This window comes from Bacillus rossius, chromosome 2 (genome assembly GCF_032445375.1).
Source record: "Bacillus rossius redtenbacheri isolate Brsri chromosome 2, Brsri_v3, whole genome shotgun sequence".
Classification (NCBI taxonomy): domain Eukaryota; kingdom Metazoa; phylum Arthropoda; class Insecta; order Phasmatodea; family Bacillidae; genus Bacillus; species Bacillus rossius.
Window position 1 is genome coordinate 15481611 of NC_086331.1, and position 144179 is coordinate 15625789.

Below are 144179 nucleotides of genomic sequence, written 5' to 3' on the forward strand. Positions count from 1 at the left end.
GGATTCTTGATTGTCGACTGCAGTATTGGATTGTGACATCACGGTGGCCATCTTGGTTGATGATATCACCGTTGCACTTTTCATTACAGTCTCCATGTTGGATTATGTTGTCACATAGGCCATTTAGGATGACCTTGACCCCAGCCACCATCTTGGATCCGACATATTGTTTTCCGCCATCTTGGATTCTAGAACTCTCCACCAATTTTAATAATAATGTCATTGTTGCCATTTTCGTCATGGTTACCATCTTGAATTATATAAATGTTGCAATTTTCGTAATGGTCAACATTTTGGCTTCTAAAAACATTGCACATTTTGTTTCAGCCGCCATCTTGCATTCTAGATACATTGCAATTTTCCGTATGGATGCCATCTTGGATTCCAGAAATGTTGCATGTTTAGTTATGGCCGCCATCGATTCTAGAAACTTTTACAATTTTGGTTATGGTCGCCATCTCGGATTCTAGAAACATTGCCATTATTGTTACATTTGCAATCATGAATTCTAGAAATGTTGCAATTTTAGTTATGGCCACCATCTAGGAATTAATGTTGCACTTTTTGTGATAGCCACCATCTTGGATTCTAGAAATGTTGCATTTTGCATTACTGCCACCATATTGGATTCTAAGTACTTTTCACTTTTCGATATGGCCACCATCTTGAATACTAGAAAAGTTTCACTTTTCATTATGGCTGCCATATTGAAAATCTATAATATTTAAGTTAAAAAATCGAGGAAATTTATAAAAAATATACATATAATAAAATCTTAATAAAAATAAATTCCGCCATCTTGAAATGAAGAACAAGTGGCGACTATGCCAAAAATCACAGACCGAGTCGTTCCCACGCTCTGGATACTTCATGCGGGAAACGTGGCTATTGGTGGCCCGAAGCTCCCGAGGTCACACCAGTCATCATCTGCTCGGCACATGTTTCGGATATGTTCACGCACCATGGTGTCTTCAACATCTTGCCATAACCAACAGTAACATCAATAGCATAAGTTTCCTAATCCTTTTGAATCAGTCCCATGGCCGGCCCCGCTTTCAGTGCTGTTTGAAGGAACCTGCTGCATAACATAATTATTTCGTTCTGAGCAATGCATTTTCGAGTTTTACATTTCCTACCTTTGTATTTGACGAGCCACGTTCGCGCATCTATCCTCAGGTAGGAGGTACTATTTGTGAAATTTCCAACATCACCCGCACTGAGATGTCTACAGACTAAATGTTTCAACTTTCTGCATAACTTTCTAACTAGTTCACTAACCATGGGAATCTGCAGTAGGCCACGTTCATCCATGGGGAAAATGTGTTTGCGAGAGCCTTCCACCCATGCTTTAAGACAGAACCTATTCCTCTCTTTCAAAACATCGTCACCATTCCGATGTGTAACATAATCGAATCGAACTCAACACCTCGCGAGACGTGTCAAACTGCCAACTTCCATGCCTAGCAACAACACGCATAGATACTCTACAAGCTGCATGTGTAATTTTAATGTCTTTGAGTAATATGTAATGTTCTGTATAGTATTTGTTTTTTCCTACATTATTGATGTGATGTATCATAACCCACCTACCTTCACGCAACATAACAAATTGGATACTCATTATCACTGCCACAGTGTTATTTTCGGAGTTATTTTCTTTCATTCTGAAGTCGTCCCGACCATGGCCTCTAAGCCCATGCTCCGCACCGCTAGTACCAGATCCCGTTTTCGGAGCGCACCCCTAGCCCAGCAGGAATGAGTCAGGCGAGCGCCTTGGGTGTGACCCCACTAGACTCAAATAAACTTAAGGGCACGAAACCCCAGGGGCTCGACCCCATAAAACAATTAAGGAACAAGACACTAGGACACAATTATTAATTCACAGGCATGAAACAAGTACGTCGTAGCCACTCCGTGCGAGCACCGCACGCATGGAGCAGACAACGAACCTCAATAACAGTCACCGTGGCCACTGGCCTTAATTAAAGTGCCCATGACAGTGATCATGTCAGATTAGGAGAAATACCACTAATACAGTTCACGGGGAGACAATATGTTAGTAAATTTACAGTCGCCAACTTGATGTCACAATTCAAATAATTAAATACTCTAAAACAGTTGTTAAGCCTTAAGCACCCAATTACCAGGTGCTACCTTTTAATTGGGCACCTGAAACGTGTTTTTAGCTTATAATTGAGCAAATTAAGTTAATGTAAGTTTTTGGCGCCGACACACAAAGGAGGTGAAAGTTTCCCTCCCTTGCGAGGGGGCCATGTTCGGCAGTCTCCAACCACTCTGCGCCGGGTCAAGACGTGTGTCCGTGAGCAGCCTTCAATTTTGTTCCACCGATCATTCACTCTGTACTTGAATAAATATCCAAACCCTTCTACTTCTTTGCTGCTCACGTCGACTCGGCGTGTATTTCGCGGACCCAGGCTTATCTCGACCGTTTCCTTAGTGATTCCGCACCATATCACGGACCACGCAATTTACGGCACTGGCCGACTCCAGCCAACTCATTTTCGTTAAGATCGCCGCGCATACGCCTGCCGGCTGCAACCTCACGTAAGTGTAGAATCTAATTTAGGACCACGCTCATTCAGCTCTCCTAAGACAATTAACTTTCGGCACTGGCCGTCTCCGGCGAACTAGTAATCGCGTCCCCGCGAGACTGCCGCGGCAAATTCACATTGTTATGTTAGTGTCGTGTTTTGTTTTGTAATCAGCGTGTGTTAGTGTAATAGTACAACGGCTCAGACGCCCCATAGCGCACTATCCTAGCTTTTGTAGCAATTCTGCCACCGCTTAGTGTATGTGTAGGGAGTACAGCGTACCCATGCGTACCACCGGGGAAGTCCGTGGATTAAAAGCCAATTTAATATAAACTGTGTCGTCTACGATTATTCCGCACCATTCCATCCTCCACTCGGCCGAGTGGCCTCACAGCCAAGTAGGGAGTTTCAGGGTAGATTCTCAGCTGCATACCTGGCGGGGCACGTGGGAGCAGCGTACCTGTGACCCATCACCAACGGCCTAGTGTCCCACTAGCCTGACTCCGCCCCCCCCCCCCCCCCCCACCTGGGAAAACAGCAGCACCGCGACACCCGTAGCGCCCGTCAGGTACTTCCCGGGCCTTCTACAGAGGCCGGGTGACGCCAATTCAATCACTGATTTCTCCAGCCACATGGCCAGGAACCCCCCTTGATAGCTCACTGGGCACAAACCATCAGTACTTTAACCATGAGGCAGCCCATATGGCAGCAATATGTACTATTATCGACACAAAATTAACACTATGAAAGTGTGGCTCATGCCAACAAGTTGTGTTGATGTTACACAAGACAAATTACTCATTATACTAACTAACTGGCCCTTATAGCAGTTGTAATGAGGTTTAGATTGGAGCAGGCAAATCACATAAGTTGAATTGTAACTTTTAATCAGGCTTGGCTGTCAGAGTCAGAAATCTACATTAAAAGTTTATTTATGTTTTCTGATGCTGGCAGATATGCATGGCTTGTCAATAAAAAAAACCTCTCTTGAACTTACCAGTCCTATAAATAGATGGTGACATGGCAAAGTGAAGTTGAAAATGATCGGTTAGGCTCTACATTGAAAAATGACCCAGTTAAAGTTGGGGATTGATTAAAAAAAATGGTTTAGAAAATTGAAATCATTGATGACACCCATTGGAGTTCCCTTGGTTTGCACAGGCTGTTATGTCCCATTGCCACTCTTTAGGGGAAGCGAGTCCATGAGTAAGTGACCCGAATGAGTGTTGTCATGTAGGAAAGTGCAATGCATCGAACGCGCGCCACCACGGCAACTTTATAGCCATCTGCACTGATATCTATTAGGGGTTGTTTTATCAACCACCTACTTAAATAACAGCGGACCTGCTATAATTTTTTTACTATTCAATTTTACTTGTCATTAAATTAAGAAGTAGCCACGGTGCACCTACATTTTTAAAACATAGCCTAGACTGACTTCTGTTTCCAGTGCACTTTGGTGCTCGAAAGCAAACTCTAGTGGTCAGCACCATTTGCAGTCTGGGACAGTTTTATCCCTCTCCCCGGGGTCATATGCATCCGCACCAAGCGATGCCATCATTTTATTTGTCTAGGCTGACATAGTTTACATAGCGTAAGTTGTATCAATCTGGCCCCAACCGGTCCAGCTCTAATTCACTGCCCGCGTAACTATATGTTTTAGTTCCCGACGAGAAGCATTTTAGTTTAGTGTGTCATTTTTCTTTGTTTCGCCTGACCACGAGGGGTGGTCTATGCTTCAGGTAGCTTTGTACTCAAAGCCACTGGTTCTCTAGCTTTCCAGTGCCGGACATTTTTCTTATAGAGCTATTGTGTAATTGTTACTGACATAACAAAACTCTTGTTTGCACCAGACTGAGCATTCATAGCATTACCATGTAACTGCAATTAGGGTTTATGTGTCCACCTAATCTATCGTGGCTGGTCTATCGAAAACCAACAAGTATTTCGTGCGCCCACGAATGGACAGACGACACACCATCAGTGGTTTCAGAGATTATGCCACAACAGACTGCCACAAATAACGTTACCACTGCCGTTACTGTCTTACCAACCACAGTTATTAGGCCTTAGCAGGCGAACCTAGTGCACCGAGATGAGCTATCAGATCTCGTTTGGAATGGGTTATGCACAGGATGAGCACCTTGTAATTGGGCCATCAGTATAATAAACATAATTATCCACTGACATATTTTCTTATTCCATACATAGCGTAGCATCCTGGGTGGCTGACAAATTTGCCAAGTTTTTCATCCTCTGCCTCTTTACCACATTGCCAGGAACCCTCCCTGATAGAACCGTGTACTAGCTTGCCTATCACCCCATTAGTTGGCACCGAGCAAACAGAGCAGTACATCATCATTCGAGGCAGGCAGGATGGCATCATCATATTTGCCAGAATGAAGTACTCAGAGATCAAAGTTAAAGGCTTCCCGAGGAACAGAGCACCTGCCCTAGATTGCATTCTGATGAATACTGCCTTGTAGGAGCTGGCGAGATGGGGTGAATAGTGCCCCTGGTGCAAAAACTGTTTCAAAAAAATTCTTATATTTTGATAACTTAAATAGGTATTAAATACATGGCAATTCTCTTACATAAATTACTGTTTGAAAACAAGTGGCAAAAAACCCAAAAATGCTGTGGTTAACAATAAATTAAGATATTAATTTAAAAATATAAATTAAGTTAAAGACTGTTTGTCATTTACTGCAACTACCCCATTTCTTAATATTTAGCTTTCTTATGGTTTTGTGTTATACTCTGATTACAGTAGAAATTAATTAAGGCCCAAGACAGTAAGTTGAATTAAGGGCTTAATTTAACATGGTGCCTTTAAGAGGCCAACACACATGCCTTATGTCACACTTTCCCTTGTTGGCAAGAGAAGGTTTTGGTATGGGTCCAGCTGCCTCCCTATGTGTCTGAGCATAGAGCACAGGGGTTTTTAAGAGGTAGGCATCGGCCACATGGCTGGAGGCAGTGACATGTTGGCAGTAAAACTCCCTGAACTGTTCAAACCATTCAAATGCCTTAACTTAACGGAATGAAAGCCACAACTGGTATGACAAATTTATTAACAGCACACACACACACACACATTACATTCTGCTGTCCGCACTTTTGCCTGTTCTTCACAGGAGTCTGGGACTCGTGTTGGTGCACTGCGCCAGTTTATTCGCTGTAACTCGAATCACAAATGGTTTACGAGTCTATCTCCCTCATGGACAGATGTGACCAAAAAAAGTACACTGGGTTACGTTTCAGAGGTGGCACAAACGAACACGGAAAATTCACTGGGAATTAATAAATGAATAACACTAAAGTATGATAGAATACCTGTACGCATAACTCGACATGCTGATTACAGCGGAAACAGAATATACGCACAGACGATGCAGTGCGATTGGCGAACTAAAGGATGTTCAGGCTCTCCATTGAAAACCATGCAGAGAGCGCCTGCATACCCATGTCCCACGTAATTGCTACACAGTTCACAGCAATGCCCCAATTAATGATGATTTAGTAAGTTAATTGCACGTGAAGCCCATATAGGCAACTCCGTGTGGATGAAACAAGAGAGAGCCTTGTGGATAGTACATATTACATGTGGACGGGTCCACACTCGTGGTCTGTTTTAAATCATATGATTATGCAGGGCCGGAACTAGGAGATTCGTTAGCGGGGGGGGGGGGGGGGGGCAAAGCTTAATTTGCCGCCCCCTACTTACCAACATTATAAAATACCCTTTTTTGTTAGAAGCAGTGGTTTAAATGATACCATTCACTTATACATAATTGAGAACTTTTATTTATCAAGTACACTAATTGGAAAACTAATACAATTACATTTTTTATTATAATGAAATAGACTGTTATCAAACTATTGTTTATTGTTTGCACAACAGTGAAAATTAATGTCTTACCAATAAGTTTATTAAGTACTAAAATTACATAAGGAACATGTGATTATGAATTAAGTATAATATTGTATTGATTACCATACAAAGAAATTCAATTCAAAATTTAATTTTTCGAGCATGATTAGCTGCAAAAGAGTTAATAATATCATCAAAATTGATCAAAGCAGCTCGTTTGTGTTCAATAGATATAATACTTAGATTTGTTAATCTCTGCTGGCTCACCGTGCTTATCAAATAGCTTTTAATAAGTTTAAGTTTACTAAAACTTCTTTCACCTGACGCAATTGTAACTGGAAGGGTGAGAAACATTCTCAGAGCAGTAGTAATGTTAGGATGTGCCTCCTCCAGTTTATTTTTGTATATAAGGCTCAACATTGTTGATGCTGTAGCATCTTTTAATTCATAGTCTACTGTTAATGCATGGTGCTTAAAACTTTCAATTTCAAATACGAATTCTTTTTTGTTAAGATCGGCACTGTGTTTCCTATTTCTGCTGCTTTGAATTTAAATCTTCTACTTCCATTTTATGAATTTGAACACCACTTAAAAATCCAAACTTTTTGTTAATGTCCTCCAAAGCCTTAAACCTGTTACTCAGTTCCATAATTAATCTGTCAATGACTTCCAACATTACTTGAGGTAAGTTTTTTTGACATACGCCATTGCTAAGCACTTTTTCTGTAGAAGAAAACTAAAAAATAAAATAATTAAATAAATAAGTAAAAACAAGCAAATAAGTAAAAACAAACAACAAAAAAGCACAAATTAAGCAAAAAATTGCTGTTGTCAACAGGATATAAACACCACAAAATATTCCGTAACAGGAATATGGTCAACAAACAAATAAAAACAAAGAAAAATGTACTAAGAGAACGAAAAACCCCACAAATGATGACGACACATAAATATTGAACCCAAAAAAATTCAGCACAATGGTTGATACGAGACAAAAACACGACAAAACGAAAAGACGAAACAAACACAATAGTTTTTCCAAAACAGAAACAAGTGACGTTTCGGGAGCTGCTATCTGCTCCCGTCCTCAGGCAAAGACGCACATGGTACGCAGGGCCGGCGCGTCCATGTAGGCGAACTAGGCAACCGCCTAGGGCGCCAAGTAGCTGGGGGCGGCGCAGCACGACACATAGCAGCTGATATAATATGTTTAACGATTATTGAAACTAGATAAAATGGATTTTTGTAACAGTTTGGAATGTTTATATTGATATAAGTATTTATTTAAAGTCCACGGTGACCTGTTTATGATTTGTAATAAGTAAAAAAGTAAAAAAAAACACAAGCCTGCTTACATTTTATTGTTGACAAAATCTTAGGCTTACGTGATGTATTTTGAGGCAAGGAAAATTTTTTTGAGGAGTCCGGGGGGGAGTGGGGGGGGGGGAGAGACATTAAGGTTTTTCGCCTAGGGCGCCAATTTACCTTGCACCGGCCCTGATGGTACGAAAACACAGGTGCGACTGAGTAGGGGCTGGAAAAATGAGGGTATTTATCAGAGAAAGGGCTAGCTACATCTTGCTCAGCCAAGTGATCACCCGCGCAACGGGTCCTTGAGATGCCAGCTCTCATCGCAGTGGTTTTACTCACTCCAGACCACGATTTATGGTAATACTTGTTTCTTAGAGTGAAGTAACGCATTTGAAGTACGAATATATTTACAAATTATGCATAATCGAGTTAAATAGAATTTCTTAATTTCTTGGCTAACTTATTGGTTGCGATATGTACACTTGCAAAACTTTTTTTAATGACTAGTTTCATTTTGTTTTAGTGAACCACTTTTCATATTTTGCCGCCCCCTGATATTTGCCGCCCGGGGCACATGCCCCCCATGCCCCCCCTTAGTTCCGGCCCTGTAGATTATGTACCTATAGGTATTATTAAATGCATCCCGGAAGAGCAAAGCACAATAGTTAAAAGACTGGTGATTTCTGATCGAGTCGAGGGAGGCCGACCACGCAACAGATAGAAACAGGTTTAAAACTTGCACTATTGCAGATACTCAATGGTTGCTGAAATATGAGGGCTCCGTGGTTCTTGGACGCGTCCAGTCTTGGCGCTGGGTGAAGTGCGACTACTGTGTCCACTGGGAGGCACGTGCAACCCGGGGTCTCTTTTGCATGCAACGTGCACAAAGCGTGGGAAGCGAATCAGGTTAAGATTTAGACTAAGCGCACAATGAATAAGCATTACATTAGTGAATTCATATATAGTGTTATTAAATGCATTTTTTAATAAGTTGAATATCGCATCCAGAACCTGTAGGTTGGCTGAAGTGTACAGACATACTCTTGGTGGAGTAATACATGATTAGAAGTCAGGCTTTGCTGCCACAACAATTCGCCTACGGATATATTAACCTAAGGCATTATAAAAGACCAATAATCGTATTTCACTGAATTCTTAACTATTACATATTATCATTATGATGGGGCAAAGTGAGATTAGGAATAAATCCTTATGAGGTAAGAATTCAATTTATTTATGTCGTGAAAACGTTGAACTATTTTAATTTAACTCTTATGGCTGTATTGCTAGTGAAGTCAATACGCGTTTAAAAAAAAAATATGACGTCATTTGTCGACGTATGAGCGCTATCATGTAGACAAGGGAGTTAAATAGCGTATGACAGATGCATTTAGGTTAGCTGGAGTGAAAGTATTGCAATTTACCAGAAATTAGCCAGTTTGAAACTTCTATATATTCTGATGTCAGAAGGAAATCATTATATAGAAACTGAATGTGATGCAGGATTTACTTAGTTTTTTTGAGTGGTGGTGTTGACATTTATTTACTGTGAACTATGCCAATGAAGGTAACATATATTTTATATTTATAGTATTTTATAGTTTATATTAATGCTCTATGTTTGTATTTATAAGACGCGATAATATTTCAGCGTTGTCTAAATGATTACAAAGTGTGGCTACATTTGGTTATAGCTTCGAGTAGGTTAATGTTTGTTGACATAGCTAAAATTATATACATAATGGGGTAGCATAATGCAGCAATACACAGTTAAATGTACGTTATAATATTTTTTTGATGGGTGAATCGAAGTAATTAACTTTATGGTAACTTGTGTTGTAAAAATCACTAAAAACTAGATTATACATTAATATAAATAAGTTACAAGGAACTACTTTTTTTCTATTAAAAAAAATTTATTTTGAGGTCTCGATACTATAGCAAAATTGATAACTTTATAAACATGGCAGTGCTTACATCATTACCATCCTGACTTTCATATGGGACAAGCATGGGAATTAGGTGGCTTTGGGCAGGAATCATTTTGCATAAAACACACTTCTTAATTAAACTATTTTTTGGGTATCTTATATACTACTATTCCGGTCTAGGACATAATACTGAATGAATGTTACCTAATGGTATTGTATTCCATACTACATACCCACTCGTTGAGTATAGTCTCACTTTTATTTAAGTTAATTGTTTATTAATGCTGAATAATGATATAAACATCCTGGTATTTTAAAGTATACTGCAGCCCTACCAACTCTAGTATAGAATATGATTCTAAAGATATAACACTCACAGTACTATATTAACATACTACAACCCAACCTGGTTTATCATTTTTTACGATATCACTTTTTTTTTTACTTATTTCCTATATTTCCTGATATTGTAAAGTACCTATTATAGTATAGTACATGATATTGAAGATATATCATTATGCATACCATAATGTAATTTCTTCAAAAAAACAAATATTGTGCAATACAAGCATGTGACTATTTCCCATTCTTAACACCCATTTCCTGTACTTATACCATAAGAACATTCAGGTCATAATTACTTCAGCGCCACCTTGTGGATGACTCCAATATTGCTATCATATTGTGATGCAAACTTGTCCAAAACCTTTTTTTAGTGTAGGGCCTAGCTGAACTAACCTCACCAAATATTTTGTATTATTGCTATTTCTTGAACAAGCGCAAAACTAACCTAACCTATAAAAACAAGGCATTTATATCATGATAGGTTTTATTATTCACTTAATGTAAGAAAACAAACATTTAACCTAACAGTGCAAATTAAACACATGAACATCCTTCTCACCTAACACAGCACGCAAAATGCACACACTACTAATCTCTAAACACCTTTAACAACAACTGTTTAAAAAAAAAAATTTTGTCTTTGTTATAATAATCATCCACTATTAGCAAGATTCTTGTATATTATATTTATGCCAAAAAATCATTCCACCATTAAATACAATCACTTTCATGAATCAAAATCTGTTACTTCCCCTGTTGCTTATTTAGTCACAACCATACATTAATCTGTACACCGCTTTATTAAACTAATTCAACATAACAAAACACAAACTTTCATTTGTCTTGTGACTACTACACTTACCACACACATTCTGTACCCATACTTTTGCAACATTATTGGTTCTCTATAATACTCTTCTCGAACCACTCTAACATGACTATAGTCTCCCAGTTAACTATGTTTACTCTTAGTGTTGTAACTAGTTGCATCATTCACACGTGAGACACGTTATGTGAAAATTGATAATTTAACAAACCCATTTTTGTTTACACAGAAGACATTAGTTTTACTTCTATATTTTCATTATTACTCCACCTATCAAACACCACATTTAACACAGCTAAAACTTAAACCAACTTATTTTATTCCATTATTTCCCTGTTTTAATACAATTGGCTTTTTCTCTGCAACTTGTCACATGGATATTCCTTACTTTTTAGAGATGATACTACTTTGAATAACAAGCACACATCATTCTCTTCCATTGATACATATATAACAAACTTTGTTACTTCTACCATCTTACTTTCATTGGCCTACCTTCATGATGTACATTCCCCTACTTTTTCTTCCACCAATTAAAAACAGCTGCAATTCACAGTATCATGTTTTGACTTACCCTTGTGATATTTAAATTAGTTTACTGTATTAACGAGTTGTTAGGTTAGGTTTTATTATTACAAATACTGTGATATAAGAATGGTCAGTTGGGTTAGGTTAGCTACATTAAAAATAGTATAGCTGGTTGGTTAGGTTCGCTACATTATAAATACTGTAAAATTGTTTGAGTGTTTGGTTATGAAATACCAATTTTAAATGTTTCCAACTTGTCCTAAGAAACTGTTTTCATGATTTTACACTATTTTTAATGGGAAACTTGTCAAGAGTGAGAAAATACATTTTTGAGTTCAACATTTTTTGAAAAGATATTTTCTTTAAGAATTAGACTTCACTTTGCAAACAATTTTTAACATGTCTTATCTAACAGATTACATACACATTGGACTTCAGAGTGAGAGACAGGCCGGAGACGGAAGGAGGAAATGACAAATCGAGGAGGAGCCACGGAGGTCACGGAAAAGCCTCGCAAAAAGTTAAAGCATATCCTCATAGAGCGCATTGTCGTAGCTGGGTAGCTGCTGTCAATAAAGCAGGATTAGCTGCTCCCACTGTGTCTGGCTAGAGCGGTTGGGGTTGGGTTGGGTCGTTATGAAGAGCCAAACAGGAAGGGGGGAGAGGGGAGCGATCTCGTCCTGTGACGTAGCTGGGATGTGTAAGGCACAAGGAGTGTGTATGCACGTCTGCTATTTTTGATCGTCAGTTGCTAGCGCGTGCAGTACGGCATATTAACGAGGAGTGATAATGGACTAAATCTAATCTGGCATGTTCTGGGCAGCGTAGTGGCTCTAGATTGTTACATATTCAACTATATGCCCTCACCACTGACCTACACAGTATACCTACCCACTCTGTACCATGGCTGTTACCCTGATGATGGAGATTACAATTTCTGGCGAAAGAGTAGCAAGATTAACAACATTAACACTGCTTTAATCTTTAAGTTGAGTCACTTCAATACATTACGTAAACAGCATTGTAACAATATAACTTTATCATGTCACGAAGATTAAAAAATATAAGAACTAGTGGAACGCTAGCTTTTTTTAACTGAAATAACATTGGTAAGCAAGCATTTTAAGAACTTTTGTCTTTAACTTCCGTTACGTAATTCTCCATGATGATTTAAATGCTTGTTTCTTAAAAGTTTTTAATTTACAATACAGTACTTTGTAGAATTAGATTCAGTCAGACATCTCGGTCTGTTTTAATTTGTTCACTACCGTTATATTAATGAACGGCCAGACAGAACTATGAAAGCATCCTTTGCAGTCAGTGCTGCAAGTGATTTGTCAAGTAGACTGTGAGTTCTGCATATGTATTCATTTTGTCAACTTATTGAAGGGAGGTGAATTATTTTATTGTGACAGTGAATTAGTGCAATGCTGCAAGTATAAGTTCAAGGCAAGGAAACGGTAAACACTGCATCAAACACAATCATAATAACACAAAATGGTTAATCGGGACATGACTAAGCTTCGAGGTGGGGCTAATAATACAATATCGACCAACTTAGCAGCTTGGTGCGCTGTTGATCATATCTAACATTGATAATATTTACTCAGTCACTGAACTGTTTATTAGTGCTACATTCGTTTAGTCACAAACTATTTATTGGTTGCCGCAAAAAAAAAATATTTCCACAAAATGTATTTTCCTCAATATAATAACTGTAATGCAAAGGGGCCGATTTATAATAATGTTGCTTTTCAAAAATGTTCTGTTATATAATTTCTTCAAAACTTATGCCAGTTTTGCACATCTGGCGAGACAGCTACAGGAATACGGAATTGTATGATTGATGCTATAGGACTTATTATAACAAAGCGTGGGCGAACTGATCATTCAGACTAAGATTTATAATGCTTTAAACAAATTGTTTGTTCCCGGGTGTAATTATGCCATCAAAAGCTGGGTTCATTACGTGGAAGCAAAAACTACTTTACAAAAATTACGGACGTGAGCGTGATAGCAACGTTTATTAAACATCAATACGATATTCACCCATATACACTGTCTAAAACTTGGGTCCGATTGGAACAATATTTTTCAGAGCGAAAATTTGTATGAACAGTCATAGCCTTGATTGTATACACATGGTTGTTATACGTTCTTTGAATGTTTGATGCAATGGGGAATTTTGATTTAGTGAAGTAATTTGTACATACGCCAATGCAGTTTTGAACTGTTATTCATGTAAAAAAACTCCGAAAATCAAATAAATAAAATATTAAAAACAGAAATATAATTTCCAAAGAAAAACAAGACTGAGTCAGATGTATTCGAACACAGTCTGAACCAGCAAGGAAAATAAAAATAAATATGGACAATACAACGAAAACATCACAGACCAAATATTTAACCTCAAAAAAACTAGACAGCACAATAATTCCGTGAAAGGAACTTAGTCAAGAAAAAATAATGTATTAAACACAGACAAACACAGTGGACATACAGAGAGACAGATTGGATGCAAGCAGACAGAAAAACTGGACAAAAGTACGTACAATAAGACCTGAAATTTTTCACCAAGCGGTACTGTGAAACACAGAACCTAGATAACATGAACTTATATAAGACTAAAAATATAAATCAGTGTATTCCATATAGTCTGAACACTTTTAAATCCTTCCAACATGTTTTCTTTGTCAGAAAGGTGTTAAAATACCAAAATGCTTATCCTGATAAGTTGTCACTTTAAACATATATACAGTACACTCCCTATTTAACGCGGTTGTCGGGGGACATAACTTTTACCCGCGTTGTTGCATAACCGCGATGTTTCGATGTGACCAAGGTCAAAAGGCATAAAACACCGCCTGTGTTCTAATAGATCGGCAAGCACGCACAGTATAGACGGCCCGCCTTTGTGCGGACTTTGCATCCGCAGTTTTCACTAAACACGGGTGAAAAAATAAAAAATAATAAATTTTAAAGATAAATATTAAATGTTGAATTGTTTTTATTTTTCCGCGTGCCGCGCAGTTTGTCGCACGGCCTACGAGCGCGCCACACGCCGCCATACACACGTGCGGCACACAAGCTGCTGCCAGTCTCGTGGTGTCAGCCACAGTATCTGCTTCGTCTAAGTGTCCGTAACAAAGTAAGTGCAGTGCGTGCGGTTACACACGATTCTGTGGTCAAAGTCTTCTAAAAAGAAAGGCCGTAGTGATACTTCAAACCGAATATGAATCGCAAAGTACCGAGTTTGATTGACAAAATAAAAGTTCTAGATTTACTTACAGATAGCTTGTCTTTTGTAGAAGCAGGACGCAGATACAGGAAAAAAACGATTCTAGCATTCGTACAATAAAAAATAAAGAATCGTCTATCGTGTCAAGTGGTTAAACTTTATTATCCATGCTTACAGTAAATTATAAATGGTCACATGTGGGAAACAAAAATTGCGCCAATTTAATTTTAGCGCAATCAGTGACGCCGTATTAAAAACCGTGTTAAACTTTGTCTTTACTTATTTCACCAAACGCTGTGTCGAGTTGCTGAGTGTGTGTGGCTCGGATCGGCAAGTGTTATATTCCCCAGCCTCTGTTTAAAGGTCGGGAGACCGCTACACATAAACATTTCCGGGACTTGTTTACTACCTCACGGCAAAAGTGGTACAGTATGGTTCACGTAAATATTGGACCACTGGGAATTCCTGGGCAAAGATTAAAAATACGCTAGCCGATTTACTTTACTATTTAATGTTAAAATATTATACCAAAGTAAAAAGATGAACTTGTATAATACAATGAATTACCCAATAATATTACGTCTGTAGGTTTAAGTTGTAACAAAACATTTATATACAGATGTCCAGTAAAGTACCAATTAAGATTCTGGAGTGGAATTTTAAACACCGGACTACCTGATTTTGCCTTGTACGCAGCGACGCTGCTCAGTCAAGTGACTCATGCTCTGCCTGTGTGCTGCGTGAACACATTCCCTCCCCCACTCCCCCTCGTGTTTCTGCCCGCTCTAATCTCTACCTCTCTCCATATTCTCGGCTCGCCTCTCCCTAACCCGCGCTTGCCGAAAAACAAGCCTATCCAACATCAATCCCCAGCCGAGTCACGCTGGATGTCGCTGGACGGTGGGCTTTATCAGGTCCCCTGTCCAATGCTTCATTTGTGAGATAAAGCGACGTTAAGAACTAGTGTTTCAGAAAATATCACTGGGCTGGATTGGACCATAATTTGAAAACCCTACAAGATAGAGGAATAATGTACGGAGATATCTTGTTTAGAATTTTACTGCGGACATTTTCTACGCCTAGGCTTTTTTCTGCCCGATGCTTAGTTTGTTAGTTACAACGCAAAATTATCCTAATCGGCTGTCAACCATTTATTCCATTATTATTATTCATTTCTGACTGGGGGACATGGTTTGACCCGCGATATACCCGATTCCGCGATCAATCGAGGCGCGATATACCGGGAGTTTACTGTATATATGACAGGCAAAGGGTAAATAGAATTTTTTTTTTTTGAAATTGCGTATAGGAATAACTTTAAGTCAATTGTAAAATGTAAAATTTTCGTAGTGCTTGTAAATTAGCAGTTGGAGGAAAGAAAAAATAGCCTATATTTTTGGAGTGGAATTAGCCATAAAAAAATAGATTGACCAGTTCAGTATAAGTTGTTTTGTTATGTTGATATGGCAAATGAAACTGTCTCATTTGCCACTGACTTTTTTTTTGTTATACTTCTTTAGGTGCATTATGAAAATGATGAGTGAATTATTACGATATGTGTGCACCATGCAATAAAATGTTCACAGGATAAAAAAAGGCTACATACAAATAAAAATTATATATGTGCTTTTAAATCGTATACTGTAAATCATATCCTGTAGTGAATGATATTGAATACTGGTCCATATAATTTAAAATTTTTATTTATTTGAAATATTAGTAATAGAAATTGTATTTATAAACCTTTTCAAATGTATTTTCATTTGTATTTATATAATTGAGATTATGTTCCCGTGTGTTTAATTTATTTTCATTATGAATTATTACATTTTTAATAATTAATTTTATCTTGATAAAATACTGAATTGAATTAATTTTATACACGTTTTTATATTAATATTGAATAAGTAATTTTTTTTAATTTGATTGAATTTATGCTTTACCAACCGTATTTATATCAATGTACTCCTTTTATTATTTTATTTTTATTAATTATATGCATGCAAAATTGGAGTTAAATTTTTAATACCCAAGTAAGTATAACTTCTGATACGCATACATAAGTACAGGCACCCATTTTTATTTATTTTTAAAATTAAGATATTGTTAGGTAATGTCGATGTTACACTGGCGGCATACGCAGTTGGAGCAAGTGTAATTTTGGCTAGCTAATCTTTTATATGTATGTGGGACACAATAGGTTTTTTTTCACTGAAGCCAGCTGATAAACTAACAATGACCTAATCTAAATCTTGGGTGAATCACAATAGCACGCATGCTGGTTGGGGTAAGAGTGAATCAGAGCGAGCCGACTCATTTAGGTGTTGCTTGTGGATCATAGCGACCCAGATTCTCCTGGAGGTTACAAGGAGCTTTGTGCGGTGAACTTGAATAGGGAGGGAAAGAATGAGTTTTGAAGCAAAGTGTTTTGTTATTTACTAAATAAAACTGAATTTTTCAGAGTTAATTTTTTACATTGGCTAAATTTGGTCATTTTAATTTTTACTATGAACATTGACAGCGCTGTCTTTAGGTGAATCACAAGGGCTTAGCATGAACACAATGTTTGGACTTTCCCCAAAGGTTGTATTGTAACTGGTGAAACTGAGATCTTCACCATAGGAATCCTGAAATAGCCAAGTATTATGTAAGCATTTTATAATCAAAGAAGTGCGCTGTAAACATTTTTTTAATGTGTTTTTACAAATATTGTTTTCAACATTATATTGTATTATAAATAAAAAATTTGCGATAGATTTTAGACCAAACACATCCACCAAAAGGGTGGAAGAGTAAAAAATATGGAATGTAAGAATACACACACAAATTTATCATTGATGGTCCAAACTCTAATACAAGTTGATTATAACTTGTGAAATGGCATTTGGAGGATGCGAGAATGTCTTGCCGATGACTTACTATCTCGAGCCGTGCCCAGTCATGCACTGAGCTGGTGTTCCCTGCTGGGCTGCACCAGGCCGGGACGTATGTCCCAGGCTGCCTGGGATGGGTAATTCCTGATGAGTACCAGCAACACTGGCTAGAATTAACTCATTTTTGCTGATGGTGAATAATTTCTAGTGCCTGCTATATTGACATTGTCTTTTTTGTGCTCAACCGTTCATGCCAGTGTTTGTAACCCAGTCAGAAAATGTTAGAATTTTTAATGGGTTTCTGTGTTCAAATTTTAGTAAATCATAATTTTTTTTCTAATTTTTATTTTTAATTAAAGTTTTTAAATATAGTAAAATTGCTTGCCCTACCATTTTGTTCAGTTTCACAACTCCTAAATAATTTCATTGTGTTGCTACAATTCTTGATTATTAATGTATACATAATTTGGAGGGTAGTGTATGAAATGGTTAATATTTTACAATACATATATAGATTTGTCAATACTACTTCATGGTCTTTTTATTGTAGGAGCTAGAAAATTTGTCTCGTGTGATAATGAAATTATTCGAACAATATTTAATAATGAAAATTAATTTTGTAATCAATTTATTGGTTCTTGTGTTGGTAACTACGTGCTTATTGATTAAAAATTACCTACTGTAGTTGACTGAAATGTGTAATGAAGTAATGAATGGTGTTATTGCAGGTTCGTGCACTGTATGACTTCAGTGGTGAACCAAATACTGCTGAGTTATCAATCAGCGCAGGAGAGGTTCTCACTGTTACGAGACAGGATGTTGGTGAAGGTTGGTGGGAAGGCATCAACAGTGTAGGGAAGACAGGACTCTTCCCAGCTGCATACGTCGAGGTATTGTTTACACAGAGACTGAAACTGTGGCATTTTGTACACTTGCCTCTTACTTGGTGGTGGTCAGAGCATGTGCCTCCCACCATGGCGATACGGGTTTTGATTCCCGGTGGGGTCAAAATTAAATTTTTTTTTCGCAAATAGGAATTGGATGGATGTTGCCGTAAGTTGGTGCGACATCTTGGGATACTCTTGTTTCCCCCACAGATGCATTCCGTCGCTGTCTCATCTCTTTTTTTTTTTTTTCATCTGGCTTGAAATGTTGGGTTTGTAGTTGGTTCCAGTTCCTTAATTTCATGTAATAAATTATACCCTATGATTTCATTTCTGTGCAGAGTACATGCAGTTTTATTTCTAGGAAATGTCAAGAAAATGTCAAAGAAATGTCGGGAAAGTTTTGTTGGCAGAACTTCTGTAGCCTCTTTGCTTGCCCAGAATTCAAACATAAAACTTTGTGGTCTGATGTAATGCCGCACAATATGTGCATCAAAGGTCACTCAATGTGTTCTACTAAAGGATGTGTGAGATACCTTCAAGTAAGACTGTTCAGTACTGTTGTCTAACACTTTAAGCTTTTTGCCATTATAATACAATTATTTTTCCTGTCACAATAACAAACAATTTTTATAGGCTACCCATTTTTGCCTTCGTATATTATAAAAATCTATATTCTATTAGTGTATACAAGTGTCACCATGATAATAAATGAACTGCATAAATATGTACTATCTAAAATTCTGAAATACTCTAGCAAAACAAAGACTTTTTTTTGTGTGTGTGTGTGTGTGTGTGTGAACATACTCAAATGTTTGATTTCAAACTAAGAAAACACAATACACCAGCCTCTCGAGCTAACACCCTAATTTGTTCCAGGAAAACCAAGTTCTAATATATTTTTTTTTAATTTATATGTATGTAAATAAAATAATTTTTTTTCGACCACAGACGTGTGCTTGTCAGCTACTATTATATCAAGATACTGCTCCCTTTAAAAACAATTTACAATATTATATGTCTGCAAATCTATTTAAATTACATTTAAATAAAGATTTGAAATAGATTTTTTGAATAAACATCCTAAAATTAAATTATACTGTAAAACAATTATGGCTGCACGTTTACAAAACAAGGTCTTGGCCATAACATTTTCTTACCAAGTAGGTGCTAACATCATTTCGAGTTACTAAATAACGTTATTAATATAGAAGTTACATTTCAATTCTAGTAAGATTAATAAAGCATACTTAATATTTCTATTTAAAAGGAAAATATTTTAGGGTACCTGTTAGCATAATTCCCAACTCTGTTTGCAAAATATATAACTGCCATAAATCACTAACCATGTGACCTTCCACTAGCCCATCCTGGATGGCATTAGGTAAACTAAACAGTAAAATTTCTGCCTTCTCTCACTACAGCATCTGGTCACTTGCAAAATGACATTATATAAATATTGTATGAACACTCGGATGTCTGAAATATTTCTGCGTAATATAAAACACTGTTCTATGTTAAATGGGCTTTTTTAAGGAAAGGGCAAACTTTTGCTCGTTGATTCATCATACTATTAATTCGTTGCATCATGTTTAATGTTACAAAAGTGCTGTTGCCATTGTACATGCACGGAAATAAATTTTGATGCAGATTGAAAAGAGCGCTACATCAAATCAGGTTGTATTTTATCGGTGCAGTTACTTGAAAACCACGCACATCAAACAGCAGGATGGGTGTACATTATAATCAAATTTCAAACAACATTTTGAGCCATTTGAGCCTTCAAATATATGTGGCCTCTTTTAAACGCAGCCTTGGCTGCTACTATTCTGGTATGTACTGAATCTGCTGACCTGTTTCTGATAACACAATTTGTGATCACATTTTCTTTCTCTTGGGCAAGACTAGCAGAGACTGCCAGTCTCGGTAAAGATGGTGTTAAAAGAAAAGGCAGATTTTGTAGCTCAGGAAGATAAAAAAATTTAATTTTTTTTATTTTGAATTTTGTAAATTCAGCTATTTTAAATAGTACAGAAATAATGCTTACGTGTGAATTAAATATCAGTTTCCAGAGTTATAGAGCCTCTTGAGATTATAATTTCATCTACTTGTATTATGTGGGAAGCCTAAGATGCACATAAAGTTCTGCCATTCCCGATTACACCCGAACAATTTACCTTCGGCTAACCTCTGGTTTATTTATATATATTTATATTTCTCTGTTTATTTTAATGTAGCTATACTAACCTAACCTACCGTCCATAGTGTTTTAAAGTGTTTTAATGTAGCTAACCTAACTGACCACTTTTAATATTTGAATTCATTTTTCCTGCGCAAAAATAAAACAAATCCCGAAGTTGGCCTAAGGTGAATTATTCGGGCGTGTTCGGGCAGTAACCAAACTTTATTTGCATCTTGGGTCTCCCGTATTACGTAGTTTCAGAGTTATTGACACCATGCTAGACTTTGTGTGCTGTCCCGCATGGCAGAATAGTAAGTTTCTAGGTGTGTCGTGGTACGAGAGTATGTGCGTGTGAACACAAAGTTGTGTTATAGTTTTCACATATTGAATATGATCTCTCATAAAAATGAGCAAGTTACACTTCATGTGTTTTGTTGTTGGTTGTAGTAAAATTAAGATTAGTCGGTGAATGTTAATTAGTATATTATTAATTTCTTGACAAATCTTGTATAAAAAAAAGGGAACTCTAGCTCTGTTGAAATTGTTTGCATATGTATCTGCATGTGGATTGGTGTACTTGAGCAAGTTAGGGTATTTAATTTTTTTTGCATACATACTGTTCCTATTTAATCTGCTTCTGTAGCATGTGAATTTGTATCATTTATTTTTTGCAGGAGAAACAAATTAGAATTATGTAATTTTAATTTACAGAAATTGTGACTACTTATTTTCAGAAGAAAAAAATACAGCTTTGAAAAGAAAACATAATTATTTTCATTGTAGGGAAACTACAAAATTTTTAGATATAGGTTGCAAAACTTTTTCTTACATTAAAAATGATTCACACAGCTAAAATTTATATTTAAAATAACAAAACTTTTTTAAAAGTATTCTTTGACACTACTATGATCACTATTAATAAAAATTAAACTTTCCTTAGCAAACAAATAACAAGCATTTGTTATTATACTAATAATTAAAGCAAGAGATAATGAAAATAAAAAATTTTGGAATTGCACTTGGCCACACTGTTTTATGTTTGCTTTTACTTAAGAAAGTTAATCTATATCCATTCAAGATCAAACATACCTTCAGAAAAAAATTATCTAATCTGAATGTGCATCACATCTGCTCCTTAAAAAATGAAAATAGTTTGCATAAAAATAATATATTTCATGGTCCTAGAAGAACATGAGATAATTTTTTTTTCAGCTCTATTATCTAATTGGGAAGTATGCTTTGGAAAGTTGCAATAATGTAGTATAATTGTTGGAGAAAATTTAATTGCATTACTTAGTGTATTTTTCTGCTACCCCTAGACAGCATGAGCTGTTGGTAAACTCTTAAGTAGTAATAATTTAGTAATAATAATCTTTATTTCCTTTTTTTATACATATTTACCTAATCACGCTAAGTTTTTTCTAGCAAAAAACAAACATTCACAAAAGCAAGCTTGTGCATGAGTGCCACTAGTTTCTTTATGTTATTTGTGGTATTGTATTTAGTATATTATCCATATAATGGAAAATAAAAATATATATTGCAGAAAATTGCAAAAACCATTAAAAAAACCTCAATTATTTTTAATAGTTATTTTTTGTAAGAGCAAATAATTTTTAGGTAAGAAAGTAATTCATTCATTTAAAAATATATAAAATTTAAATTCACATTTAAAATAAAAATACACGTACAGTAAGTCCTCTATTTACGTCGTACCGATTTACGTTGTTTCGGATTAACGTTGCTAATGTTCGAATACTCATGTTTCAATTTAAGTTGTCACCGATTCACAATAACGTCGTTTACAATGACCGTAAATCTTTATTTTAACCAAAACACCGTATATAATTCGTTTATGATTCTTTGTTTCCTTCGGTAGTTAATTTATGCTATGTAGCGTAAGCTACATGTTCACCGCCTTATCTTATCATACATCATGAGGGACGCTTCCTGCTCTCCGCTGCTCTCCGCGCGGTGATGCAATACTACCAGCCCGCCCGCTCTGCCACCCACGTATCTCGCACGTAGAAGTGTTATCTACTTCCAGCAACGACACAGCATTTTCTCCTACCCCTTCCGGCCGACCTTGGGCCGTGGCCGGCCGGTGGCATGAAACATGGCTCATTTTGCGTCGTTTCTATTTACGTTGCGGTTTTCAGGAACGTAACCCCGACGTAAACCAAGGACTTACTGTACTTATGCTACGAGAAAAGGAATCCCTACTTAAATAAACCTTTTGCGTATAGATGTTTCATTAAAAATTAAATATATAATTTTGATACAAATTTTTTTGGAAGGACGGGGTTACAAATCTAGAATCCATGCTTTAGAGGAGGCTTCTTGCGAAATGTTTCAAGATTGTGGATGCTTGCTTTTAATTGAAGGTGCTGATGTGTAATTGTACAACATTACTGCTCTAGGAGTTTGACAGCAAGCCGCCTGCTATTCCCGCACCAGTTTTATCTGAAGCATTTACAGCTCCGGATAACAAAACCCAGGATTGGAGCGCAGAAAATGACACTTGGGATAACCATAATTATCAGCAACAAGTTTCACAGCAGGTAAGTTAATGCTTAATTTGTTAATATCTGCAGTCAATAATTCTACATGCACCTTGCATGGTTGGTTGTGATTCATGGTAGGACATTCTGTTGTGGATCCTGGCTTGTTATTTATTTTTTGGTTTTTGGAGTACTGAAAATTATATTGCTTTGGTTGATGGCATAAGGTAGTGCAGACAACAAATGTCTCTGTTTGAAAATCTTATTTTGTTAATAGTTGAAATTATATTTGTGACTTTTGATAGCAATGTTCTCTATGTAGGCATTGAACCTGACTCATCAGTGGGCAAAATAGCTCCTATTCACAATGGTTTGTTTATGTGTTAGGATACAAATGGTGTTAATATTTGCAAAATATAGGGAAACAAATCATGTTAAATAAAGTCCTAATACACTCCTAGTCTTTTGTCATAGGTTTTGAGTAAGTGTTAACATCGGCAATAATGATGTTATCATCCCAGGCTTTCGATATGCCTATATTGACTTCCTTGCTGGTTCTCCAGTATTAATTTCTTTAACATCACAACTCAAAAATAATAATTGAAAAGTTTCCCTGAATAGAGATCTAACCAATAAAAATTTGAAGACTGTGTTTTTAGTTAACTAGTTATATATCAGTAACAGCTAATAATGTACAAAGTGAATTTTTGTGTTTATTGAAAATTTGGCATTGCAATGAAAACAGTATCAAGGTTTTTTTGTTATTTTGAAACTATGTGAATTTGTGGGTTAGATCCATATTAGAGTTAACTATTCAATTGTAGAAGCTACCATTAATAGTAATAATTGTACATGTCTTTGTTGTCAGAAAACTCTGAAGAAATGCATGAATTTTAGAAAGCCACTGGTAATTATTTGCTTGTCTAGCAAGATTGAAATAGCTTAGTTGAAAAACTACTTTCTCTACGTACAAAGCGTTACTTCTGCCACTTTAGACTGCTGTTTACTTTCTCACCCTCTGCACAAACCTATCGCAAGCCTGCATCCTACAGGGTTTATTCTCTCTTTTGCTTCTTTTTTTTACCTTCCTCCAGTTTTCAACCACAGGTGGACGACTGCTGAGTCGTATCAGAGACGCTGTGGTCAAGTCTCTTTGATAAACGGTAGATGTGCAGTGGCAATCTAGAACCACACTTTTGACAGATGCCTACCTCAAACTGTTGATCAAAGCAGAAGCAAGAGTTTAAATTATTATTTTTATTTCAGAGAACATTAATCTACACAATATGGTGGAAGGCGTAGTGTGAGTCTGCATGCAAACTACTTTTTTTTTAAAACACCTTTGTTCAATAGTGTATTCAAACTTATGACCACAGAGTATGAATTCAAGAAAAATGTCATGTCTTTGTGTAATAAATGGTAACTGCTTCAACCTGAATTGTTTCTCTGTGGTTGATTCACATAATCTGATTGCAGTCTGTGGATACAGGAGACTATTGGGACGATGAATGGGACGATGACTCTGAAGGAGGCAACACGCAAACCGCACATGGAAACAACACAGCCTATGCGCTGGAAAGAGGCATTTCGAAAAGTGGAAGTGCTGGCGATGTCAGTGTTTTAGGTACGTATAGGCCAACCATGCTTGTAGCAAATGCATATGTTATTTTTGCATTTCAAAGAACTCTAAACTGCTCAACAATTTTGAACAGAATTTAGATTGGGTTATCATGGACACAAGTGAACATTGTCACCATGAAAATAAAGCTATTTTTTTTCAACAGGTTTCATGTTTCGTTCTTGTATGGATTCCATAAAACTGAAGTGATTGTAGGAAGTGGCTGTACCAAAGGGGCTGAAGCCATCTTAGTTTGGTCACAACCAACAGTGCATAAAATAACTTTTTCTGGGGTAAACTAAGGAAATAACAGTTTTGGAACATGAGCTTCTGTATCTGTTCAAGCGCTGATCTAGCAGTCAATGTGCCTCATCAACTCCATTCATTGTTGGATTGTTGATTCATTTTGGATTAGACTCTTCCAAAATGGGCTTATGCAATGATTCGTTACTATGCTAGCATCCCCTTTAAATCTTGTTGGTCTGTTATGCAAGGTAATTAGCTCACAATGATTAGTTCTCATTTCATCAGCGTTTAAAGCGTTTTTAGTGATAGGTCATTTAAGATCTTGGTGTTTAGAACTATTATTGTCAAAAAACTGTTTTGTATTAAATATACTTAATCTTCTAGCTACATTATTTTGATTGCTTCATTTGGGAATTTTTTGGCCCTCAAAAAGGAGTTGAACATATGTGGCAGATTTAAAATAGTAAACTTTCAAATTCAACTTCAGAAAATAAAATTAAAGTGTAAAGAAGGAGAACAGAGAAATTAGCAGGCAAAGCAACAGATATAACAATATAAGTCATTACAAAATAGTAACCATGATAATTCTGCAGGTTGCATAACCCTACAGATTCAGAGGTTGTGACTCATTGTACTGTTTTTATTTTTACTAGTGTAATCATGTACTAAATATATAAACATTTTTCAGGCAGATTTGATGGAGCGAAAGGCACAATTGGTAGAAAAAGCTTCAACAGGTTCACTGCATTTGTCAAGTCTGGTGGTGAAAGCTACATTCTTGGAACATTGAAAGCGAATGTCAAAGATGCTGATAAAGTTTATATATTTGTAAGTACAACTTCGTAATTGTGCATAAAATGTATTGTTGATGCTAATGTGAACCAGTATATTTATCCAAGTTCATTATATTAGAGTATTTTTTACTAAGGAATCTGCTGCATATTGTAATCAGTTCTTTCATGAAATAAATAAAAAGCTATAGTTATCAAATGGGAAAAATTTTCCAAGCAAAGGTTTAAAGTATACATACTATTGAATTGAATATTACGCTTGTAATTGATCTTTCACCCGATGGCAAAGGGTCCTCCCTTTTCATTAACCCCCTTTCCCCCCCCCCCCCCCCCCCCACTCAGTTAGCATTCTCCTCAGATCCTTTGCATCTTTCACCCCTACCATCTCTTCATCCAACCCATTCCACTCCCTTCCTGCCCCGCCAAGAAAAACGTTTCTACCTATAATTTATATTCCAATGCTATGCAAATGAACATTCATTTCAGTGAATTCAAAACTTTATTTCAATAAACAGTTTGTATTATTGCAGGGATTAAGTAGTGGTTTTCAATTTTTCCATACTTATTATTAAAATTTACAAAGTCTATGATTTAATTACAGTTTTGGGGCTCAAGGGATGCTTGATGGTGTTGTAAAGAATACAGGAGTGATATTTAGTAAACACTGGTCTTAAAAGTACTAACATATAATTACTATTTTTATAAAATGTAAAATTTCTGTATAAATTGTATGTAAATTAGCAAGGGACCTAGTTTGGAACTACTAGGACTAGTAGTAGACCTACCTTAATGCTGCAGAAGAATAAAAAAACATGGGCCAATGCAATGTTGATCTAAGTTCTTGCAAACTAAATTCCTTTGCAGCTGTTTGTGCTACTGTGCAGTATACTACAATCTAATATACTTTTGTGAATTTATATATACATATGTATATTTTTTTAGGAATGTGAAGATGGCATCATTTGGAACCCAATCACGGAGCCTTATACCTGTATAGTAGCGTCACCAAAGAAAGAAACCAAACTGAAAGGACTGAAAAGCTTCATAGCCTACCAGATCACACCTTCGGTAATATACGAATCCTATGTCTGTGGTTAAAAATCACTGTTTTCATGTGATACTTATTTTTGTTGTTATTTTTGTTTAGTTTAATAATATTCAAGTATCGAGGAGGTATAAGCATTTTGATTGGCTGCATGAAAGACTAGAAGAGAAGTTCAGCTTGATACCAATACCTCCTTTACCAGACAAACAAATCTCAGGTAAGGTACAGTACGTACTTGATCAATGTAAAATTGTAGCTTTGATAGCAAGCTGGAATACAATAACCAATAACCAATAACCAATAGCAGACACAAACATGTCAGCAGATGGTTTGGTTAGTTTGTGTATGTATATGGCCCAGAGTAGTGTATCTGTGGTGTTAGTCATACCTAGCTAGAGAATTTATTCAACCAAAAGTGCATACTGTGCAACTTGTATGAGGTAGGGTGGTCAGTTACTTTTGCCTTCATTGTCCACACTAGTTAATGATTCATTGCATTTATCTATAGGAATAATGTCTAAAATTCATCTCTCAGTAACATCACATGCAGTATAGAATGTTCAGTACCTGCGTGTACTCTAATTACATTATTTATTGTATGGTATTATATTGAAAAAAATTTCTCTCAAATTTTACTTGCATTGCTAAGTTTTTTTATTTCGTGCTGGAAAATATATGGAGTTGTTTTCTTAGCTGTCTTAATTTTGTTAGTATGCAGTCTTTTTTCAGTGTTGCATGCAAATAAAGAAGTCCTTTATAATTTATTTCACACAACCAACAACAAATATTTATCTTTGTGCACATATAGTGTATGGATTTTTTTATCTGAATTGTCTTCTCCAAACCCCACTGTAAAAATTGGTATTTTAGTAATTTATTCACACACAAACACATACTTAAGTGAGAAATTGAGGAACCAAAATAAAAATATATTAGTGTGTCAAGTTTATTAAACAATGTTTGAAGCCAAACACCACAAAAATGATCTTAATTTATCCAACTATGCATAGTTTTGTAAATCTTTGGACTCTTAGCACTACAGGTTAGTGGGCACATCATTAGGAAGTCTCCAAAACTATGAGCAGTGCTGTGTCTACATCAGTATGGTGACGGTGGTCCGAGTGGCTAAGGCTTGGCAACATGGCGGTTGAAGGTGCATTCTCACATAAGCCTGTTCAGAGCTGAGAACTTTAGCTCTTACTTTTGCTGTAGCAAAGCTTGGTTAATACCACGGCTGACATTTTTTTCCTTATTTTTAAATCCAGGGTTATACAAGATCAATATTAATCTTGGACTACAGACCAGTTTTTTTGATTTTAAAAAAATTTAAATATTTATTTAAAGTATATTATTTATGTAAATTTTTTTCCCCACTTTTTACAATTATTTCTGTTGTAAAATTGTAGCGAAAGTTGTTTAAAAGAAACTAATATCTACAAAACATTTTAAGGTCAAGGAAATGGATTTTAACCTGATATTCCTTATCTGTTATCTATTTTCTGGGTTATGGAGAGCTGTGAACCATCATATTTCCAATATGAATTAAAATTTAATAACAATATTTTTTATTTCATTTACAAAAAAATTGCTTGGTTATATTTGGGTTATTAATGACTTATAAAATATCTTATCAGATCAAAAACTTATTTGTAAAGAATGCTTAAATTTCTTATTTTGTCTAGGATTTCAAAATTATTATCTTCTATTCTATACTAATATTATAAAGCTGAAGAGTTTGTTTGTTTGAACGCGCTAATCTCGGGAACCACTGGTCCGATTTGAAAAATTCTTTCAGTGTTGGATAGTACATTTATCGAGGAAGTCTATAGGCTATATTATATTATCAATAACATTAGGGATCCTTACTAAAAGTCCAATTTAGAATCAAATGCGTTGGAGGGGGTTAGATACAACATGCAGTACACGTACGAAGTGTGTGTTGACAATGCCGCAGGCGCTAGAAGTTTATTAAGCGAAATACCACTCACTGACTCACTCATCACGAGATCTCTAAAACTATACACCCGATTGACTTGAAATTTAGCATAGTTACTCATTTTGTGATGTAGACGCTCACTAAGAACGGATTCTGCGGAAATCCGATCCCAAGGGGAGTTTCAGGGGTTAATATATCAAAATTTCCAGTTTTTGGTAGGAAATCACCATGGCAACGGCTGTTGCTTTGTTGATGCTTCATTCGTCTCTATGGCAACGACTATTTGATTGTTAGTGCAGTCCTCATCACCGTTGAAATTTTGCGGGTACTTTAAATATCAAAAATTGCCCTTTTTTTCAAGTATATATATTTTACAGACTTGAAACTTCACAGTAATGTTCCTTAGGTTACGCAGGATGACATTTTCCGAAAATTAGATCACATGGGTGGTTAAAACCAGGCAACAGTGGGTACTTTGTCTGCATGAGAACAGGATTTTGCATTGTTCATGCCTTCTGCGTCTCCATGGCAACGGACATTGCGTGGCAGTGGCATACCCACAAGGAGGGGCATGTATAATGAGCGGCGCAAGAGTGATCTGCCTGTAGACTGCCATAGCGAAGTACGGGTACATCAGTTGTACGTTGCGTGCACGAGTTGGGAAACCATCGGTGCTATTCATTTTCTCTCCGGTACATTATACAGCATTGTAATAAATTTTCACTGATTTTTTTTATTTACCGTTACTGTAAATGGGAGATGTGGCTTAATTTTTTTCCATTAGGTTAGCCGTGCGAAGCCGGGTCGGGCAGCTAGTTTATAAATAAAATGAAAATGAAATATTCAACATTATCTTTAAAAAAATACATATTTATTTTGAAAGCATCAGCTAAATTTAAAAAGTATTTTTAATTAGTACTAACACTAGTTTTCCAAATAATTAAAACATATGGGGTGTGGATAAAAATTATATAATTTTAAGTATTAGTACTTAGCTTTTTGAACCAAAACTAAAATAACATGCACAAAGTTTTAAATAAAATTCTCTCTCCTCAGAAGGAAGTAAAAATTTTAATTATAATACCTACGTAAAAATAAATTTTTACCATAAATAGACTAAACATACAAATCACTTATTGTTTCCTATTTTCTCCTCATTAACTATTAATGGCCATTGTCTGTTTCTATGATAGAAAAAAATCAATTTCTCTCTCGAAATGTACTAAATGTGATCATTAATCTAACTATTGCGAGGTGCTTTATTCACATGCCTCATTAGCCTGTGACTCTTTCCTTTTCCATTTTTTTTTCCAGCAAGCCACATTTTGGAATATTCCGAATGTGTAAACATGTTGGAATGGTTTGCTAGGTCGCTACGAAGAACACTTCATAGAGCATCGCAGAGTGCAGCTGCAAGCGTTTGTCGACAGTGTGTGCAGACATCCCGTGCTGTCGCGTTGTGAAGTGTGGCAGCACTTCATGACGTGCACAGACGAGAAGCGGTGGAAGGCGGGCAAGAGGAGAGCGGAAAAAGACGAGCTCGTGGGAGCTAACTTCTTCACGGCCCTGCAGGCTCCAGAGAAATCACTGGAGATTTCCTTCATGTGAGTTGCTTCCAAGTGAGACCATTCTGAGCTTTTAATTTATTATTTCACGCTTTGTAAAAAAAAAAACATAAGTGTGTCAGACTAGTTGCTTATGCCCATTGTTTGTGTATATGGAGGGCCTTAAAAATTCCTCAAATTTCACTTGCAATCCTTAGAAACTCCTTGCAAATAAGGGATAAATGCAGGTATTTTAATGTTCTTTTGTTTCCTACTTGGCAGAAAACAACTCTTGGGCAGTACAATTTGCAAATTTTGGATCATGTGATATTGTGGTTTTATCTGTAAGAATTGAACCAACCAACAAAATTATTTTGGTGCATTTACTGTTCAACATTACTTTCATGAGGTATTTTGTGATACTACAAATGGTTTTCTAACTTTTTAGTGGTAAAGGGTCCTTAAACCTCGTTAATTTTTAATTGCACAAGAGGGTACAAACTGTGTATGTGGTTGGTTAGGTCTTGTCCTTTCGACATTGTCATTAGAGTTGAATAAGGTTTACGTAAATGAGAATGGCACAGCACTAGAATGCATTCGGCAGGGGAAACTGGAAGACTCTGAGAACTCGCCAGCTCACTGGAATGTTTGTCACTTAAAAAAATGATGGTTCTTGCCAAGAATCTAGCCTAGATCACTGTGGCCTCTGTGGGTGATGTGATACTCAAAATATCTTGGCTGAAAGCTATTGTCCTAATTTAGCTGTTTTGAATGAACTTTTGTTTGTAGAAGCTCACTTTAAACTGAGCACTCGTAAACAATTTTTACCAATGGTAAGTTACTGTGCTTTAAAGTTTCTATTTATCCACATTCTATGTTTGTATATAATTTGGCAGTTTGTCTACATGCCACACATGTGTTGTGTTTTTTGGGGTCATAGTATAAGTGTATCAGTATCTAAAATTCATTGAGAGGTATGTATGTGTGTGTATACACACACTCTCACACACACACACACAGAGAGAGAGAGAAAGCTATTGAATCAAATTCCATTTTCAGAAATATTTAAATCACCATATATGATAACAATTGTGTGTGAATAGTGAAATAATTATTTGCTTTAATAAATAATTTTCTGTGATAATGTTTTGTTTTTCTTTATCTACATAAGCGAGTACGAGACTGATAAATGCTCAAAATTCATTCATGGAATGGACGGGGCGGTGAAGAACTTGATGGCCACTGGCGTTGACCAAACCAAGAAGCATCAAGGTCCTTACAAACGTGAATTCCAAAAGATAGGTCAGGCCTTCTTGATGTTTGGCCAAGCAGCAGAGATTGATTCAGCAGGTAAATGTTTAACTCTTGCAAGTGTGTGTTTATCAACAAGATGAGAGTGAGGTGCATAGGTAAGACACTTAACTTGCGTTCCAGAGGACCCAGGTTCAAATCTGAGGCTGGCCATCCAGACTTCTGTTTTCCATGGCCTCAGGTGAAATCACTTTAGGACATCTGTGTCGTGAGTAGGGACTTGCGATAACTCAAATTTTTATGCTTGATTTCCCCCCCCCCCCCTTTTTTTTTTTTTATTTTAAATAATACTGACAATTGATGTGTCTGAATACCGAAAATTGATGTTTGAAAATGATAAATTGGGTCTGAAAATTGGAAGAAAACTATGGTAAATGTCCACATACGTGATTTTTGTAACAATTTTTTTTGTTTTCATCCATCTGTATAATCTGTTTAATAACAAAGCACTGTCTCCAGAGATGGTGTGTTTCAATATTACAATTTGTGAATGCAAGCAGCCAGTTACTGAAAGCTTTGCAATCAATAGTGCGGTTGATATTTTAAGTCTTCTGTTTATGGCCAGCAATAGTGAGACTGTGAAGTGCTTCTTCTATAGCTATGATTTTAAGGAATCTGTTCTCGTTTTAGTTCTTGTTTTTTGTTTGTTTTTAATATTTTTGTTATGTTTATAAACGAGTGCAATTAAGCCTTCAGTAACAAGATAAATTATGTATAACTGAATAATATTCTACAAGCTTTAAAATTAACTTTGGTATTTAGTTTTTTTTTTTTTTAGTAATGCCATTTTAATTGGATCATAGTACATATATGTATTTTGCTGGTACTAGCGATAAGCTGTAGTTCTGTGTAAATTATGTAATTTTATTGTTTTTTTAAAAGATTTATGTAAACATTGGCATAAGAATTTACTTAATTGTGTGGGGAATGGGAAAATAGCACCACTTTTAGCTTAAAATTAACACACTAAAGATGATACCACTTTGTTATAGAATAAAAAAACAAATGCATGTGTCTAGTCGTTAGTTACCAATGCTAATAAACTCTGTCCATGAGACGTTAAACAAACAAGGCTAAAAAATTCTCATTTCTTACAGTTCTCACTAAACATATTTTGTTTATGTTCGATATCTTTTTCAAGTAATAAACAACATATAATTTCCCTTGTGCAGACTTATTTATTAGGGGTGTGCGAAGCTTCAGAAAGTCGAATCGAAGACTAAAATCTTTCGTCTTCTGGAAAATTAAAAAAAATTTTTAAAGATTCTGGAGATTTTTTTTTTGGAGCAGAATATGTTGAAAGCTGTATTCAATGCCAGTGTGGGCTAACTGCAGGTTTTTGCAGGGAAGAGAACCACTAGAGTCATTGAAAAAGAATTAAACTGTCAGCATGGTGGGTAGATAACGATGGTCCCCCCCCCCCCCCTCCTTGCCTCCTCCCAACCAGGACCATTCGGCACCACGATCACAACATAACTGCCAACCTGACTACATCCATCCACGAAGGCGGGAGATGGTCACATGTCACCCACAACCAATCACATACAAGCTTAAAACCATTATATCAACAATCAGCTTATCAAAGCACAAGTTACAAGAAATGAAACACACTGCATACATATATAACTAGGGCTTTCCCTTCTGTCTCTCTCCAGTTTTGATAACATTTGTCCTTGAGTTCCCACACACTTTTCTGTCTCTCTATCCCTTCAGGGCACACCTGTCTCTCTTTCTATCCATGACACTGTTGTAATTTTACTGTCACATTGCATCATGAATGAAAGCTTATTTCAGTTTACATCCCTTAGTAGTATCATAATATTGTCTATTTCGCATGATGGTAGTTTATAGTGGATGTGTACGTGGTTGCATATTTTAATGTGTGTTTGCTATCTTGGAGCTGGATACAGCTATGCAGTAGCATTAAAGAATTAAGTTAACAAAAGTTGAAAGGAAGTAACTGTTACTGGTTATCACAAAATGCTACAAACATGAATTAGACTTGTTCTGAGAACCACAGATTTTTTTATGATTGTAATTAGGGATTATAAATCTCATTTTTACTTTATATTAAAAATTTATGAGTTACTTATTTTCCTTAGACTACAAATTAGTAAGAGAATATCTTCCATGTGGTGCATAGGATAAGAGACTCAAGCTACAGTTGAATGATGGCCATCTTGAATTTTGTTGCCCTTTGTCATTATTTCATTCTTTATGTGATGTTCTGATGGAAATTTGGCCACAAGCCATTTTTTCCCCAAATATCTTAACTGTTCTTTAAATAAAATAGTTATTTTCTTGAGACAGAAAATATAACCAACTGAAAAATGTATTAATGATGTTGTGTGTGTTTTAGGTAGCCAGAGTGGTAAACTTGCAGAGGCTGTAAAAGCTACAGGAGAAGCTTATCACCTTATTGGGAAACTGTTTGAAGATCAGCCAAAAATGGACTGGGAACCATTGGGTGACATTCTTCACTTGTACAAGGGCATCATTTCCTCATTTCCAGATATTCTGACTGTTCACAAGGTGAATAATTCAGTTTGTGTGCCCTGTTACTATTAATGTAATTTTAGTTTATGTAGCTAATAATAAATTTAATTTTACAATTTTTTAATTGCAATGAAAATTTATTCATACAAATAAAAGTGCTTAGCTAAACAGATTAGTACAGTGTTCTAAAATTGGCAAATATTAAAAATATATTGGCACGTGTTAATGGAACCAAAGTGGTGATTAGGTTTGGAATCCCAGCAGATCCACACATTGATTTATTTAGTCTCAGTTTTGTACAGATATGCCATTAATATCTGCTCGTAAATCATGGCTGATATTCAATTTGTTTTTACTGACTACATGTGGAATCATAAAAGAAAAAGGGAAACATTCCTAACATTAAGCTGTTTTATAGTTCAAGTCGTGTGATCATCAGGGAATACATGCACATTATTTAAAAATTTATTTGTTCACACCCATACAGTTTATTTTCAACCATTCCAAATGTAGTCTGTTTCTACTTGTGCGTTTTCCATGTTGAATAAAATTTAACTTCGGCAAAAGCACGACATACAATGGTGCTGTTATCTATCTGCATGTTAGAATAGTTTTCCTCAGCTAGATAACTATGCAAATGTTGGCAGTGGCTAACTAAATGATTTTTACAGGATTTTTCTTTTGTTTATTTTAATAACGCATGCATTATAAATTAATGCTGGGGTTTGTTTTTTGTAAATTACAAGCTTCACAAAATACCATGAGCATACCGGACCTAGACATTCAGTTTGAAAACACTGAGAGGTATACAAAGTGTATTTATTCACTAAAGAGTGTTTTAGTGCACTATTTACTAGAAAACATTCACTCCATACTAATAATAAAACTTTTCAAAGTAAAAGGGTGTACATTGGATTAAATTATAAACAAATTTTGGAAATGGCTATTTACATATTTAGAACTCAAAAATATCATTTTTAAAATATTTGTTTGTTTTGTCTGTTCCAGCATGAATTGAAAACTAATTGAATAATTTTGATGAAACTTTTTCCATTAGTAAGGTCTTTGGCTAATTTAAAAACTAGGCTATTTATAATTATAGCATTCCACCCCTAAAGGGTGAAAAAGGGATAAAAATGGTTTTAAGATAATTGTATCTCAGAATCTAATCAAGTATAAGAAAAGGTATTAGGTATCAATAATGAGCATACCAGTACTACCAACCATAAGTTTACCATTTTGCCAAATTCAATCCCTAAGGAATGAAAAAAAGGGTAAATATAGTTTGAAGATAAATAATTGTATCTCCTAACTTAAGGTATTTGGTACCTATAATAAACATATAAAAACTATCAGCCACAATTTTACAATTTTGTGAAATTTAAACCCTAAAGGTGGGTGAAAGTAGGAAGTATGGTTTTAAAACTAAAAATGAACCCTTCCAATTCTGTTAGAATAAAGGTTAGAAACTTTTTTAAAAAAAAAAGTCATATTACATATTTTATTTTTTCATTGATCGAAATTCATTGTTTAAGGGTGTAATATGGGATATGATTTATAAACATGCATAATCTAACAACTTTTTTTATTACTTTCTGAAATTCTACTTAAGTGGTGAAATATTATAAATATGGTTTTAACATTAATAAGCAGCTTCAGATCAATTCAAATTTAATTTAAGATTTTGGCAATTATTAATGAACATACCTTAAACTACCTTCTTTTATTCAGTGTTCTCCAAAATATCACATTTTTAAGTTCTAAAAAGGGTAGATATTATTTTTTAAAAAAGTAATGGAATCCACTTAGTATTGGCAAGATAAATTTAATTTCAATATAAATGTAAGTTTATAAATAAATATTTTGAATTTCACATCTGCTGTAAAAAAAATGGGTTAAGTTTGGTTTTATTTGGTTAATGGATATTGCCATATTTACTAAATCTGTAGTTCTGAGTTTTTACATAGGTATCCCTGTGGGAAAAGAGGAGAGGGGTGAAAAATTTAGAAGTTTTGCTCAAGTAATACTAAGCATAACTAAGAATCTACTAATATTCTGGATAAGAAATTTGATAACTCTACTCTATATTTAAAATAGATAAAATTGTTTCAAAAAAACTTAAAATATATCTGTAATAAGGTGAAATTATTTCATTATTCTAAGCATACCTATGACCAATTTTAAGTGAAATCAATGGCATAATATTAAATTAAATTCAATAATCGTGTGTTCCACAATTTTTAAATTGACTACCTCATGAAATGTAAAGGAGGCAAGTGTGATTTCATCAAGGAAAAATATATACTCGAACATTCTAAAATGAGAATCATGTAATCAGATACTTAATCTATACCAAAAATTTGTAAACGACTTTCGCATAACTACTTTATAAAATATCATTTTTAAATGGTCTTGTTTTGAACAAAATATTTTATACACCTGGCAATTTATTGCATCTTACTTCTTTCATAAAAATGCTTGTAATTAATTACATACTAGCAATACTCTGATATTACACAAGTAAAGCTGCGGGTTATTACCTAATATTTAATATAAACTTAAGTTAACTATACTGTAGGAGTGCTGCAAATGTAGTGTCAGAATTTTAATGTGTGAACATCAGACGGTGTGTGTGTCATATCAATGGGAGTTACATTTTACTCATTTATTTAAAAGTATAACAACTTATTCTTTAAAGTTTTATATTTAAATTCACCACAAAACGCTAAATGCCAAGCTAAGGCAACCTATTTTTTATTCCATGGAATCAATTGCATGTTAGCAATGTGCATCAAGTCATTGTGGTGCAGCTTAATGTTATCCCAATTATCATTGAATTTAAGAAATTTGAATTAAAAATAATGTTTTTTTCATTGCACAGCTTTGAGCAGTATTGTGAACAACTTCAAGACTTCCGAGTTAGTAGTACACTAGAAACCATTATGGTATTGACTGAATCATGCCAGCGCAGGTACATTTCATCTATGTATCACCGCAAAAGCGTAATATGCTTTAATGTACGGGCCACCAGACCGATTAAGATTTGTACATAGTAAATAATACATGAATACATTTAGTTTATGTCTTTATTTTTCTGGATGAAATTTCACTGTCTTCTTAAAATACATGTGTTGTACAACAAGTTTTGGTTTTTCTGTGCCAGGGTGCCCTGCAGAAACGCAAGGAGTGTGAACGGTTGTCGAGTGACCACCGAATGGATGCGTCACAGCTGGTGGAAGTTAATCGCAGGACAGATGTCCTATCCTATGCCCTGCTGGCAGAAATAAATCATTTCCATTGTGTACAAACGTCGGATTTCCGAGAAGCGATGCAAAAATTCCTTCAAGCCCAAATAATTTTTTATGAAAAGGTAATGTTTTGGTCTAAAGTTGGGCCTTGTTAGAGGAGTGATCATTTCACTCACCTCCCTCAAGGCGATCCAAGCCTGAGTCCCACTAGGATGAAACCAGGATTATTCTCTAGTGGGAAATGTGGCAAATGTTGCTGAGAGCCTGTGGGAATTTTCGGGTTACTCCCGTTTCCCCCACTCATTCATTCTGCCAATGCTTGCTTCTTACTTGATCACCTCTCATCGTCCCTAATAATCTCAATGTCAAGACCTTAAGCATCACTTCATTCACTCATTCCTTTTGTCATGTAAGTCTCACCACTCATTTAGGAATTTTTTTTTCTTTACTTTAGTATGGTAATAGTCTAGATATACTCTAGTCTTAGGACACATAGAACAGACAGCTTAAGTGATAATGTGCTTAAACAACTTAACTAGGTAGTTCTTCATGTAATTGGTGCATAATTAATTTAAGCCTATCATTAAGTTGACAAATTGGACTAACTCATCTTTGACACACATAATTGCTAACAACTTCTAGCTAGTATCATTGTGATTTGTGATACAAGTACTTCTGGCTTGGTGAAGTGCCAGATAAGCTATGTTCACAAATATTCCACTATCTAATCAAAACTCAGGCCTTACTGTGGCTTTCAGGAAAATGCTTAGCACATCATTATATGATTAATATTTTTGCCAGTTTTTAAGTTACATGTTGACAAGTGTCTGTGTAGCAAATGTTTTCAGGTCATAAATCTTGTGATAAGTGACATGGAGATAATAATGATCTAAATCTCAAAATACTAATATTAAATTTTAGATGTTATCAACTTGATCAATGACTTCAAAATTGATAAGTGCTACTGGTTTACAATTATTTCACTGATTGTTGTATCACTAAAAGGTGATATTGAAATTTTTTAAATTATATTCTGTGCATTAATTACATTAAGGTCAGCTTATCCAACAGATAATTACTTAGCAATCTTATTTTACTCAAATTTAAGTGAATATCGTGCTTACTGGTATAATTTTTTACATCTGGTAATAAAACCACGGTGTTACTAATATGAAAATAAGTTTTATCAGCTCCAAGGAAAGTGTCTACAGAGAAGTCAGGGGAGTAGACGGATGTAGAAAGGTCCCCGACTGGTAAACTCAGTACACACATAAGAACATGCTGTAATAAATTTTAAAAAAATGTACGAATTAATAAAAACTCAATTAAAAGATGAGGTTAGGCTGATGTTCCATTTACCGCATATGTGAGGATGTCCAGAAGTTAATCCATAGTGGCCAAAGAAAAAACACCAAGTCTGAAGAATATGGCAGTAGTGAAACCAGAAAAAAAAAAGCTCCAAAAAAACTACATCAACAAAAAGGAAGCTGGCAAGGGATTAAATCTCCAGTTTATAAGAACTACAAGATTATTTCACCGCTGCCGCGCTCCCAAATTAGATGGTGTAAATCAGTATTAATGCACCAGAGAATACCGCAGAAACTGTCTCAAGGGGGTTAGATACAACCTTAGTTAAAGCTGTCCCCGGAAGGGGCAGAGGAAAAAAAAGGTAGGGGGAATTGTAGGTGCGAGACAGAAAGCCAGGACCGAAAACTGGCGCTCAGAGTGGAAAACAGAGCAACTAAGAGACTCTTGTTTGGCAAGTGCGCCGGGCGATAGCACCCAGAGCACAGAGTTAAGCATAGGAGAGGATCTAGGGCCCATGCGGTGGTCTAAAAAGGAAGGGAAGGAGCTAGGTCCTAATCGAAGATGCCTCAAGAACACTCAAGTGGCAAATTCAAGGACTACAAGAAGTGGAGGCATTGTTTAGTTTCTACCGAGTCCTACAGAAACATCTTGAGGCAGCATCATAGGTGCAACATGGACTTGGCCCCACATAAAAAGGGGGAAGAGGGTACATGGGAAAACTCATGGTGTGGTGCGGACTCAGCAAAACACGCTACACCTAATGTTCTCTAGCGGGGTACGAGCGCATGACCAAAAGTGCACAGCCCTGCCGGAACCTATCCGTGCCCATGTTTCGAGCGAGCTGACGGGAGCAAGAGGCACAGAGATGGGAATATTCTGGAGGCATGAAGAATTACACGCCTGTACGTGTGTACAGACTGGAGAAACCAGACAGCACTGCCAAGGGAGCATGAGAAGGAAAAGTGCAGAGGGAAAATGCTGGGAGCTTGCCTGCACTGGTCGCAGCCAAACCTCAGATGATGAAAGAAAAATTAAATGCCCACTAAAAATTAAAGAAAAAAAAATTAAAAAAGGTTAGGTCTGTCTGACATTACCAATAATTGGCACACCAAAAACAGGACCAGAAAAAAATTGCACCTATCTGTACATTTGGCATATACTTTTGAGGTCATTCCAGTTTGAATACACATTAGGACAAGTAAATAATTATATTTTTAACTTCTGAAAAAAGTGCAAGTTCTGATGTATGTGCATTAGTAGTTATACTTTTTTGGCATGATTATTACAAATTACAATAGGTGCTTGAAATAGAACTACATGCTACAGGAATGAAATGCACACATGCATGCATTTCATCCTGTTAAATTTTCATTGCATGGTGCGCACACATTTCATTCCATACAAAAATTTCACTCTCATCGCACCTAAAGACAAATTGTTTATTTAACTGTGAACCAACTGTTATTGGATTACAGGGCTGCAGTATGCTTGTTTCTGAGCCAGTCTGATGTGGGTGGTTGGGTGGTAGCAGTATTGATTGAATACTATATTTGTTAAATACAACGTCAAGGTTTTGTTTAGTTTCATCGTTTCATGAGAGACATAAGAGTGCAGTAAAACCGTTACCGAAAATTTGTTTAAGTTTAAAATTCTAGTTAGTTTCGAATGTATCACAATAACATATCTGCACCTTTCTTGATACAACAGAATATGTTGGTGCAGTAAGAAAAAGACTGCATTCTGGAGGAACCAGGTTCAAATCCTGGTTATAGTTGTGTGTTTGTTTCCAATGACCTTGCTGTGGTGAAATTTTGAGCTCATAAAACAAATTCTCTATGCTTTTCTTAAAATATATTTAAATGTTGATATTCTTTTCTATTATGTCATAAAATTTTGTTTTATTCTTGATGGTACTTAAACACTTTTACTAAGGCTTAAAATTGTAAATGCCATCTGTATAATGCATGGTTTATTGGAGTAGTACATAAATGGTTCTGTGGTGAGAGTGCATTATCAGCCATACATTTTAGTGGGTACATATATTAAGTAATAATTTTTTTTTCTTTTCCAGATTGTTGGTAAACTGAAAGAAACACTTGAAGTGTATGATCAGTAACTATGTAAAAAAAAAATGGGATGTTAATTGTTGTGGATAAATTATGTTTATCTTATTTTGTATCAGTTACATATAATTTTATATTGCAACAAACTGTGTGTATTTATTAATTTTCACTTGTGGTAAATGTTTTTGTGTAGTCTTTATTATTCTTAATGTAATTATTATTTATATTTCAGATCCCAAAATTCATAATGGTGCTGTATTATTTAATTAGTAAATACTTACTTCTGCATTTGCTTGAACAGTATGATGTATATTTTAGTGAATTTTCAGTGAAGCCCCGTTGTAATTTAATGTTAGTGGCAGCAAGAATAGATTGATACATTGATAGTAATTTTCTACAACAGTAGTTAAATGTACATCACATTTGTGTGTTCACTGTTCATCTGTGATTTACTGAAAATTTTCAGTTAACTGTAAATAATGTGGTTGTTAGGCATGTGTAAAACTGTCAGTTTGTTATAGTGTTCATTTATTCAGTAAGGTTTGTGGATTTTTCACAGCCAGATTTTTATTTTATATTCTATTCCATTCTCGGCACAACTTTGTGATAATACTTTATGTTTAAACCAGACTACTTTAAATATGTGCAACTTCAGTCACATAAGTTTTTATTTAGTGTGATACATAAAACTTTCATTAATACTCTTTCTCAATCTTTGAAATTACACAAGTTGGAAAAATGTGTTTATTTTTATGCTTCATCACATTGCTTTGTTTCATTTTATTTATATTGCATATATAATTTCATTGCATAATAAGTTTGATATTTTGTTGGTGGAATGTCTCAATTTGCTGTTGATTTATACATTGAAATTAATATTAATAACTGCCTTAAATTTTGTGCTATATTTAATTCAAATTTTGTGTGTCCTAGACACTAGTATACGTTTATATGTATAGTCAAATAAACATCTTAGAAATGTTTCACTGTGTGAATTTTCAATGTTTGGTTTATTATTAAATCTAAAAAAAAAATTGAAATTGCATATTCTTTGAGTTTGATTTATTGAAGTTGATTCTGAGTAACAATATTTATTAAGTTGGTTTTATTTAAGTTCAAGGAGTAAAATTTTGGTTCTATGTGAACAGATATTTTAATGTCTAATACCTAATTACTTTATATTGGTATTCAGTTTCATTTTCTTTCACTATAATAAATTTTTTATAGATTATTTGGTGTTTGGAAGTCTCTTGACCTTTCTGAGTAAATGTCTAGTGTACAGTGTAAGATGTTTCATGCCTGCTATTTTTTTTTTTTTGTGAAAACCTTGAGGTATAAGTGCTGTTACATGTACATTAACAGCATTTAAAGTGCTGTAAATGTATGCTACAAATTAAACTTACAATGAATTTAGGATGGAATATTCTGTGTATATCAAAATTAAGTGTTGGATAGTCGTAACTGTAATGTGCTTCCATGATGAAGCTGGTGTTAAGTGTGTTAGTAGCTGTTGCTAAAGATTTCAAACTGATTGTATACCATTATGCAGCATGTTACAGCAGTAAATACAGTAAAACCCTCTTAAGAAAATAATGGAAAAACCAAACAATGTGCTTCTTGAGCAAAAAAAAACTTATTAAAAGGGTAAATAAAGTGTGATTTTCATGGGTTAAATAGCTGCGATGTTTGTAAAATTTAAAGTATCAAATTCTACATGGATTATATTAAGGGAAACCAGTGAAACCTCACTGACACAAACCTGGATAAATCTAACATTAGATACTTAACCATTCAGAAAATGTGTTCAGTTGATGAGTAAATGATTAAATAGTCATTTGTTGCTATTTCATCCCACCATTTCATTATTTTTTTTCTGGGAAATCTGAGGCTGAAACATGGTTTACACGGGTGGAACTGTTACGGCTGGCATGAACAGGTTGTGTTAGAGGGGCGTTTAAAAATAGACTGCATGAAATAAAAAAAAATCATTAGAAAATGGATACAAAAATTTATTAATACACATTTACAAAGAAATTCACGAGTTTATCACAACTTCAAAATTTCCTGAAATCATATTTAGCATGCATTAAAACTTGTTTTCCACTATTGAATAGTGTTCAGTAATTTTTCTTAAATTTAAGAGTCCAGATTTTTCTGGGTCTCTACAGTAGCGATCGTTTAATGTATCATTCTTATAATTGTGCTGATGTTAACCTGTACTTCAGTCTCAAAACGTTTGACTCCTTTGTAAGTGTAATCAAAAGTCTCAATTTGCTGCAGTAACAACTGTTTCTCAAAATGGGCTACAATTTTCCTTACCCACATGAACATAGTTTGTACAGTGCATTGCCAAAAAATAAAACAAACATAACAAAATACACGTCTGTTTGCCATCCACCTAGCTGAAAATGGTGCACGATACACATGAAGTGAAAACAAATGAACAGCCAGTGACGAATAATCTCTGACGAAGTACCATAATTACCATAAATGTTCTGATACATATTGTGCAAATCAAATTTTACTGTACATTCACCTTGGCTGCAGTACCATAGTTGCCGTAAATGGTCTGATGCATATTGGGCAAGTTGGATGTTACGGCACTGCTTGACATGCTGAGCATCCATGGACCCAAACCCAAATTAGCTTGCAAAACAAGTGGTCATGATGCTCAGAATGTGTTCGCACTGTAATGTATTTAGATGTACGATAGAAAACAAAAATAATGTGTGTGTTGATTTAGTGCATTTTAAGCAGAAAAATCTAATAACCCCAAAAATTATCAAATGATGGATTTTAAGGTTAATGGTATAGGAAACTTTTGGTACTATGTTATTCTGACGTTTTAGGCAGGTAAACATCGTAAGCCATGTTGTCTTAAAAGGTTTTTACTGTATACAATTCTATCCATATAAGGAATTAGTGTTGTTTAGACTTTCCTAGTATTCGAGTACGTTTCCTTGTACTGTTTATCTCTGCATGTTCAGATTGTATTGCTGACAAATGAACTGTATTTAAGGAGAGAACTAATTTTTTTGTTTTTCCTAAATATTTGGTATGGTAGTATGATGATTTAGTGTGTAATGGATTGAATTTTGAGTACTGTGAGACCATTTTAGTCTCCATGAATAACACACCAGTGAATTAAAATGAAAACCTTAAAGTAAAATTTTTTGCAGAGTATAAATTCAGTTTTTGGTACTTTACTTTCTGGAAGAAACCTTTCTTGGTGAAAAGTAATGACTACTTTCAGTTGGAAAAAATGCTTAAACTATAAATGCTAATAACTGTAATGTATTGTCCAATATTTTATATTTGCTTTATTTGCCACAGCACAGTTTTCTTAAACAAATACTGTTGCAAAGAATTTTTGTTGAAGTATCCCGACTTCATTATTGCAGGTTCTCTTGTAAAATTAGAAATAAGGTGTTTAAAATTAAATACTACAGGTTACTTTGCAAAATAACCATCGTAACAAAATGTTTGTTGTAATTAAGACCTTGTGGCTGTACCAATCTTACTACATACCTGTATGAATTTTTAGTTAGTACAGTAAACTCCCGGTATACCGCGCCCCGATAGATCGCGGAATCGGGTATATCGCGGGTCAAACCATGTCCCCCAATCAGAAATGAATAATAATAATAACACAGTAGAACCTCGTTAATTCGTGATGGTCGGGACCGAGATAATCACGGATTACCGAATTTCACGGACTAGCGATTAAAAGCCCGGAAGGTCTTGTCAAGCTTCTCAGACACCGGCGTGCAGCTGGGTAGGCCAAGGTCATGTGACGTAACATCTACCGAGTCTTACTGCGCCTTGGCAGCAGATGGTAAGGGCCGTCTTCGAATTAGTCTCGGTTTAAAAAAATACGGCACTGCCTAGCCATTAGTTCACGGTCATTTACAACAGCCGAAGAGAGAAAGATAAGATCGTGCTGAACTTGCACACATAAATTTTGTGTAGCCCCCCCCCCCCCCCCCCCCCTTAATCCAGCCGAATGCCAGCCAGACACGTCACTCGCCAGGCGCCTGCCGTGCGTTGGCGGGTGGAAACAAAGGGAGATGGGAAGCAGAAGTCAGGACATCCCCCTCAAGTTTAAAGAGTGACAAATGTGACAGCTGAAAGGGGGACGACACAAAGGGTCGGTACAAACAGCGTTGCAGAGTTTGGCGGCCCACGCGATGGCTTGCAGTGGTTGCCGGCCGCCGGCCCGCGTGACGTTAATTTCAAGCGCTGACAATTTTTACTTCTCTTTTTTTTTTCTGCACTTTTTAATCGTCCCGGATTATCCGATTCCCGAATTAGCGCGTCACGGATTAACGAGGTTCTACAGTAATAACAATGGAATAAATGGTTGACAGCCGATTAGGATAATTTTGCGTTGTAACTCACAAACTAAGCATCGGGCAGAAAAAAGCCTAGGCGTAGAAAATGTCCGCAGTGAAATTCTAAACAAGATATCTCCGTACATTATTCCTCTATCTTGTAGTGTTTTCAAATTATGGTCCAATCCAGCCCAGTGATATTTTCTGAAACACTAGTTCTTAACATTTTTTTTAACCCACAAATAAAGCATCGAACAGGGGACCCGATAAAGCCCACCGTCCAGCGACATTATCCAGCGTGACTCGGCTGGGGATTGATTTTGGATAGGTTTGGTTGACGGCAAGCGCTGGGAGGGGAGAGGCGAGCCGAGAATATGCGACCAAGACACCCGGGTAGACGGAGTGGAATATAAGCGCCAGTGATGAGAGGGGCGATTAAGCCGAAAGGGGGGAAGTATGGTGACCTTGAGTAGTTCACTCATTTCCGTCGGCACACTTCTCGTGTTCACGTGTGTTGACAAGCGGAGACATATAAATGTTTTGTTATAACTTGAACCTACAGACGTAATATTATTCGTTGTATTATACACGTTCATCTTTTTACTTTGGTATAATGTTTTAACATTAAATAGTAAAGTAAATCAGCTAGCGTATTTTTAATCTTTGCCGAGGAATTCCCAGTGGTCCAATACTTACGTGAACCATACTGTACCACTTTTACCGTGAGGTAGTAAACAAGCCCCGGATATGTTTATGTGTAGCGGCCTCCCGACCTTTAACCAGAGGCTGGGGAATATAACACTTGCCGATCCGAGCCACACACACTCAGCAACTCGACACAGCGTTTGGTGAAATAAGTAAAGACAATGTTTAACAGACTTTTTAATACGGCGCCACTGATTGCGCTAACATTATTTTGGCGCAATTTTTGTATCCCACATGTGACAATTTATAATTTAATGTAAGCATGGATAACAAAGTTTAACCACTTTACACGATAGACGATTCTTTATTTTATATTGTACGAATGCTAGAATCGTTTTTCACGTATCTGCTGCATACTTCTGCAAAAGACACGCTATCTGTAAGTACGTAAATCTAGAATTTTTATTTTGTCAATCAAACTCGGTACTTTGCGATTCATATTCGGTTTGAAGTATTACTATGGCCTTTCTATTTAGAAGACTTTGACCACAGAATCGTGTGTAACCGCACACACTGCACTTACTTTGTTACGGACACTCAGACGAAGCAGATACTGTGGCTGACACCACGAGACTGGCAGCAGCTTGTGTGCCGCACGTGTGTATGGCGGCGTGTGGCGCGCTCGTAGGCCGTGCGACAAACTGTGCGCGGCATGCGGAAAAATAAAAAATAAAATTCAACATTTCATATTTATCTTTAAAATTTATTATTTTTATTTTTCACCCGCGTTTAGTGAAAACTGCGGATGCAAAGTCCGCACAAAGGCGGGCCGTCTATACTGTGCGTGATTGCCGACCTATTAGAACACAGGCGGTGTTTTATGCCTTTTGACCTTGGTCACATCGAAACATCGCGGTTATGCAACAACGCGGGTAAAAGTTATGTCCCCCGACAACCGCGTTAAATAGGGAGTGTACTGTACTAAAAAAAATTTAATTGTTTGTTTTTCAAATTTTACATGAAAGAATTGTTTGTATAGTGGCCTTGAATTTTGAAAGGGCTTCTGGCTTTAGAAAAAATAAGCTCTTCGTTGTCTACGTTTTAGTTCTTGCCTTTTGGTAATTATCAGGAGAGAATGATTATCAAAATGTCTAACTAAACCTGAAGTCTGGCTTTGGTATCTGGAAAGTCCTTTAATGAATTATTCACTGAGGTTATACATGTTGAATTAGGGATGTGCGAAGACAGTTGTTCAATTTGAATCAGAAGTCTAAGACTAAGATCCAAGTTTTTGCCAATGACAAAATTGATTTGATTATTTAAATATTTTGCTGCATTAAGGAAATTCCATAGATACAAATTTGATTCAGAGATATTTTATCAGTATACCCTACATACCACACACTAATTAAGAACATTATGAGAAAAATGTAGAAGGTTAACCAACTGCCACTGCTCGTAAATAAAAACAAAAATTACTTATGTAATAGTAAAAGTAACTTATGAAGCTACATTGGAAAGGTGAACATGTTACAGTTATTGCAGGTAGCTAAGCATCTTTTAAAAATTCTTGAGAACAGGCTGAAACACTGTCAGTAATTTATTTTCGTTCTCTGTTAATTGTGAAAGTATACAGGAAAAAAGTAATTATAAACAGTGTTAAAATTTGCTTTGAGAAATCTTTCCGTCTGTCTCCAACTTTATGTATATACAGTTTAAATGAACAAAACCTTTTAAATGTTTGTTTTTATGGTAGAATATTACTCTTGTATTCATGTATTATGCGATTACAGCTTAATTTTAGGAAACCTGTAGTAATTTGGCCAAAATATTTGTAGTACAAGGATTCCTATTTGTTAATATAGCCTTCAGAAGAGGTATCTGATTGGGAGAAACATTTGTCTGTTTACAGGATAACTAGCTGGCTGCAATTCATTTCCATCAGTTGCTATTACTGAGTTGCAGAAACTCAAAACTTATTCTCCTTTTTCTTTGTGACATGAGTTAACTTTTTTTTTGTCAGCTGTAAGCTCTCAAACAAATACAGATTGCCAGCATTTACATTTGGTAGGCCTATGTCACTGTCTGTTATAAACCAAAAAAAAAATGTCATAGCAATTCCAGATTGCCAAGTTGGCTTTTTATGTATTCTGCTTTAGCAAATACTTGTGAATCTTTGAATTTTTTTTTTTTTTTTCAAATACTTTTGAAGTGTGAGAAAATTAGTATTCAATTAGACTTCGATGTTACGCAGCTTCGCACAATCCTATGATGTATTGATGTTAAGATTGTGTTTGGAGAAAATTGGCTCTGTGTAACACTTGTGTGTTACAGAAGGAAGGATGAACCAATTTGTGTGGTAATAGCTACCTCAACAAATATTAGCTAGGAGCAGTAGTTTTTCTGCACTTCTCCTATAACTTTCAAACTTGACATAAACAATATTTTATTTGCTGTTTTTCATGTTTTGCTCCACTATTGGCTTTAAATTCAAAATACTTTTAAGGGTACTAAATAAGACTGCTGTGATATCTTGTAAAATAAGTTACCATCAAGGAATGTTATTTTTAAGTTTAGTTTTTCAGAATGAGAAAAAAAGGAATAAATCCAAACAAAGTTTATCATTTTTATTGTCATTTAAATTTTTGTTGTGCTTGTAGTGGATGTTTCATTTTTTTTACATTTAATACACAACCCATTACAAAATGCTATTTATTTATTTATTTAAGTTATCCTATTTTTAAATTAAAATATTTACTGCAATTCAGTTGCAACAAAGTTTTGTAAATTAATAGTAGTACTAGAGAAAATGTAAATTTACATCTAAATTACTTGCAGTTTCAAGTACAAAATGAGTTAGTATTAAATACGACAAAAATATTGTTTATTATTGTTATAATGATAATAATTTCCTAATTTTTAATAGTTAATTAACTGTATCTGTTTAGTTTAAAAAAGTTGTTTCACTTTAAACCATTAGAATAAGTTAGATAAAAACCTTAAATTTTTTATTGCTTTCTCTTTACAGCTGATGAGTGTATATAATAATTTAGATGTATTCATATCCTGAAATTTTTTTAACCATAGTTGCTCCAAGCTTAGAATTTATATATTTATGATATTGCTGTAGTATGAGTTTACTCTGGAGAAGTCTCCGTATTGAAATTAATTTTTCAGTACTTTAATCTTTGATTTTCAAAGAAAGAAAAATACACACTGAAAATATTCATGCATATTTATGCACTTATGCAATTCTCTTACTGCTGAGAGAGACTAACATAATTGTCTGTAAAATGGAGCAGTGGAAAGAATTGAACTATTAGATTTTAGGAACATACAGAGAAACAAGAGATGCATACAAAAAAGTGTTTAAAACTACCCATTATCAGTAGTACTGAATTACTACTTGTAGCATTAGGGTTACATAATTTGTGATTGAATTAACATTACAAACCCTATTAAATTAGAATCTTCTATTTTGTCTACACCTTAATTTTACCAGGTTCCTAAGTTGAGGCCACCTGATAATGAATGCTTTCTGACGAGTCACTAATCGTATCCCGGTGCACTTGCAGATTGGCCGATAATGGTTGTACTATATTTAAGGGGTGCAGATCTGTAGAATTCAGGAGGCCCCAAGGAATTGGGTTTATATACCAGGTTCACAGTTATGATTTTGCAAGCCCAAGATTTCCCCACAGTAAACTGACACCTTTCCCTGGCATCTATGCGCATGCTAAACTTCGTAAACCATCGTGTTGTATTGTCTCAAATTTGTGTTTGTTTTCAATTTTAAAAAGATTCTTAATGCCATCTTTATTGGCTGGCTTGAAAACATGTGGTCTTGTTTTCTATCTGATGTAGGCCGTACTTGTGCATCCAATAAAAGGAAGTTTGCATAACTCACAGTTTCCACTTGAAAACCTATTTGTCTTGTTTTTCCCACAAGATTGGCAGTATTTAAAATTTTATTGCCTGCATTTTCAAATGCTAGTCCAAATTGGATTTGTTGGCAACAAATGCTGCAGCCATGTGGAAATTGCCAGGTAGCAAAATTAATGCAGTTTTATAGTTATCACGTGTTTTGTGAAAGAAAAAAAATTGCCATTAGTTTGCTTAAAACAATCACTTTTTGGCTGTCAAACATGTATACTATAAATGTAAATTTTTTTCCCCTTGCCACACTTTTTTTTTTGTTAAAAAGACCCAAAATTTCGTGGGGAAAAATTTGTATTTTGTGATTTTTCACATTTTACCATTTTTTGGGGAGTTTAGTAGGCAAAAGCAATACATCCGTTATCACTTATATCACCAAAAAAAAATTCAGAAATATTTTGTTATTTCTCCGACTTTCGAATATTCATTCTCTTTTTTCATTTCCCGAAGTTCTTCATACTTGTAGCAATCCTTTTAACATTTATGGTCCCCTTTTTTATGGCAAAAATTACTTTTTTGTATTTCTTTTTATAAACTTACGTGACTTTTCAGGTTTTGTAACGTTTTCATTTTACCATCCACTGATTGAGCGTTTAAGTATATTTTGTAGTATTCAGTGAAATATTCAAAACAAATCCATAGGCGCTATTTTTTTAATTTATTTCTTTGCTACTCAGTATCCACTTTATCAATAGTAAGTCATTTGATAATCCAATAAGTATTTTAATACAAACCTGATCTAAGTTTTATGTTCGTGCATTGCACACCTAACATCGTTAAACTTAATAGAAATAACATTAAATAGTACTATACCATAAACCATGTCAGCAAAAAAAAAATGTTTATTCAAATTAAAATATTTGCTCTACATTTTTAGTTTTTTTTTTTTTTTTCGTATGTTGCTGATCTTATATAGCATCAGTCATTTTGTAAGTTTGACTTTCATCATCATACAGGCTGTACACAATACAAAAAACCATTTAGTGATTGCAATGTAGTAACCAGCATATCTGGCAAGCAACTACTGCTCCTAGCTACATCATTGATCTGACCCACAACTTTTGCATTTTTGTTTATTCAGGTGAACTTAAAGTATTAACTCATGCATGCTTTATTGCTACGTGTTTTTAATGAGTCACTGACATTAAGATGCATGTATTTCAATTGAAATAATTGTTCCCAACTTCACTTTTTTCTGATATCACCGTGTTTCCCTCTCTGCCAGCCACTCAGTTCTATTTTTTAACTACTGAATAGTATTCAACAATGGTGTACAGCAACAGAAAAATTACTTGCATGACCGTACTAAGCTAGAATTAATGATTCCAGACCCATGCTCTCCAGTGACCATTCAGACTTAAGTAGCGAGGTTAGTTACTAAGTTCAGTCTGTGCCATCCGTGGTACACTGGGTGAACACTGGTGGAATCAAGTGTTGGGTCCTTCCTGTACAAACATTGCTGTTTCTGCTTGAGAGAGCAGATTGTGATTAGGAAAACAAGGTAACTTGTATTAGTGTAAAGGTGGTAAGTTGCATTGTGTGCAATAGTCCACAACTATATTTTCTTAAGTATTTGTATATGCAGTATGTGCAGTATATCTGTAGAAGTGCTGTTACTTAACTAGTTCTTTGCATTTAGTAGGTAGTCCAGACATGCACCTTTCATGAAGGTATTCTTGTTAGAAAATAACTTGCTTGAAAAGCACTGCCGTAGTGTTGAGATGTATTCTGTTGACAGTATGTCCTCTACTTTCATTTGGCCAACTCACGTACACAGGTATCCCGATGTGAACTATAATTTCAGCCAATGACTTGATACTCATCAGAATATATATATTTAAGTTATCTTGCCAGTGATAATGGCCAACCATTCAAGAATTTATTTATACCTACGTATGTACTATCAGTCTAGAAGAATTGTTTGTGCTGTTATTTTGTAACTTATTTGTCATGATTATGAGTAATTCCTAAATTCATGGGAATGCAACTCAATTTAAAGTAGTTACATGGTTCCTGCCATCAGTCATATCCAAGAATATGTTAGTAGAGGACAAATGTTACCTACAGTTTGTTATATATTTTCTTTTTGTAAACTTGCATATGAGATTAGCTTGTAAAGTTCCATAAAGCAAATGTAATGACATTAAAGCACATTTCATTAATTGATATAGAAATGTAATAAATTGTATACAAAAACAATAAAGGTAATTTCAAATATCCACAGTGTTACAATTCTTTGTGAAATACTTATTTCCCCAATAAGTTCCAACCAAAATGGAATAAATAGAAATGAGAATTTACTAAAAATATGTTTACAAGTTAGTGTAACAATTAAATTGTGAAACTGAAGTAAAAAATAAATTAAAACATGTTGCCAAAATGGTTTGGAAAGACTCCGGTAACACTACTTGTGTGACATTGTGGTAAAATGTACTGTGTTCCAACACTGGCCCTTATCTTCCCTTGCTAGTGGTGCACACCTGGCTTTCAGCCGTGAAGTATTAGTTAACTCGTTCATTGTTGTACATAAGTTAATCAGAGATGCTAACCCCATCATTTACATCATTTTATTTTTAACATAGTTCACGCCCACATTAACACACTTATTTTACACCTTGCGTGTTTTTAATTCTTTTGTGGAAAGGTTACTAAAATAGATTTATATAATTTTACTTTGTGCAGGCATTTGTGCTAAACATATTTACAGAAATATTTCATATGATTTATAATCATGGCTATGTTATAACTTGTGTGGTGGTATGAGGTTGATTAAGCATGATGAATATATTTGACAGAAACATGGTTTAATAATTGCATCATAAATTGTCACTATTTCTTGGATCAGTATCTCATATTTAGATGTTATAGAAACACTCACAATGTTGAAAATAGATGGTGTTTTGATTGCACTTAATAAACAAATTTCCATCAGTCCAAATTCAAATTTATTATCCTGGAATTGAAGCGCTCTGAATCAAAATGAAAACTTAACCACCTACCTACCTAATACTTGGTTATAATACATTCCCCCTCCAACTACGTACTACTATTATATATGCTACCTTGAAGCAGAAGATAACCTCATCTACTAGCAACATAATTTGATAATACTTGGTGACTTCAATGTGCCTGGTGCTGATTGGCAAAATCGTACTTTTAATATATCACTTTCTTATATCAAATCTGAGACACATACCTTGCTTGACTTTTCTTCTAGTTTGGGACTTCATCATTGTAATAAGATTCAGCCCTCCAATAATTTGTTATGCTCAACCGCAGGGAGGCAGAGATAATATAATTATCTTAATCTCGGACAAATAGCATTTTTAAAATAAAATATCTAACTTGTACACACGCGTTTTTATCGGGCACCTGTCACTGTTCCATGGAAAATGCTGCCACCGAGCAGGAAAAGAAGATAACCAAATACCTTGGTGGGAAGCCTACGATTCACGCAGAGTATTCGACATGCCCGAACAATACCGAATACTTGCCTTCGGGTGTCTTCGGAATTCTTTTATTTAGGTAAAAAAACGTCTGTTTTAAATGCCGGACATAAACAAATAAAGGTAGGAAGTTTCATAACAATAATACAAATTAAGCCATTAATAGGTTAGGTTAGGTTAGGTTAGGTTAGGTTGGGTTAGTCAAACTCAATTCATAATGCATGTGCGTTCCATCGTTATGCTCACCCGTGCTTTTTTCACCTAAAAAAAGAATTCCGAAGTCACCCGAAGGCAGGTATTCGGTAATCTTCGGGCATGTCGAATACTCTGCGTGAATCGTAGGCTTCCCATACTTTGGTGGCCCATGCTGATTCTGCAGTCAAAACAAAAACGCATCCTTGTTCCCGAGCCTTCAAGGGTAGGAAAGGTCCGAAGGTTACACTGCTTCGCATTCCTCTGCAGTTCAGTATGTTTTCCCCTTCATGTGCCCCTCTTGATACACCTGCTCATGTCAGCCCCAGCCGCACATTTCCACGCCATACGACACACTGACGAGGATAAATGTTTTCTGCTAGAGGTGGTGGTACTGGTGGTTTCTATGGGACCTCATCTCATGGTGTGGATGTACAATTGTTTATTGCCTTAAAATTAGCTTCTCTTGAAACATTTTGTTGTAAGAAAGAATGTGGAATTAATTTAGTTATAATTGATTTAATAAATTGTGTAATTTAACTTGGCTATTTGTTTGACATTGATTCATTTCTTTTCCACTACAAAAAATTTATTTTATACTCAAGAATTTCAAGACCTGCTACCAAAGAAATTCCCAGGTCTAAAGTTATACCACACTAATATTCAATGTCTAAAAATTATGGCAAACGGGAATATCTAACAAAGTTTTCTTACTTGGAAATTGTAACACTGGCTTATCGTACAACAATTTTAATTATTTTAACAGAAAAACAAATCACAAAACATATAAATTTTTATGCAGCATTATAGAGTAATGAATATGAACCTAGTTAAAACAACACAAGAATTCACAATGACAAGTCAGCCTGTTGGCAAGCATTATAACAATAGAGATTTATTTTTTAAGAACACATAAGAGCCATCCTTTCAATGGAAGACAAACATAAAATAAAGGTGCAGTTCCTACACATGTACTGTTTTACAAAACCAGTACAACTACTGATAAAATAAAATGTAATCTTTAAATAAAACACACATTTCTAAATTGAAATAATATGACACAAAAAGGAAATGTCATGAATATTGGCAGTACAACAGAAAGTCTGTGTCAAGAACTTAAACTTATTTCACAAATCCACTTTTTAAATGATTTAACAGAATAATCATTACTGCACCAACAAAACATGCAACATCCCCAAAATTCAATATGATACCATTTCCAATCCCTTTTACACTTGCAGAATAAAGTAAAATTTATATTTTAACAAACTTAAAAAACAGAAAACATTTTCAACTACGGTAACTAGTTTCAAGGCATTTTCAATTTATGTTCTGTTGATTTAAGTACTTTATACAGTATCAAAATAAGTAAATGTGTATAATTGGTAGAATATGTCACTGACTAATTGAAAGAAATAATATTTCTGACAGTAACTTTTTTATTGCACAAATTGTCCCTTATGACCTAACCCAAATTTACGCTGTATTACGAGGCGTGTCCGGAAAGTAAGTACCGTTTGGTCATTAAAAAAAATTAACTCATGAAAAAGTTTTATTGAAAGTTTAGTTTTCTCACATTTTCACAAAGTCGCCATTCAGTTCCAAGCACTTTTTGCAATGCTCTACCAGTTTATTTAACCCCCCTGCATAAAAGTTTGCTGCCTGGGAATGGAACATATGCCTTGGCCACTGACATCACGAACTTCGAATACGCAATGCGTGAAGTCTAAGTACAGGCGCTTAGTAAACATCGCCGAAAAAAGTTTAAGCAAAGCAATCTCCATACTAGAGTCGAAAAATGATGGCTACCGTATTTTGGTATGATAAGGGCTTCATTTTGGTTGATTTAATGAAACATGAGTCAACAATTATAGCGATAATGTACAAAATTATGATTTTCAACTGGTTTAATTTACAGGCGGGGAAAAGTGCTTGTAACTGAATGGTGACTATGTGAAAATGTGCTGTAGATAAGTAGTAAACTAAAACTTTCAATAAAACTTTTTTTTCCATAAGCATTTTTTTTAATGACCAAATGGTAGGTACTTACTTTCTGGACATGCCTCGTGAATGCAGTAAAGAACTTTTAACCAAAATAATTTTCTATTTAAAAAAAGGTACCCAGAGTTATTTTCAATTTCATATATCAATCATAGTTTAAAAATTCTTTGAACACTAAATTTACAACAATCTGAATACTAGTATTAGTATTCTTCAAAGCCCCCTTCATATTAGGAGAAAATATATATATTTACTGTAGTAGTAAAACAAGAGGGAATGTCATAGGACATTTATGAGAACAGGCACCTAATTATTTAATAGAAAATATGGTTTAGCACAGTGACAATAAGTCTGAAACCAGAAATAATTTTGCTGGAAAAATGTGTCTAATGTTTTGTAAATTATCAACTACAAATAAGGAATAAAAGCCAACTACATGTGAACTAGGACAAAAACCCGCTTCCTCAATCAAATCTTAGATTTGTGGGAGAAAATTCCACTGTTGTTCACTTTTGGGCAAAATCAATACCAACCCCATTGGACACACCTTTTAATGAACATACAAAGAAAAAAAATTTGATGTCACTTAATATGACCACCAAATTGGATACTCTTCACTATGAGTGTTTCAAAATCTGCCAATTAAACATTCAATGCTTCTCCAAAAAAGAATCTAACGTATCTTACAAGAGATTCCACAAGCTACATAATTTAACTCCTAACAACAGAAGCAATATACTTTTTTCTAATACGCAGCCAGAAACTGGTTGTTTATAAAACATTATGTAATAACTAATTATGTCAATTACTCGTTATGTATTTTCATAAAAAATTACAGGTATGGTCATTCCTGCAAAACTGTAAAAACTGTACAGCATCACTTGAAACGCACTATCATACTAGTGATAAAGCAGCAGAGCACCAACCTAATGAAATGATTGGGGGGAAAAACCCTGGAAAATAAGAGAGACCAAAGATCAGGCAAGGGTGCCATCATTGACTGTACGGAGAAAAAAATTATTATAGCACTGGATGGAGAAAAAGGATGAAATATGTTATTCATGAAATACTGATCTGAATAAAACTGAACAATGAAAGAGTCCATAGAAGGGTAAAAAAATTATTGTTTAAATATATATATTAGTAAACAAGAAGGAAAACTATTTCTAACTACTACATTTTTTGTTTTTTAATCACTCACATTACTTTATTTTGTTACAAATCGTGCTCACATTATTTTGGTACGTATCTTTATTTCATAAACAAAACTAGTTTAATATATTTTTTTCTGAGAGATTTATATTTCATGATTATTACTTTCACTTGTATGGTTAAGAACATACTGAGTTGACATTTACACTGCACTCACATTCTTTGAAGAGAAATGCAATAATAAGTATTAATAACTGCATATTATTTATGCACATCAGATTTCATGGTAGGCAATGATACCTAGGTCATTCGTGACAGAAATTATTGTAAAATGGCTGTTACTACCAGCAAAAATGGTTAACAACAAAAGTAAAGTCTATATGTGTTTTATCCAAAAATAATTATTAAGCAATACTTCATGTGTTTTAGCTATGTATACAGTCACTCTCGGTATTAGATGCATTTTAGGTTTAATTAACACACCTGTCATCATTGCTGTCCATTTCACACGCCTGCTTTAGTCATTACTTTAAGCTGGTGACAGATTATGGTGTGCAGGGTCTGACATATTTCTGCAGATGTTTTATCAGGTGACAAATAGCATGCCGGAATTTTTCTATATAATATTTTTGTGTCAATATTATTTGGCTTCTCTTAGTTAGAAATATGAAGTATTTTCTTATTTTCCACTAGAGTAATTCAATTTATTTTAAGCTATAACCTACTAAATCTTTATTTTTTTAATTTATCCGGGCACTGAATTTTGTAGAGCAGACATTTTTAGCTACAGAAGTGCCAATAGTATGAAAGTACTTACAGTTGACTACCCTTGAAATGTAAGTCAGCAAAACTTTAAATTTTTGAAGACTTTTTCAAATCAAATTTTTATTACCAATTTGTGAACTTGCTTCCATGGTTGTTTGCCAAAATGTGATCCCTACTGTAAGTGGCAAATGTGAACATGATGTTTATTATTGGTTCCTAATATTTAAAATGTCATTTCCATTAAAATAAGACTCAATGACTACTAACGACAGAATAAAGTCAGTGTCCGTGATGTGAAGAAGTTGCCCCAAGAAGCAATCCAAAGCCAATAATTATTTAAAACATTTTCAGGGCTAGCAACATTGTAAAACATTTATATTTATAATACTATTATATTTATAAATCACAACTGGTTTGATTATTTAAGAGATGTTCTATTAAAAGACAATGGTTTCTATTTGTGTCGGTAGCTAATGATAAAAGAAAAACTGCTAGTGTGTTCTTGCAGGGTCAAACAATTTTGAACAAAACGACTGGCTTTACTCAAAAAACACTAGTGATGATGTGAGGGCAGCCTGAGCCACCCCAGTTACCAAATAACCAAGTGTGGCACTACTGCCCCATCTGCCTACATCAGGAGTCAAACTGTGGGCCCTGCCACTACAAACTACTCTAATACTTAAGAAAGCCCAGAGCATCTCGTTCTATATCAAAATACAGACACTGGCGCAAGACATTCACTTTTAAAACATGAAGTCTGCAATTAAATTAATTATTTTACATTTATCTTTCTGCATTTACCTGCCTCGGAAGTGACCAGAGACGAGACCGCTGTCTAGCAACGACAAATTCTCAAGGGTTTCGCCCAACTACTATTATAAAACAGTACTGGGTGGCCAGACAGTACTGCACTATTTTGCCATCCATCAAGCATGCTGGTGGCTCTGCAGTAGAGTAAATGCCAGCTGGAAGATTAGAGAAATTTTCTGCTAAATTTGTTATGAATAGTTCAAATCATAAGTATTTCTATTCCATTAGATTGGTGCTGCTACTTGTATCAGGATGTTTGAAATAACTCATAGAAAACTACCACCTGAGCTAATACAACTACAAAACATAATATGTACATTTTCTCTTTGAGAAAATAAAATATATTCTTCCATTGTTTATTTATTTGTGAACAGAAAGCATTGTGGGTAATTAACACGTGAATTGAAAGCATAAAGGTAAACTTGTATGTGAACGGAACACATAATACTGTAATTTAATTAAGTGTAAACAGAGAGCAATTTAGTAAATACATGTTTATAACTCGAAACTACTACCCTAAACCCCTACCATGACGTGTAACTTTCTATTTTGTGCACAGATCAGGATTTTCTAAACTTATGTGTGCTGTTAAAAACAATATGTTGTATCATAATATCCTCTGATAGATAATGTTAACATGACAATATACAGATGTAACTACAGTTCAACTAAAAGCAAGAAAAATCAAATTAAACATTAGCTTTGGTACAGTAAAGACTAATCAGCACTACAATATTTTAATTGCCTACAGAATATTTATCAAAGATAATCTTACTTTATAATAACCTCACATGTTATCATTCCATGCCATTTCAACAATGGTTGGCTTCAGATAATCTTTTAAAAATTAATACTTTTTAATATATTTATACACAAGTGTTTAGATAGTAACTACAAATACCTATTGTGTTATGATTCTGGTATGAGACTTATAAATTGAGGTGTTCTTGAACTCACCACTTAACTACCATTTTGGAGCAAACATCATTTAAACATAATGGCACCAATAGATTTAGATGAGGACGGTGATGTTTTTAGGCAATGAAGAATATTTTGATAGTCACTACACATAGTTGATTCTAGAAATTATTTTCTGGCAAGAAAAGCATTGTTACTTAATTCTATGGCACAGAATGATGGGTTATTGACCATGTAGAAACTTATCATACTGTATAATGAAAACCCCATATGCATTAAACCACCAATGGCAATACTGTCAATTAGTTTCCAAAACTCTTGTGACGGATCAAGAGTTCATCACCTTCAGTCACAAGAATCACAGAAGCTTCCATATATGACAGAGCTACTGTGCAATAACAGAAAAAAACTTTCCAATTTCGTGCTGTCATCTTAATGTAAAAATTTAATGGAAAGGGACATGAAGTCAAAAGGCAAAACTGCACAGTTCTAACATTCTTCTCTCGAACTCAAGAGGTGACTATGTTGCTTGCATTATGATTCTCTACAGTGGCTCACAAGAGAACTGACATTTGTCTACTCTATAGGGAAAATTCACTAACACCATTCAACATCAAAATAGAGCTGTTTAAATGCACACAAAATACATGAACGTTTTCTTACTTTTTACAGAACAATGAATTAAACTGAAATCCTACAATGCAGTATTAGTAAAACAATACCCAAAGAAAATGCAAACCTGCAAATAAAAAATAATTTGGGTTGAACTTTAAATTACCATAAACTGACTCTTTGATTAAAATTTTAGAATATACTAGGCAATATAATTATCTTCTCTTTAGATATGGTGCTTTTTATTATTTAAACCTTAAATTCTTGCATTAGTATTAACATTTTTATACAAACCCTACAACACAGACTTACATGGCTTGGCTTCTGACTTGAGAACCCGTCCGCGGAAATGTTGATGCGCCTGACAATGGCACGCCCAAACATCGGGCACACCAACATTTTTATAAACATGGCCTCCAACCAAAAGCCTAGATGTAGTTCCTTCCAAATAAGGCAATATATATCCAATTAGTATATTATGGCTATTTTCCTGTCAGAGTTGCTAGTTGATGTTTTATCCTATAGATAGCACCTTTTTAAGCTAATAAATATGACAAGCTATGTTTCTGTGATCACTGGGCAAATTATACTGCTTATTTGACAAAAATAAAAACCGGAATATCCTTATTACATAAAGTAAGTTAACTTGCCCTTCAAATTAATTGGAAAATTATTAATTTCACTAAAATTTAACCTGACAATTTTTTCTTATTTTGCACCATAAATAAAGTAGTTATATAATATTCTTGGCACGTAGTTGTCTTAGTAGCATACAAACAAATTTTTCCTTTGTCTATCGCTATAAATAATAGAGAATGTACACTTAAATAGAAAAATTTGAAAATTTCCCACTTATATTTGCAAAAATTCTTGTAAAAGTTCAAAATACAAGTTTATTTTTCTAACCTCATTGCAAAATATATTATTACTATAGTTCAGAAGAAAATTTTCACCTGTAACAGTAAAAATTCTGCTTCAAAAAATGAAAAATGAGTATTTACTCATGAATTATGATTTTTAAATCTAAACAATGTATTGAAATGTAAAGAAAAATTATCAGCATTTACAGTAAACCATTAACTATCACTTAGTGTGTGCTCTACTGTAAAAACATTAGACCATTTTCACTTACAAAAACATGTATTAAGTGCATTATCTAATGTTCGAAGTTGGTTTTCAACTCTCTAAAGATGTACAATTTACTGTGACAAAATAGACATTGTTTAAAACAAATGCAGCAACCAATTTAAAACAAAATTTGTTGAAAAAGCATGGAATGGCCCCCATAAAGTCCTAAGTCATAAACTCTCAAGATAAATACAAAATCTGCTATAGAAAAAGCTAAATGCTTATATACCTGTAGACAAAATGAATGCCTAGTAATAAAATTTAATTATAATAATAGGAACTTAAATAAGAACATAGCTAAGTATAATGTTCAATTTTTACGTATATATTGGCTAGAGAATTCCAAGTAAAAAAATTTATTTTACTGGAAACCACGCATTTAAATGCAAGACTTGCCATTATATTAATCTGACATTCCAAAACATCAATGAAGTTCAAAAAGTAAAAACCCTCAGTAACTATGAAAAATTGATTTTAAGTTAGAGGCAAGTCAGTCGTAAGGTGGTCCTGAAAACAAAATGTCACACCGTAAAAAGGCAGCTGAACTACTCAATGCTGCAGTGCCTTACTACTCACTCGCAGTGTTTCAATGTCAGGCAAATGTGCAACACTATTGCTGCTCATGCATGTAGGGAGTTTGTTACCAATCAGAACCCGATATGAGCCATTCAAACGGCTACACACTGCACAAGGCAAGTCAGTTTTCAACACAACATTTGAACCAACACCGTCACTGTCACTGGTTACATTTAGTACAGCCTTTAACTTGTCCTTATCTGCAGCATCTATCACTTGCGCGGAATCAATCTTAACTAACAAACAACTCTTACACTTTGCATCATCAAAGTATTTTTCAATGGACTCCAATCCTGTTTCACTTTCTTTGGTGGTTGTGGACAAACCAGCACCGTCCGTTGAGTGCCTCCTTGTTCCATTGGTGGCCACTCTCCTTTCACGTTCGAAGCTCAACGTTTTCTTCAGTGTCTTGTGCAGAACCACATCGACTGGATCACGAAAGTTTGACATCAACTCGAGCTGTTTTTCAACGTTGGACTTGGATTCGGCGACCGGCGATGGCTTCAAGAGAAGCTGCCCGTAACATTCTGTCGCTGCAGCGTTCTCATACATTTCGCGAACAGCTTCGTACTCCACGTTCCAGGCAGCAAATTCTTTCTTGTACGGCAGTAACGGGATTATGAAAACTGATATGTCGTCAATGGTCGCCAGCTTGCCGTCGCTACCTCTCCAGTTCTTGTCCAGGTGTTTTCCCCGAGAATGCATCACCAACTCCTGGGCCACTGATGTATACCTAAGAAACAAATTTTATACATCACAAGTAATAATTCCCAAAAAAATTCATACATTACAAAAATTAACTCTTTTTCCTTAACTTAACAATTCTTAAAACTCACGCACTTTGAAAATGTACTATGATTACGTCGAGAGCTTGTAAATAAGATGATGTTACACATAATGAGCACTAGCTCAGTGGTACAAGATATTGAGAGGTATGGGAATATGGCATTTCACTACTCTACTTCTGTTAAGCGGCTGGACTTCTTCCTTATTGAGTGCTCGTTGTGTTTATCCTGAATTAAGAAAACCAGATAAGATGTGTCCAACTGCCCTACAATCAACCTCCAAGGTCTAGTTCTCAGCATCTTTAACATTAACTCTGGAGTCATGGGTTTGAGTCTCAATGTGGGCATGATGATTAGCTAGTTTTTAAGCCTTCTGGCATATGATGGGGAAGTTGACATCTAAAAATGTTTTTTTTTTCCTACAAGTTTTTCTAACAGCACTGGAGTTTTGTAATCATAGGACTATAGGAAGAGTTGTACCCATAAGCACAACATTCCTGGTCTCCACTGTTTCCAGTCATTAAATATATGTACTTGTAACATTGCATTATCTCCGCTGTCTTAATATCATTTAAAGGAACTGTTGCTTTTATTTTAGTTTCAATATTTAATTATTTTCTAATATTTCATAAGTACCAGTGGTTCAACTAGCTGAAATGTTTTCAAGATCACGGTGATGAACGTTAATAATAAAATTAATATTAGGTAACACTGTCAAGTACCACTGATGATTAAACTCTTTTTTGGAAAAAAAAAAACATTAAAAATCATTTTTACTTAATTCCGGCTGGTTGGTTAAGTTTTTGTGTGTATTCACGTAACTTTTATATTTTATTTTCTTTATTTACCCAGGCCTGGGTACAGAGATGATTCTACAATTTTCTAAAACATTTGGACGATGAACTAACAATAATGTAAGACCTGTGAATCACAGACATTCTCATGGAAGATATCAATGTGTGGACAAGAGACAGAGAAAGGAAATATATGTAAAATATTTTTATGTATTGTGACTTGTGCCTTGACTGGCCGATATTTTTTTTAAGAGTATTTCGAACTTGTGTGTGATTGGTTGTTGGGTATGATGCATGGACGAGTCCCCGGTGGAGAATGAGTCTGCCAGTTTCAGTCATCACTTGGAAGTAGACAGGAACAGTTGCATTTTCAGTGATGGCTCACTAATTAATAAATGAAATTGTTGCAGATATTTTCACACTTGTGATCAAAGCTATGCTCTTTAACATTTTTTCAGACATTGTTTTCACTACGAGTATTTGACCACAGGTAGCAATGTAGGCCCAAGTTGAGCCTTTTAGATAATTGGTTCTCTCTTCCTTCATACCGTGTGTTACTAGCGACAACTGGATTTTAATAATGTATCAAAAGTAACATTTGACAGTCAATAAATATTGCTTTTGAGTAGTGAAATAATTTGATTCAGCAAATGAAGTTATTTATTCTGGGGATTTTGTCTTCATCATGTAAATGCTTCATCATGAAATGACAGCCACGTTCAGTGTTTGATAAAAAGACAAATTAATATACAAACTTTATTTTCAAATTCTTTTATTTTCACAAGACAATATTTAATTTCTTGGCAAATCGTTGACAGCAAGATTTAATAGAAATGTATGTAAGAGACTATAAAGCTACCTGGAAAGTCTGGATTGATACATACCAATCAACTTGTTTCAAACAGTGAGCTTAATCTAAAACTGTGTAAAATCATCTGATTTACATCCAGTAGTATGAAAACTGGTACTTACAACAGCATACTCTCAATAGTATGAACCTAGTAAGACCAACAGAGATTCAGGCCAAACAAAATTTATAACCATTTATTCTTACCTCGATGAATAAAAACTGCTTGTTGCATCTACGGTATAGTTTAACTGTTACAGTAACTTATTTTCAAAAATCCTGGAACTAACCTATCATACAAACTAAACTCAAAAATTATATGAAAGATTATGATGTTGAACATTAGGACTGTGTATGCAAATACTTAATTCAGACAGAGAACATGGTGGTGGAGTGGTATTATTACTCCCTTCCCATTCAGGGAATCGTGACAGACACTGCTGTGAGCCCATGGGTTTTCTCTAGGTACTCCCGTTCTACCCACCATTTATTCCATCAATGCTCCAGCACTTTCCAATACATCACATTATAAACCATTATGCATATTACTTTCGTGAATTTTCAAGTAGGCTACTGTGTAATCGAAATTCTGACAAAGCTAAGAAATTGCCAATAAACATGGAAAGATACAATCATGAAATTTAATTTACTTTGACTTCCAACCACCATAAAAAAAAATAACCAAAAAATTCTGTACTTCAATCTAAAGTTCCTCTCAAAAATAAATATTATAATATTTATTTATTAAATGATTTGAATGATGAGACAGATCTGCTGTTCCGTGCAAAAAAAAGAGTTTGCAGTTTGTTCTACTTGCAGCTTCTTTGTTCAAACACCTGAAACTTTGGACACAGATGACCGTATATAAACAGTGGCTTGTCAGAACTAAAAAATTTTGTTGATAAAAGAGAAAACAACATGTGCAAGTAGTTTTATATTAGGAAAACTGCCGGACTGCTTCATTCCCACAGTATACAGTACCAGGATTAATTTTTTTTTCAACTGCAACTGATTTACTACCTATTTCTTGATATTGACACACAAGACTCGTTAAATGACCTCTATGGTAAACTTTCACAGAAATCTGTAACACATTATAATCTGACTGACAATAAGTGTCATTACTGAACATATACTCTCAACCTAAAGAACTTTTTTTGTCAGCATAGCTGAAGACCTGTTAGCAAAATATAAACCATGCAAAAGACAGAAAACTTTGCAACGTGAAAGAGTATAAGCTGTTTTATTTTTGTATGTTTATTTCTTTAAATAAGATTCAGGAAAACTTACCAACCATGAAAATATCCCTTCGAAAAAATTATTGGATTTTACTTAACACAGAAATTACTTACCAAATATTTAGTTGGCATCAACAAACACTTAAGGCCCTGTCAAACTGTGCCATTTTTGTCTCTAAACATATTTAAAAGTAAAGTTTGAGCGGTAATATTGGATGAAATACAGATATCAAACTCCTCCATCAAATAAAGTTGTACAGGTAAAAATCAAACCTGTTTTAAATCCTGTCACATTATCAAATTTTATTACTGGACTGAATTGTTCAAACTTTCCAATTTTAATCTTATTTTAATTTTATAATAATGCATCACATTACTGGATAAAAAATTATAATTTATTATGATTTTATGGATTTATTAAAATTAAAAAATTGTAATTTAATTTACATAAATACTATTTGCATGAGATAATTAATGTCCATATGTAAAAATGTAAAAAATGTAAAAAATTAAAACTTGAAAATGAGTGAAAATAAAAATTTCAATTTGGAGATAAGATTGGATATGCACTTACATTTAATGTTATAATTGGTACGACTGAAAAATAAACTAAATAAGAATTTTAAGCAAACAGAAAGTGTATGGCAAATTTCATTTTTTATCAATATAAATGTGTTGGTTATTTATAATTAGGAGTTTCAAAAAAAACTGAAAGCTAATTAGCAGAAATAAACTAAAATTATCTGGAGAACTACAGTTTTATTTCCATGTCTCAACACAGTCCTAAGTTATTAACTACCTGAAAATATTGTCAACTAAAAACCAAAATTTAAAAAAAGTGAGCAAGTCTTTGAATACTCACCAGTGATGTGTAACATCTAACCTCGGTAACGAGAAAAAACCTGGTTACGTTGATTAATTTTACGAACAATTTTTTTTCACCCTACTCCACCAGTTTGCAATTTTTCCTCATGCTTATGCTGCCTGTATACTCGCAAGTACTCTGCTACTGATTACCCATCCCTGTCAATTAAAAATGAACTAAATCTCATTGATTTGAAAAATTGTTCTAACTAAGGAAATTATTGTAATTAATTTGTTCATTTCTTATGTACCAAGTTTAAATTAATTAATTAGCACAAATTTAAAAATGTAATATATCAATTACAGAAGTTATTTATTAATACTGCCTTTATGAAAATAACTTCCAGGAATGAATTCCTATCACAAACTATGTATTGACACAAAATGTATTTTAATACCACACTTATAAAATTATTGAATTCATATATTATACATTATGTCACAACGTACTTATAACGTATTAGAAAAGCCACATGGCAATACGTCACGCTGTTCAAGACTACTGTTAGTGGAACAAACTGTAAACAGCTGTTTCCCCCTGTTTTCCCTGTTTCTCTCCTTTCAAACGGCACCCAACTGTAGGACGCAATGGCTGAATAGCGCACACTTCTCCCGACTTCCTGTTACACATTTTTGTCGCATTCACAAGATTACTGCCACCAAATGTTGTATAGGTATCAAGAGCTAAGATGTTACACATCAACAGACGTTTGGTTTCTTCCTTCACACAACTCAAAATATTTACTAAAATACAGGAATGTAAATAGAATTTCTCTTTTTAGGCCATTCCATCATTTACACCAATTTGTTTTCTGATACATGATTATGCTTAAACATAGCCCGCAATAGGTAACAAGATGTATGCGTAAGATTGTAGTGGGCAATACACATCAGATTTAAACTAAATCAAAGCAGCCATGAAACACTTATTTGTGCACAACATGGTGAAACAAAAACTTGTATGAGTACAGGTAATACAATTAAACTATGCATCTTTACTCCCCTAATAATGACTCAAGATAAATAATAAATTTTATTATTTGGATTGAAAAGGAGTAAATTTTCACCATTTATATTGAAAAAATGTTTTTTTACATGAATTTGAAACATGCTTATCTAAACTTTCGTGAAAGAAATCCCAACAGTATATAAAAAATCCTATTTCGAAAAAATGCTAGTTGTGAGGGTTTTGGATTAGGGTTGTGCACATATACTAGCATGGTGAATACTAGAAAATATTTTCTGAATTGATAGCTGTGCTGAAAAAAAATGTTTCAATACAGTTTACAGCAGATAAGAGCCCCTGGATAACACAGGTCTGCAAAAAAAAATTTTTTAAGTTTTTTTGTTAAATGGTTAATATTTGTTTTAATTGTCTTAAAAGTAATAGAAAACGGTATTCATATGATATATACCACGTCACATTTATCAGATTTAGATGATATAGTATTTGAATACGAAAAAGAACAAAACAAAAATTTAATAAAATGAATGAGAATCATTTAAGAATATTTTATAACGTTTCATTGAGTCTATAGCTATGTATTAAAATACAACATTAAGGTATACAAGAAGAAAACCATTAATAATAACGTTTTCTTTTTCAAAAAAGCTGCATTTTGTTGGTTTTCGTTTATAATTTTTTATTTCATCTCTGTGTATCATCCAGCAATAGTCCGCCATCATATTAACGTCCCAACGGCCTTGATATCTTCTTTCCATCTCTTTTATGTCCTGATGAAACCGTTCACCTTGTTCTTCACTGTAGTCGCCTAGATTTTTTGGGAAACAATCAATGTGAGACTTCAAAAAATGAATTTTCAGACTCATATTACAGCCTCAATTTTTATAGGTGTTTAACATTTCCTGGACAATATTTTTATACGCAGGATCTTTTGTGTTGCCTAGAAACTTAGATACAACATATTTAAGCCATGCCAGGCATTTTGTTCCAAGGTTGTCATCACTTTTTCAAATTCTGTATCCTTAATCAGTAGGTCCCGTAAATATTCCCTTTTTCAACTTCGCATCAGATAAGCTAGGGAAACATGAACAAAGATACTTGAAAGTATGTATATCCATCTTGCAGTAATCCCTTTACGAACTGTTTGATCAAACCAAGTTTTATGTGAAGTGGTGGAAGCAATATTTTTTCGGGATCCATCAAGCTCGGATTGATGACATTTTTTCTCCAACTTTCAATTCCATTCTAATTTTCCAATCAGTTTTTTTCCAATGTAAATTTCTTGCTCTACTGTCCCATTCACAAATATAACAGGGGAATTTTGTGTAGCCTTGATGTTGACCAAGAAGCATGCATATGATTTTTAAGTCACCGCAAACTAAACATTTGTGTTCGGTGTAGGTATTTTATTTTCTCCAAAACAATTTTCAAGTTTTCATAAGTTTCTTTAAGATAAACTGAATGAGCTACAGGTATCGATGCAAATTTATTGCCGATATGCAAAAGGACAGCTTTAAGCTTCTTTTTGAAGAATCCATAAAGAGTCGCCATTCTTGTGTATTGTATTCGATATTGAATTTTTGTATTAAACCGCCAATATCACAGCAAAATACTAAATTATCCTCTTTCTTAAAATACTCCACAAATTCTTGTTCTCTGCTTCGATACCAGTAAAATGTAGTTGCAGCATCTAATAAATTGTTTTCTTTTAGTCGAGAACCGAGAAGTTCTGCAGCGTCCTTAGGTAATTCAAGATCCTGTACCAAAATCATTCAGTTCTTGCTGTTTTAAAGGTCGAGAGGAGAGTCATTTGTAGGGTGAAAAATTACACCACTGCTTTGCAGATGATCACTTTGTTCTGAATATTGTGATAAAGGCGTTTCGAAGCTGTTAGTGTTAGTAGGAACTGGTATGGGTAATTCGGGTCCATGTGCAACTGGCTTTGTTACAGACGAAACAACAGGATACACAAATTTGGCGCGGTTTTTAGAATTATATCCTGTTACATTGGTCAAACAAAAATAACAATCATCTGTATGATTTTCTTGTTCCCGCCACAACATAGGAATACCGAATGACAATGATTTTGATTTACAGTAAGTCCACTGTCTTAACACTTCAACACATAGCCGGCATACTGTATGTGGAACCCACTGTTTCTCTTGGTAACATAACCTCATTACGAAGTAAGCATAATAAGCATTTTTTACAAAGTCTGTTATTTTTAATCTTTGCTTAACTATTGTATATTGTCTGCAAATATAGCAAAATACATTTGGATTGTTTTTGCAACTCCGAGGAGCCATAGTTACTGATTTACTCAAACAATCTTTTATTAAATTTTCTTTCTGTCAGTTTAAACCACTATGATTAGTCATAGACTACATTAAACTTTTTTTTTTCTCACAGGGGAAAGGCAGGTTAGTAACAATAGACTATAGGATGGTTGGTCATAGAGTATAGAATAGAAATATAGATCATGGAATCAATTTTGTAAAAAAAAAACTTACTGATCTAACGATTTATTCTACATTTATCTATATGCAAAAAGAATGTGACGTGATACGTTAAAACAAAGTTTATATTTGCTATATACAGACCAACATCTACATGTTTGTGATAAATTTATTTAAAAAACGTTTTCATCGCAGACCTGTGTAATCTAAGGAGTCTCTACTATCATTTCAGCTGTTGGAATCATAATTTTTAATAAATCATCACCTTTTCAATGTATGCGCTACGTGTATGTACATTAGTAGTTTCAACAAAAAACACAAAAAAATGATTACCTGTATTTAAGCCTGTTTTTATCAGTTGGAAAATGAACCAAGCTTTTTTGAACAATTTCAACAGCTTTTTCATTGCTGGTAACATCCCACAAGCCATCTGTGCCCATGATCAGAACATCAGTGTCATAAATGGCTTCGTTTTTCAAGTCCAGTATTTTCACCTGTCAATCACAGATAAAAAAAATCACCTACAAATATTTCAATAAGATAAACAGGCCACATATTCCGTAATATATTTCTAGATACATAATAAATCACAGAGTAAACAGTACAAATCACAATTTTTGAATATTACTGTAATAACAAGTGCTCTAAATAAATGACTGAAGCATTTTTAAGCAAATAGCAGCCAATTTTTTTTCACTTTATTTTAATAAGGATGTGCAAAGTTAACATTAGAAGAAGGTAGTACATTTTGAATTTCACAAGATAACAATTTATGGCAATTACTTACATTACAATTGCTTTTAACACTGAAAATATATATTAATAAATGTTGCTTAAGTAATCCCACTCCCATTAAGTATTTGAAGTACTTTTAATCCTTAACATATTTTTAATAAAATTTTCTCCTGTAAAAATGTTACAATTTTAGAACATAAAACAATTTTTTTATTGCATATATTTTGAACAAATGGAAATTATAATTACTTTCTACAATTTAATACCAATTAATATTATGTACATATAACTGACTAATTTTAATAACACTCATTACTTTTTCTCATTCAATCATGCATCCAAGTATTATTTATTTTTGCATTGTTTTTGTTAGAAAACTGGACAAAACTAATTTCTGTAGTAAAAATTTAGGCCCCAATACTATACTCATTTTATTCGCTCATATTATGGGAATTTTTTTATTGGCACCTTTATTGATAATAACCTATAAAAAACACTTGCAATGGCATATTTTTATTTCATAACATGGAAAATTATTTTTATGGCACACAATTTGTAAACAAATGGGAAGTGTGGTTTAATCAATACTTCATATTTTCCCACCATTTTCCAGCAAACACAGTATTTTGTTGCAGTCTCAAGGCATACTAATTCACAAACTGTAAAAATACATAACTATAAACAATTGATGATGAAATATGTAGCATCTTTAATAAACATAACAGAACCACACTTTCAAATGTCAAACAAAATCCAAAGATATGAAAGCTACAGGATATAAAACCTCACATGTATTTTCTTAATAAGTAAGTGCTGAATGACTTCCTTACAAGAATGGCATCCATCTTGATTTAAAGATTAACGATAGAGAGAATGTAAACAAATATTTTCATTGTAAATTTAATTGTTTTTGAAGCTTTGAATATATAAAAATATACATTTTTCACACGAATCAAATGCAAAAAATTAAATATTCATTTAAACTTCAACAATTTCAAGGCTTCGCACATTTATTTTTTTAGGTTTTAATTATTCATTTACTTATTTAACAACCAGATTACTTTTAAGGTTAAGGCTCAGATTCACACTTAAAATTGGGTTTTTGCATTCCTACATAAATTATTTTTTATTTTATGGCAATTCCTATCGGTGCTTCACTACATATGCACTGTACATCACTAGGCACCTGCGAGTTTACGTTTTTCAAGACTAGTCAAGTTTGAGTGTGTATCCAAAAACTTTTTCCTGTTTCAGTCGAATTTAAGTATAAATATCCAGTACTCAGAAATTGTTTTGTGCTTAAATCTATGGAGTTATATTTTTAACAGGTGAAACTTTCCACGTTCTCATTTTTCTAGAGGCAAACATCAGCATATGGAACTGGCGAAAACCTTTGAAGCTGTTTAGTTACATGGTTAGTAAGTTTGTTCGCAAGTGTTTGTTGCAAGAACTTATATTTTCAATACCTTTTGACTGACGTCTGCAAATGTGTAGCCTACGTCAAAAAATATTTTTAATCTCAGTAAAAGCGGTCTTGTTCACTATTGATATAGAGTGAACATATCAAAAACACATCAAATAACATATTTTCATCAGTTTTCATGAAACTAAGTCACATGGAAAAAAGTTTAAAAATAATAAAAATAACTAGTAGGAAGGTTAACTCGGTATCATTCTAGTCTGTTTCCATTTTCTTATAAAGAATATTTTCCTAAATAAGAGTATTAAGTATTTTAACTAGTCGTGTTAAGCCAGCACAAATAATTAAAATTAATATGTTTGTGGTACAAAGTGTGGCAGGTGGTTCTAATAAGAAACAAAAAGCTTAATGGTGCAATGACAGACGACTTTGATGTAACACATAGGATAGCTACTCATAGAGTATCATAGAAGCACCGAGAACCTTGCATGGTCGACTCAAAACTTAAAATTTGAGTACACTTCAAATTCCTACATTTTATTTTTCTTGTTAATTTTTGCACTGTATATATTCTACACGTTATCTCCTATGTGTTAAAAGTCAAACAAATATTGATAGTCAAGCACTAGTAATTCATTTTCTGTAATTCCACATACAACTTTACTTCTGTATGTAAACACATTTTCAAAATATTTCTCCATAAAGATTGGGAACTACCATAAAACCAAAGATAAGACATGGCAGACAAAGCAGCTAGACATAACTGACACACTGCAACCACACAAAAACCATGAAAAATAATGTGGTATCACAATGCATAAGTTGTAGCTGGCATAACACGGTCTGGTAACATGTTGAACACACAAGGCACTTACCTCCGGCTGAGAAGATAGAAATGGTTTCACAGGTATTCCAGTATTCAAAGCCTTCAAGTCATGGTCGCCGAAACCACGCGTCACCCCGATTGTTGACAACACCCGGCTCTAGAAAAAAAATCCACAACATAACTATTACTAACTGGATCAATAAAGTTAATCTCCTTCCATTTAGTGTCTTAATTCTCTGCAAAGTTACACAGTTGGTCGAGTTACAAACACAATCTCCAAAATTTATCAATTCTGAAATTTAAAATTATTAACCACCTGTTACTGTTTATAATAATTATTTCTCAACACATTATAAAACTTTGATAATGAAAGAATAAATATTTCACAAATGTAAAAAAAGAAAGTTTTATTAGATTCTTTTTTCATGCCTTCTTTGCATGGAATTAACAGGTCTGGTCGATGAATAATGCACTCAAAAAAGTAGTAAAATGTGAAATACTGGAAAATTCATGTAAAATTGGAAAAAAAAATTTCATAATATAATATTATCCAGATAAAAATATTTTGATGTACGTATATATTATTGGATACGTAAAACACTGGAACATTTTTCAATGATTTAATTTTTAACAAATAATAACCTTTTCAAAGGTTTCTGAATAATTAATCGTCGAAGACTTATTTATAATTTTTTGGGACATAAAAATAAGAAATACATGGTTAAAAAAATTAAACTATTCAGTTTGTAGCTTAAAGCAACTAGCAATTTCATAACATATTTGGAATATTTTTCTGAGTTGTTTCTTTAACTTTATTTAAATGCTGAAATTCTAACAAATTTCAAGAATTTCTGCACTTAAGATGCTCACTTCATAACCAAGGTGACATGGACTTGACTATATGATAATATTAACTACCGTGTTTTCTCGCATAATCGTCGCACATTTTATTCTAAAATCAAGTTTGAAAAGTAGGGGTGTGACGATTATGCGGAAAAAAAAATTGTTAAGTAAAGATATTCATAAGAAAACCTGTTCATGGAAAGTACATTTATTTAAAATTAAAAAAAGGTGGAGTATACAAGAGCACGCCAAACAATTTATATTAATAATTCAATAAACAAAAACCTTTCTTCAAATTTAATTAGAAAACCCAAACTGTAACGCGAACGCAGGCCACTTGAATCTGCGACGTGAACTAACGCGTAACTATTGCCGTAGTACACATTTACCACGAAAGAATGCGGGCCATCAAATGTAGTTAACTCGGCGCTCGGCAGAGAGCGCACGCTGCATGCAATCTGCGAGATATCGATATTCGACTACGTGCGCGCGCTCTATACGGGAAACAACATAACCAAACACGAATGATGTGAACTAGTGCTGGCTACATGTTCATAAGCGGTACACCGTGGCGACGCAGACGATCAGATAAAGGAAATAACGTTTAAAAAGTCTTTAAAAGAAAATTTACACGTCAGACAAGTTTGTATTTCCGTTAATTAAATAAGTGTTAATGTCCGAATAAATATTAGATTTCTACTTTAAAATACATTGTTTTATACGGAAAAGATATCTACACCGGTACACCGCGGCGATGCAGACGATCAGATAAAGATAATAACATTTAAAAACATCTTTAAAAGAAAATTTACATGTCCGACAACTTCGTATTTCCGTTAATTAAATAAATAAGTGGTAATTTCCGAATAAATATTAGATTTCACTGGCCAAAAATATAGGTGCGACGATTATGCGCATGCGACGATTATGCGCATGCGACGATTATGCGATAAAAGAGGGTCTGTTAGTATTTATTCCCTTAGTATCATTGATGAAACTTCAATCTGTTTCTTCACCAATAATAATTTAAGTTTTTAATCACGATAGGTATTAAATTATAAATTTATAAAATGTATTGCCTTTTTATTGGTACCCCCATCACCAAGAGGGCTGATGCCTTGTAGAGTGCCGTACCCTGATTGGCTACTGGGCAAAGACCGCAAGCATGACTAATGACTCGTGCTTCTATCCATGGAGCAATCACAGAGAAACTTGATGCAATTATTGTATGGTGAACTCCAAACAAGTGAGCTTAATAAGCATAACATGCAAGTTAATTCACCTTCCTATGGGCTATGAAAACACTAAACCTTATATATTTCAACATCCAGATAGTACGAAACAACATAACTATACACGTTTTAAGGTAAACATACAAAAATAATGATTATAAAACATACCCTTTTCCCTTCTCCTGACACAACCGGTATTTTTAGATCTTCAGTGGTTACAATTTTGTACGCCCAGCCTGTCATGTACACATCACGGTACAGAATCCTTTTACCAAGATCAGTCTGTACAGGTCGTCTGTTATAATCCAGGTGAGTGAAGAAATTTCCCAGAAGTTCTGGCTTCAGAGCAGCCTAAAACACCAATCAAATATTAACACGCACAAAATAAAGAACAAAGTTATTTTCAAATTATACAAGTGACATCAAAAATTACAAATAATTATCTAATTTTATTGCATTTCCCACAAAAGTTTCACTTAACATGCATTGCATATTACTAGGCACCAGAAAGTTCAAGTTTTTTCAAGTCGAGTCACGTTTGAGCGAGTATCAAAAACATGTTTTGATTTCAAGTCCAATTTGAGTGAAAGAGAGTGTACATACATATATACGCACGCAGTTCTCATAAAATGTTGTTTGTGCTTAATTTCATTAAGTTAGTTTTCAAAATATGTAGGTGATTTTTTCTATATTCTCATGTTCCTAGTTTAAATACAGAGCAGGTGAAAAATTTTGAAGCTGTTTGCCACCAGGGTTGCTTAGTTAGTTGATTTGTAAGCATTTCTTACACGAACTTATTTTTTGATGCATTTGGAAAAATATTTTTTTTTTGCAGAAGAGGTCTTCAGTTAATATTTTCTTGCATTATAAATTTTGATATATTTATTTGAAATGAACATAAAAAATACACATCAAACAATATAGTTTCACAGATGAATAATCAGTTTACATGAACCTACACCATAAGAAAAGTATGTTGCCATTTTCTTATAAATAATATTTTCATAAACAAACATATAAAATATTTTCATTAACAACATTATGCTACCACAAATAATTAAAATCAAAAAACATTTGTGGTAAAATGCTTGGCAGGTGGTTCCATAAAAATTGATGGCAGCAGAATAAATAAATACTATTCTCCGTTCACTCTTACCTGAGTTTTGGAATAAACAAAGCCTCTTGTAAACAAACATTTTCATTGGCTGCCGGCCGCCGCACACATTATTCGTGCGCAAGAAATATTCCCTTGGTTACGTACCATTTGTAAGTATTTTTACACTGTCTTTTTATAACAACTGTTGATGTATAGCATTATAGCGATTCATCATTAATTTCCAATACAGTTTAATGTGTCAGCAAGTATGTACTTACAATTATGTTAGCAGACGCCGTGTGTACGGTGGCATAGAATAAAGGTACTGTACAGTGTACAGTTGATGCCCGGCGCAACAGTTGCATTTCGGATTCGCGCGCGCACGGTTTGTTATGGCTGACGTCGGACCGAGTTTTGTAAAACACAGAACGGGAAAGCCTTTGAAAAGTGCACAGAAAACTATTGTGTTGAATGTTTTTAAAACATTTTCAGACAAATATAGGATTGTCGTGTGAACGATATCGCGAGTTTAACTGCGGAATTTAGGCGTGTTTCGAAGAGCAGTGTGCTTCGTGCAAGGAAATAATTCCAGGACACCGGGACATTAACATCTTCCGGGAAGAAAAGGAAACTTGAGTATCCTGTTACAAAAACTTGTGATGATTTTGTGAAGACGGTTATTAGGCGTAAAGTGCATAGTTTTTTCTTCGCAAATGAACCACCTACGCTGAACAAAGTGCTACGGTGCTTCCTGTTATATTACGTCTCCGTTATTTTATTAGCACCGACTGTACTGAAGTGTGTGTGTTGCAACTAGTGCTTGGCGCGCCAGATGAATTCAGCCTATCACTTGCTGACGCGGCGCAGTGATACGGCGGTGTTTGTTTATTTCAGAACTCAGCTAAGAGTGAACGGAGAATAGCTTATAATTATGTATATATGTATACATACAGTAAGTCCTCGGTTTACGTCGGGGTTACGTTCCTGAAAACCGCGACGTAAATAGAAACGACGCAAAATGAGCCATGTTTCATGCCACCGGCCGGCCACGGCCCAAGGTCGGCCAGAAGGGGTAGGAGAAAATGCTGTGTCGTTGCGGGAAGTAGATAACACTTCTACGTGCGAGATACGTGGGTGGCCGAGCGGGCGGGCTGGTAGTATTGCATCACCGCGCGGAGAGCAGGAAGCGTCCCTCATGATGTATGATAAGATAAGGCGGTGAACGTGTAGCTTACGCTACATAGCATAAATTAACTACCGAAGGAAACAAAGAATTATAAACCAATTATATACGGTGTTTTGGTTAAAATAAAGATTTACGGTCATTGTAAACGACGTTATTGTGAATCGGCGACAACTTAAATTGAAACATGAGTACTCAAACATTAGCGACGTTAATCCGAAACGACGTAAATCGGTACGACGTAAATAGAGGACTTACTGTATAATAATACTTGAATTTTGTATGAAGATAGTGTCAAATAAATAAAGTTCAAGTTGTATAGGATACCCTTTTCTTTTAGGAACACATTTTACCAAAACTCAAGTAGCATACAGGAAAAAGAGTTGCAAAAAGTGTAGGATAAAGCAAAGTTGTTTTTTTTCAAACCTCTAGTTGTATTAATTACAATTAAAATTGATAGCGCATAGCAAAATTTTTTGTTCAATTGACATATAAGGGACCTGAACATATATAACCACCTTGCACAATACTTGTTTACTTTCAACCAAATTTAAGCCAACTTCAATACCATCAATACACTCACCATGCTTCGAACTCGCTGCCTCTCTGACTCTGGAGTGAAGTCATTTGACATTGGGAGTGGTTTGCTGTTCTTGCTTATGACAGCTCTGGAATCACCTGCATTAGCAACATATAATTTTCCTAGAATGAAAAGTGCTACTAAAGCGGTGCAACCCCCTTTCAGTTTGTACTTGCGTTTGTCTTCCGCAATCAACTGATCCTGAAATAAAAATTATGGATGGTACATTACAACTGCTGCCCCCAATATGAAATTCAATATTGAAACATTGATTTAGATCCATTCATTTATACCAATATGATATTTCCTCCACTTTAATTATTCAATAAATCAACGTATACTTCAAATTAAATTTGTGGTCTTTAATACGTCCCACATAAATTATTTTTTTTTAGGTTTTATAACTTGCTAACAATGAACACACTACAAAGATATTAGGGAAGATTGAAGATGGCCTATTGTAAGGATCTATTCCAGCATTTGACTGGCGAGATGTAGGAAAACCATGGAAAACTGAAATCAGGATGGCTGGAGCGGGGTTCGATCCTGAGTCCTCTTGAATGTGAGTAGAATGTTTTACTACTGCGCAACCTTGCTCTGTCCCTTAGGTGATGTCACAGCCACAGTGAATGCCTCATGATGACAGCCACTAACAGCTTATTTAGCTCTCTGGAGTCGAGACTGCAGAGTTACCCCTGTAGCGGGCTGTAAGCGACTCCTTGAGTTGCGGCAGCTGCAAGCAGGCAAACTGTCAGTTTCTGCGCACATTCTTTTAACTTCAATGAAGTCACATTGAGGCAGTTCTGCTTGTGTGGACATTAGCCTGCCATTTCACAAGTTTTAAGACACAAATTTAAACTAAACATTTAGTTATGACAACTAAGGACACAGGAGTGATATTAAACTGACTGGAGGGTATATACAACACATGATTTTTTTCAATTTTCTTTATTCTATTGCTTACTTTTTATTAACCTCAAGGAAGATCTTTAGATGTTTTCCAGCACAAACAATATCAAGAAATAAACAGAAGGCCATAACAGGTAATAGCACAAGTTTTTGAACCCTCTGCTAACCTAGATGCTGATCATTGACAGAGGTTGATGCTTGTTTTATAGGTAAGGCCAGGGGACATATCATGTTAATGTATAATTAGGCATTAATTTTCTGGTTTACAGTATTCAAGTTGGGCCAGTAGCTAATTAAAATTACTTTGCTAAAATTAATTTTTTATTAACAGTAAGTTTTTACATTTATGTAATTTTCATTAGAGTTCAAGAGCCATTATTCAATTTTGAAATATAAAATTTTTTAGCCTTCAAGTACAAGGAAACATGTTAATTTGGACATTGTCAAACTTTCTGAAAAAGGCATAGTTGTAATTAGAGGTGACTGAAACTGCTACTTCAACAGAGCAGTGTTCTTTTTACTGTTCCGCAGAAGTCACAGTATTTAAAATTGCTCCGGTTTTCGGGTCACATTCACATACGAGACGGAGCAGAGTGATCCGTGGCCAGCCCGCTGCTGCCTGTGTCAACCGTCTGCTCACAGCAGACCAGAGCAACACAGTTCCCTTGTGTCGCAGGCCTTTTAGCAGGAAAATATAGCGTACGTCATCACATAAAATAATTTTATCTAAAAGATCAAAAAATTACTAAAAAGTAAGAAGGCCTAAAAAGATCAAATAATAGAAAGCAGTTTAAATGGTTTCAGGTGCATTCCTGTGGTGTCGTTTAAAGTGACCAACACAAAAGTAAGCAAAAAAAAATCACTACTCCAATTCAAGTCAAATAAATTATTTGTTCCTTTTTAAACTATCGTCATCTCCCGTACCTTTGCTGAAGTTCTGTCGATGTGTTGTGCCCGGAGTGCCCACTAGCGGATTACCATGCGCTAGTACATGTGAGAAATCAGGGTGTAACTGGCCACGTGGCAGATATACTTCTCACCAGGGATCCCCCAAAGTGTTGGCCCCTCGAGATGCCCTTAGTTTACAAATTAAAGACGGAGGTTGTGGACTCGTGTTGGATACTAGTAACACAGCCCTTTACACTGTGCTATCTATTCGCCTAGCCTGCCTTGTTCGGGAGCTGAGGGCTCATTTCGACGCACTGTCATAGGTTGTTCGTACGACGATTCGAAACTGGCAGTTACACTGACAACTTGCCATGATGCGCGTAAGCACTCGTCTGATTATGTAGCCACTAGTGTGGTTGGCACGATTACAAAGTTACATACACTTACAGAGTTACACTAAGAGCCCATTCGCAGAAAGTTCGACAAGCAGTTACACAGACTGGAATGTGGTTGCTGGCATGGAGACTGGGCAGAGGGCACAGAGAGTCTGTTACACTGGCACTTAAAAAATTACACCAACAAAGTTTGACATTCAATTAATCACACTTGATATAACACCGTCTCCAGCGTGATGCCTGGGCAGAGGACCTCTGTAGCTGGTCCACCTCGTGGGCGCTACACAGCCCGCCACAAACTCCCAAGTTAAGTAACTCGTCAGTCATTTCAGGTAAATTTTTTGCCCGTAGACGGCCCCGTGTGGGCTAGACTAAAAAGCCTGGTGACAACATGACCAAAATGTTGAACGTATCTCGGGAGAGAATCAAGTAACTAGATAAACAACCAGTGAATTGAAGCTGAGTTGGGAAGGAAGGGGAGCGAGACCCGTCACGGAGCCAACTGAAACAGATTAAGAATCATTACGCTATGGAAAATAACTCGGTGCTGGCACGCATCCGGCCCTGGCGCTGGGCATGTCCTACTGCTGTGGCCCCAGAAGGCACAGCACCCTCCGGGAACATGTTCCGTGCGCCAAGTGCGGAAAGAGCGGGAGACAAGCCAGGCTGAGTTTAAAGACGAAATCACACATTGAACAGAAGTAATTTGCTTCAATACATTCAACTATGATTTAAAAGTGTTTTATAATTAGTTTGTTATTACTTGACAAATAAATAATCAGCGGAAGGATACATATAAAGTCTAGTCGGATAGCCGCGCGGGCGGCTATCGATTCGTCGGCAACATGGCCGTTTACTTCACGGCACTTTGCCACACTTCACACGTTCCGGTCACACGCTACGCGCACACCCCCTAGTGAGGCATAACGGTCGGTGCAGATGTCATCAAAATATATGTAAACTTAGTTTGTTAAAACAACATGTCTATAATATAGTTAAAAGCAAAAATGTTTAAACAGCGCCCGATATGGTACAAATAAAATATGTACTTGTAATGTAAGCCTACACACCATGGAGCTACTTGTAAGGAGGGACTGTGATTTAGTGATCGCTGTCATTCTTCCACTAGCTGTGGGCCATGTATCATGCTGCTCTCTAGTAACAGTTTCGTGAACCATGTTTGACCAGAACAAGGATTATTGTGAAGCTGCTACTTCCAAACACTACTCTGGTTGCTGAGCAGAGGCAAAGTAGCACTGTGCCTTTTTTAGGCAGACCACTAGTTGAAATTCCCTTTCTGTAGAAACTAGTATTGTACTGTCATTTTTTTTATAGTCTAGAAATAGCCTAAGCTTGTAAAACCGTTGAGCGGGATCATATGCAACGCTCCATTATTTGAAAGTTATTTGCTGGCCGATGTCAGGCAAATGCAAGGGAAAGCTGGAGATTGGGGAATAGGTTAATCCCCTACGGAGTAGTCGTTCTGGCAAGTGGCACTTAGCTGCCAAAATTTTAGGTCCCACATCGGGACACGTATGGCCTAATGTATTAACTTTAAGACAGATTATTTAGGAAAACAAAACAAGTGCAGAACTGCTCCGACATGTACTTCGTGTGGACATTTATTTTGTCCGGCACAGCAGCGTTTTCCCCCCAAATATGCAAGATTACAGCAAGGACTTAATATCAACGAAGGTCAGGACAACCAACTACCTTATCTAGTGTCAAGCAAACCTGTGAACTTTCCTAAATAAAAATTGGTTGTCTGTAAAGTCGGTTTACGGACGATAGTTTAACGTGACAACGTCATAACAAAACATTGATGAAATGATTGCATATTTTATGAATAAAATTAAATCATTTTAAATTTAATAATAAAAGAATACATAATTGAAATTATACTAGTAATCAGATTTTTAAAATGCAAGAATAATTAACATTTATTGCCGAAATTGTTGTTGTAATAAGCAATGAAAACCACATTAACTTTTCACTTCACTTTATAAACAGTGGACAAAACAGTTCATGTGTAGATGACTTGTAATTAATTTTAAAAGCTGGTGTTTAGCTATAAAGTTTAAATATATTTATGAACAAGTTTTCATATAAATAAACTGTAATCAAATATCTATCATCAATTATATGAATCACCATAATTTTTAGTCAATTGTAACATAACCTATTATTACTGCACCCGCCGACAGCGTAACGGAACAATGAGTGTAACGGGACAGTGTAACGGGACACAGTGTAACGGAACATTGTGTGTAACGGGACACTTTTTCATGCGTGCAGCCAGCATTAATTGATTTATTAGATGTCACGTCAAAAGGAACTTGATGTTTCATCAATTCTTTCTAGTTAACAATTTTTCCAGTATCATCAATAAATATTTTTATTGTGTTATCTTTTACATTTTTGGCTTGAGTATTTTGAAGACAGTGGAGGGGTGCCTAGGAAAAATATCTCAATACGTCAGTTCACTGTCATCCTCTCAAAATCATGTAGTGCGGCATAGACCTGCTACGGTACTAAATAGTAAAAGGTAGCTGCACAAGGCAATCATATTGATGTTTTGGTTCATCCCAAGATTAAGTGTTAAAAGAAATAAAATAAATGTAAAGAGTAATGACAAACATCAAGTGTGAAAACGATCACAAGTTCTCGCTTTAAAGAAAGCAGGGATTATTTTACACCCTTATTTGTAAATAAACTTGAGCCTAGACAAAATCTGCCAGTTGACATGAATTTTAAATACCTAACTTAATGCCGGGTAGTTATAATTACACTATGTTACCTCGCTGTCGATATGATGTGTAGAGCCCAAAAAAAACAGGTCAGACTGTAGCAATATACCTATTTGCAAAGTTCAAAATAAGATTTTAAAAAGTAGGAACAGTAAATTCACCCCAAAAGCTGAAGTATCAAATAAATAATGTACCAGTACATCATCACTCAAAGCATGAAAAACAAATGACTAAAATCAGCAAAACTACTTTTATCTTTATAAATTGTTCTTTTAAGATGTACTAAACATTTGGCTAATTTAAGGCCGATATTATTTCAGAGAAATTGTTTATGATTATTTTGTACATGTAGAAATACACCTAACCATGTAAATTACTACAAAAAAAGTTGTTTTACCATATCCCAGAATGCTGACTCGAGAGCACCAATTATTAAAGAGTCAACAGACACCTCCTTTTCAGGGAACCACATTGACACCCCGCCTCGAGTCACATTACTTCCCAGAGCCGAGGCTGGACTTCCGTCTAGAGGCGGCAGCAGATGGTCCACAATGTCTACCAACTTCTCCTAAAAAAACATGCGTACAGCTTGTTTTCAGTTCAGCCAGAGCCATGCACAGATACACCACACAAACACATCAACGTGAAAATGACACAAACAAACAATATTAGAAATTATCTGAGCTTTGCTTTTTACTACTTTCACCATTTCATTAAGCCATTAAATTTACATTTAAAAGAATTGCATGTCTATGTTCATGTTAAAAATAAAATACTAATTCATAATTATAATTTAGCATCAAAGTCGTCATAAAGATCCTAAATAGGTCAAAACATTTTTTTTAATAGTTTATGCTGAAATTTTAAAATTAAATTAAATATAAGTACACACAATGCAATAGCAAATCACACCAACAACATTTTGTTCAAAATATGTATAGCTATTAAACATTTTAAATAAATGCTAATAACAAAATTCAAAACTCAGAAATAATAATAGTATGAGAGGGAAAATCTAGAATTATAATTAAAAATTTGTACTGGACCAACTTAATGACCTAATTTTTTTTCTTACAACTGAAATGGAAATCATAGGTACATACTCCTAGATATTCATGATTATAAAATAATATCTTTCAAACAACATAAAATAAACATGTATAAGAAATTAAAAAGTACCTGCTTCTAGTAATTGCTTAATGTACTGAGGCAGCGCTTCAAATCCATCTGGCCTTAGTAAGTAATATTAGATGAATTATTTGTTATATATAGTCTTATTTAATTTACATACAGATAGTCTTGTTTAATCTATATACATTCTTTAAAATTGAACTTTGCAAGACGTTGTTGTGGCCAGTGTAAGTAGCCAGGCTGAGTTCGGTGGTAGTCGAGTTGGCAGTTCCTAGAGAGCGATGAGTGATGGCGGCAGTAAGAGAAACGAGTGAAGTCACAGAATGAATTAAGCTGACAGAGACTTGGTTCGGTTGATGACTGAGGGCAGATGGCAGCTCGGTTGAACTCGCGGGCAACGAGAACGAGTTACGCGATGATGAACACAGGAGGTGACCCGAGTCGATTGGGACGGCGAGCGAGTGGCTGGCGACACGGCTGCACCGGCGATGACGACTGTATTTAGTTAAGCACCACGTGCCGAGTAAAAGGTTCGTGTGGTGCAAGGAAGCTTTGGCGAGGTTTCTGCAAAGTTCCCAAGACGTTGCGAAATCATAAATGATGAGAACAATTTATTACAAATATTTCTGGAGATTTTATTCAGCTGTGAGTATAGTTATCTGGTGGAGCACCATGTTGTGTTATCTTAATTGACTTGATGATTCTCAGAATATTATACACACAGGAAAGCCAGCCAACATATCCTTGTTACAATGTGACATGACAAACATGGTGTTTACGAAGTATCAAATGTTAAACTGTTTGACAGTGAATTTACGGACACACATGGTGTTTTGCAACCAGAATAACTGTTCACAGTTTACACCCAAACAGATACATAAGAAGGATAACACATAAAATCAAGGATTTTATTTTTCACCCTATTATAAAAATATTTCAAAAACAGACGTATAATATGAGTGGAATGTTTTCTCAACAGTTTTATATTGGTTTTCAATGCATTATATATATTTTTAACAACTAAATTTTTACAAACAACATTTTCTTGAACCCAATTATTGTTAAAAAATTTTAACTGGCCTGCCAAATGCTAGGCATGGCCCCATAAAAAGCTAAGTTGCAAGAAAAAAAGTAAAGTGAATTATATCATAGTTGCAGTATTAAGAAGCTAGATTTTTATTCAATTTATTTCTTTGCATATGTTTTGAGTTGCTAGTATCTGAGGTTATCACATGCTTCATACAGCCATTGAATATATATAATGTATAGAAGTCGCGAGCCCAGGTTAAATTTTCTGGCCGGTTTCGCAGAAGAATAGTTGTAGTAGGAAGCTCCGTCACAGCGCTCGCTTCAATCGCTGGGTATCGACAGTGCACGCCCTTAGCGGTCTTAGGACGTACTACGTTAACCAGCCAATCATGCCACCTCCCTTCACCCTCCCATATTCGGGAAGCTGGTATCAGCACCGCTCTGCGACCTTGACGATAAGTATTCCTTACCACTGCCTTTGAGAGCCACGAAACCCCGGGAGAAGACAGTCACTGGGATTACTGTATGGAGGGATTGTGTACCCTAGTAACGTGAAAATTAGCTCGTAAGACCTTTGTATCAGGCCTACAGTCGGTGTTGAGTTTAAAATATGATTTAATTTAAAAGTTAAATACCTCCTTATTTCAACTTTATTTTGCATTGATAATTTTATAATGTCAAACATTCTGAAGGGTAAGAAATGTGTGTACACGGGTTGTCAAAATACGAGGATCAGTTCACGAGGCACATCAATGTTCCATTTTCCAGTTAAAAATAAGGACAGGGAAGTTGTGAATTATAACGTGCCAATTTTGTTTTACATTATTTATCAGTTAGATACTGTGTAAAAAAAAAGTTGACGCGAGTATGCGAGGAAAGTCCTAATTATTTAATATGAATTAGTAAAGAATTATTTTCTTTTATATTTAAAATATCCACGTTTTAATTACTTTCAAAAACTAATTAGATTACAACAACCACATATTTTTAATTTCATCATTTTGACTAAAACCGAGTGAACGCTAGTTAATTTTCAATGTAAATTTTAATAAACGCAAAGTTTTAGCCAAGTATTACCCACGTCGTCTGTTTCACATAAAATGCATTTGTTTAGCAAGCGTTTCAACAAAATTTTTAAGATCTTTAGCAAAATATGCTTAAGAAATAAATAAACAATTAATTATTTGTGAGTAGATAGACTGCAGCTGCATTGGTATTCTTTTTGTTTATTACTTTACACTATTAAGATGTTAGTAGCTTAATGATCGCTGTCAAAAAAGTCATGTGAAAAATTTTGTGTTTATTTACCAAAAAGAGAACATACTTTGTAAGTGGATTAGTGTAAGAAAAACATAAGTTTGAACTTTTGTTTTATATGAAAATAAAAACAAAAACATGGTAAAAATTGGTCCACACAACAACCTCAGTACTTTTTTTTAAGTATATAAAACTGTTTAAAATGCATTGAATTCTACCGTTATTACCTAAGTTATGAACAATTTAAATTCCAAAATATTTTATTATGTATCCAGAAAAAAAATTAACATGGAAGACACTTATATTGAGATTCTAAAAAGTAGGTACTCATTTAAACACGAGGCGTTATAGACTTCTAGCCCAATCAAAGTATATTATGTGCTCAAATTCAATCCGATGTTTATGATTTTGTGTTACAATTGTTCAGTGGTCTGCACGGAATGTTACATCAACAGTCATGATAAATAGGAAATGATAATGTAATTGACATATTTTGGGCAAATAGAAGAATCAGTACCACTTGTCTGCTATATGACTGTGTAGTAAGAATCCACCATTAAGAACAAAATCAGCGTTCTCCAAGTCCAAATTCTCCCTTGTCACTTAAAACATGTACAGGGTTGCTTTCTTGGTTTTGCGTATCCCAGCTTCGTCAAAGAGAGCTAAAGGAAATGGAGCCAACTCATACTGCATATACATGATCAAGTCATCCTATTTTTCTTCACTTATCGTTATCCTCTGGAACACTAACAAATGATAAAAAAATGAGCTATTACAATTGAAAGTAATAGTGTAGCTAATATTCGCCAGAGGGAGAGCTTGATCTTTTCGTGACAATGCTTGATTAGACTTTTTTTCAACATTACTCTGTATTGATTGCTTGCCTATTACTATAGCATTGAAAAAGGTAACTGTGGCATCCCCTACTAGTCCAGTTGCTATAGACATGATTTGATTGTGATCCAGAAAATGGTGGGTGATTATTTAGCTAATCAGAGATCTTATATTAATCTGTGGCATCTATTCTTCTTCGAGATTGTCAGAAATCAAGTTGTTCAAAGATATAAAATGAATAATGCATAACTTCAATGATGAGCAGATGCAGTTGCAGTCATCCCCATGGTCCACTCGCTCAAGAAATTATCAGTGAATCCTCGTCCTTGTGTGAGGCTTCCAACAATTTTCATGTTACGCATTTAAGTCTGTTCTGTGGTCTGTCTGACCAAACGCTATCAGTTCTTTTCTTTGAGAAGTAACCCTGATATGCAAAAATGTTGAATTCTGGGGTCAACATGTCTTGTAAAGTCAAGTGACAGCATTTGGCACACGAGAGGCACCGTTCACAAATATATAGGTCAGTTGCTATAGGAAAAAGGTTTCAGATAAAATAAAAAATAAAAACTCATTTTTTAAAGTGAAACTATCTCAAACAATATTGGAGATATGAAAAAGTGAAAAGAATCTTTTATAGGATTTGTAATGCTCTTTCTTTTTTTATAAAAAACATTTTCTTTTAAGGTTAATCATTTATGAGATATTTCTTTAAAAATCAAAAACAAGTGCCTTTTTTTTTACAATTCTTTCAAGTTTCTGACTCTACCTCACTTCCTATTCATAAGGACTTTTGATTTTAATTCCCCTGGACACTACTAAATATGTGTAAAGTGTAACAAAAATATCGGATTTAATTCGACTACGAGCAAAATTTTAGCATATTTTGATTTGGCTATTCCTTCATTAGAACTATTGCTAGTTTGAAAGCTTTCAACAAACATTTCTGACAAATAATCTCAGTCCTGACATATGACAGTTTATTATTCCTCTGCGTTTTACACGATCATATTTTTACATATTTCACAGACGCTGAAACAAACACGTACATTTTCTAACGAGTCATTGATTTATAAACATCCCTCTATACGTGTCCGTGATTGCACGTGTGTAAGTCGTTTGCTAAAGCTCAACAATGAAATATTTTACATTAGTTAATGTCTCAAAAAGAGTACTTAACCACTTAACATGTTAACCCGAACTAACTCGGGTTATATAAAGTGGTAATTTTATGCTAACCCGAGTATACTCGTGACACAATTCACTTTGCTGTCCTTTGTTATGTATCCCGAATATTTCCGTCGTGTTTCTTCGCTCTTGTAGTTTACTTTTTTCCGTGTAGATTGCGGCACATATCGACTATCTGTGTACAGTTCAAGCTTTGTAACAGAGATGGCAGATCTGTGCGCTTGCCGACACGCAAGATGATAAGCGTGTTCATGAAACGTTCGTAACTTACACATATTTGTTTACAAGGATTTAGTTTATTATTTCCTTGATAGGGTGCACTATCTATTTAGATTTCATTACCTTACCGTGCACAGTGCAGTGATCAGAGACAAACTGATTTTTTGCGAGTTTTGCGTCAGTCAAGTAGACAATTTCTTTCATTACGTATTCGTATTTCATAAATAATTGTATGAATATATCAACTGAATATTTTTATTTTGAGTGAGTTTTGCCATGGGGATTGTCATACTTATTGTGATGTTTTCTTTTGTATTCGGCTACGAATGTAATATGTAATTTGTGAATTTCTTTCAGTGATTTTTATTTTGTTTTGAAATGGAAACAGAACAGTTAGTGGATATTGAAGGATCGGATTTAGAAGATGCTGTAGCAGAAAGTGGAAGTGATACGGTGTACACAAGTTCTGACACTGGTTCTGATAGTTCAGATTCGGAAAGTGACAATGTTCTTCAGTCTGCACGTCAGTGGTGCAAAATCAACACTGTTCTTGCATCACCGGCACCCCCAAACTATGCATTCCATGGTACTCCTGCAGTGAATTTCATAGTAGGTGAGGATGCTGACATACTTTTGTTTTTCCACCAGTTTTTTGACGATGACCTTGTGAAACTTATTACTGACGAGACAAATAGATATGCTAATCAGTGTCAAATGAACTCACCTGGTAATTCAAATCGGGTGTGGCAACCTGTGCAATGTGATGAAATGCGTGTTTTTTTTTGCTCTGAATATTTTGCAAAGTATCATAAAAAAAAACCGAACTGACACAGTACTGGTCAAAAAATCCACTAATTTCGACTCCATTTTTTCCATAATGTATGTCTTCAAGAAGGTTTTTACAGATAAAACAATATTTACATTTTTCCAACAATGAAAACTACAATCCAGACAATCACCCCAGTCCTAAGCTGAATAAAATTTGGCCTGTTTACGACATTCTGGTTGAAAAGTTTCGTAACCTGTGTACGCCTTGTCAGCACATCACAATAGACGAAAGCCTGCTTCTCTATAAGGGCCGTTTGGGATGGGTTCAGTACATTCCTTTGAAAAGAGCCAGGTATGGTATAAAAACGTACCTTCTGTGTGAATCTAAGTCAGGGTATGTCTGGAACTTCATAATTTACACAGGGAAAGGCACTGTGCTTGGGAATGAGTTCACTGATTTACCAGTATCCTCGCAAGTTGTGATGAATCTCATCAAGCCTCTACTCAACAAAGGCTATTGCCTAACAATGGACAATTTTTATAATTCGCCACAGTTAGCCGACTTGTTGATTTCACACAAAACAGACGTCTATGGGACACTGAGACCAACGAGAAAAGATGTCCCCAAGGCCTTGCGAGAGACAAAGTTGCGTAAAGGGGAAATAACCGGGTACCAGCGTGAAAATGTGTGTGTAATGAAATGGAAAGACAAAAAAGATATCTGCTTGATTTCAACTGTACATAACACTGAAATGGTGAAGGTCACAAAAAAAGGCGAAGATAAATTGAAACCAAAAGTGGTAGTTGCTTACAATGATACCATGGGAGGAGAAGATCGTGTAGATCAATATCTGTCAGACTTTACCGTTCCAAGGAAAAGAGGCAAAAAATACTACAGGAAAATTTTTTTCCACCTTCTAGATCTTTCAATGTGGAATTAATTTGTATTGTACAGGAAATCTGGAGGAAGTAAGTCAGCGCTGCAGTATCGGATGGAGCTAGTGAAACTAACCATGGAGAAATGCCACCATCCTGAATACGCAGCCAAACATGGTCGTCCTGGGAAAACACCTCCACCAATAAGGCTAACAGGGTGCCATTTTCCTGAAACATTACCTCCAACAGAGAAAAAGTCTAATCCAACATGACAATGTGGAATGTGCAGTAGAGTGCGTGATGGAAAGGGCAAAAGAATTCGAAGGGAAACAAGATATTTCTGCCCAGACTGTAATGTGCCTCTGTGCATTACTCCTTGTTTTAGAGTGTACCACACTACATCAAATATATAGAATGCTATAGCACGTAGCTTTTACCTAAAACAATAATAGTGTGTGGGTAAGAATTTACTTTTCGCTTTAGACATTTATGCATGTAGGTAATGTTTATTAGATTTGTTTTGATTGTTTTTTATCGTGTTCATAATAAAGTGTATCCATTACTAGCAAAAATATTTTAAAATATAACATTTATTTGTGGATTTCTGTAGCTAGGATATGCATAAAATATAAAGTGTATTACATAAAACTCTATACATGTACTTTATTTGCGTATTATAGAAAGTATTATACATTGGGAACATTTTTATGGGTTTTTTTCCTGACTGTGTGACATATAATGTGTACTTATGTAAACTTTGTTTCATAAATATTATTAATTGTATTGTATAACTTAATGCAAACGTAATTAATTACGCGAAATTAAAATAGATTAACAAAATATGACAAAATATTATATAATTTGCATTTCCGCTGCAAGAAAAACATATTTACGCCGACATAATGACTGCCCTAGTTAACTCGGGATAAAACTCTGGTAAAATTATCGTCCTTCATATTTCATAAACAAACCAATTTTAAAAAAAAAAAAGGCCAACTGTTTTTCGTTACATTTCTAAAGTATTTTTCTATTTTGTAATAAAAAAAAAATGATTTTTTCGGAACAGTTTTTGAAAATGTTAATGGAATGTTAAGTGGTTAATAATGAGATTATTTCACTTAACGTATAAAACGTATACATAACGTATAACTAGGGCCAATAACATAATAGTTTTGTTAAATGTCATTAGATGGCATTGTGCATGTTTAATATCATTAAGAATGTACGGAAGTAAAAGTTACAAAATTTTTATACGCAATGGAAGAGTTTTATATACTGATATTTAGAATGAAATAATTCTTTGAAATTTATTTTGTACTCTGTTTTCTTTTTGTTTTGTTTTTTAAGTTGTTAAGTGATATTGAAATTTATTGTGCCTGCATATACATAATATAAGGTACCTAAATACAGCTGTGGTACATGGGAACTTGCACGATTACAATTTCGCTCAAAATTACTGGGCCTCATTTAGCTAGAGTCTGTTTCACTTAAGATGGCTTTAAATTAAATTTATTGTGACGGCTTAAGTCTTTGGCCGCTGAATATTTTACTGTAAAATAAACAAAAGTTATTAATACATGATTAGCTAGTCTGGATTTAGTATGAACATGTGTTAATTTTGTTTATTGCTTCACAAATTCTTAATGCTTCACATAATTCATATGTCAAAGTCTCAAATTTCGTTGCACGACCTGTCAAAAATGTCAACTACTATGATAGGATGATATTGTGGCTTTTTTTATATTGAAAGTTTTTGTGCATGTAAATAAACTCTACAAACAACTCTAGAATACAGAGAAATGTTTTTCGCAAGAGTTTTATACACCAACTTAACTCAAAGTTACTGGGCTCTCATTATTTCGAAATTATAAAGATGATAAAATAGTACGTATAATCATTTGTTTTTGGTATTTTTATTTTACTTCTACCCATTTTAAAAGATTTTTTGTGTGACTTGTAATGCAATTTAATGCACTGTGTTGTAAAATGCTCCTGAAGGAGAATTTACAAACCAACCTTACTTCTGAAAAGTATAGGTAGTAAATATTTTTAAAATTTTCTATAAACTTTTTTTAGACCTAGCCATGTTAATAGAATATTAATTTATCACTGCAAAATAATATTCACTGCATGTATGCAAACATAAATGAAATGTATGTACATGTTTACTGTTTAGTTATTTCTTTAACATACAATTTTTTTTCTCGATAAAAACGAGTTTCTTGTGATATAGCTTACAAAAGTTTTTATGAATGTATGACTAAGTTCATGCACAGATTTACACTGATCAACCATTTATATAACAGTGTCCGGTATTTTATAATTTCCGCTTTGCATACAATTGGTTGAATTCATATTAAAGTGGATTCTTTGAGGTACTTTAATTAATTTGGTGAATAAAATATTTATTTTATATCCTACTGGACCAATTTTTATTCAAATACAATAATTATTACACCATCTGGAATAAAACACCAATCCATCACTGATTTATGTGGCTGTTTTTAAATAATTGTGTAATATTTCAAGGAATTATCTTTTGTTTTCGGTTCTTTAAACAAAATACATGTGTGTTAAATATATTTACGCATCATTTTGACGAGCATAACCTCCCGCCTTGTGAATGCGCTGGCCCTCCACACAGCAACGGAAACAAAATACAAAAGATTGAGAGAGAGAGAGAGAGAGAGAGAGAGAGAGAGAGAGAGAAAACATGCCCGCGACAAGTGATACTATAGCACTCTAGCATGGGAGACACTAACCACGAGTGTCTTCTTTTCGAAAGCAGAGCTGTCTGGCGGGGGAGCTTCCAACTACCTCAGTTTGGATTCCAAAACCGGCAGAATAAATTGTATCCCCTCGCGACTTCTATATGTTATATATATTCAATGATACAGCTAATGATTCTAAAAAAAAACCAAATTTAGAACTTATAAATGGCATGAAAAATTCTACAAACATTTGTTAACATATTATCTCCAGCATTTTGGTTTAACTTTCTTTAATGTGTGTTGACTTTGAAAACAGTGTATCAGAGACAGCTTGGAAACCCAACCTGAAACTATGCATTAAAGTTTAAGAGGGAGGGGAATATTTGCTATCAAAAAAAAAATCATTTTAATCCTGAAACATGCTAGGTATGAAAATTTTAGAAAATGGGGAGTTTGTGTGCTTTTATAGAGAGAAATAATACAAATAAAATTTATGCGTTATGGTTTGAGTGCGTTAATATTTATTAATTATACCACAAAATCAACTATTATTTCCTTTTTTATTTATTATATATTTGTACGATTCTTCTTTCCAGAAATAATGAGGGCAAACTGAGCTAGGAGGCATACCCACCTACCTGCTCCATTGGTTGTTTGGTTATTTATTTAAAATTAGAAATAATACTGCGGGTAGACCACAGTGACCGCTGTACTCTTTCCCTTTGCACTCTGGCATGCATAGTTGTGCAGATTTGCAGGATGATAACTAAGAGCAGCAGTACACAATTTTATTTCCATGTTTTTGGAAAAGCCTCTTAACTTCAAAACTTAACTTACTGTATTTTTATTTTGTTCAGTAAAAGTATTTAAATATTACATATTCTGACTTTGCAACTACTTATTAAATCATTTGGAATAGTTTGGAAGAACATTTCTTGAATTACTAAAGGGGGAAAAAAAGCACTAACAAAAAACATAACAAATAAGGTACTAATATAGTACTTCTTTCAGATCACAATATTTAATTTGGGCAAGGAAAAATATTTGGTAAATATTGTACGTTGCAGCTTAGTGGAAGTGAGTGAGATATACAAAAACAAATTGTACCTGCATGTAGAAACACCACATTGCTGTCACTGCTTCGAGGAAATAAGTTTAAAAACTACGTGAAACATTGGTTAGGTTAGGTCAGCTACATTAACAACACACAAAATCTTTGTTAAGATTACAATTTACATGTTATTTACGTAGCTGACCTAACCTAATCAACATTTCACTCAAGTTACTATTCGTCTTAATTTCCAGAAGTAGCAACTCTACAACCTTCACAAGTAAAAAACCTTTTGAAACCACACCAAAAAAAAAATGTTACCTATATGCATGGATAAATATAAAATTGATTTAGTTAGCTACTTTAGCCTACTTAGTTATATATATATATATATGTGTGTGTGTGTGTGTGTGTGTGTGACATAAGTATCCCTTACACTGGCATTTTATAAATATAAATAAACTAAACTGACAGCTGTGTAAGTCACATGGTGGCATATAAATAGGTAGGTTATCAGCAAAACATTTGTCTGCATGGAGGTAAGAAATAAGGAAGTGAGTTTGTGAAATCTTTGCTGTGAAATAAAAACGAGAATGACCACACACCCTACTGGTAGCAAAACATAATAATTATTAGCTACAATGTAAATGCAATATGGTCAATTTTTTGTCAGCTATTTGCTGGAAATGATGCGTATGTGTAAGTTTATCTTGCTAATGTAGTAAAATGAAAAATATATGTTGTCTTACAATATAGTAAAATTTGTATTGTTAATATTAAAATGCAATAACTACCTACTTTAGTTGACCAGGTGGGCCCGAAAAACTAATCACTTCCAAATTTAATAGTGTACAGGCAGACTATATCAGTGTTAATTAATCAATTTAGCTATTGCTAAAATTATATGCCCTTCATTTTTATGTAATTTATGCTTCAAGAACATCACATTTACACCAATGTTTCACACATATATTTGGGTTATTAGACATTGTTGAAACCAATATCGGAAAAAATTAATTGACATTTCAGATATCATTAGCTTTGATTTAAATGTAAGGCAATATTAACAGTAAAGTTGTCAGGAATTGACTCGCCTACATAACACTACTACTTCTAAATTATGTACAAAAAGTTTTTTTTAAAGTAATTTTTGGGGGAATAGCAGTTGTCTACACACCAAAAGATTCAGGGCTTATTTCGTTTTTTATATAAAGCTTTCACTTGACTTATTATTCATCTTATTACCAGAAGCTGCTACTAGCCACATTACCAAGTGATAACACCTTCCTTCCTACAGAAATATTAACTATGTGATTAGTATATTACATGATTCTTTTCCATACTTGAATTATTTCATTGCAAGAAAAGTTTTCGTTTGAGCAATTTTAAGTACTCATCCATTACTAGTTTCTCATTTCCAATTATTTTTATCCTATAGTTTATATAGTCTTGAGGTTCTTAAGACCCCAGTTGTAATTGTAAATCTCTCCTTTATGGGATAGTCAAGAGAAACATCATTACAACTATAAAATGCTACTTTTAGTCATTTTTATCCTTAGAAGAGACAATAAATTAATAAATGTTTACCCACAATTTCTAAAATGTATATGGTCATCAACTATTGATTTCAGAAAACTATGTAACATTTAAAAATAATTTTCTTTCTGGGAAACAGCCTACTACTTTTTGTCAATACTTTTATTAGTTTCCCTAATTTACTGACAAAAGTAGCAGTAACCAATCAATGCTGACGACCCCTCACCCCCTTCCACAATGCATTCAAAAAATAATCTTTAAGTTGAAAAAATAATTCTTCCTTATAAAATATAATTGCAAATGTTACCAGCACCAACCAATAGCCAAAACATCTTCCTATAAGTTAAGCCTCACTATTATTGACAAATATATAACTTGTACCATTAAATTTTGCTGTTTTTAGTACAGCAAGTAAGCTGATGGCACATGTATTCAGAAACAATTTGATGAAATTTAAAATTGGGTGAAATTACATAAAGTCAACAGGAAAACAAAAGTATTGAAGAAACAACTATGATTAACAAAAACCTATTACTCGTGTAAATTTCGTAGTTGCGACTACGAAAAGCAATGTACACTCTTCCGACAAAATACTTGATATAATAATGAACTCATGCATCAAATATTATTTCAGTCTACCTTTAGTTAACCTGTTTGTACAACCATAAGCACATTATGACATTTTTATAATCCTCATCAATTTATTCCTTTCGAGCCATTAAACGAAGGTTGTGACCGCCTTTTGTTTGGCTCATGTGGATGCGTATGTCCTAAAATACAAACTGACTTCAGAATCTATACCAGAAAACCACTCCTTAACTTCTTAAAACCATGGGTGTGTGCTACCCTTCAAAAATGAAGATTACCATCAGGTCTTATTTAAATATCCAAACAAATATATTCTTTTATAAACAACTAGCTGCCCGACCCGGCTTTGCACGGCTATACTAATGGAAAAAAATTAAGCCACATCTCCCATTTACAGTAATGATAAATAAAAAAAAATTCAGTGAAAATTTATTACAATGCTGTATAATGTACCGGAGAGAAAATGAATAGCACCGATGGTTTCCCGACTCGTGCACGCAACGTACAACTGATGTACCCGTACTTCGCTACGGCAGTCTACAGGCAGATCACTCTTGCGCCACTCATTATACATGCCCCTCCTTGTGGGTACGCCACTGCCGCGCGATGCCCGTTGCCATGGAGACGCAGAAGGCATGAACAATGCAAAATCCTGTTCTCATGCTGACAAAGTACCCACTGTTGCCTGGTTTTAACCACCCATGGGATCTAATTTTCGGAAAATGTCATCCTGCGTAACATAAGGAACATTACTGTGAAATATAAATACTTGAAAAAAAGGGCAATAAAAAAAACAAATTAATCACAGAGAGAGGGAAAAAAACAATAGTTTAGGTTTGCGATTTAAAGTGATAAAAAGTATTTAAATACTAATTGAACTCTTATGAGGGTACTGATTGCTTTGTTGTTAATATCACACAGGTGTTTTTTACTTGTATGGGAAAATTAAGAATGATAAGGCATCTAGTGCGTGGCAACAATGTTAATAGGCAATAGGAAATAAACTTCTATGCGCCTGCGGCATTGTCAACACACACTTCGTACGTGTACAAATGTTGTATCTAACCCCCTCCAATGCATTTGATTCTAAATTGGACTTTTAGTAAGGATCCCTAATGTTATTGATAATATAATATAGCCTATAGCCTTCCTCGATAAATGTACTATCCAAAACTGAAATAATTTTTTAAATCGGACCAGTGGTTCCTGAGATTAGCGCGTTCAAACAAACAAACAAGCAAAAAAACTCTTCAGCTTTATAATATTAGTATAAATAATAACTTTCTATATATTTTGATATATATTGATGGGCTACTTGTCCATCAATTTTTCTGATATGTCAAATGATTATGTACATGATATTTGTGTTTCTTCATTCATTTCTGGTATTTGTATTGTCTGGCCTAGTTTAAATGCCTTATGTAGGCCTACTTCAGTATTTATCACGTGTCTTGTCTGTTGTAGTCATTGCAGGTATGTAGTGCCTACTTGTGTGTGGTGCCTATCTGCGGGTAGCGTCTACAGGTTTCAGTGCTTTCCCTGCAGATAGTACCTTCCTGCAGCTAGTGCCTACCTGAGAGCGGTGCTTGCCTACGATCAGTGCCTACCTGAGAGAGGTGCTTGCCTACTCTCAGTGCCTATCTGAGAGCAATGCTTGCCTACTCTCAGTGCCTACCTGAGAGAGGTGCTTGCCTACTCTCAGTGCCTACCTGAGAGCGGTGCGATCCTACTCTCAGTGCCTACCTGAGAGAGGTGCTTGCCTACTCTCAGTGCCTATCTGAGAGCAATGCTTGCCTACTCTCAGTGTCTACCTGAGAGCGGTGCTTGCCTACGATCAGTGCCTACCTGAGAGCAGTGCTTGCCTACTCTCAGTGCCTATCTGAGAGCAATGCTTGCCTACTCTCAGTGTCTACCTGAGAGCGGTGCTTGCCTACGATCAGTGCCTACCTGAGAGCAGTGCTTGCCTACTCTCAGTGCCTACCTGAGAGCAGTGCTTGCCTACGATCAGTGCCTACCTGAGAGAGGTGCTTGCCTACTCTCAGTGCCTATATGAGAGCAATGCTTGCCTACTCTCAGTGCCTACCTGAGAGAGGTGCTTGCCTACTCTCAGTGCCTATCTGAGAGAGGTGCTTGCCTACTCTCAGTGCCTATATGAGAGCAGTGCTTGCCTACTCTCAGTGCCTACCTGAGAGCAGTGCTTGCCTACGATCAGTGCCTACCTGAGAGAGGTGCTTGCCTACTCTCAGTGCCTATATGAGAGCAATGCTTGCCTACTCTCAGTGTCTACCTGAGAGCAGTGCTTGCCTACTCTCAGTGCCTACCTGAGAGCAGTGCTTGCCTACGATCAGTGCCTACCTGAGAGAGGTGCTTGCCTACTCTCAGTGCCTATCTGAGAGCAATGCTTGCCTACTCTCAGTGCCTACCTGAGAGGTGCTTGCCTACTCTCAGTGCCTATCTGAAAGTGATGCTTGCCTACTCTCAGTTCCTACCTGAGAGCGGTGCTTGCCTACTCTCAGTTCCTACCTGAGAGCGGTGTAACCGTGGTGCTGTGCTCAAAACAAAACCATAATTATTGATAATAAATGTCCGGTGGAAGCGTCAGGCTAATTATCTAAAAGAACTTGCCAGAGGGGCACAGCCCACTTACAAACACAATTTAAAATTAACCTCCCTGACAGTAGGAAAGGTTACGTGGATTGTGGTTTCAAGTAGCAGCAAATGAAAACACTTGTATGGTTTGGTTTTATTAGAGGCTTTTACTGTTGATTAGTAGTTTAGTATCTTTTCATTGATAGGTTTCTTACATTATAAAATATCTTACGGCATTACAGCCATTACAAACAAAACTGCTAACAATGTCAGATTCTTATTTTTGATACATTACATTGAGTAACTAACGAATAAAAAAAGAAGAAAGAGGGGCCGGGGGGGGACACCATTTCATACTATGCTAAGTTCAACTGTTTAGGAACATTGAGCTCGCAGGCTCATAAAACAAATATATGTGTTTAAAATACAATATTTTATAATAATATGGAAAACATCCTAAAACTGGCGGAGTTATAAACTGTTCTTCACTTCTTTTTGAGGGGTGCCGAAAGATGGAGGGAGACTCCGTTATAGAGGCTCACGAGTTACATGTTGAGGTGCAAAATGTGGCGCCGGAACTGGGCCGCCATCTTGAACTGGTCTGGGGTCCTTGAAGTACTCTGGGATTCTGGAACCCTCTGGGATTCTGGAACCCTGCCTGTAACCAATAATCCACCTGGATTAGCTTGGTTAGCAGGCAGTTTATGACGGGCGAAGTTAAGCCCAAAAAAAAGGCAACCTAACAGGTTTGTGTGGGACGAAGTGCAGCTTACCTTAGCTGGCAGGGTGAAGTAGGTAGTGGCTGTCCCTGGGGGTGATCCGGGGATGCGCGGCACGGGAGCTCGCGGTAGCCATAGAAGAAATAGTTATGGCGAAAACCAAAAAAAAAAAACTAAAGTTAAACTTAGCTATTTGGGCAGCTATTAAGAAAAACTAAAAAAATCTAGGCGACATGGCCTGGCTCAGAAGCAACTACATTATTGCCGAAAGCGGATCACGATAGCTGCTGGTCGTTACTGCGACCTGTTGCAAAGATGCGCGCTGGACGAGAGCTGCCCTCAAAATCCCTGAAAATGGCGCCGGGACGCTAACTTAAACTTTAGTCCGGTCGTCTGTTCCTCTGGAGGAGGGGATCGGGAAACCCGAAGTGCTCCGAAGGGCTCCGAAAAAAAAAAAAAAAAAAAAAAAAGGGCTCCAGCGACCTATCGACTGAGTGTGAGGTCGACTGTTTCTCCTGGAGGGGATAGGGTGGTCAGTAGTGTGCTCTCGCTCTCAGCTGGTTCGTCCTTTCGCCGATAGATGGTGTGGGCATGCAGGTCGGAAACTCGCAGAGACCATCGCGGCACTTGATGGCCGCCATTTTGCAAGTGGGGGGGGGGGGGGGATTTTGGCCTTGAGAGGGGTCGTTGCTGCGGCTGGCCGATGACCGCTGTGGACCAGGATGGGGTGGGGGGTATGTCCGGTGAATGACCTGCCCTGGGAGAATTCGCCGGCCAGACGTCGGGACGTGCGGCGGAACTTGAAAAAAGGACACCAAAACGTGTTAGAGACCGCAAACTTCAGCACACCTCCGAGAAGGGGTGGGGGTGACCATGGGAAGCTTAGGGCGGCTACTTTCGTCACGCGTAGCGCTAAACTCGTGACGAAACGCGACGGCCAGTGGATACCGTTGCTGATGATAGTCCTGTAGTCGGCTAGACCCAGCAAATTTGGTGGGAAACGGTGGTGAGAGCACTATGCTGCTCAACAAGGTAACCTGCCGGTACACTTGACCGAACAAGTTTGGATGGGGCGAAAGCGTAAAATTAAAGTTATAAAAAAATTTAAAATTTTGTAAAACCAAAAAAATAAAAAAAATCGTGCCTAAAGTAGCACTGATTCGGCACATACTCCCCCGCTTGAATGCGGAGCATATAGGGAAAAAAATAAACTTACACTTCTTAGTAAAACTAGTACCAGGTTCGCCTGTATCTTACTACTTATAAAAAAAATATTTTGATAAAATGGAAGGTGTATATAATTATTTAAATTACCCTTAACGGTGAATGATGTCATGAGGAAAGTTGATCTCAGATGTTGGGAATGGTGTCACGTGACAAAAACTCTAAATATGGGCTCTGTGAGGCGGGCCTAAAACACTGGGCCGGAACCGGAACTTGGTCAGTCGGGTGCCAGTTATGAAGGTGGGGATTTGTGTACCCCTGAAAATAATGAAAGTGGGCATGTAAACCCCTGTACAATAGTCTTTCCATAAGAAGCCGAAGGCATTGGGACTTAGCCCTGCACAGTCAGGCGATGGAGAAGACAGTCAAATTTGCTGCTTGCCCGAAGGCGAAACAGAGCCTCAGTCCCGGAGTGACACAGGACCTAAGGGTGGAATTCCCTTGGTGGAATTTTAAATGATTGGGGATGAAAAACCTCAACAGATCAACAATCCGTAGGAAAGAATGAATTTAAAAATATTAAATATTCGACAAATTAAGAAATTTCAGCGCATACCACTCTGATGTTTATTATTATTAACTAATATTTATTATTTAAAGTATTCTGAAAAAAAAACGACAAATTAACGACTCTTCGCACTCAAATTTAAATTATTTAAAGAAATGTAAAATTCAATAAACCAACAATTATAAATCAAAAAGGGATAAATTATAATGGAGCGGTTAGATCTTCCATGACTGCTGATAGACTTCGCACTGCCTGAGAGGGGGTTTGAACATAGGCCGTCCAAAGATGAGTGGTGGGAATGTAACCCAAAGAACACTCGAAAATGGTCATGAGATATTTCACTCAGAGGACCTTGGTCATGGCTCGTTGGCTCAGAGGACCCTAACTTTTGCGCCGCTCGTTGGCTAGCTTGACCTAGCTCCTATTTTAGAAAAACACATAAAAGAAACCAGTTTGCCGTCTGGAAGTCACGTCGCTCTTACTTAAATAAACAATCTCATCGATAACGATGTAAAAGAAATCCAACTTTGGGGTAGAATGCAAAAGAAAAAAGAAAAATGGCTAGATGTGACAGCTTCAGTGCTCAGACTCTATGTACGTCACTGTACATCACATTTACGTGCAAGGGAAAATAAAGAAATAAACATGTACAAGTATTAACGCAAAATCAGTACAAAAAAACACTACAAACATATTCTTGCTTACTTTACGAATTATGGTTATTAAAAAAAAGGAACGTAATCAGAAATTAAATATATGAAATCGTGGAACAAGATTCATGAAGATTCAAAAAATATCAGAGAGGTATTTCTGAGTAAAAAAAATTAAAACTATTTACGTCAAGTAGCTTGTTAAAGACTGAACTTACGTATGTAAAAATTAAAAATTAAAATATCTTAAATTACCTAGCTTGTGCTAGTCTAGAAACGGGATGCTCAAACATACCCAAATTAATTAAGTGGACCTCTCGTTGGGGGTTGAAAGTATTTCACTACTCTCGGTGATTACCTTAAATATTAAAATGAGACTAGTCACCTCGTAGCTGCTTAATTTCTGGGGAATACGTATTTTAATATGATTGATTTTATTATTATTAATGAGCTAAAAGAAAAGATAAAAAAAAATATGTCTGTTGCCCTACTACTTGTAATAAAGCAGAATTAATTCCATGACCTTTGACTGTAACACTTTAGTCCAAGACAAGATTAATAATTAAATAGAGTCCATTTAAACTTGGTTTGAATTATTTAAAATAAATCCTTAAAATCATTTAATAAATAAAAAAAATTAAATTTACAGCTTAACCTTAAAGTACCTGTAAGCTTACAACTATTTATGTCTTTGCTATATTAATGAAATGAAATTCATCCTGTTGATCTCAGATATTGGATATCGTGTAGGAACACAAAATGGGCTCTGTGAGGGAGGCCGAAAAGCACTGAGGCCGAAACAAGGGAAATGCGTCCTTGAGCACTCAGTGACTAATGGGGATTGTAACCCCTGTAAATGGGTATGGTAACCCGTAACTTACAAACTAAATTTGGGAATATAACCCCTGTACATAATTGTTTCGCTGTCCATAAGAAGTCGAAGGCATTGAGTCATAGCTCTGCACAATCTGACGATGGATCAGACGAATGATATGAATTTATGACTTGCTTAAAAGGCGAAGTACACCTCGGTCCCGGATACCTACATTTCTTAACTCACACAGGCTCAATATGTTCAAGCTCTGACGGTTGATCAGACCATCAGGCTGAAGCAGAGAGACCTACGAGGGAATTTCACCCCTGAGTTAGTTCGGGTTTGAAACCCGAAAGATCAACAAATTTGGATGAAAAATGGATAATGAAAAAAATTTAGATGTTTAAAATTACATAGCTGTACACCACCTTATAAAGGAAATGAACACCGATCCAAAAAAAATATAAAAGTTAATAAATTGTTTACTCAAAATTCATAATTACAAAAATATTATTTATCCTTTACCTTGCATTCTTAGATTAATTGGTAAATTTCTCATAGAAAACTCGACGTTAAAAAAGGTATAGTACTCTATCTTACAATAAATTCCTCACCTCATGGCTAGCGTAAAAGGTATTGGGGATTCAACCCGTGTATATAAACAATTTAATTCAGGCCCTTTCCTTAAAGGCATGAGTGATTGCACCTCTCTTTGGGTGATCACGAAATAAATCTAAACAAAAGCTAGGCACATGGGTGTGTATGGTGACACAATGAAATGGTACGTCGACGTATATTCACGTTGCTGGTGAACGATGCAATAGGGTTAGAGTACTTGTTAAAATTACTTATGAGCATATTCTTATTTTATATTACGTAATGAATGGACCCTTTATACATTTATTTTATGTAATATTAAAATACTTAATCGTTAATTTTAAGATACTTAGAAATAGTAAACAATGGAAGGTTCTTAACATTAGCTAAAACAAAATGTTTATATTATATTATTTGTATTTTTTATATTATTATAAGTTATATAAATATGTTATGTTATATTTTACGTTTCCTTAGATTAAGAAAATACTTTGCTGCTAAAATTAATGCAGTATAGATTATTTATAGTGCTTGATTTGTGACATAAAAATTATATTATTATTAGGACATACAAAGCATGGGTAGTTTGTTTACAAAATAAGTGTTACGTGGGTGGAGTAGAGAAGAGTTCCGCGCGGTTGGCGGCCCTGCCATGTGGTGAAGAGATAACATGTTGGCGCGCGCAAGGCGCCGAGAGACAAAACAAAAAATACCACGATGTCCGAAAGGACTTCTATTATCTGTTTTTCACAAAGATTGCCTGGTTTGCAGGCGGATGTGTTATAAAAAAAAACACAGATAAAGGGAGGAATTTAGAAAAACTCAGGGCACTGTCGGCCGCGAGTAACAAACTAGATTGCAACGCATTGTTACGCTGCCGGACACGGGTCAACGGCATGACCTTGTCTCCACCAGCCGGTGAGGCGTGGAGGGGAGGGGTGAAGTGGTGACAGGGAGAATGACACGCGCGCTGATAAAGCACGCTGCCCCCACGGACGTAGCGCCGACGGGAGGAGGCCGCGCGGTGTCTCACCGCGCGCAAACACAGTCACAGCGGGACGTAAAATACGAGAGAATTTTAATTTAACTCACTTTGGGTGAATCAGATTGGGTGCCAGTTTTAGGACTTACAATAATACTATATAACGAAAATCTTAGTGACAAACAAAAAAAATATTTATACCAAATAAATTTAAAGCATTCTCATAAATCAAACCAAAATAGAGTTAACAATTTAAGAGTAACCATATCACACAAACTGCTACCACATTGTAACCGTAACCATGCTCTGCTACCAATTTGGAACCGTGGTGCTGTGCTCAAAACAAAACCATAATTATTGATAATAAATGTCCGGTGGAAGCGTCAGGCTAATTATCTAAAAGAACTTGCCAGAGGGGCACAGCCCACTTACAAACACAATTTAAAATTAACCTCCCTGACAGTAGGAAAGGTTACGTGGATTGTGGTTTCAAGTAGCAGCAAATGAAAACACTCGTATGGTTTGGTTTTATTAGAGGCTTTTACTGTTGATTAGTAGTTTAGTATCTTTTCATTGATAGGTTTCTTACATTATAAAATATCTTACGGCATTACAGCCATTACAAACAAAACTGCTAACAATGTCAGATTCTTATTTTTGATACATTACATTGAGTAACTAACGAATAAAAAAAGAAGAAAGAGGGGCCGGGGGGGGACACCATTTCATACTATGCTAAGTTCAACTGTTTAGGAACATTGAGCTCGCAGGCTCATAAAACAAATATATGTGTTTAAAATACAATATTTTATAATAATATGGAAAACATCCTAAAACTGGCGGAGTTATAAACTGTTCTTCACTTCTTTTTGAGGGGTGCCGAAAGATGGAGGGAGACTCCGTTATAGAGGCTCACGAGTTACATGTTGAGGTGCAAAATGTGGCGCCGGAACTGGGCCGCCATCTTGAACTGGTCTGGGGTCCTTGAAGTACTCTGGGATTCTGGAACCCTCTGGGATTCTGGAACCCTGCCTGTAACCAATAATCCACCTGGATTAGCTTGGTTAGCAGGCAGTTTATGACGGGCGAAGTTAAGCCCAAAAAAAAGGCAACCTAACAGGTTTGTGTGGGACGAAGTGCAGCTTACCTTAGCTGGCAGGGTGAAGTAGGTAGTGGCTGTCCCTGGGGGTGATCCGGGGATGCGCGGCACGGGAGCTCGCGGTAGCCATAGAAGAAATAGTTATGGCGAAAACCAAAAAAAAAAAACTAAAGTTAAACTTAGCTATTTGGGCAGCTATTAAGAAAAACTAAAAAAATCTAGGCGACATGGCCTGGCTCAGAAGCAACTACATTATTGCCGAAAGCGGATCACGATAGCTGCTGGTCGTTACTGCGACCTGTTGCAAAGATGAGCGCTGGACGAGAGCTGCCCTCAAAATCCCTGAAAATGGCGCCGGGACGCTAACTTAAACTTTAGTCCGGTCGTCTGTTCCTCTGGAGGAGGGGATCGGGAAACCCGAAGTGCTCCGAAGGGCTCCGAAAAAAAAAAAAAAAAAAAAAAAAGGGCTCCAGCGACCTATCGACTGAGTGTGAGGTCGACTGTTTCTCCTGGAGGGGATAGGGTGGTCAGTAGTGTGCTCTCGCTCTCAGCTGGTTCGTCCTTTCGCCGATAGATGGTGTGGGCATGCAGGTCGGAAACTCGCAGAGACCATCGCGGCACTTGATGGCCGCCATTTTGCAAGTGGGGGGGGGGGGGGGGATTTTGGCCTTGAGAGGGGTCGTTGCTGCGGCTGGCCGATGACCGCTGTGGACCAGGATGGGGTGGGGGGTATGTCCGGTGAATGACCTGCCCTGGGAGAATTCGCCGGCCAGACGTCGGGACGTGCGGCGGAACTTGAAAAAAGGACACCAAAACGTGTTAGAGACCGCAAACTTCAGCACACCTCCGAGAAGGGGTGGGGGTGACCATGGGAAGCTTAGGGCGGCTACTTTCGTCACGCGTAGCGCTAAACTCGTGACGAAACGCGACGGCCAGTGGATACCGTTGCTGATGATAGTCCTGTAGTCGGCTAGACCCAGCAAATTTGGTGGGAAACGGTGGTGAGAGCACTATGCTGCTCAACAAGGTAACCTTCCGGTACACTTGACCGAACAAGTTTGGATGGGGCGAAAGCGTAAAATTAAAGTTATAAAAAAATTTAAAATTTTGTAAAACCAAAAAAATAAAAAAAATCGTGCCTAAAGTAGCACTGATTCGGCACAGCGGTGCTTGCCTACTCTCAGTGCCTATACAGTCCTTCGTATCAAAAGTCCCCCAACTGTTGGTGGGCATGTAACAAACACAAATAAATAATAACAGAACCAAAATTGTCAAAGAGAGGCACCTTATCCTGAATACAATGTGAACAAAACTATCAAAAAACTCACATGTAGAATATGATGTAGCTGATTGGCGGCTGCTACCGCTGCATCGGTACCCGCATGGCCATCAAACATGGAGAAGTACGTGTACGGCAAGTGTGATGCTGCACTCTCTTGCTCCGTTTCGAACGATAACTTCAGTGTCGGGGCACCATGCATTAGTGAGTGCTTGTCCCTGTGTCCTGGACGCTGGATAACTCCTTGCGACATGCTCGCTTGATCTTCGTTCCATTCTGATTTCCCAGCATTCACTGCCCTGTTACAAAAACATAAAATCATGTTAAAAGTTATTGCCATGCCAACAAAAAAAAATTATAATGGCAAAGTGATTTACCTTGAAACTCACTATGTAATTTCATAAATATTTCTTGTAAAAATATATTTAACACTATTAAAAACTTATAAAACACCATAAATTTTATAACTGCTGTGAAATTATAAACATATTGGGGAGATTTTTTGATAAGGCTACATATGATAAACTTCTTTGTGCATCTATAGAAAATCACTTCTTGAAATCTTAAGAAGTCTTGCTTTTAAACTTTTAAAAAAGTATGCATAGCTTATACATTGTTCACAGAAATATATAAATGTATAATGTGTATGTAAGTCCAAAAACCACTCTTAATTCTTAACATATTTCAGGTAAACTAAAAAGAAATGTTCTTTCTTTAAGTTTTCAATTAGTCTTAGCTGATAGGTACTACTATTTATTTAGGACTAAAAAATAAAAATTGGCCTACATGAAAATAACGGCGGAATGTCTAATTTGGACATGACTCCGGAATATGTTCATTGAAATGTAGTTGTTATGTGTCCTTTACCGATGCAGTCTTAACCAATGAATCAATTTCACGGCTGCAATCAGTGATAAACTAGCCATTAAAGGATATCCAAATTATTTTCACACTATCACTAACTGGTGTACAAGAAATACTTTTCCAGCAGTCATTTGTTTGCATTTACACATTTTTTACACTTTATTTCCAGGATATTTTTAATTTTTACACGTTGAATTTAGTCATTTGACAGTAGTAGGTAAACATAAAAGAGTGAGTAATTAGTTTTATTTTTGAGTATGATGTAAATGGGAGTGTTTGATTTATGCCATGTTTGATGTGTGTAATTGTTGTGATTCATGTGCAGAGGAATTGTGCCATCCGTATAAACACATTGCAGCCATTCCATGCTAAAATGAGCCTAAGTACTATTTTGTAAATTTGAACATTTTTTGTTATATACTACAGAACACAAGTCTTCAGTATTTGTATTTTACATACAAAAAGTTTTAGCAGCATTAGTAATTTTGTATATGTTTATTTTCTTAAGGAAACCATCAGCTGTGTGTATGTTGACCACCTGAATAAAAGTGGGCAAAATTTGGCAGCCTTGCTTTTTCCCTCCTTTTCTACAGTCCTGTGAAGTGGTTAGTGTTTTGTAAAGAAGAAGTGTTGTTCCACATATTTGTACTGAATGCTGAAAGCAGGTAATGTTATATCAATAATTAGAGCATTGTGAAGTGTTATCATTTCCAATTGTCACACCTGTCCATGAAAGTAATCTGAAGTTTACTTTATTATGCAATATGAAATTGAACATGTAGTGTAAGTTCTTTATAAGTGAGGTTAGGTTGCTTATTAATTTGCCTGCAAGTAAGATACACTTATTCAGTTTTTGAAATACAGAAATAATTGATAGAAAATTGTCACACCCGTCCTTTCAAATTGTTGCAGGTGCCACAAAAGATAATTATTCCATACAAAGAATCTGTTTCAGTGTATTAATACAAATTTCATGTATTATGTACACTATTTATGAATTATTTAAAACAATGTGGATGGTTAGAAGGTTAAAATTAAATAATTTTTGTTTTATTATTCCAGATATGAATAAAGAAACAGATAAGTGGAGAGTTTCAAAACAAAAATGGAGACAAAAATTAAATGAAGATGCAGAACGAAAACAGGCACACTTATTAAAGGAAAGAGTGAGAGATAAGAAAAGGCGGGAAGTTAAGAATGTTTGTTTATGTCAAGACAAGAACAAATTGAAATTGAAGAGACTGAAGGATGCTGAAAGACAAAGAAGGCATAAGCAAAATAGACTGCAAAGTGTCAAAAATGTGTCTCAGCTTGGGTCTTACAAATGTGTCCAGTCACTCGGCAAGGCTGTTAAAAGAGTGAAAAAGGTGCTACCGACAAGCCCCAGTAAAAAACAAGCAGTTGTGAAAAAACTCTTCACAGAATTATCAAATGTCCAAAATGCTGTTTTCAAAGTGACACCGATCCCAAAAAAGCCATGGAACAAAACATCAGATGAAACTAAAGAAAAGGTAGTCCAATTTTACAACAGAGATGACATCAGTTATCAGTAAAGAGAGACTGTAAATCCGTCAAGAACCCCAAGACAGGAGTACGAGAACTAAAACAAAAACGTTACATGATCATGATGGTGAAAGAAGCCTACTCTCTATTTCAAGATGAATACCTACAAGTTCAACTAAAAGTGTCAAAGTTTTACGAACTCAGACCATCGTATGTACTTGCATCCTCTGAAATGCCACATAACGTATGTGTCTGCAGATACCATGCAAACTTTACATATATTGTGACAGCACTGCAACGAAATATTAACGGCTTTCCAGCAGATACAACAGAACTGCTCAACAAACTCTGTTGTGATGTAAATTGTGAGAAATGTATGACAGACTTTTGTAATAATTGTGTTGGCGAAATTCAGAGTTTTATGCCCGAAGACTGTGATTACGACAAACACATCACATGGACATAGTGGAAAGATGTAGATTGTCGGCCGAAACTTATAGAAATGGAAGGTTCTGTTGAAGATACCTACTTCACAACAAATATGCCGTCTGGGTTTTCCTCAAGGAAATTATCAAGAATCTGAAAGAAGAGTTCACATCCATGCAAGAAATTTCAATATCTTCTGATGGTTGCGCCGCACAATTTAAGAACGAATACAATATTTCAAATTTGTGTTTTTTAAAGAATGATTTTCATGTAGATGGGGATTGGAATTTTTTTGCAACTTCCCATGGAAAAGGAGCGGTAGATGGTGTAGGTGGGTTAGTAAAAAGGATTGTTTGGCTAGAAGTGAAGGCAAGACGTGTAGTGATAAATACAGCTGAAGATTTGTATCACTGTGCAACAAAGAATGCAAAAGGTGTAAAAGTTCTGTTCGTATCTTGTGAAATTATTTCTCAACACAAGAAATTTCTGGATGATGGATGGGAAACGGTACAACCAATTCAAGGTTTACAGTCAAAACATTTTTTCAGATCTTTGGATAAATCCACCGTTGTAGTTGGTCGTACAGCTGACTCTGAGTATGATACGTATGTTATTTTCAGTTTGGCAACAAAACATAGGCTGCACTATAAAGATGCATACTCTGAATCAGATGAAGATCAGTACACAACATGCAACACTTTTGCCTGCAAATGCTGAAAATGTGAAGCAGGGAAGTTACGTACTTGTTGAATTTGTGAGTGGAAGTGTAAAGAAGGAGTTTAAATACAGATACGCTGCAATTTGTCAGGGTGAAACTGAAGAAGATGGTGAAGTGAAAGTAATGTGTTTGAGAGTGTGTGATAGAGTAAAGGCCCAGATTTTCAGAATCGATGAAAGTGATATATTTATGTTCAATTTGAGCAAATCATTGGTATTCTTCCAGAACCAACCATTAAACTTACTGGAGATAGGTTGTATTATGAGTTTCCTACAATTGTTGATGTCCGTGAAAAAATCTGAATGAACACAAAAATATATATTTTTTTAAAAAAACTTTAATTAGTAGCATTTTTAGTAACATGCATGACTTGTGGGTTTGCTTCCTAGCTGACCCAAGGAAAATTTTCCTCCTTAAAAAAAATACATCATGTAGATTTGTCAGTAAAATTCACAATGTCACACCCGTCTTTAGATGAAGTGTCACGCCCATCCTATGGATTTGGCTTCAAAATATAACAAATCTTGAATTAAACAACTTCTTCTATTCAGATATATTATTTACGACTAGTCATTATTTAGTAAAAAAAAAATAATCCTCAAACTTTATCCAATTCACAGATTTTTCTTGATATGAGCCTGTTTCTTAATTGCAAGTGCATGCTTTGTCACACCCGTCCTCAGACTTTAAATGTTTGATTACTATTGTAAATATTGAAATTGTGCAACTATACTAAAGGGAATTAAATATAATTTTGTGTTTTACACAGCCACACTATTATTTAAGATTTTGACTAATATGTGAATACATATTTCACATGAAACTGCCAAACAGCATCATTCAAATGTCACACCCGTCCGCTTGGAATGGCTGATTGGCAGTAATTACTTTTAAAAATAAAATAGTGCTTCTTAATGGTTATTACATGTCTATTATATTAGGCCTATATTTAAGAAAATGACACAGTTCAGGTGTTTTAAATATCTATAAATATTTTTTTTTTGTTGCAGTTAATATATTAATATAAATTATTTGTGTTGCTGACTTTGATGATTTTCATTGACAAGTATTCAGAGAGTTTGTGGCAATCAGTGGTCTGCATAATTATTATTTAACATTGCATTTATTGTGATAATTTGTGTGATTTTAGATACTATTGTTTTTTTCATGGAATTATTGATGCTATGCATACTATTATTCAATGAATGGTATTGTTTAAAGGATGAATGCTGTGTTGTCTAAGGACCCCAGGTGAGGTGAGATTTTTAAGCATCTTTTTATTGTATGTTATATTGCTGTTGGCTAAGTGATTCCATTTCTAGGTGAACATAACAGTAAAGAATTGGTTTGGTTTGATTAGTAAAATAAATTGTAAATAATGAGGACAGGAGCACATCAAAACAAAGGCAAACAAAAAATTTGAAAATGAATTTTTTTATATCCTTACCTTCTTCGTAATCACTGTGAAAAATATTGCAAAATTTCTATTATTTCATTAGCCACAGCAGAATTATTTTACAGTACCGTAAAACCGTCTTTACCCGGACATATTTTTATGGTTTTTGGGTCATAGGTAGGTTATAGGTTAAGATATTCAAATATAACCTTTAACATTAAATTAAGACTGTTTCATTCATTACATCCCACCCTTATTTAACCTTTTTAAATGTTACATAACAGAAAAAATAAACAAAAGTGTCTGCATCAACCATTTAAAACGGCGTTAACCTGGACACTAACATAAATAACATTACAAACAAAAAACTAACCTTCTACGTCCGCACTCGGACACGCTGATATGTAAAGCAAGCTTTATTTCAATTTTTATGGGTTTCAGGCTGATGTTTATGATATGAGGGAGGGAGTAAGGGAGCATAGAGTAATAAATGCCAGTTTGTACCATACATAAAAATCAAATTATAATGGATATTAAAAAAAAACATAATGTTAGGAAACAACTAAAACCGCAGTTTTAATTGACAACATAGCCATCAAAAGAGTATTTAGATTCTAAGCACAAAATGCGGACATTCTTGTAGTTAAAAGCTGGCAGTCCAAGATGACGCTCAGCTTGATCGTAATCGATGACACTTTTGTCCTCCAGCTCCGCCCACTTAAAAATGAACTATTTTATGTCCATGTTTCAAGCAATTTGCACGAGTTCTTCAGGAAAAATTTCTTCCACCAGCCACAGAGTATTTTACACTTCTTTTGCCAGAAAATTTCACCAACCAGTCCCCAACACTTGGATCCTTGAAGACAAGTTCGCCATCAGAACGTCCTTCAATGTCAAATAAATGGAACTCGTCAGAAGAATCTTTCAGTGAGAAGTGCCCCTCCTCACTAGATGAAGACAGTTCCCTCAGCCGCTTTTGAATCTTCTTCCCCTCCTTGTTTGGCTTTGCAGGCATCGATCTTACACCGCTGGACGAAAGTTTCGGATCAGCAACCTCAATGTCTTGAGCAGAAATGCTGAGTCCTGGAGCAACATTGAATTTTTTCTTCTTCTTCTTCTTCTTGGGTTTGTTGTCACCAGTTTTATGGCGGGGATAGACAAAAAGGCAATTACTACCTCTCCTACTAGCTGCATTGGCTTCTTAAGTAGGGGAATCCTCAACTTGACTTTCTGGTTTCTTTACCATTTCCTCAAAACTTGTTCAGCATGAAGTAGACTGATCCACAGGCACGAAACCCAGCTTCCCAGTTTTTTTGCTGATTAGGCGATATCGCCTCATAGAGGTTTTTGAGGAGAGGTGGGAACAACTGCTTGGGAAGATTGCTTGCAGTTTCCATTCTAGGAGAATCACTCTAAGCTCCCTTCAACGACCTAAAAAAAGCTATGTCGAGGGATTAAAAGAAGGATGATACATTTGGGGGAAGACAAACAAATCTGATTTTGTTTGACTCACAGAGTTTCAGTATGTCTTCAGAGAAGTGCATTGAAAGGTTGTCACCAATGACAACTTTGTCGCCTTCACAAGACTTTGCCCAAGGCAAAACAATGGTTTTAAACCAGTACAAAAACGTTTCCTTGTGAATCCATCTGGATTTTGACTGGTTATAACGAGCCCCAGGTGGGCCTCTTGACACCCAAGTGTCATACATTCTTTATGCCTTATAAAACACATAAGGTGACAATAACTCCCAACTTGCCGTTCCGGCAAACATGAGGGAGATAACAGCTTTTCGAGCTGTTCAAAATCTGCACTGGGTATTTTGTACCCCGTTTAAAAATACATTTTGATAAGCCAGGGTCATCACTCTGGTTGGTTTCATCGTAGGTTAGTATGTTGGCTGGGGACGTGTTGCCAATAGTCAGTTTAAGGTTTTCAAAGTTTTGAAACCTCATCATGGCTGATCATTGCTCGCCTATGGATGATATTTCTACCGATTTGTCTGAGATCGGGATTTCTGGACAAAAATCAGTTAACCCATTCTTCTCCAGGGAAGTTGTTTTTAAAAACAGGCACCTGACAGCCTTCCTTCTAAAAATACATTTTCATGTCAAGGTGTATGTCGAGTCGAGTGAAAGGAAACCCCCACTCAGCTACCTTAGCTGTGTGTGAAGCAAAACCCCGTTCTTCAGCTTCTAAAAAAATCAGTGTTTTGCCATAAGGACCTTTGTATTTTCCAGAAACCTGATCACTTAAAAGTGGACTTCGGTAAAGAATATTTCTTAGCTGCAGCTCTAAATGATATTTTTTTCTTTGATTTCTTGAATGACTTTTTGCAAAAGTTCACGTCATTCACTCATTTTCACTCACTGAACACTCACTAATGTCCTTAAAAATAATAAATTTATTAAATAAAACTTAAAAACAAGGCAGTAAATACAGGTAACAAACAGACACTCCACTAACCTCTAAATATTAAATTTGTGGTATTTGGCGGGAAATGCACTAGCAGACGTGAGTAGGCCTAGAATTCACAGCGCCAAATTTCACTCAGACTAAGTGTCCGGGTCAAAACTGGATTAATTTTCCTCACATATTTTTTCTCCACATTATCAAAATTTGCTTTAAACTATCAAAATCTTGATCACGAGAAAATATTGAACAGAATTATATCAACTATAATATCTTTGTCGATAAACATCAAATCTTATAAACCTTGGTTGGACAAAAATGTTTTTTTTTTCTTTCAAAAAGCGAGCAGTTGGTATTCCTACAAGTGACGATGGAAAACATGCATCAAAGTCTCTAATACTCATACAGCTGTTTAGCTTGTGTTTTGAAATATCTTTCAACGCAATTATCGTGATAGCACGCCACATGAGTTTGTGGTATAGAATTTAAAAACAGTCTGCCCGCAGTCCGCGTTAACAACCCCTGTCCGGGTCAAGATGGTTCTACGGTAGCATATTCATTAAAGGATATGATCTTTGCCATGTTGAATTATTGGAACAAGAAATTTGCATTTTGTATGAAATTCAAAAATGTGTTAAATTTTTGTTCCTAACCTTTTTCCTAATCGTTTAACAAATGTAATTGTGATACTGTATGTAGTTTACCACTTTATCAGATGGCTAAAAACACTCTGTAACCTAATTTTATTGTTGTTTAACAGTTGGAAGCAATGATAATTCTGGAGAAGAGCCATTTTTTTTGAAAAAAGAAATAAATAAAAATTCCAAAATACTCTTTTTTTTACTTCCTAACATGTTTTCCTATCATTCTCTAAGAGGGTATTGTAATACTTCATGTAGTTAACCAGTTTTTACCATTTTTACTAGTGGTGAGGTTAGGTTCCATATTACAAATACTGTAATATTGTGAGAATGGTCAGGTTCGGTTAGCTACATTAAAGATAATTTATAAAAGTTAGGTTAGGTTAGCCATTTTAAAATACTTTCCCTAAATTAGTGTGGATAGTTGGTTAGGTATGGTTAGCTATATTAAAAATACCATAAAATTGTTTGAATGACTGGTTAGGAATTACCAATTAAAAATATAGTTACCTTAAACTAACCAACCATCCTTACCATTTTAGAGTAGGTACATTAATGTCTTAAACCAACCATTTACACAATATGAAAGTATATCTAATGTAGGTAACCCAACCTAACCTAACAAACCGTTCGCACACTTTTAAAGGATTTTAAATGTCGCTAACCTAACCAACCGTCCACACTATTAAGTTTTTTGGCTCAATTCTATTTTGCGATACCGGCCAAGTGCGGAAGTTTATTACGTGGAAAAAAAAAATAGGGGAAAAGAATGACGTCATGGAAGTTGGCCAATGATAACCAACTGAATGGTGGAATGAAGGAAAATATAGTATGTAGTATTGGCAACAGCGAAACAAAATTGCACCATGTAAAAAAAAACTAATTATATTGTCAGTCTTGGAGTGACAATAGCGGTGTGTTATACGAAGAGCTAAATAATAAGTAGAATTGAATATCATTATAAATTGAATAAATAACAAAATAAGTATACAATAAGCATTAGGTAAGTAGGTAATAAGAAATTTATTGGATAGGTGGGGTAATGAATGTAGTAGTTACGAGAGAAGAAAGTCGTGTTTATATATACTAAAATAATATAACAGTCAAGTGTAGAGAGAGAATGTGTGGTTGTGATTGTAGTAGTCATAGAACTACAGGTATTAACCTGGGAAGTGATGGTTCATGTTTCGCGATAACAAATAAATTAAAAGGAAGAATGGCAAATTGGTGTAAATTTATCTACAAGAGAAATAGTGACAGAAAAAGTTTAGTGCCATAATGCTGAGAAAAGTAAGTGTTATTTTTATGGCTTTTAAATGTTTGTGATTTGTAATTTTATGTGAATTTTGTTTGATGCATTAGGTGAGAGGTGTGTTGTGTGTGTTTCATTTGCTTTGGTTAGATGAATCATAAAAGTTATTAGGTAATGTAAAAATGGCTCGTTTTCCTGTACATTTGTAGTGCAATCGTTGAAGTGATAATCACAAAGCAAACGGTTTGGTGAGAGTAGAGTTGCTATTAAAAATTTTTTTTTAATTTCATTTTAGTAAATTATAGGGAAGATATCATAAAGAAGAATAAAATTCTACAACGTCTAGTTTATTTTTATGATAGCAGTATTTCATTTGTATAAAATAACAATTTTCGTGATTAAAGATTTGTCATATTATAAAATAGAAAATAGGCCCACCCAGTCCAGTCCATTTTGCGATAACGGATTAAAAAAATTACTATAAAGAAAATTCTAGATATTATTTTGATCGGTATCGTAAAGAAAGTTCCCCACTGTATTTTATTTTGCAAAACCGGTATTTAATTTTCTGAAAGAGAGAGGTTTCGAAATAATGAAGTCTCTGTATCGTGAAGTGGAATACAGTCCCACCCGGTCTATTTTATTATTTTGCGATACCTGTATTTAATTTTTTTAAGTGAATTTTTCAAAATCATATTTTCTCGGTATCATGAAGTGGAATAGAGTCCTACCCGGTCTATTATATTTTGCGATACAAATATATTATTATTTTAAAGTGAGAAGTTTTGAAATAATAATTTATCAGTATCATGAAGTACAATATAGTTCCACCAGGTCTATTCTATTTTGTGATACCTCAGTATCTCAAAATAGACAAATAGATAGTGCTGGGGGGAGGGATTATAGTCTAGTTCATGATACCAAAGAAAGCATAATAGAGAAAAAATGAAATACGCACAAAATAGTGTTTTTATTATTCCCCACCCAAAACCCTCATATTCCCGTTCTTGTCCCGAAAGAAAGTAGGGGTGGTAATGACGTATGCGACGTTAACATAAGTATTATTATGGTATCGGAAAATAGAATAATCACAGTTTTTTTTGTTGCTAACCTAATCCAGCCCACTATTCTCAATATTTTACACTATTTTTAATGAACTTAACATAACTGCTCCATAAAATTATGAACTACTACAACAATGTACAATTATGTTGTGTTTAAGTGGTGTAGCCGACACTGATCCCAAGAGAGATATCCCTGATCCTGTTGTCACCACCCTACTGATTAATTGCAACAAGCTACAACTTGGTCACGTGGTTCTTAAGATCTGTAGAAATATAGCTGTCAAAAAAAAGGAATTTTTAATGTCAGTAAGTTACGGCCGGGGCCAAAACGTTTTTCTACTCTAATTGACCCATCTCATAAGAATATTAAACAATATTAAACGACAAAGACAACAATGACACAGTGACTCGTCCTTTACCAAAAAGCTAAATCTGAGAATCTGTAACAATACTTGCAACTATTCGGAAGGTCAATAAAAATGGCTGGTGACCTAACGTATACTTTTCTGAAAAATTCTTTAGGCTAAATTCTCCTCAAGGCGGTACATTCGGAAACATTAAGTCTGTCAACTATCCACCATACTTATTACTTACATATCAAGCCCGTCCCTTGACGTAGTAAGTAAGTAAGTACTAACTGAACGGTACAGGAGGAAAGTAGGTTAAAACGAATGTTTCAAATAAGGTCCTTTCTATTTTGGCTTAATTAACTGTAGTACTTACTCGGCATAACCACTATTCCAAGGCAATTTGGAAATATCCCTGGGAGTTATAATAGGTCTCAAGTGATGATCAGCTGACGCTTGTATTTCTTCACTGTTAAATTGTAAAAAATGCGGTCGAGAATATGCAAACTTCGGTGTCAAAATCACATCGTCAAAAGTCTTTCCTGATGTTACAGGTAGTGGATCCAAACTTCCACCCACAACATTTATAAACGCATTACGGAACCTATTTAACATTTCAAAGTTTTTAGACAAGCACAAACAATATGATGAAAATAGTCTTAAGCGTCCGAAGTCCTATTTACATTGTTTATATTATTAAAACTTTACACGTGTTTTTCAACTGTTCATTGAATACGCTAACCATAGAGTAAATACAGTACTGGTGATGCAAACCACTTGACCGTCCTAACGCAGTTTTTATTTCACAAAATAGAATAAAATATTATGGCCAACATTTATAGTACTATAAAAAAATCATTAGCTCTCTTAAGTAATATTAAACACGTATATACACAAAAAAACCGTAGAGTAAGGAAGAATATTTTCATGAAATCATAACCATAGAAAAATTCATCAACCTCATAGCAAAAGCTTATCCAAGGATAGCTGGCAAAAGAGGGAGTTATTGGTATTCGAAACTTTGAACGAAACTAATTACGAAAAAGGGATACTATGAAACTCAGAGATTAGAGAAAGTTACAGATCGAGCATTAGCTCTAAAAACTGAGGCCAGTTTGTTCACGTAAGAAGATGGCGGCCATTTGTTTACAATCGCGAACAGCTGGTATGTACGTAATATGTCAAAATAACTTTCATCTGACGGAAAGCAAAATAAATACAACGTCATGACATCCTATGTATGTCAGCGTATTTTTCCGTGAGAAAATTTTAAATTATTGTATCTGGTAACCCCAAATTGATATAATAAAGGAGAATAAACCCATATATTTATCAACCAGCTTAAAAGTTCATGTGACCTTGACTACATTATAGACTAATCCTGACCGCAGCTACGTTTGACAAACACATAGCCATATATAGTGTAATCGTGGTGCTGTGCTCAGGATAAATCATAATTATTAATAATAAATGTCCGGTGGAAGCGTCAGGCTAATTATCTAAAAGGACTTGCCAGAGGGGCACAGCCCACTTACAAAACACAATTTAAAATTAATCTCCCTGACAGTAGGAAAGGTTACGTGGATTGTGGTTTCAAGTAGCAGCAAATGAAAACAATCGTATGGTTTGGTTTCATTAGAGGCTTTTACTGTTGATTAGTAGTTTAGTATCTTTTTCATTGCCGGTTTCTTACATTTGAAAATATCTTACGGCATTACAGCCATCACAAACAAAACTGGTAACAATGTTAGATTCTTATTTTTGATACATTACATTGAGTATACTAACGAATAAAATATAAAAAAAAGGGGGTGAGCCGGGGGGGGGAGGAACACCATTTCATGCTATACTAAGTTCAACTGTTTAGGAACATTGAGCTCGCAGGCTCATAAAACAAATATATGTGTTTAAAATACAATATTTTATAATAATAAGGAAAACGTCCTAAAACTGGCGGAGTTATAAAGCTGTTCTTCACTTCTTTTTGAGGGGTGCCGAAAGATGGAGGGAGACTCCGTTATAGAGGCTCACGAGTTACATTTTGAGGTGCAAAATGTGGCGCCGGAACTGGGCCGCCATCTTGAACTGGTCTGGGGTCCTTGAAGCACTCTGGAATTCTTGAGTACTCTGGGATTCTGGAACCCTCTGGGATTCTGGAACCCTGCCTATAACCAATAATCCACCTGGATTAGAGCAGGCAGTTTATGCCGGGCGAAATTAAGCCCAAAAAAAGGCAACCTAACAGGTTTGTGTGGGACGAAGTGCAGCTTACCTTAGCTGGCAGGGTGAAGTAGATAGTGGCTGTCCCTTGGGGTGATCTGGGGACGCGCGGCGCGGGAGGTCGCGGTAGCCATAGAAGAAATAATTATGCCGAAAACCAAAAAAAACTAAAGTTAAACTTAACTATTTGGGCAGCTACGAAGAAAAACTAAAAAAATCTAGGCGACATGGCCTGGCTCAGAAAGCAACTACATTATTGCCGAAAGCGGATCACGATAGCTGCTGGTCGTTACTGCGACCTGTTGCGAAGATGCGCGCTGGACGAGAGCTGCCCTCAAAAACCCTGAAATGGCGCCGGGACGCTAACTTAAAATTAAGGCCGGTCGTCTGTTCCTCTGGAGGAGGGGATCGGGAAACCCGAAGTGCTCCGAAGGGCTCCGAAAGAAAAAAAAAGGGCTCCGGCGACCTATCGACAGAGTGTGAGGTCGACTGTTTCTCCTGGTGGGGATAGGATGGTCAGTAGTGCGCTCTCGCTCTCAGCTGGTTCGTCCTTTCGCCGATAGATGGTGTGGGTATGCGGATCGGAGTCTCGCAGAGACCATTGCGGCACTTGGTGGCCGCCATTTTGCAAGGGGGGAGATTTTTGGCCTTGAAGTTGGTCATTGCCACGGCTGGCCGATGACTGCTGTGGACCAGAACGGGGTGGAGGGTATGTCTGGTGAATGACCTGCCCTGGGAGAGTTCGCCGTCCAGACGTCGGGACGTGCGGCGGAGCTTGAAAAAAGGACACCAAAATGTGTTAGAGACAACAAACTTCAGCACACCTCCGAGAAGGGGTGGAGGCGACCATGGGAAGCTTAGGGCGGCTACTTTCGTCACGCGTAGCACTAAACTCGTGACGAAACGCGACGGCCAGTGGATACCGTTGCTGATGATAGCCCTGTAGTCGGCTAGACCCAGCAAATTTGGTGGGAAACGGTGGTGAGAGCACTATACTGCTCAACAAGCTTACCTGCCGGTACACTCGACCGAACAAGTTTGGATGGGGTGAAAGCAGCGGGCGAAAGAGGAAAATTAAAGTTATAAAAAAAAATTTAAAATTTTGTAAAACTAAGAAAATAAAAAAAAATCGTGCCTAAAGTAGCACTGATTCGGCACAATAGATTCGAAATGTAATGTCCTTCCCCTCCCATCACAGAGTTAGATGCTGCTCTTTCCACAGAGCTGGTGCCGGGCAAGCAAACATCCAATCATCAGCAAAGCGACCAAGCGACATCCGCCACATCTCCAACCCTCTGTCGGAGATGGGACCCTGACAATATGGGCTGACGACAGTTAGATCCAAGCCCATTGAAAACATAGACACTACCTAACTTGTACCCTCTGTTACTATTTGGCAGATGTTATTTAAGCACATTTTGCATTTTGTGTAACTATTATCTATTATTGCCCCCAAATTTTATTGTAGTTGGCCGAGCATGCCCATGCCTCATATATTGTAAAAATAAAACATACACTGAATTTACAACATTCAGTGTATGCTTCAATCATGCGCACCAGGATTGGAGAATAAGGTTGATGTCGACCCAAGTGTCGACCCAGCTCACAAATATTAGTTGTTTACATCATATATAAACAGAAATGTATTTTGGTCAAACTGTTGCGGCTACTAGGCCTTTGCCATTCTCAGGTGCTATCTATGATCAAAATCTCCATTATCATTGGTATTATTTATTTATATTTCAGAAAGATTTAAGAAATCATATATTCATGTTATTCTAATGGAAAGTACCTACAAATAGTTCAGGAAAATTCCATAATAAGTCAAACATAAAATGTCAACACCAAATTAAATAATCAACAATATACACAACATAAAACATTCGGAATAAAATTCTTACGAGCTAGAATGCATTAAGTTTTGTCTATGTTTTTATTATATTAGCTTTTCATTTTATCACATTATTTGTTTTATGTGTTTTAGATATCTGGCTTCCGGGGAGTCCTTCAGTTCGTTGGCATTGATATTTAAGATGGGCAAGACAACTATTGCTGAGATCGTCCATGACACCTGCCAAGTTATATGGGATATTTTAAAAGATGATTATCTATCCGCCCCAAAAAAAGAAATGTGGCTTTCTGTGGCTGAAAATTTTGAAAAGAAATGGAATTTCCCCAACTGTTTCGGGTGCATAGATGGCAAACACGTAAGAATAAAGTGTCCTGTCAACAGTGAATCGCAGTACCACTGTTATAAACAGTTCTTTTCAATTTTACTGCAGGCTGTAGTCGATGCAGATGGAAGGCTTATTGCTGTCCACATTGGCACTCCGGGAAGACAAAGTGATGGAGGAAATTTTAGATCGTCGAATTTGTTCCGTTTACTTGAAGCTGGAGAACTGAACGTGCCAGAATGCAGACCTCTTCCATCTACAAATAGGACAGTTCCATTTGTCTTGTTAGGAGATGAAGGCTACCCCTTATTGTCATACCTGATGCGACCTTCTCCGCAAAGAGATTTAGATGATCGGAAGAGAGTGTTTAACTACAGGTTAAGTCGTGCGCGAAATAGTGTTGAATGTATATTTGGCATCATGGCTGCAAAGTGGAGACTGTTAAATAAGGCAATTGAAACGATTGTTTCTAATGCTGTTCAAATAATTAAAGCTATTTGCATTCTATATAACTTCGTTCTGACACACGAAAGAGATGATGTATACATTGCATGTGTACCAGAAAATGTATGCCGCGGTGTCCCTAACTTTCAGCCTGTACATCACCGATTCACCACAACAGCATTAAGAACCAGATATCACTTAACGGATTACTTCACTGGCGTGGGTTTAGTCCCATGGCAGGAAGATCATGCTCTCCCACAGAACATTGTGCGCCGACACAACAGAAACCAAAATCTTAACTGAACTTTTCAGTTACATAATTTGTTGTGCTTTTAAGATTCAATTAGGGCTAAAGTTATTTTATGTAGTATTTGTCTTGAAATTTAATGGCTGAAGTGATAACAATGGCCTGGGTAAGTTAAAAACAAAGTCAACAGGCATTACAATTTAATAAACATTGCAGAACAGACATATGGAGCAATGTATGTTCAAAGAAAATTGTACTTGACACTGTAAATTAAAATACGAATAAAGATGATACTGTTTTATCATTAAATGGTAGTTATACAAACGTTAATGTTCCGCTCCAATATATCTTTTACTACTGACGTTTTGTAAAAGATACTGTAAAAAATTATCTTAATGAAATAGGAAAGTAAAGAGTAAAGTAATCATAACAACTTAATATTATTTCATTAGGTACTTGTGTGTCAATATAATTACATTTTAATAGCTTTCTGCAACAGAACACAAATTACGTGAAACAAATAGAACTATGGACTTTCCAGCCTCATACATCCCGAGTACTGTAGATTAATAACTTACCATCTACTCCAACTTCTTGAGCTACTTCAGCCCACAATGCATTCAAGATCTTTGAATTCTTCCTGAGACCATCGGTAGGATCCCAAATAGCTTTACGCTTGTACATAGCTGCTATAATAAGTTCCTCCATGCTGTAGTGCAGTCGTAGTGCAGCAGTAAAATGCCTGGATGGCTGGCTAGAAGAACAAACAGGATTGTTCGGGTGGGTACCCGCCAGGCGACCCGCCAGGTGGTTGAGACTGGAGAGTCGAGGGTGGATGTTTCCGGTGCGGCCACTTTCACCCGTCAACAAAGGTAATATCTCTGCCTCGCTGGTCGCCAGGCGTCTCGATACCCTCCACCCGCCAGGCATTTCTGTTCAGTGTGGCCTTAGACTGAGAGCTACGGTGACGATGATTCGAGAGAGTGGCAAGTCTAGTGCTTAGCACGTAGTAGTCCGTACGGTGTGTAACACGGAAGGTACACTAATGACTGAATGGGAAATTACACATAACACTTAATTGAACACGTACGTAAGGATGAAGGCGAACACTAACACTAACACTGAAATCTAACAATAAAGTTACTACGAGCAAGTCCCGGGCTCGGGGAGGATTCAGTCCCTCTGTTCAGGGGAATTACGTAAATCGAGGCTCGTCCTCGTGGTGGCGTGGGCCACGTTAAACTGGGAACGGGCGCGGCGGAACCCGACGTGGTATCTCGTCCGCGACCGTGGCACGTCCCAGGTGATGATGCGTTCTGAAGTTCAGTTCCGCATTAGGCGCAATGCCGCCCCGCGTGGGCAATGTACAAGTTCTCTGTAGAGAGTTAAAGAGGCGTGAAGCACAGGCACCTCGGCGGGCTGCCTAAAAACACTATCATTTATGTATCACTCGTGAAAGACTCGTAGTCGAGTCGCACATTTTAATTAAGGACCGTACGATATATCGTACGGCCGGTTAGGGCCGACCGTGGAGCTGAAGAAAGAAGATTCGGAAATATTACCTATGGACGTTACATGTGGAATCTGGCGCGAAAGTTGGATGCTCCCCATGCACGGAGCAGCCAGCCCTGGTGAGTGCTGGAAGGTTACTGAAGACTCTCCCTGGCAACCCGACCAGGGAGGGGAGAAAACCCGCTGGAAAAGGACAGAGCGCGGGGAGATGATGCCGGCCAGTTTTGTGAACGGAAAGAGTTTACAATATCATTAATTAATTAACAAGAATTATTAGGCTTATTAAAAGTTTTAGTTTGTGTTTGTTATTTGAATTACATATGCACTGGATTCCCTATGCGCATTGCCACACCCGGCCGGGCGCTTTGTACACCTAGCCGGCCGTGACTGACGTCACGCCGTTCGAGGCACTGCACTATGCTGCATGCGCGGGCGTGTTCGTCGCACTGACACTGGTTCAGGTGTTGAGGACACATAACGGCCTGTGCTCTCAGAGGGAGCACAGGCCGTTATGTGTCCTCAACACCTGAATTAGGGCCAGTGCTACGAACACGCCCGCGCGTGTAACATAGTGTAGGGGGGAGCAGTGCCTCGAACGGCATGACGTAAGTCACAGCCGGCTGTGTATACAAAGCGCCCGGCCGGGTGTGGCAATGCGCAAAAGGGGATTCAGTGCATATGCAATTTAAATTACAAACATGAACTAAAACTTTTAATATGTCAAATATTTCTTAATAATTTATAAATGTAATTGTAAACGCTTTTGGTTCACAAAACTGGCTGGCATCATCTTCCCGCGCTCCGTAGCTTCCCGCGGATTTTCTTCCCCTCCCTGGCCGGGTTGCCAGGGAGAGTCGTCAGTAACCTTCCAGCACTCACCAGGGCCGGCAGCTCCGCGCACGTGGAGCCTCCACTTTTCGCGCCAGAATCAGCATGTAGCTTCAATAGGTAATATTTCCAAATCCTTTTTCATCTGCTCCACGGCCGGCCCTAAACCGACCGTAAGACATGTCGTATGGTTCTTCAATAAATATGTGTGACTCGACTACGAGTCGTTTTAGTGTTCTACGTAATTCATAGTGTTTTTTTGGGCAGCCCGCCGAGGTGCCTGCGCTTCACGCTTTCATCGCTCCGTATGGAGAAATTGAACTTTGCCCACGCAGGGTGGCATTTCGCCTAAAGCGACCACGGACTGTATAATGCATCAATTCCTGGGACGTGCCACGGTCGCGGGTGAGTTACCACGTCAGGTACCTCCGCGCCCGTACCCAGCTTAATGTGGCCCACGCCACCACGAGGACGAGCCATCGTTTATCACGTAATTTCCCTGAACGGGAGAGACTAGTATCATCCTGAGCTCCGGGACATTCTTTTAGTAAATCCAGGGACTGGAAGTAACGCGCTACTAGTAACGACGTTATTTGTAACAGTTACTTTTTATGGTAACGATCGTGGTAACGCAGGATATTAAGTTTTCAGTAACTGTAACTGTAACTGAATTACATTTTTCTGCCTTAAAGTAACGGTAATTGTCGTTACTTCTTGCGTTACATTTTTTTAATGTATTTCTTATTGAACGAACAACGATTTGTTGATTTTTTCAATCCCAGAACGAAAATCCGACAAGCATATTATTTGCGATGGTATTGCTTGTACTTGTAAAACTGCTGTTGGCTAGCCTGCGCTCGTATTTTGATTGTCATTTATTTAATATTTGCGACATGCAGGTTTACTGCTGTGCTATTTAATTAATTAACCTACCTGTGCACATGCGCGAAAGCAATGACAGAATCTAATGAATCGAGAAGCCTAGAAAGTAGTCCAGAATTTTTGTTGCCGTGGCCTTCATATTCTAATTTTTTCGAAGTTCGGTCGAGTGATAAAAATAACCTTATTGTGAAGTGCTTGTTGTGTGGTGCTGTGAACAATTTTGTAGTGTGAACTAATTACTCAATGTAATTTAAGACCTATTAAAAAATTTTCAGTTTAAATAAACATATATATTTACTAAACACAATATGTTTTATTAGCTTTTAATTATAACAATATTACGTATCACATTTTTAGTTTTTCACAAAGTAACTGTTAAAGTAACTCACAGTTACTTTTCTCAGAACTGTAACTGTAACTAGTTTATTTTCAGTAGTGTAACTTGTAGTTGTAACAGGGTTACATTTCCAATGGCGTATTTGTAACTGTAACTGAGTTACATTTTAAAAGTAACTTTCCGGTTCCTGAGTAAATCTTAGTATCGGGTTTAAGTGTTAGTGTTAGTGTTCGCCATCAGCCATGTGTAAATGGTAATTTCAGTGTTTTGTTTAATTCCTTAATCAGTGACTAGTGTACTTTCGTTGTAACTCATCATCCGGACTACCACTTCCTAACCGCTAAATTCGCCCGTGTCTTAATCGTCGTTGCCGTCACTCTCAAGATAGCCTGCGCCCCTCGATGTGGTAGTCTTCTGGAACACCACCAGACACTAATCAGTACCGCCAATCGAGGGCCGTGAGAGCGGAGATGAGAAGGTAGACGATGATACGGCCAGTCACGTGAAAACATACTGTACAAGGTGAAGTACTGTATCGTGTGACACAGCAATAAAACCAGTTACGTTTACGTGTGTTTTTCAATAGTTACGGCATCCTGGGTGACCAAAACAGCCTGGGGGGGGGCCCTTTGTAGATGCGTCCCTGCCTGCAGCCACGAGGCAAAGAACCCCGCCCTCGAGACCAAATTCTAGTTAACGTAATTTAATTATAATAATTTTAGGACAGGCAGCGGGGATGGCATCAGAGTTAATTAACCAGCTTTAGAAGTCTTGATTCAAGAAATATAACATCCCCAAATTACTCAACTTGTAAATTAAATATTCTAATCACAAGAGTACATTAATGTAAAATTCAATCAGAAGATTTTACACCAAGTAAAGATTTAAATTATAGGTTTTCTCTGGATGACATGTTATCAAACATAACAACAATGGAGCTAGATTGAGCAGCACACAGTAAAACATTTACTATAGGCGTTATTATAATCGATCCCAGAAATTTCAAAGATGCTATACATATTTAACAAATTCAACTAAAAAAACCGAACTATAAATAGAGTTGAACAATGAGTTGACCCAAAAAACACATGATTATGGCCTCGGCCATGGACATGAATAAAGAGAAAGAAAGCGATACAATTACTAGAGAGAAAAATCAAGCAGAACACAAAGCTAAACATGGGACACCCTTATTATACAATCGCAAAATTGAATGATCCAGATAGGAGATTTACTACTTGCTCGTGCAAATATAACATACCTACATAAGTGTATGGTTAGTGGCAAATACAGGAATTTTTTCGGGAGGTACCTACCTTAAAAAGAAGAAAATTTTTATATACTTATTAAAAAAAATTCACATTTTTGTTGACACTAATCCACTGACATATGGTTCTGCAGAAGTAGCCATGGGCGACACATCTTCTCGTGCAATTGAAATTGTACGCATTGTAACCGATCGCATTCCATTACCCAAAATAAATAACTGCCCTCACTGATATTTTACAAATGGTTTCCTATAATCGAAGTGGGGAATACATTTCTACTATTAACCCCCCCCCCCCCCCCGCCCCCGCCACCCCGAATCCTCTGACGCTTTTTATGGTCATGTCGAGCGATGTAGATACATAGTGAAATTATTAATCCCATTAACACGGAAGAATTCTGCCCTCCCTGCTTACACCAGAATATTTACTCAACACAGAAAAAGGTACTCAGATGGAAATGATTCATTGGAGAAAATCATGGGTACGACAATTAACACTGACTAGAAAACTGTGTCGCGGCCTCGTCTCTGGTGAAGCTGTGGAGACGGGGTGGACGTCGCTCGGTCGTTCAGTTGTGTTGTTTGCCCGGCGCCAGCTCTTGGGTAGAGCAGCCTCACACTCTGAGGCGGGAGTGGACCATTCGGCCCAGTGCAGCTGACCGAGGACGTGCTGACAAGGAGTAGCTAGCAGGAAAATTGGGTGTAGAAGCGAGGATGCCCGCGGTCTCACGAAGAGTCGCTAGCGGAAAGGATGGAAGTTGGAGAGAGGGATGCCCGCGGTCTCACTAAGAGTCGCTAGCAGAGGATTGCCCGCGGTCTCACGAAGAGTCGCTAGCGGATGGGTGGGCAGAGAGAGAGGTAGAATGAGAGAGAGAGAAGGAAGCCCGCGGTCTCACTAAGAGTCGCTAGCAGAGGATTGCCCGCGGTCTCGCAAGGAGTCGCTAGCGGATAGGTGCGAGAGAATGAGAGAGAGAGAAGGAGAGAGAGAAGGAAAGCCCGCGGTCTCACGAAGAGTCGCTAGCTGAGGAAAGGATATTGAGGAATTCAAGCCAATGATACCACTTTTGACTGAGGTAATATTTATTCTCCCAGATTGGCTGGGAGAGAGGAAAGCTCACAGTGGTATTTCTACTCCCAGATTGGCTGGGAGAGAAGAGCTGTCTAGGCTTGTTAGCCCGCACAATTTATACACGTTTCGTCTACAATCGTTTGTGTTAGAGTTTTACATATTTCTATCTCTTTTGATCTTTTGCATTTTACAATATTATTTTCACATCTACAAAACATACTTACAATATACACTTAATAATCTACCTAAATATTTACAATAATAACATATATAAAATAACTATAATACATTGTCTCTTTATATTTACAACTGCCATCTGGTGGCGAGTGGTGGCACTACCAGGGCCATGGCTGGAGTGTTGCGCCGCGGACAGGACTGTGACCCGGGTTTTTTATTTAATAAAGAGGAGGTACGACGTCAGACGCCCCCCCCCCCCCCTGGAAAAACCCGGGTCTAGACCGTCCGCGCGCCCTCCAGCAGGCGCATGATGCCTTTTCTCCTCGTAGTTGGGAGCGTCAGGGCGGGCCCGCCGGTTCCGGACTCCCTGGGTCGCCATTCACCAGTGTGGCCAGTTCGCGGCCGGTGACATAATCTGCCAGGTACAGTGGGGGCCGGCGTCGTCGTCGGCGGTGTCTCTGGTTGTCCTCAGCTGGTTCCTCCACGTTTACCCGGAATTCGGCATCGGCGAGGGAGGCTCCATGTCCCCATCCGCCTCGGGTAGGGGAAGGTGGTTCTGTTGTCTCAATGTCATCTGGTTCTGTCACCAGGGGCTGCTCCTCTGTGGTGTTTACGCCTGCCTCTGGTGTCCCCGTGACATCAAGGATCAGAATTCGTGCTGGGTGCCTCCGGTGCTGTCGCCTCGGGGTCGTGGCAGGGGCTTCTGCAGGCCTCTCCATTCTGGTCCTTGGGCTCGGTGTTCCCTGGAACAGATGCTGTATCCCTTGGGGTGTGACAGATCGGTGGTTGTCCGGCATCTGTCCTATCACATCTGGAGTAGGGTCCTCCATGGCATTGCCCTCTTCCGGGAGTGCTGTTTTCCGGATGTGGTCCCGGTGTACTTTTCGCATTTGTCTACCCCGGCGCACCAAATAAGTGCTTTGACTCAGCTGCTTCAGGATGCGGTGTGGTCCCGACCACCTGGGGCTCAGTCCAGCACAGTAGTTCCTAATTGCATTGGACAGGGGATGTGTGCGGACATACACGTGGTCACCAGGCTGTAGCTCCGGTGGTTGTCGTGTGGTCTGCGGGGTTATCTGCTGAGTGTAGGCCCTCTGGTGTTCTTGCGCTGTTGTTAGCTCACTCGCTTGCCGCCGACAGCGATCCTCGGGGTCTTCGCCTTCATCTGTCACTCCGTGGGCTGTCCATTCGCCGGGCATGGGAAGATTGTGGCCTTGGACCATTTGTGCGGGGGACATCCCTGTGGCTGCATTGGTCCTGCGGCGGATGCAGAACAGGGCCTCCGCTATGTGTTCATCCCATGTAGTATGGTCGTCCCCCAGACGTATGCGCATTTGGACCTTCAGCTTCTGGTTACGTCTCTCCGTTGGGTTGGCTCGTGGATGGTAAGCCGGCGTAGTCCGGTGTTCCACTTGCCATGCCTGACATAATTCTTGCCACTGCCTTCCGATAAACTGGCTGGCATTGTCTGTCAGGAGGTCCCTGGGGTATCCCCATCGTGGGAAGAATTCCGTCTGCAGGATTCTTGCAATGGTTTTGGCTCGGATGTTACTGGTAGGATATGCTTCTACCCATCGTGTGAAGAGGTCCGTGACCACCACCAGGAACCTCTTCCCTCGGGCAGTATGGGGATATGGCCCCATAACATCCAACGCGATGGACTGGAATGGGGTAGTGGGGAGACGCGGCTGCTGCTGCTCGGTCCCATCACTCCGCCGTGCCTTTCGCTCCTGGCACTTCTCACAGGTCCTTACATACTCCCGTATGTCCCGGGCTATGCCGGGCCAGTGGTAGTGCTGGCTGGTTGCCCGTCGGGTTTGGTCCGCTCCTGGATGTCCTGCCAGGTCATGATCGTGCATGAAGCGCAGAACGGCTTCCCGTGCTTCTGGTGGTACATAGATGCGCCACTCCTGGTTGGTTCCTATCCCCTTTGTACACAACATGCCCTTTCTCATGGTCCATATCTCATCCAGTCCTTCTGCTTGCTTTGCTCGTCGACGCTCAGCATCTGGGGAGGTGCGTTGGGCGTCGAGAACCCGTTGTTTGAGTTCGATCAGGTCCGCTGGAGGTGGGTCATCATCTTCTCCCACAGTGAGCAGACGACAGGTCGTGTCACTTGCCCTGTGGTCGTGTGCCCTATGGGAAGGTGGCAGTATTTCCTCCCATGACACGTCATCTTCCAGGTGGGAGTCCTCATCGGGGTCTCGTGACAGGGCATCCGGCAGCTGGTTTTCTACCCCAGGGATGTGTTCGACAAGGAAGTCGAAGGATTGTAGGAACAGGGCCCACCTTACGAGCTTGCTCTTGCGTCCCTGAAGTGTCCGTAACCATGTGAGACATTGGTTATCTGTGCGTAGCACAAATGGCCTCCCCTCCAGGTGGGGTCGGTACTTCTTAAGTGCCCATACCACAGCTAGGCACTCCTGCTCATTGCTGTGGTAGTTCCTTTCTGCCTGTCCAAACTTGGCACTAGCATAATCAATGATGCACCTGTCTCCCTTTTGGTCCAATTGGTATAGCACTGCCCCCACACCGTCGGCGCTTGCATCTGTCTGAACATACAGCACACTCTCGGGATTTACTCGGGACAGTGTGTGACATCTGGAGAAGGCTATTTTCAGATTGTCCAGTGCTTCCTGAGCAGCTGGGGTCCATTGGTAGCGCTGTCGAGGTGACAACAGGTCTGTCAGTGGGGTTGCGAGCGTGGCGAAGTCTGCGATATAGTTCCGTAGCCAGTTGGCGAGGCCCAGGAACCGTTGCAGCTGTTTGCGTGTTCTGGGGGGTTCTGCCCCTGCAATCTTTGCTAGGTGTGCCGGGTGGGGTCGGTTGCCCTCAGCATCCACCATGTGTCCTAAGAATTCAACCTCTCTTAGTCCGATGTGGCACTTCTGGGTGGCGCAGGTCAAGTGGTGCATTTCTAGCCGTTCCAGGACCAGCGACAGGTGGCGTGCATGGTGTTCCCAGGATTCGGAGTACACTATCACATCGTCGAGGTAGGCCACCACGAACTGGCCGATGTATCCCTCTAGTACGCGGACCATCATAGTTTGGAATGTGGCTGGTGCGCACTTGAGGCCGAATGGCATGGCACAGAACTGGAAGCGTCTGCCATCGGGTACAGTAAATGCTGTCTTTTCTCTGTGGCTTGGGGTGATTGGCACCTGCCAGTAGCCAGAGCGTAAGTCAAGAGTTGTAAATACCCGTGCATTGCCTAGACTTGCCAAGGCTTCTTCTACGCTTATCTGTGGTGGAGGGGAACTGATCGTAACCCTGTTCAGCGGGCGAAAATCCACACAGAACCGCATGGTTCCATCCTTCTTGGCCGCTAAGACAATGCGTGAATTATAAGCACTGTTTGATGGCTCAATGACCCCATCTCGCAACATTTCTTGCACCTGCTCTCGTATCAGCCGTTGCTCCCGGAACCCATATCCTCTGGGGGCTTCATATATGGGTTTGTCATGTGCAGTAGGAATCTTGTGCTCGGACACTGTGGTGCGCTTTACGGGATTTGCAGTGGCAAAGATGCTTCGTCTTTCCCACAGAAGTCGCCTAAAATCGTCCTGATATTCGGAGGGTACCTGATTGTCCAGGTCTTCCAACCCTGTGGGCTCCTCCTGGGGTGGTGGTATGCTTCCTAGTGTGTATACTGCCAGGCGCTCACGTTTACCTAAATTTACCAGGCCTGATGCTGGCGAAATCAAGGCATCCTGCTCTACCAACCAGGGCTGTCCAAGTACCAAATCTTCTCTGAGCCCTTCTACGACGACTGCTGGAGTTTGGGTCACCATCTCGCGTATACCCACTGTGATGATGGCATCTCCAATAGCTGTCCCTGTTCCAGTGTTCGTAGCAAGGCGCAGGGCACAGCGTCTGGGTGTGACTTCTGCGGGTGGTACACAGTGCTGGGCGACGAACACATGGCTCGCCCCTGTGTCTATAAGTGCGGCAGTCTGTCTCCCATTCAGGGTAATGGGGATCCGCATCAGTCGGTTTTCTAGCGAGGTGAGCTGCCCCAGTTGTTCAATGTTGTCCTCTGTGGCTTGCAGCAGGGGATTGGTTGGCGCGGGGGGTAAGTCTGTAGGTCCTACACCCCCTACTGCCCGTTTCCCGCTGGTTGTTGTCGCTGTTGGTGTCTCTGGCAGTCCTGATGCCAGTGATACGTGCCCTGTGGGCATCCAAGACGGCACTGTGGTGGTCGGCCTCCATCGCGCCGATTGCCTGCATTCCGCCATTCTGGAGATATGTTCTGGCCTGTCCCACCAGGTGGGCCCTCGATCGCCCGTGTTGCTGTCCGCCATGGACGTTCCTGCAGTATGGCCCTGCTTGTCCCTGCAGGTGCTCCAACCTGATGTCTGGGTCCTCGTTCGGAGATAGTTGTCCCGGTCCGACGTCCCAGGAGGTGTCGTAGGTTGCCTTCTGTAGCTGTTGCCTGTCGTACGTAGTCCTCTACTGTCCCATTGCAGTATGGCCTGAGGAATGGTTGCAATTCCTCTCGTATTAATGCTGTAACTTCTGGTAAAGCTTGCTCGGGGTCTTCACCCGGGGCTATGCGCCGGTACAGCCGCAGCTTGTTTGCCACGAACTGCTCTACTGACTCTGAGTCCTTTTGGGACTCGCCGTAGAAGCGAGCCTTACAGCTCATGACTGCCATGCAGTCGTCAAAACGCCGTGTTAAGCGGGTAGCGAACTCCTGCCACTGCATGTCATAGCGTCCCCACAGGTTCCACCACTCACGAGCTTGCCCGCGTAATTGTTCACTCGTGCGTTGGGTCCATTCTTCTATCTGCACCCCGCATTGTGTCAACCGTCCCTGACACCACTGCACAAACTCGCATGGGTCCTCATGCGCTAGCCCACTGAACTCTGGTAGCACTATGCGTCCTGTTGCAGTAGCTGTCCGCCTCATATGCACGTTTGGTTGCACTGCTGGGCTTGCAAGTACCTCCCAGTCTATGAGGTTTGTCCCTGCCTTCTGTGTTGGTGCCTGTGTGGGCCTTGGTGTTGCTATTGTATCCCAAACCAAGGTACCCATTGCTAACTCTGCTCTCACTGGTTTGCACTCAGATGTGTTGTGCCACTGTTCCTCTCCTGTCATTAGGTCCAAGTCCCTTGGTGGTTGACCTGTTTCGCCTGTGGTTGTCAGTCTGTGTGGTAGCATTGTGTCGCGAATTTCTACAAGTTTTGTCCTGCACACCTTCTTCTACACTTGTATAGTGAATATACACACTTCGGGTCGCCGAATCCTGCTGACTGTTCCTGAACTCTGGTAGTCTCGATGATGGAGTGCCACACGTTCGGGCTCCAAATGTCGCGGCCTCGTCTCTGGTGAAGCTGTGGAGACGGGGTGGACGTCGCTCGGTCGTTCAGTTGTGTTGTTTGCCCGGCGCCAGCTCTTGGGTAGAGCAGCCTCACACTCTGAGGCGGGAGTGGACCATTCGGCCCAGTGCAGCTGACCGAGGACGTGCTGACAAGGAGTAGCTAGCAGGAAAATTGGGTGTAGAAGCGAGGATGCCCGCGGTCTCACGAAGAGTCGCTAGCGGAAAGGATGGAAGTTGGAGAGAGATGCCCGCGGTCTCACTAAGAGTCGCTAGCAGAGGATTGCCCGCGGTCTCACGAAGAGTCGCTAGCGGATGGGTGGGCAGAGAGAGAGGTAGAATGAGAGAGAGAGAGAAGGAAGCCCGCGGTCTCACTAAGAGTCGCTAGCAGAGGATTGCCCGCGGTCTCGCAAGGAGTCGCTAGCGGATAGGTGCGAGAGAATGAGAGAGAGAGAAGGAGAGAGAGAGAGAAGGAGAGAGAGAAGGAAAGCCCACAGTCTCACGAAGAGTCGCTAGCTGAGGAAAGGATATTAAGGAATTCAAGCCAATGATACCACTTTTGACTGAGGTAATATTTATTCTCCCAGATTGGCTGGGAGAGAGGAAAGCTCACAGTGGTATTTCTACTCCCAGATTGGCTGGGAGAGAAGAGCTGTCTAAGCTTGTTAGCCCGCACAATTTATACACGTTTCGTCTACAATCGTTTGTGTTAGAGTTTTACATATTTCTATCTCTTTTGATCTTTTGCATTTTACAATATTATTTTCACATCTACAAAACATACTTACAATATACACTTAATAATCTACCTAAATATTTACAATAATAACATATATAAAATAACTATAATACATTGTCTCTTTATATTTACAACTGCCATCTGGTGGCGAGTGGTGGCACTACCAGGGCCATGGCTGGAGTGTTGCGCCGCGGACAGGACTGTGACCCGGGTTTTTTATTTAATAAAGAGGAGGTACGTCGTCAACTGTAAGTCTCACTCAAAATTACGAAAAATGTTCAGCCAACCAGAATTTACGTGGTGGTGGCCGAAACAAAATTTAACAAAATTAAATTAATTAGTTTTAATACTACATAGTATCAACACCTGACACCACTACGCACGATTAAACATAAATATTTACAACACGCCTGCCAGGCCTAATTAACTTGACCAAGAACACGACAATGATGAGAGGATGGAGTGGGTAACGCATGTTTGGGTTTTATCCAGGCACATGACCCACACGTGTTGCATTAAGCCACCACAGACTCAGAGGAAGGTAAATGGCAAGGCACAGAGAACCCAGTGGTCAAGAATTGTTGAAGTGGGTAAACGACGGGTCTCTTCAGGTGGATTCCGAAATTGTAGTTTCTATTGTAACTGGTGTTCTAGCACTGGTTCAACTATAATTAGTGTGATACATGTACTGAGCCATTGTAGTATCTCGCTGCTCATGAAACCCGGGCGATAAGCCAATATCAGAGAAGTCTTCCCAAAACAATATGAGAGAATATATAACTTTAAGTTAAACAGTGATTTATTTGGCTTTCTACCCTATTTTTGTTGCTTCGCTCCTTCCCTTTGGAACCGTGGTCACCCCTTACTAAGTACAGTATTCAAAGACATTCGGTTAAGGTAGCGAATGAGCACTGCCTTGTTAGGATACAACCGTAACCTAACCCACTGGGCCATACTCCAAAATGTATCCAAACTGAATCCCGGTACGATAACAAATTGGTACCTAACAGTTTTAATAAATGGTTCCCTGCACTTGTTTCAACATTCTATGGCATTTTAACTGAGGTTTCGCATCCATCGATACAACTGTTACGGAAAATTTTTAGACATAGCAACACCATCGCACAAAAACGGAACTGCATTTCTAATTTTCTCAAGTACATTTTAAGTTGCAAATATTTTTTGTTATGACTATTAAAGTGTAAAAAATATAAGTATTCCAGGGTAGTTTCGCTACCATAAAGTTTCAATATACTTGGTACGTCCCCTGATGTTCACGAAAGTATCTATATTCGAGTTAATGGTGCCAAATGCCGGTCCACCATCTCGACAAAATCAATGATAAAGTGACCTCTGCATATACGCTGAAGTTTGGGCAACAGACAAATCAAGGATAGAACACCAAAATCCATTCCTAATAATAAGGGACTAGCAGTATTTTATCTAAGGGTTTGGGAGCATTTTTGTGCACTGGGAATACAGTAAGGGTACAAGTGAACATATTTAATATCTGAATCTTTGTTTTGTGTCTCCCACATCCGATCCCCCTGCGATTAGTCGATACCTTCACTGGACGACACCCTGGGAAACATCTGTGGATTTAAGACAGAGCCCCATTGTTCATAATATATCTTTTGTGCAGTCACATACATGCCTAGTATCGAAATGTATTTGAGAATTAAATTGTATTCGTACATTTGACACCAAAATAAACGTTACTTATTTACTCACAAAAACAGTTTCCTATAAAATCGTCTCTCGATACTTTTACAGGAGGGGAAATTGCTAGTGCTTATGGCGAGAACTCAAAAACTGTACCTATATACTACAATTATTTACAACAGGTCTGGATGTTTAAGTTCTTACTTCTCTTCCAGTTTGAGATCCATTTACTATTGCTATTGAACTCTTAAGGATGATGTATCAATTATGTGTATTAAATCTTTAAACTGCAATGAAGTCGTCCATAAATAATTCTAAATGTTGATTGGGACCTTTAAATATTATAGATGTAAAGCATATGGGGAACTGCATTATTGTTTGCATTAACCATGTAGGCTTTAACTGTGCTGTGCGTTCCCTGACATGGGGAAATTCAATTAACATAAGGCGTGTGTGCTCCACAATTGAAGATTGCAGTGTGAGTAATTACCAACCAGTATAGATGTACCAGGCTGGTACTAAGCCTGTTTTAATTTAAAGGCTGAAAGCCACTTCTCAGGAAAATGTTTCTTGATTATCATCTACATGAGGTTTTGTGTGTATTGACATAATCACCCCATATAAGTTTCTATTTATTATTTATTTGTATGATTATTAGGAGTAAACATTGTACATCATTTCCATTTTTTGTACAGTTTTCTTGCCTTTGCCTTCTAACTATCCCAAAATGTTCTGGGCTTCACATAATTTTTGTTTTATCTCCCGTATGACCCACTTCAGCAGTTCCTTCGGAGGTTTGGTAGATGTGATTGCTTGCATTGCACTTTATGAGTCTGAGATAATCATAGGATGTGTTAAGGTGGGTTTACGATTGAAAATTAAGAATTAAGACTTAAGACTTAGTCGTGTACTTACCATATGACTCTATGTAAACTAGTGGAATGGTTTATGATTGTCGTGTGTGAATTTTGACGGGTCGTGTGAGAACCATATGATGACTTAAGACTTAACAGAAATGGTTATATTTTATATTTTTCGTTAAGACTTAAGGGAAGCGACCAATCACAACAAACTGGAACCTTTCAACCGGAAGTTTATGTCTTATTATTGAACCGAGCGAGGCAGTATTTTGGGTTAGAATTCGTATATTTGTCATTTATAATCATCATCCATTTCGAAAAATATATATCCCATTTGTCTATAACCTATTTCAAACCTGCTTCTCCGTTTTGAACAATGGCCGACCATGTGTTTTGTGCTGTGATTATGGTTAGAATTAACGACTTCTATGTCAATCATAAACTGAAAAATGTAGTTTTGACTTAATCGTGTGCTCGATGTTAAGTTATAATTCTTAAGTAAATCAATCGTAAACCCGGCTTTATTTTCCTATGCTTAATATAAACTAAAGTTCTCATTAAAATAAATGGGAATTTTTGTATGGTGACTTGAACGTTAATACGACGACTTGTCAAAGTATCCTTCTCCAACTCAGTCGTTAGATTCAGACACGTCTGCATATATGCCTTCATAATCAGGATTGTGAGCTAATGTCTCAAGAAATGTGTTTAAAGTATTCAAGTGGGTTAATTATTTTATGGACAGCGTTGCCATATATATTAAGGGGTATTGAGCCCTAAATTAAAAGTTCACAGAAAATGCTTTCCTTTCGCGAAACTGACTCTTGCATTAAAAATGTGAGTTCCTGTAACAAAGAAAAAAAATTATTATTGAAGTTATACTTCTTTAAGCGCGTTATGAAAAAATCATGAGAGTGAAATTTTAAGATGCGCGCACATCACTGTAACACAAAATTAACAGGTTGAAGCTGCGCGTGCACCATGTGACGACATTTTCACGGGAAGATGGCGGACCCACGTTTATGAACATAACCCACCGTCTAAGAAGGGGAGGTCTGGACACTCCCCAACCTGGCCAGCATGCAAAAGTGGCACACCTAATGTCTCCGTAGTTCCGCTCCGCTCCACCATCTGACGTGAAGCGCTGGTTGTTCTGCGGTGGTATTTTAAGCTTTGTTGTTATGAACAACTCAACATAATAATCATTTAAATTTTCATTTAAATGTTTAAAATGCATTAATCTCCAGATATCGATACAGTATTAAATTGGATGTGTTTATTTTTTATAAGTTTGGGAATTATTTCATAAATTAGGTCAATTAGGTTACGAAGTATAGTTTCCACATTGGCATTGGCGGGAACTTCATTGTGAGCAAGGAGCATTGATTGTTAGTAAAGAGAATAAGCGTATATTATTTTAATTGTGAAAATGCCTAACCTTTATGTTGCACCTGGGTGCAAAACAAATTATCAGGCAAAGTCGGACGAGAAAGTTGCAATATTCCGAGTTCCCAATGATGACAATGTTAGGCAATTGTGGCAGAAAGCAATTCCATGAGACAAGTTTGTACTTAAAAGATCCCATTATGTATGCGAAAAACATTTTGTGGAAGACGACATTCTCACAAAAAAAGGAACACAAAGATCAGTTCGGAAACGTCATTGGAATAGTAAGTTAATTTTTATTATTTGTATGAATGTAGTCTAAAGATGACTTATTTTTGTATAGGCCCAACTTTTTTAAAAATGGAATTTATGATATCGAATTTTATTAATGACCAGCTCAACCCTGATAATACCTGTTTGTAAGTAGTTTGACAATACACCATTTTTTATTAAAATACAAAATTTGCAAAACGAGTGCGATCTCTTCCTTAAAAAAATTATAAAAATCCCAAAATACTTTTATTCAGTGCTTTAAACGGAACAGATACGGAATTCAAACTCGTTTAGGAGTAATAGCAGTTTGTACGGTAATTTACATTACAATACCTGTGCATTCATGCGGCTATCAAAATTATTTTTGTTTGCTGTGTATGTGCGTCTTGTTTGTTTTCGACAACTTATAAAAACGTATATATTTTTTATTTGGATATTGTAAGGCAATGTAAATAAAAAAAATTAAAAAAATACGTCCCTACTATGCACCCAAGCTGAAGCGTCAACACTTGACATGAGACACGAAACATTGACGATGGCACTTATTTGTGTAGCAAATAATGTATTGAAAATGCAGGTTTGGTATTGTTATTCAAATACGTAAATCAGCCAAGTTATGTAATTTGATTCAGCCTTTAATTTTAAATGTTAAAATATAGTGTAATTATATTAAAATTCATTGCAGTGCATCAAATACTGTCGTAACTCTCTACGTTTGTAATTATGGAGTATAGGGCCACCATGGAAATAAAAAAAGTAAAAACAAAACTTATTTTACTTCCTTACATGATTCCTGATCATTCTGCAAAACGGCATTGCGATATTTCCAGTAATTTGCATAAAAATTACCTTTTTAAACGAGTGTATTTTTTAAAGTTTTATAGACATTAACAAATTAGGTTGCGGAAATGTGGCCCTATGCCCGATTATCACGTTACTGTGCGTCCTCCGGCGATGATTTTAAACTATCGTTGTATCGTATATTATTTACCTCTTGTTTGTTTTTCACGAGAATTGACAAAATCATCATAACGCCTAATGATATATTTCCACCGCAAGACACCTAGCGCTAGAGTTGAATAGCGGACGTCGAACGAACTATGGAGACAGTAAGTGGTCACTTTTATCTGGCGAGTGTCCAGACCTCCCCTTCTTAGACCGTGACATAACCCCACATTAGGGGACATACCAAACGTATTGGTATGCCAAATGAAACTTTATGATAGTGAAATTACCATGGAACCTATTTTGGAAAACTAAAATAGTCATAGTAAAGAGTAAAACCAAGGTTTTTAAAAAAAAACATTATTTTGGTATTACAACCAATATAATAAACATTCTCCTCGTAACCTCCTGTTAGAGCAGTGGTTATACTGCGCAGTCAATGTGCTGAAGGGCCGTGGATCATATCTCGGGGATAGGTTTTTTTTTTTTTTTTTACTTTACTTTTTTTGATGTTATACTTCTTTAGGCACGTTATGAAAAAATGATGAGAGTGAAATTTTTAGATGCTCGCGCATCACTGTAACTAAAAATTAACAGGTTGAAGCTGCCCGCTAAACCGCTCATTAAGGCTGTTCTATGGGGAAAAATATTTTTAAAATTTAAAATTTGGAAATTTTTTTGTCTTATTAAAGTATTATTAAAAACATAATAAATGCATGATTTTTTTTAGAATTTTTTTTTATCAAGTTATTAATGTTTTTTTCACTTATCACTTATTCGAAGTAATTGCGATAGTTATTTGTATTTCATGTATAAGAAAATTTGAGTGTGTTTACAAACCTACTACCTTTGAATATATAACTTTCATTCAGTCGTAGTGAATCACCTTATCACAAAAAAATATATATATACACTTTTCAGCAAAAAAAAAAAGTAATTTTTACACATGAGCACCAAAAATTAATTAATTCACGTTAGCATTTCATTATAACATATCAAAAACCCATTTTTCTTCTTCTATAAATAAAATTTTGGATGTAAACCGTAAGTTCAATGGTTCTTCTGTAATATTCGAATTAGTAATCCAAGCAGCCTGCCTCGCGCGAGAGCTTGTTCGCGACATTTGCGGCTAGCCGCGCGTCTGTCCACGGGCCCAGCGCGTGGCGCGCCTGGCGGCGACACCGGCAACTACGTGCACCTCGCAGGCGATTGCCGCGCAAATCTCAATTGAGCGATTTGTTCAGTTTCGTGTGTGAATACATTTGCTAGTTTTAAGTTACTGTTACTTTCTGAATTTATTAGTACATTTTATCTAAGGCTGGAATCACAGTAACTAAACAAGAGTTTTGATTTTATGATTACTGAAGTCTCGTATTGATTTTTTTTTGTTTCACCAACCACTGTGCCATAACAATAATAACATTGATTAATCTTTTTAAGTGTTGTATTTAAGAAAATATTTTTAACAAAAAAAATAATAGTAATTTTTGGTTACTATGTTTTATAACTTCAAAAATTATAATATCTCTTGGAGAAATATTTAATATTTATGAATGTTATAAAGGTACCAACAGCTGTAACATTATTCTTCTCATTTATAATTTAAGTAACAACACTTAAATGGATTATAATTCGTTGTCTTTATTGTCAAAATCAATACTGTTGTAATGTAAAATTATGTATGATGTATTGAGTTAAACACATTCTCTAGTTTTGAACATTTTTATGCGAGGAGAACTTTCCCAGCCTTCGTTGTAGATGCACGTACTTTATTTGAGATGCACAATTATGTGGATTGTGTTTGAGTATTCAAAACTTTTGATACATACACTAACTAAATGGCTCTCACCCTTGTGTACTTAACTATCAGTTATCCTATCTTGATTAAGTTTGCTGTTATTATTATTTTTTCATTATAAAAATAAATTAAAGTAAGTTCTCTGTCTGAATTCTTGTCAGCTCTAGAAGCTTTTTGAGTGAATTGACGATAATCATTACGTTTAGAAAGCCACTTGAATAAAATGACAGTATTACTAAAACAGTTGTATTATTTACCTAGACCACTGTAGTATTGCTCGCTCTGAATCGTTATCCATGTTAAAAAATTATTTTCGGTGTACAAAGAGGGAAATTATTTAATTTACCAATCACATTTCATAAAATTCATTAATATGAATTTGCGAAACATAACAAAAACCGTGTCAAAATCTTAAATTACATAAATTTCCGGCAGTACCTATTATTTAATAGTTTTTATCTGTTAGGAAAATAGTTTTTTTTCATTATGTTGATTACTTTTGTGAGAAAAGATAAAATCGGAAGATTTCCATAGTTTTTACAACGTGTTTATATAAATGCTAGCTGTTACCTGCCCGCTTCGCTGGGCATTTTGTTTTAAAATATAATAAGAATAAGTAATAAATCAATCAATAAATGGTTATGGTTTTAATAAAACAAACGAATGTTTCATTTTATTTGTTACAGATGACAGCCGATTAAATAACATTACAATAACCTATCAATTTTTAAACCAATTTATATGAATTAAATGACAGATTACGAAACTAATAAATCATAGAAAACCATGATATTATCACACACTCGCGCGTGGGGGGGGGGGGGGGGGGGAAGGGGGGTGGAGAACCAAATGAACATGGCTACCAAAGAAATACGAAAATAATGATTTAAATTTATTTTTTATTATAACCATAAGGTTTGCCGATAACATATAGAGCCTATTATTTGCGCAATTACATGTTCCTACGATACACTAATTTTCATCAAGATCGGTCAAGCCGTATTTGAGTTTTAGAAGAACATACAGACAGACCGACAAAAATATTTTAATTAGGGTCAGTGAGTTATGAAACGAATATACATTACAAAATTTGACAAAAATAAATAAATGTACAGACAGAACCTACAGATTTATTAAGTAATATAGATAAACCTATATATCGGACTACGGACTTTCCATACTTCAACGGCAAAATCTTTACATTTAAAGAAATATTCCTTATTTCATAGTCATTTGTCAGCATATTTACGGAGATTTCTAAATAAATTTTTACTGGTACTTTCCATATTTTTACGGAATTTGTTTTAAACAGTGTACCTAAATCCTAGACTATTCGCATTAGAAGCTTTATTAAAAAAATTCTATATTTCTGTGACGGTATTGAAATTATAAAAACCTACATCTTACAGTTCCAAGTTACAGACACCGAATAAATGTTGCATTTCACATATTTAACAGATTCCACGATCATGCGAAACATACGAGTAGATAGAATAGTAATTTTTAAATAGTCCACGCTTCTTTTCACAGGCAAAAATATTATCCTTAAAGAATTACTTTAACATTAATTATTTATACAACAATATAAAATTCTTTAGTTTTAATTAATAACGGCGTCCAAGCTCAGTCTATCAACTTAATTAAGTTGAAGAATTTACTATGTATGTATATAAAACATTGACAAATGCATTTAAATTTAAATTCGAACTGGAATATACATGACATTAACTATGTCATATTTGTTTTGTTGTAAAAAATTTTTGTTGTTGTTTTATCTCTTGTATGTGTACTATATCAGTAGTAGTGTCTGTAGTTTTCATTGTGTTTATGCTGCTTCTTTTCATTATTTTTTTGGTGTTATCTGCATGGTGGGTGTCACTTTTCATTTGTCTCACGCTGTTAGGTTTAAAAAAAAAAATCAAAAATTATTAAACAATACTTTATCCGTGTTGCTCCTGCTTCTTTTGTGTTATGAATTTCGAGGTACTGTACTGATAAATATTTACTAAACAATACAAAATGTATGTTAAAATTTCGCCAATGAATGTTTTTATTTTTATTTTGTACTGTACTAAGAATCTTGTAAATGAGACATATAAAAAAATAAAACTTTTTCATAATCAATTGAATTGGCGAAATACTTCTTTCCCATTTACTTGCAGTAAATACAACACACATGTAGGCATATTGTCGACGCACGTGAAATTAAACTAGCAGTACATAGTGCCATGGTGTTGTTTGTTGAATTGGAGCCTGTAGCTGATAAACTGTTAAAAGCATTAGGGTATCTCTTGGGACTGTTTCGGGATATTGTCTTGTTGATGCATCAACCACTGCAGCACTGTTTTGCTGTCGATGTCATACGGGAATGGATACCTTGTCGCTTATTTGTAAATACATACAACATATTCATTAGTTACTGATTGCTGGCTCATGCATCGAACTTCTATATTATACGGTAAGTAAAGAGTGCAGGGACACCTTTCTAAAGTTCACTGGTTTTTGAAGTCAATAAGATTGACAGCTCTCTTCTTAATGTTCAAATACTGTTCCGTAAAATTAACATGAAAATACTAACTATACCGTGAGATATTTGAGTATTCCAGAATATAATATTTGTTAGTAAACTTTCAATTGCAGAGCACTGAATTAGCTATTTTCGTTAGTTCGCCTCTGAAAAAAAAAAAAACACTTCCTTTTTTTTTTTTTTAATTTATAGTTTCTTTGGTTGGTAGTCTTACTATCCTTGCCAATTCATGCAAATATTATATTTATGAATGTGTTGTAACTAAAATTTTAAATATTTTATTTTATTAAAATAATTTAAATCTACATAAATTAAATCAACTATGCCTACCGTTTCCATAGTGCTACTGTGTTATATTGCGATGACTGTTACGTCATTCTGTCTGAAAGGTTTAAATATAATAATTTATATTTGTATGTAGGTATATTTAAAAATATAGATTTAACAATGGTATGTCGAAGTATATAACACAAGTATGAAAGTATATACGGTAGTAACGTTAGTTTTTCAGTTATGTAGATTTAATTTATTTTTAAATGAAACTATAAAAATTTCGTTGACCGTAACAAAAAATCGTATTATTTCTATAGAACTATCATCATAAATCTATTTTTGGTATTAAATTGAGCGCAATTGTTAAAAAAATACAAGAATTTAGTGTGTAGTATATAAAAATATAAGTTAACTTGTAACAACCAATCAGTACCAAGAAGTAAAACAAAAATTATACATATTTTACTTCAATTCTTTTAAATATATAAAAAACCATAATAATTGATTTTAATTATGTGTTAAATTTCAAAATACATACTTAAAAATAACGTACTCTTTTTCTACAAGTACATATCGCATAAAACAGCTATAATGCGTTAGAGTTTTTCCTTAAAGATAAGAAAACAAAGAAAATAAAGGTCTACTCATTTACAAATATCATTACTGGCATAATTCCACGCCTGACGTTAAAATCGTGTAGACCTTTACAAGAAATTGTATTTGTTTAGAACAATTAAAAGTTGTTTTTATTGGTTTGATTTCATAAGTGATATTGCCTGTATTATTCAGTTGAGTTATTGCTTAGCTTAATTAAAAAAATATACTGTAAAATTTTAAATCACGCATCATAAACGGTAACATGTATGTATATTTTTCTTATTTATTTACTCATAAGGTACACTCAGTACAACGAAATAATAAATATTAACGGAATGGTGGTATTTTTGTGTGCAAAACCTTGAAATGTTGCTGCTGTTGAGTCGGAAAGTTAAAAGCCCTCGCAAAGATA

The 144179-nt window shown here is 36.4% G+C and overlaps 2 protein-coding genes across 3 annotated transcripts; one reads left to right on the plus strand and one right to left on the minus strand.

Moving 5' to 3' along the window:
- The first annotated feature begins 9064 nt into the window (after positions 1-9064).
- Positions 9065-44202, plus strand: LOC134529133 (sorting nexin lst-4). Of its 2 annotated transcripts, XM_063362904.1 has the most exons (12): positions 9065-9304; positions 18207-18368; positions 22965-23105; positions 24522-24669; positions 25598-25737; positions 26643-26768; positions 26848-26962; positions 30051-30285; positions 31397-31575; positions 33896-34068; positions 37196-37402; positions 40660-44202. In XM_063362904.1, the coding sequence occupies exons 1-12, from the start codon at positions 9293-9295 to the stop codon at positions 40702-40704; spliced, it is 1683 nt and encodes a 560-aa protein (XP_063218974.1). In that variant the 5' UTR covers positions 9065-9292; the 3' UTR covers positions 40705-44202. The 2 variants fall into 2 exon arrangements, with proteins under 2 accessions (XP_063218974.1, XP_063218973.1); XM_063362903.1 differs by lacking the exon at positions 9065-9304 and having other exon boundaries at positions 18177-18368.
- A 2437-nt stretch (positions 44203-46639) lies between these two features.
- LOC134529132 (protein phosphatase 1H) lies at positions 46640-117017 on the minus strand. The gene is made up of 8 exons (XM_063362901.1): positions 116609-117017; positions 105661-105910; positions 82363-82533; positions 77030-77227; positions 74336-74518; positions 72142-72249; positions 69445-69605; positions 46640-61896 (listed from the first exon to the last, which is right to left on the minus strand). The coding sequence occupies exons 1-8, from the start codon at positions 116845-116847 to the stop codon at positions 61137-61139; spliced, it is 2070 nt and encodes a 689-aa protein (XP_063218971.1). The 5' UTR covers positions 116848-117017; the 3' UTR covers positions 46640-61136.
- Positions 117018-144179: the final 27162 nt, after the last annotated feature.

Bases quoted from the DNA above. Each gene is read 5' to 3' on its own strand.
- LOC134529132 (XM_063362901.1), bottom strand. From the start codon at position 116,847: ATGTTAAATAGGTTCCGTAATGCGTTTATAAATGTTGTGGGTGGAAGT. The intron at 105,911-116,608 runs GTAAGTACTACA...TTTTTGTAACAG, and splicing joins TGGAATAGTGGTTATGCCGA to GGCAGTGAATGCTGGGAAAT. The intron at 69,606-72,141 runs GTAAGTGCCTTG...TGTGATTGACAG, and splicing joins TTCTATCTTCTCAGCCGGAG to GTGAAAATACTGGACTTGAA.
- LOC134529133 (XM_063362903.1), top strand. From the start codon at position 18,192: ATGGTGTTATTGCAGGTTCGTGCACTGTATGACTTCAGTGGTGAACCA. The intron at 18,369-22,964 runs GTATTGTTTACA...TTACTGCTCTAG, and splicing joins TCCCAGCTGCATACGTCGAG to GAGTTTGACAGCAAGCCGCC. The intron at 23,106-24,521 runs GTAAGTTAATGC...ATCTGATTGCAG, and splicing joins AGCAACAAGTTTCACAGCAG to TCTGTGGATACAGGAGACTA.